The 144,179-nt window shown below is 39.7% G+C and overlaps 2 protein-coding genes across 5 annotated transcripts; both read left to right on the top strand.

Moving 5' to 3' along the window:
- Positions 1–6,162: 6,162 nt before the first annotated feature.
- Positions 6,163–8,134, top strand: klf17 (Kruppel like factor 17). Its single transcript, XM_084731953.1, has 3 exons — positions 6,163–6,393; positions 6,505–7,606; positions 7,728–8,134. Exons 1-3 carry the CDS (start codon positions 6,316–6,318, stop codon positions 7,901–7,903), a joined length of 1,356 nt encoding a protein of 451 aa, XP_084588079.1. The 5' UTR covers positions 6,163–6,315; the 3' UTR covers positions 7,904–8,134.
- Positions 8,135–33,240: 25,106 nt separating this feature from the next.
- On the top strand, positions 33,241–142,991 carry slc6a9 (solute carrier family 6 member 9). 4 transcript variants are annotated; one of them, XM_084731897.1, is made up of 14 exons: positions 33,241–33,400; positions 52,405–52,677; positions 111,996–112,152; positions 117,874–118,005; positions 119,087–119,363; positions 124,813–124,945; positions 125,946–126,080; positions 126,179–126,282; positions 130,005–130,242; positions 133,735–133,869; positions 133,963–134,062; positions 136,688–136,788; positions 139,601–139,771; positions 142,075–142,991. In XM_084731897.1, the coding sequence occupies exons 2-14, from the start codon at positions 52,648–52,650 to the stop codon at positions 142,321–142,323; spliced, it is 1,962 nt and encodes a 653-aa protein (XP_084588023.1). In that variant the 5' UTR covers positions 33,241–33,400; positions 52,405–52,647; the 3' UTR covers positions 142,324–142,991. The 4 variants fall into 4 exon arrangements, with proteins under 4 accessions (XP_084588023.1, XP_084588024.1, XP_084588022.1 ...); XM_084731898.1 differs by lacking the exon at positions 33,241–33,400 and adding an exon at positions 48,508–48,635; XM_084731896.1 differs by lacking the exons at positions 33,241–33,400; positions 52,405–52,677 and adding an exon at positions 76,904–77,297.
- The last annotated feature ends 1,188 nt before the right edge of the window (positions 142,992–144,179 follow it).

Genomic DNA, 144,179 nt, shown 5'->3' with positions numbered 1-144,179 from the left:
TATAACACAATTTAATCAACTCAGATGGATATGATATCTAACATAATACATTATTTGATCTCAAAAATCTGGAAAAGACACATTTTTACTGAAATATAAATAGCAGATTAGAGGAACAAGGTGTAATGGCAGGTTGTTACAGAAGTAGACTGCCATCACTAAAGCAGAAAGCTGAATGAGACTCAGAAGATTGAATTACTCCAACTACTAATGAAATATACTTTTTACTGTGTATATTATATCATGAAATGGCTCATCATTTAATCTACAGTACACCTATGTGTAATTTATGAGTATCAGGTGTAGTATTTTGTGCATGTTGAATAAATCTGTTTGCCCACTGGAAACCAATAACTTCCTATACATTAAAATCCCATTTAATCCAGTCCATTCCGGTCATGCATAAAGAGCCGCCCCCCCCTCACAGTCAGACTGTTTGACCCAACAGGCGTCAAACTCCGGCCTCAGGAAGAGCAGAATTACTGATGTTATTGCTGTTCTTTTTTTCCCATGATTCTTCTCATCGGTTTGCGTTTGTTCTTATTTCCTCTCCTCCCCACCTCCTTTTGATATCTTTCTAGAAGGTAACTAGCCCGTCTCCACGCTGCTGCTCTACTTTCTTTTTTTCCCTCTCTAATCACTTTGTTGCTGTTTCATGCCATGCAAGGCGGCATATTTATCCAAGATAACAGCCGGGCTTCCCCTCACTTTGTGGGTGATGGAGGATAATTGCTGTTGGTGTGCGTGTTTGTCTCTGTGTCCCCATATTCAAGTAGATCGCTCCTGGCTGTTCTGAGCACACGCAGCTACTGTTTGGACAGGAACACAACAACAATGTGTGCGCATGAACACGTGTGTGTCTGTAAATGAGAGAAAGACAGTGATTGTACAGGACATTTGTCTCGGCATGCCTGCCCGCACACATCTGCATGGACTGCACCAGCTCCCCATCACAGTAAGAAACTAACACAAGCCAGTGGTTCTCGTCCTTTTCGCCCGTCAGATGAACTCAAGTACCCCTTCAGTAACACCACTCGTCATGTACTAAACATGTTTCTTTGAATAGATTTTGAACTTATCTTATTTAATCACATCGGTTATAAAAAGCAGTAAAGTTTTAAGTTGCTTTGGTGAAGTTTGCATTTGTACCACATGGTATAGCAGAAGCTGGACAGTTCATCAATGATATTCATCAATGCCTTTTATTTCAACCATTTAACAATTTACTTTTAGCTTGAACTAGTTAGGTCAACTGTGTACTACTTTTAGGTTTTAGTTGATTATGTAATAACTAACTGTGTAATTCTTTTGCTAACTATTTCAAAATGTATCCATGTGTTTTAGCAAACTATGGCCATTTAATTACATTTAACTAACTATTTTTTACCATTTATCCATTAATTTTAGCCACCATTTTACCACCCGGTCATTCCTTTATTTAACTATTTGAACTGTTTATCTATACCATACCAACCATATTTATATTTAACTTAGCTACCATTTAACAATCACGTAGCTAACTACTACAAACATCAATTCATTACTTCAAGCTAACTGATTTAAACATTTATTCATTACTTTTAGCTGTTTTGAAGATTTAGTCATTTTAAACATTTTGCCGTTACTTTTAGCCAACTATTCTAAACATTTCATTAGTCATTACTAACTGTTTTAGCCGTTAGCTATCTGTTTGAACTGTTTATCTAAGGTGCTCATGCTATTTCACCATTTAGCCATTACTTTTAGCTACCTATTTTCAATATTTAGCCATTATTTTTAGTTAACCATTTTAAACATATTGCCATTACTTTGAGCCAACTATTCTACACATTTAGCTAGTCGTTACGTTAAGCTAACCATCAGCAATCTATTTGAACTGTTTATGTATTGCGCTCATCTATTTCAGCATTTAGCAGTTACTTTTAGCAAAGTATTTTTCAACAGTTTCTAGAATATTTTAAGATGTCCACTCAAACCATTTAGCTGTTAGCCTGTTTTTAACAATTTATTTAAACCATTTATGCATTAGCCTACCTCTAGCAACCTCTGCTTGCTAACTAGCCTACTTTTCATTTTTTTGGGGTATAAAATATATTGATACATTTGAGGATCACGATATTACATTTTGTGATACTGTATTGATTCTTAATAATACTGTACTGCGATATTGTGATACATGTGGTGTATTTTGTGTTGTGTTTAAATCCCTGATCACAGCAATTTCGTTATCTATCTTTACTGTTCTGATTGCATAAAAAGGTAAACTTTTAAACTCAGATGTTACACAACCCAACTGCCTAGAAATTGCTGAAGTACCCCATGTCTTACAGGTCAAACAATAAGGATGGAGAACTTCAATTCAAGAGTGCTGTATCAAAGAAAAGACAGTGAGCTGTCCATCAGGAGCAGTTTGGGATTCAGTGTTGTGTAAAAGGGTACTTGTGGACAGGGGGAGGTAAAAAACCACCAACCAGTGTATGTGCATATGCAAATCATCTCCCCTTCCACAACAAAAAGAAGGGTCGCGTTAAAAGCAACAAAACATCTGCTGAATGAAGCAGAATGACACATGTTTTTGCAGTGTATTAAAGTTGGCAGTCAAGAGAAGAGAGCTGGGCTTCAATGACCAAAACACAGAAATAAAGGATACTTTTAAACGTAGAAACACAAACAGCTGAGCAAGATAAGCTTTTTTTTTTATCTTTACTCGGAAAACATTTCAGTGTTTCCAGGATGACATGCCTTGGCTCTCTGTCTGTCTGCTTAACTGTAATCTGAAGTAATTGTGTTTAGAAAACACTTGAGTTGGAAGACTTCCTCCTTTTCAGAAAGGACAGTCACAAAAGGAGAAACCTGAGCCCAGGGCAATTCTTTATCTGTATCTGTCTCCCTACTCTCGGCTAGCTGGTTTTTACATGACCTGGGATTGATAACACCTTTGATGGGACATGAGAGAGGAGAGATTTCTCTGCAGGGGAGATCATAGCTTTTTCAGTGGGTTTATTTCTGATATTTCCTAAATTATAATTTAGGTTGTGGATCTTTTTTCAAGGATAGTAAGACAGAAATGGCTCATTACTGCACAATGGGAAGGACAAACAAAAAACAAAACCACAATTGCATAGACCGAACACAAAATTTTCAAAATAAATATTAAAGAAATACGACATAAGGAAATTTAAAAGTACAGTAAAAGTCTGTCAACACAACAGCAGCTCCATGTCGATATCCTGAGCTAAGCATCTGGATGTAACTGCAGAACTGCACTCAAGTGAAAGTAGAGGAAGCAAGTGTCGAGTTTTTCCTCAGGAAACAGAGTCCATTTCCACTTGGCTCGTGGTCAGAACCGGAATTTGTTTTGCGTAAGAAGCCTGGCAGGTTAAAAATAACGGAGTATAAAGGCAGAGAGCTGCAGGACGCTGCCTTTCACAACACCTGCAGGCGCAGAGAGAGGAGGACAGACAGACACGTCTGCATTACTTTATTTGGCTGTTTTTTTGTTTTTTTTTGTGGCAACTTTTTTCTTTTCTTCTAGCCTCATAAGGAAATATTTCACGTTTAAACTACATGGGTGCCTTTTTTGCCAATTTATTGAAAAAAGATCTAAGTCATAATGAGAAACTTTCTAGAAATTATGTTTTATTTAGAGGTTTCTCATTATTTTGAGATACTGAGTCATTATTGCAAGAACGTCATTCCAAAGACTGATATCTTTTTTTTTCCATCTGATTGGCTGAAATGGGCTTCCATATATATATTGTATTGGTTACATGTGATCAAATAAATACTCCCTCTGTTTGCCAAAAAGTTATTCACAGACAAAGAAATGTACAGTATGTTATCTCACATTAGGTGACTTACGTAGACCACAGAAAGCTTTGACTATCTGTTAGATCTCTTATGAACAAACTATCAAGTTGATAAAAACCTGTTTATTTATCGTCAGTACATTTGCTTCTGTTTATTAAGTTTTTCAAGGAGGTGATTGCAGTAATAAATAAAAACCATTCCATTTACTCTAATGGTTAGACAGAGTGGTGGCAGACAGAGTAGACTGTGTGTGTGTGTGTGTGTGTGTGTGTGTGTGTGTGTGTGTGTGTGTGTGTGTGTTTGCGCATTTTTTTTGTTTGTTTTTTTTACAACCTGGAAGTTTTTTTGACAAATGAAAAGTCACACTTTTTAAAAAAACTGTTTTCTAGCATGAATGATTAATATAAAACTGTTTGAAATTATTGTCTTTTTTATTTCCTTTTTTATTTCAAAGATCACTGTTGCACATTCAACATGTGAATAAAGGCACATTTGTGCGACAGTGTGCATATGTATATGTGACATTGTGACATTGTTGCGTGATGCAGCGGCTTGGAGTCCAAAGCAAATTTCCATTATACTTTACCTTAATGTGGTCACTTTTAATTCAACAAAATAATACATTAAAATGACTTTGGCCTTTTCCCCACTGATACTTATTCTTAAATATGATTATTATTTTAAAGCTCTATTTCAATACTCCTTCATGATGGAAATACAATTTTCAGAAAGTGAGAGGTCACTAAATAGATGAAAATAAAAATGAAAAAACAAAATAATAAAGAAAATACTGACCCCTGGTTTGTAGTTTTTGGGTCAAAATCACTGGTGGAAAGTCACTGAATACATTTACTCAAGTACAATTATGATTTACTTGTACTGTAACTGCTACACTTTACTACAGTTTGATCTTACATACAGAACAAATGATCAACCTATTAAAAATGATGTTATACGTTGATTAAAAGCCCCACATAAACTCACTGGTGTTTTCAGATTTGTTTCTGATTAGACCTGCACAGGTTGAGGCTCTGTGAGCTGTGTATCTTGTTAGACACCATAGCAATTTGTGTGCACAATCATATCTGCAATTTAACACTCTGAAGGGAACATTTTGCATCGTAGAAAAAGTACATTTTGAATGCAGATCTTTTCTTTTTTAACACTTTGACACTGTTACTTTTACTCAGGTGAAAGATCTTAGTGTTTTTTCTTCCACCACAGGTCCAAACTATTCATATTTAGGAATATGAACTTGTTATGACATTTTCATACTGTTCTAAAATTTGACTTAAAGAATGTGAAGAAAAGTGATGACTGTTCACATAAAGCTGAAGCCACCAAAAAAAGTCTTTTTGGCTTTTCAAGTCTTGCCTGTCTCCACTCTCCGCGGCAGCCATCCACCTGCACATTACCATAGCAATGACTGCAGGGGACTTACAGGCTGCTGCGGGAGGATCATTAAGAAACATGTCGTCCTTTGTTGGCACCGAGATAAACTGGTTGTTTCGATGAGCCGCCGCTTCGCACGTTTGTGTTTGTGTTAAACACACAGGGATCAAGTCGGGACAAATTAACGAGGTGTGAGTGAAAGAGTGTGCGTGTGGAACGAAACTGTGGCAGACAAGTAAACTGTAAAATAAATATCAGGGACGTTCAGACACTTTGTCGTGTTCGGGGGCAGAAATTAATGACAGTTTGTTCATATTTTTCCTCATAAAAATATTGCTATTTGTCTGTTATTTTAATAAATGTTTGTCTTTCAACATAACATGATCAGACAACTTGAAGGAACTTTTACGCACAGGAATTTTGACTCTCCTGCACTCATGACTGTTGCCAGGTTTAGTGTCGCCCCCTGTGCCTGCCTCCAGGGAAATGTTTCGTTTCCCATGAGAGAGAAATAAGATGAATTGCTGATGAAGATTAGGTGAATTTGATACCTTGACGCACTTAATCACACACTTTTGTGCCTCACTCAAGATGGAAACTGAATTTCAGTGGGGGAATATGTTAATTTTATAAACAAGCTTCTGGCAAAGAAGCTGAAAAGTAGAAAGTTTAGTTTCATGTGTGTTTTTCTGCGAATCTGCATGAGCTCAGGGATGCAAAGGGATGTTCATACCCATTCTTTTACATTAAATGATCATTTATTTATTTATTTGGTCACATTTTACGCACGTCTGTAACTTACCTGTTTGACGCACCTGAATGCCATTTTCTGTTTGTTTGCGCTACTGGTTGCTGTGGGGGAGGTGTGCATGTGTGTGTATGTATGTGTGTGTGTGTGTGTGAGTGTGTGTTGGGAAGGAGGGGGTTGAAGCCACACCTCCCGGTACAGGAGGCGTAAAAGGAGCTATAAGGGGCTCCGGCAGCTCTGTTGACACTTACATTCTGAATCCTGGAACGCTCTGCAGCTGTCACCAAACATTACAAAACTCTATGGACAGAGAGGACAGTCGTTAACTGTTTTAAATTTTTACTTTTTTCATCTATTTGGTCATCATGGCTGTGGCTGAAGCACTGATGCCCATGACATCGTTTCCAAGTGTTCAGGCGATGGAAAGGAAACAGTTCGACAATGTAAGTAGATGATTTAAAGTTTTTAATTTGTGTTATTTTATAGATTTAGTTCTAATTGTCAGTTCACTTTAGTAGTTTGGTCTTTTTATAACTTCAAATTTTGCGTTTCAGCTGTGTAAGGTGGATGAGTGCGCACAGAGCAGCGCAGAAAACCCGCTCATCGAGGTGGAGTTCAGCATCGTTCAGTCTCCCGCTTTGCCTCCGAAAGACGACGACGAGCTGGGGAAGTTCTTGGACCTCGAGTTCATCTTGTCAAACACCATCGGCGCCGATGTTGGAAGCAACAGCAGCGACAGCGGGAACATTTCTCCCCCGCAGCAGCAGCAGTGCGCGTACTCGCTGCCGGAGTCACCGGAGAGCTGCAGCGGTGCTTCTGCGCCAGACTGTAGCGAGCTCCCTTCTGCTCACCTGTCCGCGCAGCAGAGCTACCACGGCACAGTGAGCTTCACGGGCTCGGGTCCGGTGCGCAGCCTCATGGCGGAGCTTCTCACGCCGGAGATGAACTACCCCGGTGAGGGTTCACCGGAGGGCACAGCGAAGCAGAGAGACGGGCGGGAATACACCGAGCTGCGAGCGCTGAATCCGGTCGCCATAACAGCCGCTCCCGCTCATCACCAGGTGGCCTCTTCTCCTCCACCGCTTGGATACAAAGTTAAAACCGAGCCTGTGGGTCAGTCCTGTATGATGGCTGCTGCTGGTGGGGACTTTATGGGACAGATGTATGAGAGGCAACACATGCGCGCCTCCGTACACCCTGCAGCTTTTACGCACCACCAGACTGCAGCTCCAGCTGCGCTGCCAGGTTTCATGCAGCATCCCGCACCACAGGGACGCACAGACTGCCAAATGAGCTCCCACCATCCTCATCAACACCATGTCCAACACCAGTACATGAACGCGCCCTATCAGCAGCAATACGCGCACCACCAGAATCTCTCCCAGTATCAGGGACAGTACAGCCTGCACAGAGAACCTGTCCGCGTCCACCAGCAGCATCACCCGGCCTCCATGCAGGGACTCATGCTCACTCCTCCATCGTCGCCATCATTGATGGAGTTTTACGCGCACGATGACATGGGGAGCGTGAAACAGAAGCGAGGCCGCAGGTCGTGGGCCAGAAAGCGCGCCGCGACGCACAACTGCGAGTTCCCCGGCTGCGGGAAGACCTACACCAAGAGCTCCCACCTCAAAGCTCACATGAGGACACACACAGGTAAGCACACAAGACCAAATCCAGTCAGCTGCTCACCCATTTTGATTTCACAATTTTGTGTTTTGTTTCATGCACCATAAAGCCTGGAATCTAACCAAAGTCCTTGTCTCATGTCTCTCAGGTGAGAAGCCCTACCACTGTAACTGGGAGGGCTGCGGTTGGAAGTTCGCCAGGTCAGACGAGTTGACCCGTCACTTCAGGAAACACACTGGACACCGACCCTTCCAGTGTCACCTCTGTGAGCGCGCGTTCTCGCGCAGTGACCACCTGGCTCTCCACATGAAGAGGCACATGTAGGCCAAATATATGGACATCTGTATCCAAATGCATCATGGGATCATACCCGCAGCAGCCAGGAAGAAGCACGAGTTGGTCCCTTAAATGTGGGACATCTGACCCAAACCACTGAAACAAATCGTTCCTGTAGGGACTTCAGTGTGAGTGGTGCCTTGGTAGACAGTTTAAAGCAAACTTTTACACTGAAAAAAAAAAAGTTGAGAAAACTCCTTCTAAATTTCATTTATTCTGTAAATTGCAAGGGAACTGGCTTCACTAAATGTTTGAGTTTTAAGTCCATCTAAAACTTGTAATCAACTGCAAGAATATTTGCTGACTTATAATCTTTTGTTGAGATAATTTAGTTTTCCTCTTTAGAAAAACTTGAAACTTTCAGCTTGGTGCTTAAATTTTAAATGCAAATTGAACATAATATATTATTAACCATTATTCACTTTCATGTCAATGCATTTACTCAACATTTTTTGGAATACAAGTTTTTTTGTTTCTTAACCTCAAAGATCAATTTTTTTAAAAGAGGAAACGAAAATCAGCTCAATAAACCTCTTTTTGAGTTTGAATCAGAAATGTAAATAGAGTAGCCTTAAAATGATGAGTTTTCTCAATTTTTCTTTCTTTCTTTTTTTTTTTTTTTTTTTTACAGTGTACAGTACTTAATGGTATTTGGTCCCCTGAGGCACCACTAATGTATCCCTGCAGGACTTTGTTATGCCTTTCAGAAGTCAAGTGCCTCTCCATCAGAGAATGAGCATCAACACTGGTGGTTTCTGTACATATCTGTGAATATTTGAATAAGTGTGGCTAAATTATAGTAGTTTATATTTAAGACATTTCTTCACTCTGTCTTTGAAATAAGTTATTGATTGTTAGTGAGTGCCTTAATGAAACATTTGTTTCCCAAAAGGGGGAAAAAAGACACACTGTGGGCAGGACCCAGAATGTTGTATATGTGTAAATAGTATTTTTGTAACATTGTTTACATCTTATATCTTTGATACTACTCAAATCAGGCCAAGTCAGGGTTTTTATAGACAATTTTTCATTCTATTTTCATAAGGTTGTTATCGGTCTATACAATGGATACTTATAGATTTGTTACATTCAGACCTTTTTCTTTGTTTTGTCAAGGTTTGCTTGAGCAACGTTAACAAATTCAGGTACTAAAGCCAATTTTCAGGATCCCAAACATCAAGTGTCAATCCAGCCTCACTTCACTCACTCATATGTGTGTTCCAGGGATACAACACACGTGAAAATGTTGTTTTTTTTCCTATGAATGAAGAAATCCCCTCCAACCAATGGTGTACTTGAAACAGAACTGCCACTCTGTATAATTTTTCAAGAATGCAGTTGTTTTTACGTGCTTAAGGGCTCCGAAAATAAAAGTACTTTTACAAATACACTATGTCTGTCGTTGCCTTTTTCCCTCAAACACAATTCATTTGACTATAGATCTGCTTTGAGTCTATGTGCAGGTCTGTTGGCTCTCATTTCATTATTCTGATTTCTTTTCATTCATTGTCAGCGCTGCATAGACAAAGACACAGCAGTTATACTCAAAGGCTTAGAGCTTTGCAACCCACATGTATTTACAATATAGCTGTCTACTCAAACAGAAAAAAAATGAAACTTTTTGTTTTACCTTTAAAAGGTTAGTGTCTGGGCTGCCTTAACCTTTTAAGTTGACTGAATTCAGAAAGACAAGTTGAAGTAATTTCTTAAAGATTCAAGACAAACTTTTCATCTAGCATGAGTCAAAAAAAGAAAGGGAAAGTTTATGGGAAAAGATTAGTTGAGTTCACTAAATTCCGGTATGATTTTACAATTCACAGTTGTAGCACAGTGGACATCCATCTAAAAAAAAACTTTCTAGGTTAAAATCCAAAATCTGAAATCACTAAGGTCCAGAATTTCATCATTTTATCAGAACAGTGATCTACAATCAGGAGTAAGAGGAAGGAAATATCTTTGTTTGTTTGTTTTTTAATTGTAGCATCTGTGACATCTGTACAAGCTGCTGGTGTAGTTCAAAGGCCTAGGGTCATGTGACATTAAATGATTTTTAATATTCATTGCCATAAAGTTTAAAGGCAGTGTGGGAAAGCTACATTAAAATTATAGTTTTCCAAACTGCTGCTTTACAATAAAAAGCAGTTAAACTACATGCTAACTGCTCTTAAAAATTAGCTTGTCAAACCACTTGCCAAACTACATCACAGGAAATGATCACAGTCTGCATCTGGAATCTCATTTTGTTACACGGAGGTACAACTGAACTGACGCTGAGTAAAGTGAAGGTGTGTTTGATTGAATGACGAGGAAAGACCAGTCCTCACTTAGACTCAGGAAGGCAGGATGTGTTCTGAGGAGGAACTGTTCAGATGGAGTCAGGAAAATGTTCAGATTTTGAGGGAAATTCATCGTATTCGATCGCATCTTGGTTGCAAACCACAGGTGTTTTTCATCAAATAACAGGTGATGTAACCATGGCCAGTCAACGTTGTATCATATTGTATGGCAAAAGCATGTAGTTTGTAATTAACTATCTAAACTACATGACCCAAAGTAGTTAACAGCTGAAAAAGTTTGGACTGTAGTTAAGCTACCACCAAACTACTGCAAAATGTAGTTTGATTGAACCACATGCGGTTAACACACCCCAACACAGATGACAACAGATGTTATGACAATAGGCATATTTACTGTAGGAGCCACTCACATTTTTTTATGACTGCTTATGAAAGACCGCCCTCTAGTGTTCAGTCATATAATGACACCTGCCTAATCTAACAGGCTGCGTTTACCAGAGTAAATGGATTTTGAACGCTAGTGATGCACTTTTCTGAATATTCTGAATGTTCTGAAGGGAGAAGAATCTTGTTTGATGTATAAATGCTCAAAATTAATTGTTATGTTCCAGCCATAACATGTAGTGCATGTAGATCACCAAGAATCCAAGACGCAGGCCTCCAACCTGTGGTGTTACCCTAAAAATATAGGTCATGGATGTGCATGCAAGTATAGCAAGTCATGCTTCGTTTCCTATTTACTAAGTACTCCATTTACAACTATTTACACACAAGTTTTAGCCCCAAGCTATCTCGAACCATAACTACACAAACAGAGCGCTATTGCTCAATGACACAACAAGAAAGACTGTGCTGAAAAATGACTTGACAAATTAAAACACTGGCATCTCTCCGTGGAAAACTGGGTTGAAAAGTGACAGCTGGTTGGAAGCTGCCATCTGAACCATACGTAGGTGTGTGGCCAATCATATGTAGGGTACACCTGTGTTATCACTTGAACGAATCAGGTAACACCACCTGAAGCAGCACTCAGGTGCATGCTCCGGTCTGGTGAGACAGATTACAACAATTACAAAACACAGAAACACACAACACTAGGCTGTAACAGAACTGATTCAGTTACTTTTTCCTATTTATTTATTTATTTATTTATTTATTTATTTATTTCTCATTTACATTATATACAAGAATATTAGAATTATGAATGTCATCAAAAGCAAGTGAAAGTTACACGTGTGCAGTAAAATATAAAAAAAACAGTGTGGCTCTGCAACCTGTACCATCAAAAGAACAATTTCTGGTCAAAAAAGAAAATCTGCCTGGAGTTACAACTATTAAATCCTCTAATTTCTTCAAAGATGTTAAGTTTTTGGATTTGGCTAGCATAATAAGCCTAGAGAGATTTAAACCTCTCATCAATGCTGTTATGTCTGCTTATGTAGACACTCAGAGTGCAGTGCAGTTTCCTGTGTTGTGCCGCTTTCTTTGTCATGTCTCAGTTTCTCCACTAGATGTCCTCATTGGTTCAGTTTCTTCATGTGATCTTCAGCGTTTCTTCATTAGGTTTGTTATGTGCACCTGTTTTAATTAGTAATGCTTGTCTCCTGTGTTCAGGCTGTTTAAATCTCTTTGTTGAGCCTGTTGCTTGAATTATTCCACAGTATCTCCTGCTGTTTTTTTTCTTTTCTTGGTAGAATAAAACCGAGCTGCTGTATTTTCTCCTGAAGTGAGATCAATGAAGGCTCATGCACAAAGAAAACCTCATACAAACTCATTTGAGACAAACATCTTTTGAAGTTACACATTGATTTTGAGATTTTCGTGCAGCAAACTTGAATGAAATGTTCTTTTTTCTTCCTTTCTTGGCTGACAGATGCTGATTTTTTATGAGATGTGTTAGCTGCTGTTTGAATCATAAACATCAGAATAAGAAGTGTGGGTAAGTCAACCATCTTTTGCAAATGTAGAAGGAAATTAATCAAAGGAGTGTAGTGTAGTGACACTTAACTGCCACCACCATGACCACTGGTTCCCAATCTGGGGGTCCCGACCCGCACTAGGGGTCTCCAAAGTTTCACAGGGGGTCATAAGGCCTTCTTGATTTTAAGGGAAGCAAGAAAACATTTTTTTTTAAATATTCACTCAGTAGGCCTATATTTCAGGACTCCATTAATTTCTTTGAAGAACACTAAAAGAAATAATTTTTTTTTTTTTTAGAATCGAATACATGCTATAGTCACAAAAAACACTCTTTATTGAAAAAAATAAAATACCATTCTTGCCATGGCATGAGCATGTTAGACCTAACAACAAACAAATTCTGACATATGAACAGTATGACCTAAGTTTTTATTGTTTTTTCTTCATTCACTTTGGAGGTTTCAATTCATATAAACACAGCATAACAGAATTTTAATGTACATCTCATCTATTTATTTGAGTAAACCCATAAACCTTCTGCACGTTGCTTTTCATTCACATATTGTGAAATAAAGTGAAATACCAAAAATAAGTAAATAAGTACAAAAAAATAGTAAATATATCTGTGTACTCAGGATAAGAGCCATGATAAGAGCACTGATGTGTCAACGCATTTAAACATATCACTTATTAAAATAATGAGAAAATGAAGTGAAATATTAAAATAAAACCATAACCTCCATCTACACTTCCACTGATCATAAATTTTATTCTGCACCCTCTTCACCAAACCCCCCTCCATTCCCTCACTCTGAATTAATAGACAAGATATAACATTTTAAACAAATCTCACAGGATAAGAGCTCAGTGAAGACCTGAACACAGAGTCTACACTCTCTGCTTAACAGCCTTGTCCTGCATTAGAAAAAACATCCAAAGAATTAAAATTATAAAAAAAAGAAAAGAAGAAGAAGCCTATTCAGAATGTATGATTGAAAAAACAGTTAAAGCTCATAATACGCACATATGAGAAGTTCCTAAAAATAGGAAAAAACATCTTTGATTCAATATTCATACATTCAAATGACTAATTTTACAAAAACATCTTGCAGTTAATATGTTCACTGTTTAGGATAATTGTACAGTTTATTAGTTGTTATGTGTAATTATTATACATTAAATATAATATGAAATATCTATATATCACTTAGTAAGGTGTCAACAGTTTCCAACCTTTTCCCTTATGGGTCCCCCTTATAAAACAGTATAAACAGTAAAGAAGATTTTTTTATGGCAGCCATATTGACATATATTTGTTGAGTAAACGCAGGTGTTATCAATGATACTAATTCCCATTCCATTTAGAGCAGCAGAGCCTTTCCAGTGAGCCAAGACACACAACAGCAGCACCCTGACTCTGTTTGCCCTAAATAGAACTGAGCCTTAGTAAGTATCGTGGGTAACACCTGTGTTTGCTCTGCGATTTGATGTCAAAATGGCCGCTGTGAAAGTTAGCAAAACGGCCACATAATATGACACACGCTCGAAGCATGGCCGGCGGTACTACACACAGTATGAGTTAAGTTATACCTGCAAATTTACAGCTCAGCTCAGCGGTAGCTGTCTTTTTAACCATGCACGTTTGCTTTTCTCGCCTATTTTTGGCCGATCAGTTGAGTCTGCGTGCGCTCAAACGTACAGCGCAGCGATGATGAGCCTTTTTTTCGTGGCAGACTGCAGAGCACAGGTGTTACTAATAACATTGAGGATGCCTCAGGTCTATTCAAGTGTCCCTGTAAGCCCTGACAGTGTGACAGCGAGCCTGCAGCAGCAGCATTTAAATGGAATTCAGCCGTCACTCAATTTATTATTTACTCCTGAGCCTTTCCTACTGTGACATGTCAAATTGTCCGGTGGGAAAAAAGTCCTATAATGAGCAGCAGACCTTTCTCACAGCAGCCATTTTGACATGAAATTAGAGCAAACACAGGTGTTACCAGTGATACTAATTAAGGTTGTGTGTTTATTCCTATTAGCATGGCTCATGGGAAAAAGCTCTGTTGTGTTTGAGTTATATTAATGTATGTGTTATATGAGATTGGTTTAGAAATTTCAGAAACCATTTGGTCAAAAGTGTATGAAACATACTGTTCTGCAGTTTTCATCGACTACACTGGACCGAGATTAAACTCTCAATTCACATCGTGGACAAAGTCCTCAAACTCAGTACTTGAGTCAAACTATAGATACCCCTGGTTAAATATTACTCAACTACCAGTGAAAGTTGCTCAGTCAAAATTTTACTTGAGTTAAAGTATTAGAATACTTGTTTTTAAAAAATACTTCATTCAACAATACATGCTTTCAAAAACACTTAAGTATTCAGAAGTACTCTCGTTTTCGTGATGCATTTACAGAACCTTGTAACTCTCTGAAACCACCTAATGATGCACTGACTTGCTTGTAGAACCACTCTGCTACACAAAGTCTATAGAAACAAAGAACTCAAAAACAAAAAGGACAGCTGTTGTCATTTTCTGATGTAACTGTATTAAAATCACTGCATAAAATTAGATTGAAGTCAACTGTAAGGAGTTCTCCAAGTCTGTTAAATAACTGAGATTTCTTTCTGTCTTCAGAGGCAGGAAATACATTAATTATCTGATATTTGTCACTCCGATAAATACAATCCAACATTAAAAGCCTACCTGGAATTATTTCTTTTTTTTAATTATAATAACATCTGAAGATTTTAATTTTGTCTTGCCGTCACCATTTCCGAGTTTTGTTTGAATGATAGAGGGAGAGCTTGCTTGTTCTTGTTACAGAGCATCTCTGGATGATGTATTTTCACTTTTACATCAGTCACAGGTGAGAGCGAGTACTGTGATTGGTTTCCTTCTGTGAGGAACACAGCGTGCGGCCAACTGCATTTTAGAAAAGCAGAAACAGCAACAGCTGACTTCAAAGCTGTGCTTAGACTAAAAGTAATGAGTAACGACAACCATACAGGTACAGTACTCAAATAAATGTACTTTATTACTGTCCACCACTGTCTTCATCCAATGCAGACCCCATGTTACCTTGCGAGGCAGCTGGATTCACAAGATCACGTGAGAATCCATCTTGCCAGGCTTCAAGTTATCCATTTGTGTCCGCACCAAAAGCAGTAGAGCCAATCAGAGTTCCAGGAGGGACTATTGGCTGCTACGGACATAGTTTTAGGTGTGATAACAGTTAATACTGCAATAGCATCAATTTGTTATCAGATCTGGAGAGTATTTCTTCACTGAAAGAAGAGTGAAGAACATCACTGAAGGCTTTTCTCAATGGAGAAGATGTTTTTTTCTTGACCTGCTTCAGCAAGAGTTTAATCTGATTGGTTGAAGTTAGCCCATGTTAGACATGATAGACAGATGGTTCGTCCAATCACCTGCCAAGTGTTTTTTTTAAAGTGCCTGCCCTTTTCAAAACGATGTCTAAGGACAACGTCCAGTGTAATTTTTGCATGTGTACCATAATTTTAACAACTGTACGATATACGATGAGCAATTCCAAAAAAAGTTTGAATCATAAACCTGCAACAAAACCTTGTTTGAGAGCGACCAATCACATCAGCATTGCACTGATCGAGCAGCTGGCGGAGCAGTGACGCAGTCTGGGGCTTTTATTTTGATGGGTAAAAACAAAGAGTGCGAGTGTTTGATGCGCTGCGATTGATTCTGTGTAACTGATAACTTTATGGATGAGGAGTCTTTGGTGTAGATGTAGGAATATCAGAAACAAACCACTGGAAAGTTTACATGCTCTTGGGTTCACATTTTGCTGCTTCCCTGTACTGTTTCAGACCCCTTACAACTTATATATTTATTGTTTATTGTCCTTCTTATTATATATACATTTGTTGACCTATCTTCTTTGCATACCCTCTGAATGTTATCATGGGTGTGGGGTGGGAGGATTTCTATCAATCAAAATGTGTTTAAATAGTGAATTGTCAAAGTTGTATTGACAAAAATTCAGAAATAAACTTAATGTGTAATATCTTTATCAAAAGACATGCTTTGGAATAATTTATATCAGGACCTTGTGTGGTAGTAAAGACAGCATCGATCAGTGACTTGTGATACAGGCGCTGCTGTCAGCCACACAGAGACAGTATAACATCACAGTGAGACGTGGGGTTCATTTATAGTGGAGGCTGACAGATCTGCACTTCACTGCATGTATCTTGTTGAGCAGGAGAGAAAAAAACTGCATGAAATTAAATCACAAAAGAGGCAATAAAAGTAAAAACATGGATGGAAGTAATGATTCAAATATGTATTATGTAGGGATGTTAATAATTAATGATTCATCATTGAGAATTTAACCTATTCAAAATGTAATAATAGATAGAATAAACAGTAGTTGTGCCTCATTTGACTTTGTTTTGTCAAGTAGAACCATTTGTTGAATATGGAAACTTAATATAAGAGCTAGAAATTAGATTAAAAAAAAAACATGTTTTGTATCTTATTAATTATCATGATTAGTGAGTGCACAAAATTTGCAACCCTGGTTTTGAGTAATTTAGACTGAAGATTTGGGGAAACCTCTTTGATTGAATGCCTGCTGGTAATGTGTTACACATCAATGGTTACAAACTAACTAATACTTTGTACTTCTACTTAGGTATTTTTACTTGTAATTGAGTAATATTTTAGCAATGTAATTAAGATTTTCATTACTCTTTCCACCATGAAAAGTAAAAAGTTTAAAGTAGAAACACAGAATAATACGATAAAGTAGAAAATTGCCAGTTTAAAAACATAACATACAGGAATTAAACTGACAGTCATGGACTTGGGGTCATCACTTTCTTTTCCAAAAGTATAAAATGTCAGGAAAAAGTGAAATCTCAGGTGGAACTAATAATAGTAGGAACACTGAAGCTCTCGACAAGAAGGGCCAGAACAGGCTGTACTCTCTGAGGAGGTCCTTCAACATCTGCTGGACAAAGCTGAGGATCTTCTTATGAGTGTGTGATGGCCAGAGCTGCTCCGTGCAATCAGACGCCAACGGACTCAACAAGCTGATCCCCAAGGCCAGCGACACTGTGCGGGTGGAGGTGCGTCATCTTGGTTCTTGGTCTCCCACATGAGAGGTAGAGGTAGAGGAGTGTATTCACTGTGCCGACGTGGTTCACGTGTCGGTGCAGTGAGTCTTGAGTGCCACAGGGGGTCACTCCTGCCTGTGGCACTCAAACTTTTCATCTCATCCCCTGGGAGTGTTAGAATCAGCTCTGAATTGACTGACTCCTGCACTCATTTTAGCATTGGCTACAGCTATAACACATATTTTATTCACTAAATATATTTTCATCTGTGCAACACTGACTTAATATCACAGTGATTTTGTGCAATAACTCAACTGTGATATACTCTGTGCATTAATACTGCATTTATATTACACATTTCAACTAATATTCTTATTTTTACTACTCTTGCATTTTAACACATTTATAAATTCTATTTCTGTTTCTACTTTTATTTTTATCTATTCTATTGTCAGTCTCAAAATCTTTTCGTTTTGGTACATAAGTAAAAAAAAATCTAAGCAGCATTGGACGTTCCTTGCACAGACACATGCACTGAGGTTGTTATGATGAATTTTGAAGGAGGAATTTGTTTTTCAAAATAAATCGCCAAAAACTGACCACAAAATTCAGAATGTCTGACTTCCTGTTGTGTTTAGGTGATGGGTCCAAGAGTCTTTTTTGTGTTAAAGAGGGCGTGGCAGTTCGTATGCTATATCGGCCAAAATTTTTCACCACGACTAATGTCTGTGCCAAGTTTCATTGACCATCGAGCGTGTTTAGCCCCTCAAACATGAGACTGAAGAGGACGAAAATAAAAAGAAGAAATAAAATGATAATCTGAGCAAATCCAATAGGGTTCTCTCACTGTAGTAGATGTGACTTGCTGTGTCAGTTGTTTTCCTACATATGTTGTTGTTATATTCAGTGTTGAGCATGTTCACACACCAATTTTTCACAATTTTTTACACGTCTGTTCATATTCTCATGCTCTCTCTCTCTGCAGCGATCACACTTTTTGTAATGGATACTATGACGCAATAATTTAGTCGAAGGTTCTTTTCATGAAACTTTTCTGTCCCCAGCCATTAAGTGTATTTCCTGCCCATTTCTTTCTTCTGTGTAGGCTGAAACATGGTCTTTCTGAGCGTAACTGCAGCATTTTGTCATTTTAACCAAGATAAAAACATTATTTTCTAGGGTGAGACTTAGGGGAGTCAGTTGATGGAACTAACAGCTAGTGGAGCCAAATCCTCGCCCTGAAGTGATCTAAATTATGTCCCTAATTTAAATGCATTTTTCATACAGTGAAATAAATGACGACAAATAATTTTTAATTGGAGCACGGGGGTTTGAAAAATCAAGCAGGCTGGCACACATTCACCTCCTCATCCAGTCTCCTCATCTGTTGCTGGAAACATTGACATCCTTTGGAGAAATTCCAAATTAAATTTCTAACTGAGTGTACTGGAGCCTTCAGTCCTTATCTATGATTCTGTTCACAAATCTGCAGACAAGGATCAGACTTATCTTGTGAGCAACGGGTACAGACTAGCAATCAGGAAAAACAGTTTAATGTTTCTATCTTGATTTGAAATACTGGTAATATGAAGAAAGAATGAAAGTGTTTCTGAAAGTGGATTTTGCAGCTTCCAGACTGTTTGAAGAAGAAGAAGTAGGACTAATAAGAAGAAGTAACCAGCAGCTGGTATTACTCAGTGTACAAACACAAAGCAGTTGCCGAGTAAATGATCACACTTCAGCAATTTCCTCTTTCATAATGATGGCTGGGCTTTTTAAAAGCTCGATCACGAGCCTGTGCCACCACGTACTGGACCACTGCGGACAATTTCTGTTCTCCACACACTGTTCTTCACATTCTCACATCTGCATCTGTGTGACTTTGATGCTGAACCACACTGATGGCCTCTGTGTTGTCACCAGTGTGACCGCTCATCTGCACATGTGATAACTGAGAGAAAGGCTTGTGTAAAGAGAGATGCCGCTTCTTCACTGAGGATGTCCTAACCTGCTCCGTGCATCGGCAAAAACAACCTGAGTGATGTGTTGCTTGTTTGAAACACAGCTCATCCTGGTTCTGTTCTTGCAAAGGTTTGAGCATTTGCTCCAACTCCGACCTGTTTTTATTGGTCAAAAATTGGTGCTGACGTCTTTGACATATCTGCTTCCTCTGCAGCAGAGATGGAAGATTCAACTCTTTGTACCGACTCCAGTTTGCATGAGTCACCTACTGAAGAGGGTTAATTTTTGGAGTCACAGAGTCAGTCACACACAGCTTGATGAATCCCACACCGGCCTCTGCTATCTTGAGTGGGATTAAATAATTTAAATGTTCCAGGCTTTTCAAATGTTATCGGATTTAATGGACCAAATTCTGATAGTGAAATGAGTCATTTCACGGGGGTTGTGACGCTCATTCATGAAGAGCGGCACAGAACTTGTGGCAGAGTGAGTGAGTCAGACCTTCAGCTCAGGGATGGGAGAGCGAGTGCTGAGTTGGAAGCGCCAAAGTAGTTACTTCTCTCACAGAGCTGGTTAATGCTGTAAATAACTCCACTATTACAGTTAATATAGGAGTTGCACAATAGTGTGGGTGACTCATGGTCTCTCCACATGTTCACAGTAGTTATTAGCAGGTTGGAGGGTCAAGTCAGTGAATGAGTTAGCATAGATGTGGACTTGTGACTCTCAAGTTAGTAAAAAAAAAAAAGTTGTTTCAAACAATTAATTCATGACACATCTCTAACCTCCAGACAACAGTCAACATGTATAACACAAAACAAATTTATGAGGTTAAGACGCAGCACATCTCTTATGATCCACACTATTTTAATAAGGATATTCTTAAAAAAGGACAAGGTTTGGAGGGAAACATGGGAGCTGCTGGGAGTCACAAATTGTAACAATAAATCATTCAAGCTTGAGAAATAATTAAAACTGTTTGCTGCATTAGTTTTGACTAAACAAATTGGACACTTACTCATTTGTAGAGGGAAAAATCAGAAAGTCGTATTCCCTCCTTGTGCTGCAACATTGCTCGTAGTGCATCTGGACAATTTTTCACGCTCCATCCATTAGAGTCTGCTCACTGTTTGTTAGGAAGATGTGCTAAAAAGAGAACTTGAGGGAAAGTTCAAAACTCTCCTGCCCTCTCAGCTCCACACAGATGGCCAATCATGGCGTGTAGACAGTAAAACCATGTATCAGAGAGGTTATCTCTATTTAATGTCATTTTAAGTCTATTATTATATAACTAACAATATTTTGCATAGAGCATATTTTTAAAAAATGCAGATAATGCACTCTGCTTTGTGATGATCTCCAGAGAAGTAAAGGGTTTCTATATCAATCACATGTTCTTTCAGCTTTTGTCCTTTTCAGTCAGTGCTTGTATATTTTGTTAATGAACACTGCACACAAGTTGTAGCAGTTGCAAGGTTTGTGATTGACCAGTGAGCAACAACCCAGTCTCTTCAATCTGCATGCAAATAACATGACTTTATACTTTCAGACTTTGTGTATTGAATACGCCAAAGTTCAGTTTTGCATGAAGGTGATATGCCAGTCCTTCCTGTGAACTTCTGTGGAGAGTAGGTGCACCCAAATACTAGGTATGAAAATATCAAGTGACATAGGATAAAGAGCACAAAGTCTGCATAGGTTAGATTTTGAGGATGATGACTGGGTCAAACAAATACGGGGCTTATATCCAGACGAAGTGCCCTGTGTCAAATATCCGTAAGTTAACTGACTGTCATGTACATCATGTGACATAATCCAGAAGTTCTCAAACTTCTTTATGTCTTTGACATAAAGAAGTTTGAGAACTTCTAATTTGCATCTACCCTACAGTAGATGCAAATTAGACCACAGACCCCCAGTTTGAGAAGATTTGGTCTTGAGGAATCCCCTTTGAATACTTTTCGTTTTTAGGTTTGAAGATGATAAAGTCTTCATAGTCAATCAATATCACTAATCAGTCAAAACACCCAACCCTATTTCTTCCCTTCTTGTTCCAACACCTAAAGAATGTGATAAAAGTTTAAAAATTCTAGTGCTCCTTTTAATGGGGACCCCCTAAAAAACACACAAGGACCCCTTTTGGGCCCCGGACCACAGTTTGAAAACCAGTTAACGTACTAATTTTAACCCAAACAATGATCCTTTACCTAAACCTAACACAAGCTGTGACTGCTTTACAATGTTTATTATGTTACCATGACAACAAAGGTCATGTGATTATGGATCTACTTTCCACAGAAGTTAATGGGAAGCTTTAGTGTATCACAAACTTGGACTTTGGTGTGTGCACTCCTGTCAGAAGGCGGGTAAGGTTCCCAAATTCTTCTAAATGTTCCTGGGTTCCCAGAACTGTTCCTGATTTGGAGGAGTGCTTTAAATTTCTGGTACATGTGAATGTGCTTCTCCATACGTACAGTATATTGAATTACATGACCTGAACAAGTGTACCCTCCCTTTCCCAAAAGGATGCTGGGAAACACTCCAGCACTCAACTGGATTTTCACTTTACAGGAAGCTTGGACTGGGGGTAAAAACACAAACAGCAAATCCAGTTGTCCTTGACTTAGTCATTCTTGATATTGTGCTAGCTGGCTGACCAAAAATTCTCACTTGACGTAATAATAACTCTCTGAGGCGTCATTTCAAGACACTGGACTTACATACAATATCTGTTAAATATGAATTATCACCTTAAAGATGGACCGAGTGATAAACAGTAAAATATTGTGAGAAGAAGAGAGCATGAGTTCTTTGCACTGTCAACGTACAAAAAACATTTTGTAACGTGACCCACATGTTACTAGTTCATCTTTAGTGGGAGTGATAGATTAGTATTCGTGTGTGTGTGTGTGTGTGTGTGTGTGCATGTGTGTGTCGTCAAGGAGGCAGAGCTATGTGTGCCCCTGCAGCCTTGTTTACCTAACCCAAGGGATTCTGGGTTCTGTCAACTGTCACTGGGTCAGGAGTCAAACTCCACACTCTGTGTTTGTGGGCAGAAAGCAGGACAATCGTCATCTTAATAAAATGATTGAACTCACAGTGACGCTTTGCCTCCAATTAAAACATCAGTAGACTTAAAAATACGTCAGACATATGGATCATATATACAAATCCTGGCAGGAAACGTGTATGAAGATTGAGGGGGCTTTCTCTCAGTCATGCCACTCCCTAAACACTCAAAGATTACTCCTTTAGGTCATAGAAAGGGCACGGGAAAACTTCTGTTGTTACTACAGTGGATATGTTAAGTGACTTTTAGACCTTGCGGTCATAAATCTCTTCTGTAGATCACTAAAAAATGCCTGAAAATGATTTTAGGTCCTGCATTAGCTTTTCATAATGATTATAAAAGTCAGAAAAGAAATGTATCCCCACTAGGGCTGCAAATTGTAAGCACTTTCCTTGATCAATCAATGGTAACAATTAAAATTCAGTTAATTGATTAATAATACAGATATAAAGGACTACATATTAAACACGTATAAGTGAATATCAAATAACATGTGAAGCATGCATGATAATTGATTAATTATTTTTCTTGTGTTGGATCTCTGATGCAAAATTAAAACTGTGGCAACGAGTTAGCCTGTATAATTTATAGCAGTCATTTCCAAAGACTGGGTCATGACCCGGGCCATTTCTTGCAATATGTGGCTACGCAGTTACGTGGGGCCTCAAAAGCTACCAGTGGGCCCCGAGCAGGTTAATGTAAGCCCAGAGATCAGTGGGTAAGCTCTGTCACCACGTGACATGTGGGAATGCCAGCAGCTGTTGCCATCATTTTTTGTAGTCTAAGATAAGTCCTAATCATCATCCTTCAAGGGCCCTTGACATCTGAGACACAGGTTGCTTCCGCTGGTTTCTGTTGCTCATTGCCACACCATGTTCATTCATAGTCAGTCAGCAGGTCTGGAACTGATGGACAAGGAAGTCTCCAGAATGTCCGAGATTATCTGGTCTTTTGCTCTATAGCAATGTCCAGCAAAGTGGACTCATCTTTGTGCCACAACAGCTAAGATGGGAGGGATGCCATCTGAGCTTTTGAGGGATGGTTCTTCTATGAGAGGTTCTGGACAGGCATGAGAAGAACGAGGACCTTTAGTCTTTGTCCATGTTTCAGGATATTTTCCACACAGGCTTTGAAAAAGTTGGTCTTGGTGACTCTTGAGACATCTGACTGGTGTACTGAATGCAGCTTATTACAAGCACTCCAAGCCTGTCCTTTCTGTGTCAGGAAGTCTTTTCTGCTGCTGACTACATATGACCCTCGGTATTTGAAGTTGTTGATCTTCCTTGATGTCAGTGCTGCTCATGGAGCAGATGGATGGATGGATGATCCAGCCCTTTGTTCAGAATCAGGCCTTCTGTCTTCAGAGCATTTAGCATTAGACCCATTTAGGTTACTAAGATGAATAACCCAAATTAGTTAAGTTGGAAAATTATCCTTAGACAGAAGAGATGCTGGGTGTGTTATATATGTATGTGTGTGTGTGTGTGTGTGTGTGTGTTTTGGCAGCAACCAGCAGACTGTGCTCTGAAAACATTTTGAATATATTTTCATTTGGTGGATTTGGAAACTTTTCTGACCTTTTCTCATTTTATGCAGTTTAGAAATAGTATGAATATTTATGCTGAGAACAAATTTGTTCCTCATAATTAAATAAACATTTAAAGGAAAATTCAGCATCTGTGTCATTTATGGACATATGGCAGATGTAAAAATGCAAATTCTGTCCTTCTGTCCCATCAAGTCTCTTGATGCAGGGGAGCCCAAAATGTTTCCAATGTATTTGCATCTTCTGTAGGTTAAATTGCAATGGATCAACTTAAAATGCTTGATTTGAATTTGAGAATAAAAATGAGTGAAGAGAGTTTTTCACAGTTCTGGCCTCTTTTCCTGTTAAAGCCATCAGACTGATGCATTTACATTTTAAATGCATACCCCAGACCACCTCAGAGGATTTGGGATTCCACCACCAAATAAATAAAATATTTTTTTTTAAAGTGCGTCCCCTGAATTACAGTTTAATAAACACTGGTTTATAGAATTAAGTACAGTAGCAGTTGAAGAACCAGATCCTTCAGGAACCACTTGTGACTGATAGTCCAGCATCACTGATCAAACATGGGTTCAATACATGTTCAGCTGTCTATGTCTTACTCAGGGCTTGTGTTATATTTGTGACATACGCTGTGGCTAATTTACCATTTCCTCAAACTGTCAAAAGTAAATACCTCGTGGAACATAACAACCCTCTGCTCATGTTGCAGCCGGGGTTGATAAAAGGCATCCAGGCAAAAGTAGGACACCACAAACCAAAATCTAAATCAACAAAGGCAGGTGAGAGGAAGTGAAGTGGAGACACCACTCATATTGTAAATCTGGTGTGAACGAATGACAGAATAAGAAGCCAAATTGAGGAGGCCTTACAGTGTCTTAAAAGTATATTGATTCAGACTGGATAAAGATGTTGTTTCTGCTGTCAGGAGGAGCTCAGTCTTTCTTGTATTTCTGGGCACCATCAATGATTCTGCGATGCAGGAACATCACTGCTTGGCACTGAGAACTGAAGGGATTGTCAAATTTAGAGAGGAGCTCAGATTTCATCAAAGAGAATAGCATCTACCAGCATTAACTCATCAACTGAAAATATTGAGTTTGGAGACAAGTGTGAAGTCTGCAAGACTGGATATATTTATACAATACAAAGTCAGTTTACTGGCTCAGATTCAGGATGTGGAACACGTCATCCAAAGATCACAGGGTTGGCTCTTCAGTCCCCTCCTATTCCTGTCTACATGTCTAAGTGTCCTTTGGCAAGACACTTAACACCGAATTGGTCCTGATGGTCACCCAGCACCCTGTGTGATGTTTCTCTGCTAATACTTAACTTTCTACGAAAAAAAAATTGAGAAAACTTTTCTCATAGAATTTATCTTTGTAATAAGACCAGTATGTTAAGTATGCTAGTGTCGTGACAAAAAAGCTCAGAAAAATAGGCCAGTAAGGTCTGGGCTTAGAGCCACAGCACCCTAAAAACCTCAATAAAAAACCACTGTTATCACTTGTATATTTTCAAAGTTCAAAACCATCAAAAAGAAGAATCAGGCAAAGTCGGGAAAAATCACTGGAGGAGCAACAAAGTTCTGCCACACAAAGTTTATTGATCTCTCTAGGTAGAAAAATCAACAAGTTTGAGTCAAACCCAGGTTTAGACTGAAGAAAGAGGTGCAAAACACCCTGTTATATACTATTTGGGAGGCTCTAGGAGCCTCCTCCCACTTTAAACATTTTGGCTTACGATCAAACATAATTGTGTATTACACTTTACCTTATGGGATCATAATGTCATTCATTTTCTCACAAATTGCTGCCTCCCTTAGGTTTGCATGCATTAATCTTATATTTTTTAAAAATAGTTAAATGATAATACAGGTTAATGCATTACATGAAAAGAACAACTGAACTGATTAAATGACATCATACAAGTTAGTGTATCACATGATAAGAACAGCTGGTCTGATATCTTATCTGTGTGGTAAACACCAGGTGCACCTTCAAGGTCCTTAGCCTCATTAACATTCTGGATGGGCATCATGATCTACCTTAAAAGGGAATGTTGCCCTGGATGGAATAAGCCTGGTGCACAAACTACAGTTGATGCCCTGGATGGAATAAGCCTGGTGCACAAACTACAGTTGATGGAATGAGTCTGGTGCATGAAATTATACCACTACACTAGTACACCAATGTCTCAAAATTACTCAGAATTGGAACAAACCATGTCCTACCAAAAAATAAATAAATAATGTATGTGATTTATGTTTTGGTTTCCTTTAATTTTTTAAAATTTCTAAATTTCCCCAGTGTCAGAAAACACATTTGTCCATGACAAAAATCTTCAAAATACCTCCAAAATCTAAAACTAACAATACCTGCTGGTAACATAGGGGTAAAATGTGCTATTATAATCATTTCTATATTAATTTTCAATGAAAATGGTGGCACTTTAAAGTTGTGTCCCAGATTACCATAAACTCAGACTGTCAGGTTTTTATAAGAAAATGATTTAATCAGGCACAAAAAATCTTTAGCTATATCCTAAGCTCCCTTTACTCACTTCCTGTTTTAAAAAGAAAGTAGTTCCTACATGAAAACTGCCCACACCAAGGTCTGTGGATTATCTTGAGTAACCGGGTCATGGTTTTTGGAAAGAGACACTGATTTTGAATCTTTCAAAACATTTTTTTTTAGTGCTTTGACCACCACATGCGAGTTCCATTTATTCCCATTATACTGGAGGGAACGTAGGCATATCTATGGCCAAAACTCTGCAACTCACACCAAAAAAATCTAGATGGATAAACAGCACTACAGACAGATTTATTTTTCAGTAGGACAGAGACAAAAGTTGTCATCATGCTGACAAAAATACACTTTCATGTGTCGTTGTAAAGTGCATGGACCAACGACGTGCTATATAATTTAACTTGACAAATTTATCAGGTTTGCTTGCCCTTAACTTTACCTTTTGGTTTAGTCTAATTACTCTCATCAACCTCATTTTCAGCAGCAGAAACTTCTCCTGTTGTCTTCTACAAACAGGCCGACAAAGTTAGCAAGTAGCTGGTGAACACGGTGGAGCATTCAGCTGATAAAGATGATTTTTCTCAGGAATTGGTGCTGTGTGTGGAAGCTGCCCACATCAGTCAAGCCACAGTGTTCAACTGTGGTTCCTCTTGTGAAGTAAATTTGTTGATATGAAATATTGATACCTAATAATAGGTTCTGTTCCATTTGGTGTAGCAGAGCTTTCATGTTTCTCATGTGTTTGATGATTTACATAACTTTTGATGCACTGTGTGCCCTTGAAAACTCTTATCTTTTTTATCTGTGAAAATGCCACCTGTTCTCTTTTCTGACGTTCAGTTATGTAACAACTATCTTCCCATACTGTTACACAAATATTTCCAGCCAAGTGCAGCTGCATACTGATGATAACCATGAAACAAATGAAATAAATGACAGTTAAACTTAAGTGGGATGAAGGGACAAGCATGATGACACATGGAACGGAAAACCCTCGGTTTTCTAAAACCTCAGAAAGTTTCAAGGCTGTAGTACCCACACAAGTTTCAAACACCTTGTTGCAGAAAATGCGCACAACATGACTTTTGAGCACGTTAACTTCTTAATATTTCCTGTGCCTTTGCCTCTACGTGCACTTTCCTTTTAGATACATGCATCTGGATTATGTAGGCCTATTTGTTTGGGGGGGGTTTGTTTTTAAACTGTAACACTTTGGGATTATCCCCTTTAGTAAAACATATTTGAAGAAATACAAAAATAAAATGCATGTTTCATAGAAATAAAATTTGTTGTGTGTTCTTAGTATGAATGCCTCAAATCTTTCTTTTTTTGTTGCCATTATCTTTTCAGCAAATCATCATTTGAATGTCTTTTTACATCTTTTTACAAGAAGCATCCAGATCATTTACCTAAGTAAAAGTAGCAATACATTATAAATTGTAAATAAGGTTTATCTGTCACATACACAGCTATACAAGTACACCATATATAGTGGAACACATTCTCTGCATTCAACCCATCCTAAATGTTAAGAGGAGTGAGCAGGTAACTGTGCAGTGTCTACAGACCAACTCCAGTTCTAACCCAGCACTTTGGTCAGGGACACTGACAGGAAAATCCTACCTAGTATACATAATGATGCAAAAACATCCCATTACAAACAACTGCAATGCCTTTATGCTCAATATTCTACTTCCTATGAACAAAATGTACGGTAACCAGTGTGTAGAATTTAATGCAGGGGTTTAATGTGGCTCTTTTGCCACTCTCCAGTGACTTCCTGCTGTTTTGACAAAAAGTTAAATGGAAATGAATGACGGTTCTTTCTTGCTAACATTGTAATTTTAATGCATCATTGTTAGAGGCCTAAAGTGATTCTGACATTCTCCATTTATAAAAATGTGTAGCTATATGCAGAATGAAAAAAAAAGTCTTAATCTGAAATTAAAATGTGCGTCATAGCCTATATCTATGGCTCTGCACGCTTTCCTCTAAGTTTTACTGGTGGCTGGTCTGAAGTCGTCCTAGACTAGTATAGAAGCCAAATTAAAAATAAATAAATAAAGTCTCATAAAAATTCTGATGTCTCCAGACAGATTTCCTTTTTTCCTTTTCCATCTGAAGAATGGCTCCTTGGATAGTAAAGGGTGCTTGATCCCTGATTTGGTGGAATCTGGCGGTAAGCTTCCAGGTTAATGCAAAGTGTTTGTTTTGTGTGGACTTCTGTGGAAACATGGCAGCTGGAAGAGGACCAGAGCCCTTAACGGCTCATTTTAAGGTCGCAGAAACACAATTGCTCCATGGAAAAATAACCAACCAATTATAGCTGACATTATTAGATTGTTCATACTGATTTTGACTACATAATGACTACTGCAGCATTTTAATGATGCAGCTGATCTGGGTGAAGCTAGTTCTAACTGCTTTGTATACTTTTAAGTAGCATAGGTAGTGGTTTCCAACCTAGACATGGGCCCCTTTCAAGGGTCACAAGTTAAATCTGACAACTTAAAGGCATCTAAAACATGACAAGGGGCCCTAACTAGATGCTACATCATATGTGTTGGAGCTATTATCTGTTCTGTCTGCAACTAATCTTGCACACGACTGGAACCATCAGCCTGACAAATTTTGTAAATATTTATAACTGTGCGCTCAAGCACCTCTTGTGGTTGCGGTGATTCACAATTTTTGAAAAACCTACTTTACTGACTGCTTTGATTTATGCAGACTTCACTCACCTTAACCAGCCAGTAGAGATCATAACTCATCAACAACTGCTAGGATAAAAACAAGGCTTACCCAGTCTGTTGCAAGATGCATTTTGGGCTTTGTTGTAGTTAAAACACTGACTTCCTTAGAAACGTTTTTGATTCATCTTAAACAGGAGCTTAAATCCATACCTGATATGATCCACTAGACATGACACAAGAGGTATAAATGACCATCTCTTCACTGTACCTCATCAGCCACTGCTGTACGTTGCTGCTTTATGTTTATTTGGTTGCCATATTGGAGCTGTCAAGGTCCACTACAAAAGAAATAAGAGAAGTAGACTTCTCTACAAAAGCAAACACATGATTCTGAACTGATTCTCATGAAATCTGGTTATAAACCTGAAAAATTCAACATGATAGTGGTTAGTTGTTAAAATTAAATCCAATTACTATATATAATATAATATTAAACATCTGAATAGCAGCAGCTTCCACTGGGACATGCAGGCTCAGACCTGTGAACTGGCAACATCAAGTTTCATTTATTCAGAATTTCAGTTTTTGTAAATTTCTCCAAAAATGTACTTTTCTATATGTATTATATTGTTGTAAAGCTGCCTGGTTGATTTTAATGTTCTAAATGAATAAAATGTTCTAAATAAATTACATTATTTAGATTGAGAAGTTTGGATTTATTGTCCCATTTACTGTGAAGTTTATACATTAGGTGAACCCCGAACATTTACCATTAGACTATTCTGTACATCTTAAAGAAAAGTGAGACTGCTCTATACAAAAACACTTAAAAAAACTGCATGCATGTAGATAAGAAAATTTACACCACACTATACCACAGTTTTATACACTATAATCAGGCCCACACAGAATCTGTGCCCACAGAATTCCACAGACGCCTTTGCAAATTTTCCTCATATTTAATAGAAATAGATATTACTTGCAAAACGCAGGATGTTATTAAACACCTTAATGCATTTGCTTGTGTGTATGTGTGAAGTTGTCACTGTTGGGAGGCGAATGATTAATGGTTAGGGAAATTAATTCTAGTCTGTCTGCTCTACGTTGACCTTGCATTTTAGTGACCATGTGTCCTACATTTTATGCTGGTTGACTTTTCCAACAAATGTTCGCACTTTGTTTTCAGTTTTTGCTGATTAGAAAAGCTCATCAAATGTAAAGGTTCTAATAAAATCTACTAAATATTTCCTTTCAGCCCTGTGTGAGGTGATTATAGCTTTATTTTAGGTAGTTTTAATGTACTGTGGGGTTATGTTTGCCCCCTAATAATCTTTTTCATTTTAAATGAATAATGTCTATCACATTATGAACAAAAGGAAAAAAAAACATTCAGCAGAATTCTGCAGATTTTCATTCTGGATCACAGCTGAAAACTGAAAAAACCTGCCTGACTATACCATACTATACTATACAAAAAACTTTTTTTAAAAATTTGGCAAAATCTCCACTAGTTGCATCTGGCGGTTGCGGCATCATTGCAGTAGGTGCTTCACCATCTGTTGCCTGGCAGTGAGCTGCACTCTGCTGAGTGCACTCGTCTAGTTGGTAATATAGTATCTTCTTTTATGTAAAACATCAGTCTGAAAGTAACTGGTTCCATTATTGGAATGAGACTAAACTGGAAAGACTGTCTTTTGTTTAAACACTGTTTCTCCTGAGGCTGTTTGTACCCTTCTGGATTGTCTATTTATTTTTTTTTATCTTATTGCTATAACTTTATAGTTTTTCTAACTGTCGTATTCCCATGATGCACATGACATCCACTTTGTGGTAGCATTTGTTTTCATGGGAAACCAAAATTTTGGACCGCCACCCTCTAACAAACACTCCTCACCTCCCTCCTCTCACCCCCAGCCTCTGACCATCACCGCGCCTGCATGCGTGTCTCCTCCTCCTCCTCCTCCTCCTCCTCCTCCTCCTCCTCCTCCGCGTCCCCAACAGCCCTACAACCTGACCGGTCCAAACAAACAAGGTAAACCCTGCATCTGCATGCCAAAAACCTCCGGAGTGCCATCATCCATCCCTCGGCTGCATCTGTCATCCGTCACACATCCTCTTATTATCACACATGTGGACGCCCCGAAGCTTCCATCTGTCACCAGTGGGTTCACTGTAGCCGAGGCTACCACACCTGTCTGGAGCATCGCATCGACTCATTATTACCTCCGCTCTGCCTTCACCGGGCTGTCAGACAATTGAATTCGCATCATCATCAAAGCAAACTGCACAGCTGTATCGGATGCAATCACATCTGATTGCACTGCTTACAAACTGCCTGCAAACACAGCACAAACCCCAAATCACGCCGGTCTCTGTGAGCAGCCGTTGCGGCATGATCTGTAACAAAAGAATGAGCAACACATGCCTTCATCATTCCTGCACTGAACATGTGGAGCCGTACAGGGACACTAAACATGCATTAACGTAGGGAAGGAGCGGCTTATAGGCGTCACACTGCTGGTAATACCTCCAGTAATATCATTAGGGCTTAATTATTAGGGGAGACCAGGGATGGTGGTGACACTTTTTGTTAGAGGATCAGTAACTGATTGGTTGCTCATGATCGATCTCTCAAACTTTGATGCATGTTTCCCATATTTGTCTTCTACTAATGAAAATCAATTGGACATCCTCTACACACAATCACACATTATGTGAGTTAAAGTCAAATACAAAGAGTACTATTGTTACGACCTACCCCACTACTGTGAGGTGGGGAGTTGTAACACTAGCTGGGAATAGATGAATCAATGAAAGGTAATTTGCTGATTTGAGGTGCACATGATCTAATTTATGAAAGAACTTTATTGAAAAGTAAAGAATTGTTTTGAATAAAGTGAACAAGAGTTCAATCACTGTCATAGTTGTGGCAAATGGTGGGTGCCCCTTTTGTGGATCCAGAAGTGACAATGTGCAACTTGACTCACACTTCTCTTTACTTTGAGTTTGCAAATTGTCATTATTTTAATGAAGTGTTACAAGTATCCCCAGCCCCCCAAATCAGCCATATTAGCATTTCCGGTTCCCTCGACTCCAAATCAATACATTTTTTGAATGGGGTTTTCATCATTTGCACAAGCTTTTCAAGAGATTTTCACATTTTGTTCTACAACATAAAATACGTCAGCAAATACCCACTCATGAATTTTGAAGCCTTTATGTGTCTTTGAAAAGGCGGTTGCTAACAAGTGGCTAAATGAGACCACGGTGGTTATCACAGACCTGAAACATCATCATGCCGAACACTACTCACTTAGCAGGGGCGCTGTTGAGTCATGTAACTGTGGTGTAGTTTGTTTGTAGCCTAATGTTAGCTTTTTACCTCTAGCGATTGTATTTATGCTTCAAAAATCAGAAAATCTTTAAAGATTATCTTGCTGAACAAAACTTAACAGTATCATAAAGTTTTGTTTGTGACAGCGCTTATGTTTTGCACTAATACAAAATCCAATGGAAAAATCCCATCTGATTTTTGTGGATGGAACCACAGCGATGCTAACTTCCAGGTTATCCACAAAAATACATCATCCCTGCTATCTGTTTCAGCATATGGGCTTGGTAGCATGAATGTAAAGCATCACATTAAACTAGAGAAACTTCTACTTTAGGTCACACAAGTAAAACCATTTTATGCACAATACAATGCTGGACAAAAAATAAACTTAATCCCAATTTTTTTATGGTTTTACCTGAAAATCAGTCTAAAATCCACAATGTCACTAGCAGTAATATTCCACTTCTCACATGAGCTCTAAAAGGAAATGCGACTGTACCATATTGATGACAGCATATTTTTAATAGGTCAAATTGACAGGGATACAACTAACCTGGGGTTGCAACCCTCCCCAGTCTCCCCTACTTCCATAATATTCTTGTGTCTACAGCACTCACGTTTAGTCACTTTTATGAAGGCTTTTATTTAAAAATGAAAATGTAGAATTACACAAGATTGATTCTTAATTGCTTTTACACAATTATCTGTCATCATTTTATTGGCAAATATGCCCAACAGAGAGCAGACAGTTGACAGACGCGTGTTGATACAGCAGCACTCAGGAGCAGAAGTGTCTCTGACAGGTTGTGTGTGCCGACACACAGGAGGCCTCACATGTTGCTGGTGACCCCCCGGCTGCTGAGGAGCTGAGAAAGGAGGGGCTTAAGGAGGAGTTGCTGGCCCGGCTGTGACCGAGGAGGACGGAAGACCAAGGTGATGCAACTTCCAATAAGCCAATATTGGCGGAAAAAATACCATATATGAAGAACGCCGCGCTCAACAAGGGGAAAAGACGACTGCTCACCTCCACGGTAAGAAGACGCCTTCTCGCGAGAAGGGAAGACGGTTTTCTGTTTCAATTCTGAATTTCTGGGTAAGAACTGAAAATGAGGCTGTAATGTGCATATTCTGTTGAAGGAACTACTTCATGTGACATTGTTTGGCTGTAAATGTGCCAAAATGATTATATGGCAAATAGAAATAGAAAAAAAAAAAACATTCAACACGTGTCCGTTAAGTAGACACTTGATTATAATAAAGGTGGTCCCAGGCGGAGTAATCCATATTGTGATGCAGACGGTTGTAAAACTGTTAGTTAATCTCAGCAGGGAGAAACACGTGGCAGTGGTCGTGGCCTCCCCCTTGTTGTGGCTCCACTTACAGGAGGAAGAAGAGGTGGGCAGAAACGTTCTTCTTAAAACACTGCCTGTCAGGCAGAGGAGTTGCTGATAAATTATATACCAGTTACATCATTTCGCCAAAAGAAAAAATAAAACAAAAAACAATTGACTACAAAACCTGTATTCTTAACATAGCTATGGGGACTAGAGCCTAACTTATTATATACATGCTGATGTTAAAGAAAAAATACAACTTATAATTGTAATTCTAACAATATTTTTTATTGATATTTCAGGCAGAAACAACACTGAATCGTTGGGGTCTGTCTTTCCAATATTGTTGCTTAAAAGTAGAAAAGGATACATCAATTATTTAAAAAAAAAAAATCCACTTATTTTGCTTCTATTACTGATTCTGATACTGACTGTCTGACATCAGTTATGTATATCTGGCCGATTTTGTGGTCAGGTTTTAATTAATAATATGAAATCATACAGGGTGTCCACAGTCTCTTTACAATTTAAAAAATTTATTAAAAAATCACTTGATGAAATATGTTAATCAGATTTGTTCTATGTACTCAGTGGTTATCAAAGTTTTTAATCACATTCATGCTTCACACATGAAGCTAAAGATCACTGATGTCATTGCCACCATTGATGAGGCTGTGCTACAGTGAACATGGCAAGAAATCGAGTACCGTCTTGATGTGCTTCGTGCAACTAATGGTGCCCATATAGAGGTGTATTAAAAAACTTCAATATCTTCTTTTCATTTTGTAATAATTTCCACAGATTTGTCGATTAATTTGCTTTTGTAATAAATTTGTTAAATTGGACAGCCTGTATATGATTGTTACTGACAGCAGTTTATATGTCCTAATGTCACTAATGCTTATAATATGACCATAGGTTTAACGTATATGTGTTTTCATATTAACATTGTTTTATTATTTTGTATTAAACAGTTATTGGAGCTGAGGAAAATAGTGGACTAATTGATGATTTTTTTAAAGGTTCAGTGTGTAAGATTTATTTTAACTTAGGAAAGAGTTTGGAAATCAATATTGGTGGGATAATCTCAATCTTCAATCACAGCAGCGTTTTTTATAATCTTCCTCATAAAATAAGATTTGGTTCAGATGATCATCTAATCAGTGTCTCATTAAGTAGTTAGTTAGTTGAAATACTTGCTTCGGCTGACATGAACGCCTCAGTGCTTCATTCTTGAAATTTCCATTCTGGACCTGTGTGTCCATTTCACATTAATCAGAGTTCAAATTAATGCGGAATTTTTGCCAAATTGAATTTGTGTTTGTTTATGAGTAGTAAGAAATCATTACCCATCTTGTACAAGGTGTAGATGTTTATAACTGTTAAAATGAGGAAAATGTTAATGGAGTCTGGCAGTCAGTGAGACAGGAAGTTACTTAATTCATCTGGAGTCTGTGATTTCAGAGGGAGAGCAACTCGCTTCAACTATAGATCATATATAAAACAGGATTACAACATATTTGATATACAGTCTATGGCTCCAAGTTGTTGTTTGGACTGCAGTACTCATTTTTATACACACAATGGCTACAGGCAGGGATCCCCTTCCATGGAGACTGCCATGTTGCACCAGCATGTTTCCATGGTAACCTAGAGTGGACAAACCAAACACTGACTCGAAAGAGACGCCCTTTAGTGTTTTTCACCATTTTTCACAAGTTTTGCATCACACCGTACCGTTGGAAGTGAAAGGTGATATGATGTGTGTGCTGTCTAATCACTAGATGCCTCAAAATCATACACACCGGTCCAAAATTTTCCAAAAATAAAAAGTCTGAGCCGCTCAGATGTAAATCTTTGCTGGTTTTCTCAGTGTTGCATCATTGTATATTGAATATGTTTGTTTTGGATGGTTGGTAGGAGAAAACAAGGGAAAAGCATGATGAGCATTTATTGCTGTTACTGTCTTTTTATAGCCCTGCAACTAAATGATAATGAAAATAGCGTTTCTTCAATACGGTCTTTATGCTTTAGTTGCAGTCACGTAATGTAACCATATTGGTTGCTGGAGAAAATGGTAAAAGTAGGGTATGTCAACAGAAGTTGTGCATGCATGAATGGCAGTAACCCCAGCCCCCAACACACATGCAGACACACACACCACCCCCTACCCGCCATATCCTTGTCCACACACAGGAGGACCTTTCTTTCATGCAGCCCTGAAGTTTTCTGTTTGCTTTCCTCATGCGGGGCTGTGGAGATAACACACAACTTAACGTGTGTAGAAAGGGCAGGGACTCCTATAGAGCTGCCCCCGACTAAAGATTGTCTTTATGATTAGTGGTCATCAGTTCAAGCCATTAGTTAACTACTTGTTAACCATTCATGATGTTGATTTAATTATTTAAATACATATTTGTGGACATCAAGTGAACCTCCTGTTAAATGCTGTAAAAAAGCGGTAATGATTCCGAACGTGTCAAAACAACCAGCAAGAGACTGAATATAATGTTAACCTATTTCAATACCTCTTACAGGTGTTGTTGTTCAAACGTGTCCTTACAAATTAATTTGTTAAGTTACAAACTCACTCCTCAACCACTTCACGCCTCCTGAACCCTTTGTGACTTCATTGTCCCTGGAGTCAGAGTCCTGGACTGAGCTATTAAATCACTGTGGTACTGTATTCCCAGTTGTCACACTGCTGGTCTCTGAGGCTGTGTTCCAATCTAATAGGACTGTTAACTGAGCTAAGTAGCTAATGACACAGCACAGTTAGCATTAGGGCTCCTGTGCTTGAAGTGTTGTGAGAGAAAAAGTCCACGTTGCAACAATCCCCCAGGCCAAATGATGAGGTGCAGATGCCGAATGGACTTTGTGCTTGTTTTTTTTTTCTGTGACTAATGAATAAATGAAAATGTGGCCGACTAAGAGTCTTCTAACCGACCAACAGTTGACCAGTATGAGGCAACCTAATAGTCTCCTACAGCCTAATCACAACAGCTCATGGTATGTTCAGACTACCAGTGACAAAGCATCAGGCTACAAGTCTGTCATTTTTAAGTCATTTTTAATTTTTCAAGTTCCTTGTCGTCATTGTAGCCAGGCGTTTTGTAACTGTATAGCTGATAATGTGAACATACAGTTAGCCTTCTTATATGTATCTCAAAAGCACAGTAACGGTATGTTTGTAATTTGACAAATGCATGCTAATAATAACTATGTGATCTGAAAACATGCAAGAAACACATAAAAAGTACAAAAATTCCAATCTTTCATTAAAGTTCTGTTGTACCTTCATCAGGCAAATGTAATTTGCTCAATCACAAACTAAAGATTAATAAGGTAAGTTGCCAGATCTTAACATTTATGCTTGAAATGATTGCATTACAAAATATAGCCGAGATTGCACTTTGCTCCATGGTAGCACTGAAGGCTTTAACAAACCAAATAGAATAAAATAGTCACCACTGATTACCAACTTTTATCAAGTGCATTTTAGAAACGATTCTCTACACTTGACAGTTAAGCCGCTCATACCAGCAGCAGATATTTTGAGGTAAGGTTTAGCTGCAGACACATGAGAAACAAATCCCTTACTAGTTCTCCCCACTGAACTTCCCACCAGTATAGCTCTGAGGCAGAGATTGAGTTCAGGTCAGGCACAACACCTACTGACAAGACAAGAAACTCGGCCGTGGGAGTCTCTGACCAAAAAAAAATCTACTGTGCCTATGGCTGTGATAAAGGCCTGCTTTGAAGCCTTTTTTAAAGCATTTTAACTATGGCTGAAAGAATATGAGTAATCATCAGTGAGGCTTATTGGTTAATCGGAAGTTCCCCTGTAGAGTCAGTGGACAGGAACAGAAGTGGTCAAACGTCTCACTTCAACCTCAGGGCATTTTCATCAAAATTATCACTAAAATAGGATGTAGTGAATGTTGTTGATGTGAGATTTTGTCAGTTCATTCAGAAACTGGAACCTCAGTAGTGTTATCACTGTTTTGCAGCTTCACACTTAAAAAGAGCAGGCTCAAAGTTCAGTTCACACAGATTAAAATGAACCAGTTCATGTTCATAATACACATTTATTTTTTTTTTAATCTTTAAATGTAATTTCTTCCGTGTTTTTTTTTTTTTAAATGTTGTTAAACTTAATTTGATTGGAAATAGAACTTTGAACCATATACTAAAAAAATGTTGATTATTTTAAGGTGGCTTTTATTTGAGATACAGTGGGTTGATGTGATTTTTCAGTGTGTCAACTGCCCTGAACACATGTTCAGTTGCCCCCACCGAGTGGGGTAATGGTAAAACTCTGACATCATCTTGTCCTTATCCAATTGTATTATTAATTAGTCAACATATATATGTTTCTCATAGCAAAAGATGACTAGTGTATTTCAAATAGTCTTTGAATTATGAGTGAAAATAAAAAAAATGTTTCAATTGTCCCCAGTCTCCCCTATCTCAAAATAATGACTTAAATTAATAAATTGAAATGAATGAATGAAATTAATATCTTAACATGATGACTTAGAATGTAAGTAATTTTGAGAATGTTTCTCATTATTTTGAGATATAGTCAATACTTCCAAATACTAAATCATTATTTTGAGATTCCCAGACACTGTTTTGATAATTTCTCATTATAATTGTTTTTTCTTCATCATATTGGCAGACATGGGTTTCCATAGATACAGACATTTGGAGATGATTATGTAACACTAACTGTTTCTCACCGTTAACAGACTCCAGCCTGCAGTGTGGTTCATACACTTCACTGATAAACTGCAGAATTATAGAAAAACATGAAGCTTTGCGATGAAAGACAGTTTTTATATCACGTTGACAGTTCTGTCCATATTCACATGCTCTGTCTCTCTGCTGCAATCATACTTTTATCTGTTATCTCTCTCAGGACTGAACAATACTTAGGTTCACGATCATTAAACGCAAACTGATTTGTTCAGTTCACCAAAAATATGAGCACATTCAACGAACACAACACTGAAATTAGTGGTAGGCTAACATGCCACTGGAGCAAGCGTTGTCTTGGTTTTACAGCTACAACTCTTGTTCTGGTGCACTCTCACAGCTCTCATTAACCTCGTTTCCGGCTCAGGTACAGCTTTACAGTCTGTGGCGGGATACTTGTGGACAATGTCCATCCACTCCACGTCCTAATTTTTTGCCTCATGACCTAAAAGACACATCCATAACTGGAACATCGGCATTGGACATAAATGGTGTGTCACAGAATCATTAAATATGAGAAGACTAGTCTGGCCAGGTTGAAATACCTGTGGTGTCAAAGACGATTTATGGATGCTGAAACGGGCGATTTTATACAAGCCAGTATGGTGAATGTGTTGCATTTGCACTGTAGCATATTTCTAATATTTATTATGATTGAGCTTTCCCATGGCTTGATCAGACAGTTTTCACAGTCAGCTCTGAGATATTTCATTGTTATTTTTGTGAAGCATTAGTCCAGACATGTCTGGACTGGTGGAATGCCCAGATACTGTGTGACTAGAGGAAAAGAGAGTATGAGGGTTATGCATTGAAAAGAGTTGAGGATGAAGAAAAGGAGACGGAGGAAGTGATACTGTCTGCATATCAGCAGTAATACAACACAAGGGCAGCCACTAAGTCAGCTGCAGTGTCAGAGATCTCTGCCTTTAATAGACAGCTGCTCTGATCACACATCTTTAAAGTGTAACATAGTGATGGTGCTGCTTTGTTATGCACTAATGTTCTCTGTGATTAGAAGGGGAGACTGGAGGTTGTCAGAATGAACAGGAATCTACACGCTGCAACCACTAGGGGGCTCCAGAGCGTAGTTAGACCCAGCTGTTTGGTTTGTTAGGAGTGCAGCAGTTCCTTGTCAACAAATGAAAGATGGATCAGGTGGGTTTGTCTACACACATATCAAATTTACACAGTGAATCAGGGAATAAGTTTGATCTAAGTTTGTCAACTGCAACTAACCTTGAGAGTATGCCAAATTAAAGTGTACCTTCCACTTACACACATGAAGAGGGAGAAAGAGAAGTACATAGCATTATCTGCTAGCAAAAAGCCAAACAAATAATGATATTGTAATGTTGCAAGCGGTTTCTGTTATAATGGAGGAAGTCACTTTGGGAAACATTGATCGATATTTTTAACCATTTTCTGACACAACTATTCATTTCTTAAAGGGATAGTTCACCCAAAAATGAAAATTCAGTCATTATCTCCTCACCCACATGCCAACTGAAGATCAGGTGTAATCATTTAGTCCACAAAATACTGCTGGAGTTTCACAGGAAAACAGCGTTGCAGAATCTCCCAAACAATGGAAGTGAATGGTGACCAGTTCAAAGGAAAAAAAACAGAATAAAAAAATAAAATGGCTCCATACTGCTCTCGTCTTGTGTAATCCAACGACCGACCGACGTAGCAAGTTGACTTAAAAATATAGATTTTTTTCACCATGCTGTTAGCCTGAATCTTCACTGTAGATGCTTAGCTCGGAGCCATGTTCACTTACACATGCACCCTGTCTGAACTGGGTATGCATGTTGTGACAGTGTGCAAATGGAATGTCTGGACTTTAGGAGACTTAGATTATGCCAGACAAGCAGTATGGAGGCATTTAATGTTTTGTTTGTTTTTTCAGTTGATTTTACGTTTGAAAACTGGTCACCATTCACTTCCATTGTTTGGGAGATTCTGCAACACTGTTTTCCTGTGAAACTCTGCCAGTGTTTTGCGGACTAACAAAATAAACCTCGACCCTCAATCAGCATGAGGGTGAGCAGATAATGACTGAATCTTCATTTTTAGCTGAACTATCCCTTTAATGGAGAAAATAATCGACTGATTAATGTATTGTGAAAATAATCATCAGTTGCAGCCCTAATACTAAGTTAAGCTCTGCTGAAACAAATATTTTAATTTCTATGAGTTATGATTTTTTTAATGTAATCAATAACAAGATTAGGTACACAATATGTATAATAATATGTGTAATATCAATTATTGCATCACTTTAATACTTCTTTTTGTTTGTCCCCCTTGGATTGAGCAGAAAAAACATACCAATGGGCCAATTTGACCACTTACTAGACAATCCCTATTTAAACTCTCCTGCTACAATAGAGAATACTTGATAAATTATGGTATTTGTAGACTGCTTGGCAAAAAATACTTGTGAATATGTAGATCAGTGATGTTGAGATAATATTTCTTCCCTTCCGATTACAATACCCATACCTCGAGTAGCCCTCCGAAACCATATATATTATTATTTTTTAATATCTGTATATCTCAGTATCCGATCAACTATATGTGGCCATTCTTGGTTTGTAATGCTCGTTGGTTTGGCACAACAACTGGAATGTCACTCGGGTGGATGGTTTGAGGATGTGTTCACAGATTTATCTCCTTTTGAGCAGTGACTGACAAGACATAACTGGTAGGCGTGAATGTGTCAGCTGCTGGGAAATGGTCTTTTGTTGTAAGATGTTTCATATACACAAGGCTGGAGGAACAGTTGCACATTGTTGTATGCAAATTATCACTTATTCACGCTGTACTGCAGTTTCACTCAAGAGGAATCTCCATTTTGAAAGAGTCAGGGAGGCTGAGGCTGCACACACAATCGCTGACTGAATGTATGGTTTGTATCATAAATGTATCCTGCGTTGCTGCGTCTGTGTTGTATTTCACAATGAAAAAAAGAGGATTATTGGACCAACTCAAAAAATTACTTCAATTGGTAGCACACAGATTAATTAGGTTGTTTCAAATCGAGTTAACAAGTTAGACAAAAACACTTGCTTTAAGTGAGATGACTTAATCATGTGATTGCTTTCAAATCAACAGTTTGCATTAATGCAACCTAAATTTAAGGCATCAGAAAAATGTCCAAATTTCCAACTCAGTTATTTGCTTTACCCAAAGTAAAATACTGGATTCAGGAAAAGCATTTTTTATAACAATCTCTTGTGTTACTAGAAGTTGTTAAATATAATTAATATAACTGCTGATGTTAGCATGAGTTAACAGCCTGAGTGAACGATAGCTATAGTTTGGTTCACTGAGTGTCTGGAAACACAATTTAAACAATTCAGGTGGATCATGTATCTAGCACAATATATTATTTGATCACAAAATTAATTTCGTCTTCCATTAGACTTAACCTTCTCTCCCAGTCAGCAACTGTTGTTGTTGCAGAGCCCAGGTCTTCAGTCCGTTTTAAAAGACATAAGAGACAGTCAGCTCCTGCATGGGTATGTGCGTGCTTGTGTGTTTGTGTCATAGCAGGGTCTATTCATTGATTATCATCAGCAGATGCCTTTGAAAAGGTTTCGTCTGCTCTATTTATCGCTGCACTATTTAGCACAGCGATTTTAACTCAGTCATCTTGGCGGGACGCTTAGAAAGAGTCCATATTGGTACAGATTTTTCTTGTTTTTTTCTGGATTTACAGCTATAGATTGTGTATTTTTGCAGCCCTCTCCTCCCTTTCCAACTCGTCTGCCACAGCAGCCAAATATCATTGAATGCCACTATTACAAAAATGTCATATTAAAATCCCATATCTTCTCATTCCCAATGTCATTGCCTTATTGTAAGAATTCTTATTTTTCGGCAGTCCAAAGTGATGCATACAGTAGCTCGCTGGCTCTATTTACGGCATGCTGAACAAAGGCCTGAGCATAGTTAGTGCTGCTTTGAGTACTGTCACAATTTCTAAGTCATATTTACCTTTCTGTGCACAGTGTAAGAAAGAGGCTGTCTATCATGACAAAACAGAGCTTGTGGAGTCCCAATCATACCGCTGCATATTGACATTATTGATAATAGACACAGCTGCTTTGCAAGCCCATTGTAAGTTCAGCTAGCAATAACAGATGCTATTTTGTCTTGAAGCCACTGTGTTGTACAGCGTGTCAGACAGGGAGCTGAGGGACACTGCCACAGTGTAGATGTAGAGTGCACATTGAAAATAGCTTGCGGGACGGTTGCATCTGTATTTTAGATAAAGGAAAGTAATTAATGAATCCCTCTTGTGTGTCTTCACCTCGGTTCATTTTCTGCTTCAAAGATGGTTTTGTGAAATTAAGAAATAAGAACTAAACTACCTTTCAGCTGCATGCCTTTTGACTGGCAGTTCTTTGGCTCAAAAGGTCACCTTGTTACCAGAAAATGGGCCCCTAACAAAGAAATGCTCTTGGTGGTTAATGTATAACTGTGTGGCATCCTCCCATTTCTTTTTACCAATCACAGGCTAATATTTCCGTGGTCCTCCTGACCTCAAAGGCCTTAACTAAATCTTTTTTGGCTCTGAGTCTTTGTGATGGGGTGAACTTTTTTATGCAAGAGTTTGAGGAAGGACCAGTGTTTCAGCAGGATGTGAAAAATACCTTGGGATGGCAGCAGAGTGACTTTTGCACCCTTTCATCATTTTGATCATCATCCGTCATCTGTCACTTATTGAGCTCATTTAACCTTAGACATGGAAAACCAAGGGGAGATGAGGCCTGGAGAGCCATTAGCTCTGAGATAGACTTGCTGTTTAACCGCATATTTGGCTTAATTTCTGAGGACTTGCACAACCATATCTCCATATGGATGCAAGATAAGCAAGGCGTATGGATACGTATGCAAGCACGTAGTTAAAAGCAAGTGTGTCTTTGGTCTTAGATCAAAAGTGTTTTTACATGTGTGAAGTTAGGGAGCTCCAGAGAGGAGTTCAAACCCTGGCTCTTTTCTTATCTCTGCACAGCTGGTCAATCATGGCAGGAAACGCTCGTGAATGTCAGATTGTCGTTTACAGAAATGGTTGTACACAGCTCCCGATCCGACTGCAGAAAGGTATGGATTAGGGAATTTCCGAAGCTATCAACAAGCCGTCCAGCAAGCAGTTGTTATGAGGCATACTGGCAGCTTCTGAGTCTAGAGAAGGCATGGAATTTAATTATTTTAGCGTCCAGGTCACTTGTGGGCCTTTTCCACCAGTGCTTTTGGCCATGCTGAGACAAACTGTACTGTGCCGGATTGCATTTCCATTATTACTGTCAGCGCGCTGAAATGTGTTTTTTCTCCCGTGTCGTTGTTTGTACTTTCAGGTATCTGCATTATTTTACCGTTTCACATTTGTTTTCAGATGTGTTGGAGTTGTGTTAAATTACCTCCTCCATAATAAAAGCATTTAAATAACGAAACAACAGGGGATGTTTATTGTGAAGAACTTAAAGAAACCGTGTGTTTATCCCAGGAGATGTATATGAACGGTTTGTCCCTTTATAGCCGCTCAACTCGAGCCTCCTCGAGCTCATCTTCAGGTAAAAGACACACCTTCAAGTGGGTAGGCCTGTTATAATGGAAATGCAAACCCCGACATGCTGGGCTGACAGTCCGAGACAAACCGAATCGAGCCAGGCCAGCTCTGTGTATGGAAAAGGGCCATTGGACTTTGCTGGCCTGGGCAAGGCCATCAATTACAACTTTGACTTAAGTGTCAAGGATGGATTTGTTAATACTAAGTAGGGTTATCATGATACCAGATTTTCAAACTTTGATACAATACTAGCTAAAAATAAGATACTTGATATCTCTGTCAATACCATAGTAAAAGGGACAAAAAGTCCTAGACACACAAAGCAGGATGATTTTGTTCTTTATTTTAACTGAACCCTGCCCTAACCTGCACACAGTGCTGGCACAGATACCACCAGTCAACACTGTCTTCAGACTTCAGGCAGGTAAATAAAGTCTAAACTGAACAGATCAAGCAGCTTTTCTTTTGTACAGCTTTGGTACTTGGTACTAATGTTGGTATTGTATTGTTTTAAATGTGTGGTATTGAAAAAAAATATTGAAATATCGATACTTTTGACAACCTTAATGCCAAGTACTAAATTGTCAGTAATCATAGCCATTCATGCATAACACCCACTCCATCCAGGCCGTGATTGATCACCTCATGAAGTGGCACTGACGAGCCCAGTGACTTTCCCTCTGTTCTTTTTTCATGTTATGGCTTCAGCTGCAAAACTTCGACTGACAACTGAACAGGTATTGAAGAAGATGTGGGCCAGTGCATTATCAAAATGGGGTGATGACTCATCTCTCTCCATCTTTTTTTTGTATAATGGGCAGCCCACAGAGCGACGGGCCCACCGGCTCCCAGCGGCCTGTCAGACTATAGTTTCTTGTCTTATTTGGTTGCTAATTTATCACAGTTTCTTAGCTCAGTTGACCTCTCAGAAGTTCACTCAGTCCCAGCTTTGTAGCATTTGCACGTCAAGATGGGTATCCCAGTTTTCCAGCAGTTCATTTTTACCAGGCTCAAAATCAAACCCGCTGCTGGTTATGTGCTTAGCGTTTAACTTGATGTTACTCAATAAGTTTTCAGAATGTCAGTGGGGGATAAGAGAGGGGGACCTGCAGATTCCTGCCCAGGTCTGTAAAGCCATGCTAGCTGTTCTATGTGCATGTATGTATGCACATGTAAAAATCTTGATCAGGGGTGTCAAATGTACAGCCTGCGGGCCAAAGCCGGCCCGCCAGAGGGTCCAGTCCGGCCCGCAGGATGACTTTGCAAAGTGTGAAAATTACAGAGAAGACATTAATTTTGGGGTTGAAACCATTCCTAAAGTAATTCGAGTAATTTGATGACTAAATTCCGTTTAAATCCGAACACCTGTACAGCACATTGTGTGTCTCATGTGGGGGTTATTAAAGACCAGAGTATTGATGAGTGCTGACATTTAAATTTTGATGTCATTTATTATCACACGGCTGCAGCATCTCTCCTCTCTGCGTCAGTGCAGCTCCTCCATACACACACATACAGTACAGACACACACGTACAGTACAGACACACAGAGGTCAGTGTGATTCTCTGACCCTGTCTGTATCTGATCTGTTGACTTTCTTCATCAGCAGGATGTTTTATAAAGACAAAAAGACAAAACCTAACTCTCCCCACACATATTAATCCACCTGCGATTCAGTTTTCACAGCAGCAGAGAAGCTGCGTGTGGAGGAGACTGTTGTTAATGACGGAGTTTATTACAACAGAAACTAACGTGATGGTTAATGACATCGACACCAACCAGATGCACTTATAAAATTAAACAACTGTATAAGGAGGCCTATACGTAAAACAGGAGAGTCTGTGTTTCTCTGTGAGACTGATCACTAATCAATCACTGATACCGTCGTCCTCTCGGACTGATTAAAAAAATAAAAATGCCAAAGTTGGTGACAAACCAAACCTGGATGTCCACACAAATAAAGTCTTTGTGTGAAACACTGCAGAGTTTAACAGTCTGCTCTTTACAGACAGTCTGCTGTCTGTAGTTTGACAGAGAGACAGTGAGGGGCGTGTCTAGAAGGGAACCCTAGACCCGCGAAAGATCACGCGAGTTTGATTATTTCAGTAGAAATAATAAAATATATATAAAATAAATAATATATAATAAAATAAATATAATAAAAACTCTCGAGAGTTGTGCAAATAAAGAGTTACCTTCTAGACATCACTTTACTTTTATACAGCCTAAATACAACACTGATGCCATATCACAATATAAAGATATCTAGACTTTAAGATGATATGTAGTGTCACATCACGATACAATATAATATCGATAAATTTCCCAGACCTGCTCAAAACCACAACTGCCAGCCTGCTGGAGGCACTGAAGGAACAGCCAGGAGATCATAAAAGTCAATTCAGTTGCGTTGTGTCATCCCTGGAGTCACTGCTGCAGTTTCAGTATTATGATACCTTTGAGGTAGACAGGCTTGTAAATTAATTTTATAAATTGAATGAGATTGTTTAGGTTAAGTGAGCAGTTTGCTTTAGGTTATGCAATCTGCCTTTTGGCATGTGGTGTCAAAACACGTGATATATACCCTGAGACATGCACAGACAGGGCGTTGGTGTTTTCCTTGATTCCTTAAAGTGATATGAATACCCCAGGGCTCAGTAACGGGTTACCCTCGCCAAACTATGCTAGTTAAATTTTAGAAATGTTGTTGAGAGTGAAGGGCCTGTGAGCACAGACTATAGTGAACCCACCTCCTAACACCCTGATTGATGTGCGTTCCATCTGCAGCCTCTCTCTGTATGGAGGAAAAAAGCTTTCAGAAGTGCAGCACCATTATGCACGCCTGAATCATCCACAACCAAAACCTCTTTCCAAGCTGCATTACCTCCTGAGCTCCTCACTGCCGCTGCATCAGCCCACACCCAAACATGTTCACTTTCAAATGATACAGAGAAAAATCAGAAAGTCCTCGCATTTAAGAAGCTGGAACCAGAGAATATGCAACATGCAAAACTATTCATTGATCATCAGATGATTGATTAGCAAGCCACGTGGCCTAACATTCTAATATTTTTCTTCAAGGGATAGTTTGGATTATTTGAAGTAGGATTGTATAAGGGACTTATGGATAGTAAGTGCATTACTTACATTGTTAGTGCAGTAGTAGTATTAGCTACAGTAGCTGGCGGTCAGCATGCCTCCAGAGGAGCATTAGCACAGAAGCTAAGCAATGTACTGCCAGGGTCAGCAGAAAAAGATGTTTCAGACACTTAAAAAAGTCTATATCAGTCTAAGTGTGTGTTATACTTAGGCAACTGCCTTCACTAGATTTTAGAGTTTTGAATCAAACTTAATAAACTAAAGCTAAAAGTTTTACTGGCTTATATTTTTCATTGAGATAATTTACTTCTCTGCTCTAGATAAACTTGAAGCTTTGAATTTTAGAATCCCCCCCCCAAAACTTATATTTCATTAATTGTTCATAGTGAGCTGTGAACCAGATCTGCTAATAGTTGGGTGGTTGCAGTTGAAAATATTGAAGGATGAGTTTTCTCAATTTTTGAAAGAAATACAAATATTCAAGTTTACCTAAAGAAGAAAATTAAATTATCTCAACAACATTACATTTAGTTGGAAGAACTTTAGTTAGTTGGACTCAAAACTCTTGAAACTGTTGAAGTAAGTTGCCTAATATTCTGAGTTTTTGTGATGAAAAACTCAAAAAAGAAAAAAACGAGCCAGTTGTGGCTTTCTTCAGACCAAACTCCACAGGTGAAATGAATCATTTTACTTTGCAGAACCAGGAGTTGCTGGTAGATTTTCGCCTTGAAAAGTTACTTAGTCTGTGCTCTAGTGTGACTTCGGTGGTTCTGAACTAACACTGAAGTCACACAGTCGCACTAACCGACTAACAGATCAAGGCAGCTGCAGATGAGCACGTCTCAGTTTCTGCGAGGTAAAATCACTGATTTCCTCAATGGGGTTTGGTTAGTTTGGAGAGAGCAATATTTGGCTTATATAATGGCGGTTGCCTGTCTGAAAGGGCTATATAGCATACATTTAAACTGATACTGATTTTGTTATGTGGATTTTTTAATTGGCTAAAATTTGTTTTGCTGCTGACTCTGCTGGCATATTGACCAGTATCTACTGTAGATAATACTCTCATTATGGATTAGTACCTCACAGAACCCCACATTAAATAATCTGAACTGTCCTTTAATACAAACTGACTCTTTATGTCAACTCATCATTAACTGGGCCTTTTGCCAGTGTCATAGACGGTCCGTGGGACTTGTTAAACCCGTGAACATCTCTCATAAGAGCTGCCAGACACGTCAAGGTCTCAGAGTGAGTTTAATGTAATCTCTCACTGCCACTCCTCCTGGGACGGCCCAATAGGCTTGGCTCAACTCCTGCCTTGTGTACATACATTAGTAGAGTCAACCAGCGGGATGGAGCCAGAGCACTGTGTCTTCACACCAGTTAGTTTCTCACTGCTGAGCCGCTTCCTGTTTCTCATGTAGAAGTTGGTGTTTCCCTTGATTTTTTTTATTTTTTTTGTATCTTTTTCTTCAGACATCATAACGTGGATGGTAAGGTTGAGTTTTTAACCCAGTTCTCTTTCTTGACATCTTTTCATCAATGTGCAGCGTGCTGTGTATGATGGGTGTCCCGGGGCATGTTGGAGTCCCTGTAGGCTCCTGTTACATGTGAGGGGCAGAGTGTGTGTGCGCGTATGTGTGTGCCCGTGTGTTTGTATGTTTGCAACAGTGAATGGGAGCTATATTTGTCCACTTTTTCTCTGCTTGTGCTGGGATGCTTTTAGTTCACTGTCTCAGGTTTGTGTTCACTGAGTCAGAGTCAGATGAAGGAGGGAGACCTGCTGCTGAGTTACAGCGTTTGACTCACACTCCAGTCTCCACATGACAGCTGAGCTTACAGGATTTACTGCGAGACGTACAAATGAACTGATGGAGACCTCAGTGTCTGTTGAAACTAAGTTAACTGAGAACTGATGTATGTGAGCGCCAAAGAACTTTTGTAATCAGATGATTTAAAAAGTTGTTACGAAATCTTAAACAATTAATTGATTAATCAGTTCGGGGTTTTTTTTTATGTTTTTTTTCACTTACCTGAAGTCAACTTTTACTTGCCCCTGTACAAGTTGTTTTATTTATAAGTGGTCGTCAAATAACAGTCTAAAGTTAATTTTCATGCTGTATCCAGAGCTGCAGCATCTATAAAATGCCAGAAAATAGTGAAAAATGCCCATTCTAGTTTCTCAAAGTCCAAGGTGATTTCTGTAAATGTCTCATTTTGTCAGTCAAAAAGATATTCAGTTTAATATGATGATAAACAGAGAAAAGTGGGATCTCCATATTTGCTGGAAACAGCATTTTTTCATCAAAATAAACTAATAGTTTCATTTGTTTTTACCACTTGCCTGGTGGGGCAAGAGAGTTGCAAATTCAGCAAGACCTGAAGTGGAATTTTATTAGCCTCGGGCAAATGGGCATAAAATGAATCTGTAACTATTCTGACAAAATTGCATTTTTTAATTAGAAACAAAAAAAAACAGTTTTTTCAAATTTTCTCTGCTTTACATCACTGCAAATCAAATATGTCTTTGGGTTTTGGGCTGTTAAAAGTAATGCAAAGTTGTCTAATTAAAGTTTTGATTATGCTGGCAGTCTGGCTGTAAGTGACTACTGATTATTAATTAATAATGCATGTCTTTTTCTCAGTTAAAGTTTTATTTAAACAATTCTAGCAGCACATTAGTTAACAAAATAATAAAACAGAAACTATCTAGTTTGAATTACCAGCTCTTGTCCGCCTTTTCCTTTCCATCAGATGTCTCAAAACAATGTCAAATAGGGTGCAAATACTGACATTTATAGACCAATAAGGCAGGCCAACACCTGCAAGCACCAGAGGAATGGTACACAAAACATGAAAAACTGATTAATGCGCTTTTAATTGGTTAAATTCTTTCTGGCGATTAATTGTTTAATGATTAATCACTAACATCCCCAGTAGTGCTGCAGAGATTCCCTGGCACACAAATCTTGTTCTCCAGATTCGATTCAGGCTCCAACAAATGTAACATCATCTTTCTTTTTTTTCTTTTAATGAAAGATGTGATGTAAAAATGATCATTCCCACCTATCGTGAAACATATCACAATAAATGCCCAAATACTTGCATCATGATTTTATTTTTACCACATCGTGTAGCCCTGACCACATGAGTCAAACAGAGATTTTCTTATTATCCACCACAAGAAGTTGGTGTTTTCCTCACTTCCTTGAAGTGCTTTGGTATGTTTTTTCCCACCCTGTCCACCACGTAGAGGAAGGGGCGGTGCAGCGAAATTGAGTTCCATGCAAATGAGGTTGGACAAGGCTGGATTACCAACAGGGCAAAGTGGCCAGCTCTCCTGGAAAAGTTCTCTCTGTGTGTTAACTGGTTTGTGCTAATTTAATTGAATATACAGCAGGGCCTTCATTATTTCAGTTTCATGTTTATAATGCATAGAGGGACTATGTACTTTCCACAGGGACTGTGAGGAATGCTGGGTAAACAAGGTCCCAGCAGCTTAATTTTTACTACAAGAGTTCATAACAAGTTATTCTCATCATAGGTTGCACAAGACAAACGTGTTTTGAAATTTTTTTTTTTTTTTTTTTTTGTAAAATGAAGGGTTCTGAGGCGCAGTTCTGTCATCACAATTGTCAGACTGCAACGCCATTACACACGTCTGAATCATCCACAACCCAAACCTGATTCCAAGCTGCTTCACCTCCTGAGTCCTGTTGAGCACGGCGCTGCATCAGCAGAGTCTCTGTTTAACATCAGTGTCGAAGGAATAAATGTGATCAGATGATTTTAAAAAGTCTGACTAAATCTGAAACAATAAATCGTTTCATCTGCCAGTTTAGCCACAATCTGTCAACAGTCTTTTTTTTTTTTTTTGAGCAAAACACCCAACAGTCTTTGGTTCTAGTTTCTCCAATGTGAGGATGTGCTACTTTTCACTGTTTTATATCGCTGTAAATTTAAAATCTTTGGGATTTGGACTGTTGGAGCAGTCTGATTACTTTTAATTAAAGGGATTATTCAGATTATTTAAAGTGGGGTTGTGGAAGGTACACATTATCAGTGTATAACCTGCAGAAGATGCTGCTGCATGCCAGTTTGGAGAAGCAGCAGGAGTACCAGTGTAGGAAGCTAAGCAATGAACTGCCTCTTGTAAAAGTCCCACCTACAAAAATCAGTATCAGTTCAAGTGTACTGTAGTTAGAATATTTTTCCTTTGCTGTCAGCCAGCCTTTTGGAATCAAATCGAATCCAATTTTAATCCACTGATTCATTCAAACTAACCTTTTAAAACAGAGAAGTTACACAATAATACAATTAAAGTAACAGATCAGGGCAGCCGAAGACGAGCAACTCCTGTGTTCTGTGAGGTAAAGTTACTGATTTAAACCATGGAGTTTGGTTGGTTTGGAGAGAGAGATATTTAGCTTCAATAACGGTGGTCAAAGGTGCAAGGTGCATTCTTAAAATGATATTGAATTATTTAGGAGGGCCTTTTTTAAGTGACTGAAATATGTTTTGCTGCTGATCCTGTCCGCAGCAGTACACTGCTGAGCTGCCTGGTACTCCTGCTGCTTCTCCAGACTGGAGGTGACAATTGATAAGAGCTGCATACGACCCCACGTTAAATAATCAAAATTATCCCTTTAAATGTCATTGCAGAAATGTGCACTGTTACAATATTTTAACGTCATTTATTTTTGACATTCAGATTTATCAAAGGTAAAACATTTACTGGTCAAAAGCTGCTCGCTGAATATGAAAATCTGAGCATTTCAGTTACATTTCACTCAGTCAGAAGTATTTCCCTGCCACTTTCTTCTGAATCCAGGCTGTTTTTGAGTATTCTCCTCCAGTTTGGCTTTCATGCAGCAGTAGTCAGTAGGCAGTCTAAACGTTCCCCTAACAGTTAATCTCTTTACACAAAAGGGCACTTTGTTATGGCAGCTGCTTTGCTACAAAATGCAAATCTGTTACTACATGTTTTCTAAATTCTTTCTCTGCATCCTTTTCTAGCAAAAGTTTTATTCCCACCTCGTAGTTTATCGAACTCTGAGAGAGCAAACTTTTCGATTTTGTATTTTTATTTTTTACCTCACAGCAGGTCATGTACAAAGACGAAAGGATTGTTTTGAACGTGGCCAAGGGGACAAGTAACTAAAAAGTGTTGCCTTGCCTCCCCCCCTTCCCCTTCCCCACTCCTCTCCCCCCCTCTCCCTCCCCCTCCCCCTCCTCTCTGCCTGTCACATGTTCTTTTCACAGCATAGAAAAGTTTCTGGATTAGGGCAGAATTAGCACAAAGCAGCGACGCCACTCCAGCTACACTCGCAAAAACCGACACAGAAGAGGCACGAGGGGGGACCGAGACGCTCGAGCGAACGCCACCTCCACGAAAAACTTAAAACTCTTGGTAGCGAGAGGCGGTCGGGTCCATCCCAGAGAGGGGGGAGACAGAGACGGCAGCAGCAGAGAGGCAGGGGATCTTTGCCGACAAGGTCCTGAAGGATGGAAGAGAAGCAGTTTGCCGGGATCCTGGTAAGTTTGACTTCTGCTCGGTGAAGATGCACACTTTTTAAAGCAGTGACACAGATGAACAAATTTAAAAACACACTGAGATATCATGAATGGAGGCAGCCAGGTCTCTGGTGGGATGCAGCTGCTGGACCACCAGTTGAGTCACACTCTGCCTCCCCTTTTCCCCCTTTTATGTCTTTATTCTGTATGCCTTTATCTTTTAAAGGAGACAGTTGTGCTTAAAGTTTTTTTCTTTCCAGATTTCCCAATATCTTTATCTCATTCATCCTCAAAACAACAAAAACACACGTTTGCACTGACTGATAAGCCTGCAGCTTTTCTTGTGTTGGTGGTGGAGAGCAGACCTGTCATCACCTGCTGCTCACCATGGCGATGCTAAGCACACACGGTCAACAAAACACGGTCCCAAAAGTCCCCAAAACGTGTCTTCCCTCGCAGTCATAGAAACATCCCTCTCATCCCTCCACTCCGCTGTTCACGGTGCCCCGCGTGAGGCGATCTTTGCGACTTCGGCAAACAATAAACATGTTTTCAGCGGTCTTTGGCTGCTGATAAGATGAGGCCAAGAGGTAAATGTGTCAGTGTCAGGCCTGCGCTGCTGCTGAAGTTTTAAATAGAGGTTTGGCGTCATTGGCAGTCAGGTCACCTCTCTCTCTCCCTGTCCCTTCTGTCCAAGTTCTTCAGTCCGTCTTGAGACGGCGATAAACACAGACTTGGGAGTTCCAACTCTCCGCTGACATTCTCGCTCATTTGAAGCCTTGCTTTCCTCCTCTAGTGGTATTTTTTTTCCCTCCTGCCGTGTCCTTTTGAGATGCATATCCACGTTAAAATGCATACACACTGTCTGAACTTAGGAGAGGTGGAGGGGGGGCGTTATCAGTCTCTCTTCTCGCTCCCTCAAAACATTTGAAGGCGTTTGGAGGATGGAGATTTGAGTGTTGTTCTTAGAAGTTTTTTGTGTGTGGGTTTGTCTGCGTTTTCAGCTCAGTGACAGATTGCCAATCAATCTCTTGCATTTTTAGGCGCTGCTGTAGAGTTTAGAAAAAGTTTTGTGAGTTCAGATACGGCCGTCTGTGGGATTCATATCTAATTAAATGTCACGAGAAGGATTTGAATTATTTCACCTTGATAGAGTGTTTGTTTTGCTTGTTTATTACCAGATCTAAGTGGCACTCTGTGGTTTCTGTGAGTTTACTGCCCCTCACACACACACACACACACACACACGCACCCGCACACACACACACACACACACGTGTCATCTGCAGAGTCTGCCACGGCTCCTGGCACGGCCACTAGGGGCACATAAGGCCAAGAATGACTGAATGCATCAACTAAAAAAATCAATCTTTAAGTGTTACTGTGTTAGTCCATGAGGTCTTTATCATCTGACAGCTCCATTCCAGATAAAAGGTATACATTTTAATTCATTTATTTAAAATAAAAAGCTTCACTTCTTTTAATATAGTTCTTCATTTTTCAAACTTAGGATTGGGACCCAAAATCGGTCATGGACCTATTTTTACTGGGTTGTCAACTGTCAGAATTGTCTTAAAATAGTGACAGGCAGCATGGAATGGCAACGTCAGTTCTTAATGACATTCAACGCAAAGAACAACAACTTTAAAACACAGGAGCAAAACACAGCTGGAGTTTAAAAAAATCTGACAGCCACCAAACTTAAAGATGACATTGTTTTGTCTGGTGGAGGTAGTTGGTGAATAAAACTTAACTTAAACTTAGAATGAGAAAAAACAAGAAATGATGCACGATACATGATAAATATTGCAGCTGATAATGGCCTATTCAGCTATATTGGTCTATATCGACATCGGCGTATATTAATCAATAAATATCAGCTGTACTAATATTTGACTTGACACATTATGTCATTATTATTTGATTTGAATTCTGAAAAATTTGGCAAAAATTTGGTGAACCTCACTGGATAAACTAACTGAACGTTTGAAGAATCAAAACTATTCTTTGTTTTTGTTATTATAGTGATGTTAGTTAAATCTGGAATATTAAATCATGCATCTCTGCTCAGTTAGCCAGACTACTCAGTCAAGGCATGATGGGAAATGTGGACTGTCACTTCAGTATTTTAGTACAAACCCTCTTTTTGATCCACTCCCATTTTCTGTGTGAAAGTTACCAAGTTACACTGTTAATACAAACTCATCTCTTCCTGTATATGTTTAAAATTAAAAGCCCTCTAGTGTTTCACTGGACAGTGAAAGTTTTGTATGACGGGAGTTCCCAAGATTTTTCACGGACACCAAAAATAAAAGCACATTAGACCACAGAACCCAGTTTGTGAGGATTTTGTCATAATGAATCCTTAATCAATAATCAAACTAGAATCACTATAAACCCTCCTCTTGTTTTGACTTACAACAAATGTAATGAAGGTTAAAATGTCTTTTTTTGCTGGGCGCCCCCACAACCCACTCGAGGACCCCTGCTGGTCCCCGGACCCCAGTTTGAAAACCAATGCATTCTGAGGTGTTGAGAAACTTAACATCATCAACTTTACAGGAAAAATTCAATTTTTGCTGGGATGTACCTTTACATGGAAGTGAATACATTTCATATTCATTTTGAATTCATGTTTTTTTCTGTTCTTTAATAGTTTTTAAATATAGATGTTAGGGCAAATCCTAACAAGAAATCTCTTTGAGAGCCTCTGGTGTAGTTCAGTCCTTCACTGAAAAGTTTAAAAGGTGGCATCAGTCACTTTTATACTGGATGTGACTGACTCAAATCTTGGAAAGCCACATTAAAAAGGTATCATTGCGAGCTGTGCCTTTGGCATAATTTAACTGTATTACTTTGAGATGCTAATAAACACACATCAGTTGCACTCTCTTGGCCAGAGCCTCCTCTTATCACTAATATAAATGATTGCTTATTTAATTTGGTTGCAGGCATCACAGCAGTGGGTAAATACTTTGTTTGCTCTCGGAAAGTTTTTGTTCCGCGGCCAACATGTAGTGATTTAAGGTCAATACACTTGATTTGGCAGGGAGTGCATAATGAAAAGGCTGTTTAGGACTGTCACAGAGAAGAAGACGTGTGACTTAACCGTAATTAGAAAACAAAAATTACATTTAGTAATTAAGAAGTTTAAATGAGGCTCAGACGCAGGCATAACTGCACTTCCCAGACGATTAGGGCATTAAGCTGTGCTCTTTTCTCTCTGAGCTCTTGCTTTCGTTCCTTTTCATCAGTCACCCATTTTTCCTCAAAAAGTAGGGCAGAGGTTATTAACAGACACACACGTCTTATCTACGAAAGGTAAACATGACACAGAGCTGCTGCCAGATTGTACAACAACTGCGGCAGTGACACCGGACAACTGCTCATGCACACTCGCGCACAACTCTTGTGACTGGTCGCTTCTCATGGCTGGGACCGTTGTCTTCAGTGGCGGTGGACAGTGATGTCAGTTGTGGCTTAGAGACATCAACAAAGAGTGAAAGAAAGTGTGTGTGTGTGAGAGAGAGAGAGATTTACGGAAAGAATCTTAGGGCTCGCTCTCCCATCGCCAGCTGTCACTACAATGTTTATTCTGTTCTTCGCTCTCCTTGAGCTCATCTCTGTCTGCCTCCTCATCCATCAGTTCACATTTGTAACAAGAGCTGATGAATTTCTAAAAATCCTTTATTTCTCTATCATTTTCTGTTTCAGATAATTTGAGTTATAGGCGTTACTTATCAATAATCAGTGTATTACACACAGTGGATGGTTGCTGACACGCCCTCAGTTTCAAAAACGGAGAGGAGCACCAGCATGGAAGCTGAACAATGTTCTGCTGTGGACAGGGTCAACAACAAAAGGTACTTTAGCCACTTAAGAAAAGGTCCATCTTAAAAAGACTCAAAATCAGTTTAAGTGTACGCTATATTTAGAATATTTTCACAGCTTTACTTTGCCGTCAGACAGCCTTTTCTGATAGGAAACCACCTTTATATAAGTCCTAAACAGTGTCGCCAAAGCAACCAACCGCCAATCAAAATGCTGGTTTGCAGCTGCCTCTGTCTCAGGGGTGAACGTTTTTCAGGCCATGGACCCCTTCGCTGACAGACAGCTATAGCAGGGAATATTTTCAGGTCTTCTCTCCTTTGTACTTACCTGTAACTGCTAAGTCAGCAGCAATTGTAGCATGGCTAAGTTCAGGCGTGTTAGCTTCACACTTTGCACTTTCATCTGTGGTTTCTGAGGTTGAGGGTATGTCAGAGTCTCTTGCTCGTGAAATTACAAAACGATCCATTGTGGCTCATAATAATACAGCTAATTGGCCAATGTGTTTCAATAATATACAGCCAAATGGTTTGCTTTTATGGTTAGGTGCCACACAGGGACTTAGTAGGTTAGCTAGCATGATTGCGCAAGGATTCATGGGTGGGCTTTTGTTCAGTTTTTTTCTTGTGATATTGTTTGACTTCTGTGAATCCAAACTATCCTTTAGAAACACTGAAGTGAATAACAAACTGACAGATCAAGGCAATGGTAGACCAGCAACTCTCATGCTCTGCAAGGCAAAAGGACTTGATTTCGCCTATGGAGTTTGGTTGAATCAAGAGAGAGTGATATTTGTCTTGTATAATGTTTGTTTCCTGTCAGGAAAGTCTGTATGACAGCAAAGTAAAGCAGAGAAAGTATTTGTTGCTGATCCTGTCCACAGCAGTTCATTTGTTAGCTTCCTACTCTGGTACTCCTCCCTGCTTTTCCTAACTGAGCCAGTGGCCATCTACTGTAGGTAATACACTGATTATTCATAAGCACCTCCTACAACCCCACTTCAAATAATTGTAACTATCCCTTTAATCCACATCATCTTTACCTCTGTTTGGAGCGTGGAAAGTGCCCTTTCCTGGTTTGTTTTCTAAACATAGTGCAACTTTTTTTTCTCCTAAGTCCCTGCCCTTTTCTTTACAGTCTGGTTCAATTTATTTATGCCGGTCCAGATGGTTGGTGGATGGACCCGTCACCGTAAATCTCGTGACACACAAGGCGCTCGCTTCCTGCTACCGCTTGGCTGGGCTGGTAGCCTTCTGCCGGGACTCTTTCTCTCCAAACTTAATTCTCCTGCTCGTTCACAGCGTTCAAAGGCAGCCCGGCTCTCCTCAATCTTCCTGCGCTGTCGTTGACTGCCCTGGAAGCTGCCACTTCCACTGAGCGGATGAGCAGATGGTGCCCTGGCACTAGCTTTTACTGGACGGATAGCTGTCTCTTTGTTTTTACTCCTTAGTTACTTCTTTACGACGCGTCTTTAAAGCGTCTGCTGTTTGGGTGTATGTATGGGGATGTAACAGCAGGAGGAGGAGGAGAAGGAGGAGTTGGACGGAGGTTTTGCATATTTGTCTTCTGAGCGCTGTATTCATATGTCCGGCTGTGCAGACCACCGCTGCCCCTCCATCACCATGAAGTCCAAAAGGAGGAGGAGGTCACTGAAGGCTGGCTGCTGATCAAAGTTAAACACTGGCAAGTCTTTTAATGACAGCCTCTTACTTTTCATCCACAACTTTAAGATTTCTGGACTGATGAAGAAATCTAACTGGACATTCCAGTGACAGTTTATTTCCTTTATTCCTGATATTTTTACACATTACCCAGAGAAACCACAGCATTGGCCCCTAAGTTACATCCAGTATATACTAAATTCTGAAATTTTTTCACCATTTAAGGTATGCCATAATATTAAGTGAATTTATCCACAATTTAGGCTTCTCAAGTCTAAGTTAAGTGACTTAAACTTGAGTTGGACTCACAAATTTGATGACCTTAGACTCAACTTTACAAAATCATAAAAGAATAGCAACTCCACTTTGACTTTAACACCAGTGACTCACTTACTTCACTTGGATTTGAATATTTGAGCCTTGGAAATACCTGATACCTTCCCTGAAGCCAAAAGATTTAAAAGTATGTAAAAGTATTTAAAAGTGAGACACAAACATTAGTTGATTTCTTCAGCTAATTTTAACACAATTCATTCTCAGCAAGTGAACACAATTCCTCACATCCACTTTGTTCGAACCAATGCGACAACATCCAATCAAGTTGCAGTAGAGAACCATGAAAAAGTTCAGTTACTGAGCTCAAGCTGGAAAAAATTATACCAACAAAAAACAAATTGCAGTATGCATCATGCTGACCAAAAGCCGGATCCATTAAAATATGCCCATATCAGCCTTGATACTGAAACTAAGTATCAGCTTGGGACATCTTTACCATATAATCATTTTTCATAAATGATGACATCGATTTTCTGTTGCCATAAGGGCTGCACAATTATTTTTTATTATTAATTTAGCAACAAAGAATTTCTTTGGTCTATGAAATGTACAAATATAGTGAAAAATGTCCATTACAGTTTCCCAGACATGGATGCGATGTCCACAAATGTATTATTTAGTCCAAAAATCCACCAATATTCAGTTTGCAATGATATAAAAGAAAAAAAGCATCTATCAGTTTAGCGCAAATCTCAATGCACCACTTGAGTGTACTGTTTTACGGTTATTTGAGCTGTTTCAAACAGGTTCAATCATTGACTAAATAAAGATATATATTATCAAATAACTAATTAAAATTAAAACTAAACTTATCAAAAGAAACAACTCTTGAACATACAGTTGTATATCAGCATGATTGGAGCAACATAAAATGACAGTAACCATGTTTAAAATTTGTTTGATGTGTACTTTCATATTTTAGTTTGGCCCATGTCCTATCTATTAACATGGAGGTGGTGGGATTTAGGACCTATACTGCAGCCAGCCACCAGGGGGCAGTCAAGATGTTCTGGCTTCACTTCTGGGCAGCTGTCATGTTGTCCGTCTCTATACATGTCAGCGGGTTCAACTTTCTGAACAAAGAGCCTAGTTTGAATTTGTGGTTGCGTCTGTGTGCGCTACAGAAACATTCTATTAATGAAGTTTAACCAGAACATATGTCTCATACAGTATGTTCAGACTGCACATACGAGACATAAGTTCTCCATAAATCATGTGGTATCTATATAATGAAGGTGCTTTGAAAGGTGCAACAACGCAACAACAGTCACTTTGTTATAACACAGGAATGTGGTTTTGTAACTAAGGCTGTGATTACCCCACCGTCCTGTGTACCCCCTGAGTGGCGAGCCTTTGAATGTGGGCTTGTGTGCGTGGGTGGATGTGTGAGAGAATGAGTGTGTCACTCACTGTGTGTGTCTGTGTATGCGCATGTCATTTCCCAGGGGTTGTGTGGCTAATGTGTGCTGTAGGCTGTGAAGTGGAAACTAAATGGAAAGAAATAGTGGAACCCACAGCCACAACCTCCCTGAGGTCAGGACACACACACACACACGCACATGCACACACACAGAGACATAGAAACATAACGGATGACACATTTTTACAGCCACACATCAGAATCCTACACGAGCACATAAACATATTTTTGGTTTCTCCACGAGTACTCACAGGTGTGCACATTCACACACAAAACTATGAACAAAATCTAAGTACACACCCTAAACACACTCTGTTTAACTGTAGAGAAAATAAGTGGTATTCTACTGACCTTTGTTAGTTTTTATTTTAAGATATAAAATAATAAATACACAATCTGTTTAGTAACTCAGGGCAGTGACTTTTGCTCTGAAGCTGTGACAGAACTGTGCAGCCCATACTGTGACCCAGAGCCCAACTCTGGGCTCACTGGGGATGTGTTCAGTCCTTTTTCTTTTTAAAGTTGGTTTAACCTGGTTTCTTACTTTGTTTCTTGTCCAGACCAGACTCAACCATCCTGGCTTGTTAAAGCTATAATATGTGACATTCATGCATTAAAGACTATTTTACAGAGTTGTGTATGTACATGATCACAAATGTTTCCAGTGATCAAACCCATGATGCATTTCCTACTAGCCGAAGATACTATGACTTCAAACACTGGATATGTCAGATATGTCAGAGAATGAATACTGAACTCAATGCACAATAATGTCATGTCAGATTGATTTTTATCTGCAGTTGTGGTTGTTTCACACTGAAGAACTCCCATGATCCCGCACTACTTTGGATCCCATCAAACAAGACTATTTCTGTGTCAGAAATCACTCACTGCTCACTACGTAGTCCACGAAACACAGAGTTTGCCATTTTCTAGTGCCCTAGATTTGTGTCCCTATATCGTGGACACAAATCCCACAATGCATTGTGACAAGTAGTGGACAATGATGGTCACTAGTCAAGCTCTGTGTACCACCACGCACTGCATTGTAAGAAAAACGACAATGATGTGATTGAAGGTGCAGAGACTCTTCACTGTGTGTGTGCTCCCTATACAGTCCTCCACATAGACAGCCTTAGATGGTGAAAAGGGAGTAGTGAATGAGAGAATGATTTTGGACACAGCTTATGTCTTTTGTTACTGTTTTAATGTGAGAGAGACCCCTGTAGCAGCAAAAATTGACATATTGTGCATTTAAGGTGCCCGTCACTGTCACACACGTGTTCTGCACGAGGGTCACGTCATGCACGCAGCAGACAAACGGACCATGATATCAAACCCACCACAGCGCTAATCACAGCTACACACACTCAGACGCATGAGACAAAGCAGCTGACAGTGCCGCATTAACAGTAAACTTTGTAGCTCTTCAGGCTAATGTTAGCCAGCAGCAGACTGCTGTTCACAGAGGGAGAGTTAAAATCTCACCTCCTGTTCTGGATGAAGAATAAACAACCTGTGTTGATGTGTCTCCTCAAACATTTTCTCATCCAGACTCCTTTAACTTCTGTGTCTGTTTTTCCCACGGCAAAGTTTTACTACAGCAAACTGTTGCACCACGTCAGTCTCCGGTTTGTTTACATCTGCTTCCACAGGAGATCACGTGAAATCACGTCCCACGAATGATCTCATGAGATCACGTTCACCCTATTCATAATCCTTATATAAAAATATAATAAGCCCTGGCTGTAACCTGGAGGACTTTGGAGAAAATGTAAAATAGTATTTAATGAGTATTTAATAATCAGTGTTTTATTGTGAACATCCAATTTAATTTTTTACAAGAAAAGTTGCAAAAATGTTTGTGAATGCTGTCAGTTATATTTCTTAGAGAGATTGAAAATTGGAATCGGCTGATGGAACTCTATCAGACATGACTCATGCAGAAATGATGTTCATGGTCGAGGACATATTAAAGTTTAATTCATGTCACATTCGCCAACTTCCTTCCGTACTCTCTGACATATCCGACATATCCCGTGTTTTCCCTGAAGTTATAGCAGCCAGCAGCAGCTATCAGGAAACACACCGTTACCTTGAATAAACTACAGATTTCTCTGGGTTTGAACATTGCTGGAAACATTTGGGATAATGCAGGTACAAAATTCAATAAAATATATAAGACATGTCAAGCGTTATTGAAATGTTTCATATTATAACACTGTGGAATCTGTGGTATGGAGAGAGCGATATTAAGCTTATAGATGGGGGTTTCCTGTTGGAAAAGGCTGTCGGCAACGTAAAGCAGTGAAAATATTCTGACGTGGCATGCCAGCTGCCACCTACTGACTATTGATGAGCACCTCATACAACCCCACTTCAAATAATCCAAACTATCCCTTTAACGGTGTGCTCCACATAACCAGCGTACGCTTATTACAGGTGAAACTAGACAGCGTCTCTGCCTCTCTGTGTCCTTATGTAAGAAACATATTGAGGTGCCAGTCAGCCAGTTTAGTTAACAGCAGTGCTCAGCAACCGTGTTGACTGCCTCTGGGGCGAGGGGCCAACAAACAGATGTGAACCGAAGAGAGAGAGAAAGAGAGAGAAAGAGCCGAGAGGGCAGGTGGGGGGAGAAGAGTCAGACATGATTTCTGTTTGTGATTTCACCCCCCAACTGACCAGCTGAATGAACGGGGGGGAAAAAAAAAAAAACAAGCGGCCGTACAGGGCCCAGGCAGCGCCCGACGTCAACCTAACAGCAGCCACTGTGGCGAACGTATAATTGAGGGACAAGGGCCACAAATGCCAAACACGTCCACTGCTGGGCACTCTTTAAAAGGTAACCCACCACCCACCAACCCCCTGTGTACGCACACACACACACACACACACACACATAGCAAAGAGAAAAAAAAGGGCTCCATTGTGTTTCGGACCTTTTTAGATTTCATTTGGAAAAACCACTCAGGCTGAAAATTTCGTTTTTCTGATTTTCTTCCTCTCTCTTTCTTCTTGTCGTTTAATGGCTCTCCCTCCCTCCGACGGCCCAAAAAATACAAGCAAGTTAGAAAAAAGGGGACGTCACACTCTTCCTCTCCCGTCCTCTGAAGTCAGTGAAATTATGGACAGGGCTCTGACATTGTGTCCACACAACGGAGCCCTTAAATCTCCCCTGGTTTCTTTTAGTATTATTATCATTTTCAACGCTTTCCAATTGAACTCTTTTCAAAGGCCTTTTCACAGCCATATTTAGGTAATTTGTTGCGGTTGAACCGAACCTGCTCCCTGACTCTGTGTGTGTATGTGAGTGTTGAATGGCAGCTATAAGCCTGGGACGAGGGGGGGTCTGCTTTTCTCAGGGCCACACAACCCTCTCTTGTCTGGTTACACACCTCCCCTATGTTATTTATCACTTTTCCTCCTCTGTCTGTTTCTTCCACTCTTTCACACTTCTTTCAGGCATGGAATCTGGATTCATCTGTCTGATAAAATGAGGGCTTTTTGGCTTTCGGACGTTATGGAAAAGTTCCATGTTGACTGTGGTCAAACATCACCGGACCATTAAAGATCCAGGTGCAGCGCTGCTGGAGGACAGCTGTTATTATGAAAATATTGTCATCAAGGAAAGAGGGGAAAATCACACAGGCCGCCTCACTGATGAAATCTAAAACTTTCTCATGTTGACTGCTTGTCCTCACAGCTTGATTGGCGACTGGCCACAGTACTGGGGGAGGCTCTCCTTCACTACATTAACCACGTTAGCGGCTTTCAGTAAAGTTTCAGGCACATTTTCTCCTGTATTTTATCATTTACTGGACATGACATAACGTTCATTCTGTTCACACAGTCCCACAGTACAAAGTCTTTACAGTTAAGCTTTAAGAAGGAACAAATATTTTGTCTTTCTGTTTGTTTTTGTCTCTCATTCTTTATTCCTGTTTTGCTCCCTGCTGTTGATTTTTTAGGTAAAGCCATTTGCTGGATTTTCCTCTTGGCATTAATGCAAGTTGAAAAATTAGTGGGTGGTAATTGGATTTCTTGCTTTGTGTCCTCGCACTTCAAGGGAAAAATGAAAACATAGCTTTAAAGCTGCATTAATTTTTTGTTTTTTTGTTGTTTTTCTTTGCCACATGGGGGCAGCGGAACCAGAGACGCTTTGGAAAAGAGACGGTGCACGAGGCACACGAATCATTCAGGACAAAATTAACGTTGTTTGAGACCTGTCCCTGTCTCAGCAACGCACTCCTGCGAGATCTGGCAACACATATATGGTCTATAACAATATTAAGCTAGGAGATTAAAAAAAAAAAAAACAAGCAGCAAATACGGCACAAACATTAAATTTGTGCAAAATCTGCTTTCTTTAATCCATGTGACGTTTAAAAACCACGCCCACTTAGGAAACAGGAAGTTTATACCATTTCATACCACTGGCGCCGCTTTTATTGCTCCATCTTTTGCTGTAGAACATCTTTGGCGGGACTGTCTGTAAACACAACATGGACACAATTGTTGTAGTTAGTGTGTTAGCAAACAATCCACAGAGCAACATCAGCCTCCGTTTGGATTCTCTGGCTCATTAGCTGCTAAATGCCCCACAGTGGTCACCAGCTAGCTGCAAAAACATTGAAGTTGTGTGCAGTAAAACTAAAAAAAACAAAGCTCAAAGACCCTAAACGGCTCTGTAAATCAGTCTAGAACTCAGTTGATCCCTTTCAAATACATATAATCAATTCATTTATTGTTAATCTAGAAATATTAATCAGAGCTGCATTAAAGTTATGCTTTCCAAGCATAAGTCTGAGATGAACAATTCATGAATCATTTGTTAGAAAATGGTGAAAATGTGCATCACTTTACCTTTTGAAATGTCTTGTTTTGTCTGGTCAACAATCCAAAACCCAAACATATACAGAAGACTTAAAGGAGCAGCAAACACACTTTTGAGAATCTGATATAAACAAAGTTTTGAAGTGACTTTTAACTCTGAAATATGCTGCTGAGAAATTGTCCATTTTTTTTATATATATATTCAGTAATGTGACTGCATTGTGTTCAAACTTAAAGAGGAGTTACAAAAATGTTACAGGGTTCTAAGTATTCACCAGCGACTTCCAGAGAAAAATAACCTTTTTTCAAACACATCACTGACATCTAAGAAGTGCTTGTCTGAAACGAGCACTTGCTTTTAATCATCCTGCTCCAACTCTGACCAGAGAGGAGAAAGTCGCTCGTCTGCCTCTGGTGTCTGACTTGATAATATCTCATCCTTAGTTCTTTAGAGAGATTTTCTATTTCTGAGTGCATGCATAAGCACTGATCTTTATTATTTCATTTTCAGACAAATTTGTGGCATGTGTAAGTCGCTTCATGTAGGCGCAAACAACCCCAATTCCAAAAAAAGTTGTGTAAAACATAATTAAAAACAGAATGCAACGATTTGCAAAAACTACTGAAAGGCACATACACAGTTTTCGAGCAATATCCTGCCATCCGAACCACATCTTTTTCAGAGACGTCCCTGCCAAGACACATTCTGCACGTGTTACAACAGTGTGGCTTTGTAGTAAAAGAATTTAGGTGCTAGACTGGCCTTCCTGCTGTCTTATGAAGCACAAAATACAACAACAGAGACCCGAGAAACAGTTGAGCACCTGGAGTTGTATATCAAGCAAGAATGAGAAAAAAAAATTAACTTTCAAAACTTCAGCAATCGTGTCCTCAGTTCCCAAAGACTCACTTAGTGTTGTCAGAAGAAAAGGTGCTGCAACACAGTGTCTTTGTACTGTATTCAATTAAATATCAGTTTTTCAAGTTTTTCCAGTTGATTGCATTCTATTTTATTAACGTTTTACACAACGTCCCGACTTTTTTAGTGTTGGGGTTGTTGACAGAAAAGGTTTTTGATGTCACGATCTTTGCATAGAACTCATAGGAGGATCTTTACTACGACTACTTTACAGCATCTCATGGCTTTAATGAATGAAGAGGACATATTTCATCTTTCTGCCTCTCTCTGCTTTTCGCTCTTCCTCTCTTGTCACATTTCAAGCGCAACAGTGACTTCTGCCACGTGAGGCCAACTTCAGTCACATGTTCCTCACTTTCATCCCCAGCAATGGTCCCATATGTTTGTCAAAATGTGTATGTTGTGTGCTTTTTCCGGCCCGATTTGTTCCCATGCCTTCTCTCCAATGAGCCCCGCTCTCCCCGGGGGTCCGAGCCGAAGCCTCACGCTATTTATACAGACCGAACAGCTGGGGCCCTCCCAGCCAAAGCAGTGAGGGATGGGTAGAGAAATTATCATGGAAACTTCAGGTTAAACCAAGCGTTGGAAATGTCTCTCTCTGTTCCCTCTTTTTTTTTTTTTTTTTTTTTTTACCCTCTTGCCTTGCTCTCTGTCATTTTGTCTTTCTCCCTTGGGTGTCCAGAGCAGCCAGGTCAGGTCCTGTTCAGCTCAGGTCAGCCGGACCGCTGGACAAACATCCCCTTCACTTATTTGGATCTTGTTCATCATCTTTTATTTATCTCTCTCCTTTTTCTCTTTTTTTTTTTAAATTCACTCTGCAACTGATGTTTTTCCGTCTCTGGAACACACTTTCTTCCCCAGCTCCCAATTAAAGAGCTGGCTGTTTTTGGACTGAACAAGAAAGGTTGATTTTCCCTCCAACCGCGCCTCAACACATTTTGTCCTTTTGTTGCACCGGACAAAGCCGACCTGCTGTTGCAAAACTGAGCTTTTTGTGTCTCTTCCCTTTTCTTCAGCTCTGTGGCTCCTGCGGTGCTTGTCCTTTATTGTGAATCTCAACCCTGTGAAGTTCTCTCCTCGCTGCTCTCCCCTTCACTTATTTCATCCTGTCTTCGCTTCTCTTCTCTTATCATATCCCCTCTCTGCCGTTCTGCCTCCCGCTCGCAGCTTTTCCCTCATGTGAACCGCTCAGGAGGGAAGAGAGAGTCGGGCCTGTCGATACCTCCTTCAGTTCAGGGCCCCTCTCACAGTCAGACGTCCCATCACAGGCATGCTGGGCTAATGAGAGGTGAAGAGATATTAACCTAATTGCTGTAAGGGACAGATATATAGATCGAGGGGGATGTAATAAGCCCAGGCACGACTGCTGGCTCCCTGTGAGATTACCCTTTCACTGTAAAAGCAGGTTGATTCTCGAATATTATTGGACAAGAAGTCATGTGTGAGACTTTAAACATCTTCGTAAAATTGTACGTTCAGTAATTTTGTTAGTTAAAGCCCAAATCATCAAGGGCACACAACAATAGAAGGCTTTTTAAAGCGCAGTATCAAATGGAGCTGCAGCTAACGATTATTTTCATATTCATTGATTAATTGATTATTAGTTGATTAGTCGTTAAATCCCAGTTTTCAAAGGCCCAAAGTGACGTCCTCAAATGTCTTCTTATGTCCAGATCCCAAAGACATTCAGTTTACAGTCATAAGAGGAGTAAAGAAACTAGAAAATATTTTAGATTTGAGAAGCGGAAATCAGACAATTTGGACGTTTCTTTTTATTATTTTATTTTTAGCGATTATCAAAATAATTGCTGATTAATTTATTGATCATTTAATAATAAATTAATCAATGAATTGCTGCAGCTCTAGTATCAAACATGGTCCATGTGAATGCAAATGCCAACGGCTGGCAACATGCGCACATCATAAAGAAAGGTTTTTGTAAGTGTGTTTTCAATGGCATGCCTGCTGAATGAATCAAATCACCACTAAAGATTATTTTCATGATTAATATTAAATCCTATAAAATGTCAAATAATTGTTAAAAATGCTCCCAGAGCCCAAAGTCCTTACCTTTAAGCCAGAAAAGCAAGCAAAGATATTTTCTAGCTCTAGTTCTTTCAATCAGTCAATCAATAAATCACCTAATCCTTGCAGTTCTAGTGACAAAGTGTCTTAAATGTCCTGATGCATACGACCATGTTCAGCCTGCTCTTTGTCGAACTGGCCAGCCATGTTTTTGTTTTTTAAGAGGAACTGAACTTAAACGCATGCCACTGTCAGACTCTTTATCTGGTGCTTGTGCTTGTTTTCAGTTAGTGTTAGCTCTCGTTATCTTTTTATGATCAAATAGCCTTATTGGATACAAATATACAGATGAGAGGTTGAATTTTGTTGTGATTTAGATGATATATTGATATATGGATAATATAAATTGTTATATGTTACCTCCACCCCTGCCAGCATGCACAATAGCAGCACCCTGACTCTGTTTGACCTGAATGCTTGAACTGCAACTTAATTAGTATCATTGGTAACACTTACCCTACTATTTCATGTCATGGCTGCTGTGAAACAGGTCCATTCATAAACAGTAAAAATAGCACTAGATTATGGTGCTGCAGTCAGAGAACAAGTAAGCCTCAAAGTTGTGTTTTTCTTGGAAAGGTAGGGCCATTGTCCCCATTTGACTAGTCTAGTATTAAGGTCAGCTTTGGTGCTGTATACCACTTTCAGCCAGTGACGACCAACTTTGACGTTACTGGTGAAATTGTGTTTGCTTGACCTTGATCTTTTGAGTTTGCTGTTATTGTCTTGTGCACATCTTTTCTTGTGTATGTCCATGGGTCTGTTTGCTCACTTCAAAGTGGATCCTGAGTTGCGCAAACTACATGTTTGTTTAACAATTGTAATGTAGTTTGACCTCGTGTGGACAAACCTGTCTTGAAAATGTTTTATATTTGCTAGATACTGGTGTGTTGGATTATATGTGTTGGACAAGAGTGATTCTAAAATCCCTCTTTAGATTTACTGAAGCAGGAGAAATTAATTTTATATCAGATGGAGTCTTTTCCAGTTTGGACTAGATGGAAGACAAAGAAAAAAAAAACAGTCCTTACAGGCCTAACACAGATGGTCCCGCTCATACCTATAGGCATCACCTTCAGACATTTGGAAGGAAAGTCAGCAGTGCACAAACTGAAACAACATCAAGCCCAGTTTTGTAACTCTTCAGTGAATATTAATTGTGTTTCATTGGCCTTTCGGTTCACAAAACTTTCTCAGTCCATAAAAGAAAGGCAGAGAGAGATGCATCTTTCATGAGCATGCAGTGATATTTGAATTTATTTGTCAAAACCGATAAGAGCGCTTTGAGATGGGAGAGAAAAAACATGAGAGAGGAGATGAAATGAAAATAATTCAGAGGAAAAGAGATTATTTTCTTCTTCAGACTCATGTCTGAGTGCTGTATCTTTCTGTCACCTGAGGGAGTCGTCCCTTCCCAAATCACCTTTGTCCTTCATGGTCCAAAAGACACCTGAATATTTTCTTCAAACATCGTCATCTCCAAACTCCAGCAGCTCCATCATTTACGCACTGTGAAATTTAAGCCATTAATGTGTTCCCTAAGTAGTTCTTTGTTATTGGAGTGTAGGGCACTCGAGGACAAGTGCCAACAGGAAATGACATATTTAAAAAAAAACAAAAAACAAATATGTTTTGTTATATTTGTCCTATTAAATTTGAAGTATTGGTATTATTACTTTTACTGTTCACTTTCCTACGGCTGTAACAGAGCTGCGTTGAGTTACTGATACAGCAAACTGAACACTTCCTGTTGCTTCACATTAAAATCTTTCCACCTGCTAAATTAGCTGGATGCTTTTATTGTGAAGAAGCTCCAGGAACTGCAATGTGTTTGTCTCAAGTCAGCAGAACTTATATTATGCACTGTTACTGTTAAATAAAAGTTGTTGTTCATAACAAGGAATAGTACAAATAGTTAATTTTCAGCCATCTTCTAGTCAAAGCATACTTTGCTCATATAGTAAAATATTACAGAAATATGAAAACTATCTTTGGCAACAAATAACCATAAGTGGGATCAAGTTGTTGTTTTGCAAGTCTCAAGTCAAGATGGGCAAGTCCCGGATATCATAATTTTCAGTGAATTTCCATCCTCATTGATTTACAAAGTTACTTAGCCATTAGGCTAACATTTGTTAAGTGTTAAGTGTAGCCTCGATTTAATGTTCTTTGCGCAGCTTCAGTTATTAAACCAAGCTGGAGGTTGTTCACATGTTTTGCATACTGTAATTAGTTTTTTGTTGACCACGTCATGGTTTTTTACACCAACTAAATTATCTGTGGTATAATGTTTTTTCCAACTGGTGCACACTAACATAATGTTAATGCTGGATCTGGGAAATGATGATTGCAGCTGTTGACTTCTTTAAAAATAACTTTTGGTCATATTTGCTGAAGCTGTCACATTATCCTGACAGTAGTACATGAGACCAATAATATCAACAACCAATCAGAACCAGCTCCAACAAACCACATACCTGGGAATGTTGTCAAAGACCAATGCTGTGGGGGTGAATTGGTTGTCGAGTCTCACTCCTGGATTGTCAGATGCTGACATTTTGGGTTAGACATTCAGTTGCAAACGTGCTGGGAATGAATAGCGTTAATGTTAGGTGATTCAGGAATGAATGGATTTGTGGCACACGTTTTAAATAACAAACTTTTTAATGTTTGGATTTGGGGGAAGGTATTATTTCAAGTCATAAGCCTCAAATCCAAGTGAAGTCACAAGTCATTGGTATGGAAGTCCATGTCGAGATGCAAGTCTTTTCTTGATATTGTCAAGTCGGGCCAAGGGCTGGCTATTGGTACTCAATACCTTTAACATATTGATTGAAATAAAAAGATACCAAGTTGTATCAAAACTTGTCCAGTCAAACAATGTCTGCAATTAATCCTTTTGGTACCCAGATCTAGAAAAAAATGATTATTTATATGGTTTTGCTGGCAGCCAGTCACTGCAAGTGTTCTTATATCTTTGAATGAAGCACTCCATTGGTATGGGTATCACTTCTAGGGTGCTGGTATTGGTACTGGAATCTGCTGGTCGAGTCCACACTTCTACAAGTTACACACTGATATGATGTTGAAGCCAAAGGTACTACTTCTGCCATCCTATGACAATCAAATGTGTGAACGGTGCAACTCTGACTTAAAAAAAGGGCACAATGACATGATTTCAGTGTCACTGACTGTCAGTGTCAGAGTGTCATTAAACCAACACGTTAGGATGCTTACATTTGTGTTCAGTCATAGTTCCATTTGCTGTAATAGTATTGCCACCTCATCTGCCTCCATCATCTGTTTATATGGCTAAAACTCCAACCTGCCTCCTAATTACAGCCTGATGTGCTTGAAATCATGCTGCAAGCACTTTTTATTACCTGCTTGATTTAAAAGTCTAGTTAAAAAGCTTAGTAAGGAAATGTGAGACCCAGGCTACATTAATCTTCAAATTACTGCATATTTGTTACGGTCATCAGTGAGGATATTGGTTTGTCAGAGCTGGAGCTTAAAAGGGAAGAGGAAAAGGAAGCCTCCCTCGACTTATATATTTTTTTCTTTTATTCCTCACTCTGACTTTGAATGCCGTTAAAAGTCGCCGTCTGTTGTTTGTGTCGTTTGTTTGGTGATGGAGTTCAGGATCAATGTCTGTGTTTGGCCTTACGTCCAGCTTTAATAGATGTTGGCATGTGCTTGGAAGTTGACAGGAAAGCCTGGAGGGAAGAAGAGATCCATTCTGACCTTATCAGTGTATCTGATCCATTTCCTCCCTGTCGTTTGTGTTTCTGCTCTTGTCTGTTGATGCCGTCTTGTTTTTCTTTACATGTGAAAACTACTAGCGTGAAGAACTAGTGGTTTGTGGTCACCTTTGTTTTCGATAGCAAATTAATTGGCCAGCAAGTTGATAAGCAGTCACAAAACAACACATGTTAAGACACCACCTTGGACGAGAAATGTGATTTTAACTTTTTTTCTGAACCAATTGATTAATCAATTGAGAAAATAATAGTCAGCTTAAATGATAATGAAAATAACTGTTTGAAGCCTTAGCTGTGTCCGACAACACTCATCCTTGCAATCATCCATTGATGATTGATGATATCTTTGTCCCTGCCTCCCACCTTCTCCCGCCAAATTCACCATGTTCTACACTGCGTACGTACACCACATCCACTAAACAAAATAAACTGACAAAGCGTCAAGAAATTAAATATCATCACACCTATTTTCTTTTTTAAACAGAGAAATACAAGCTTACGCCTTCTGAAATCAAGTTTCTCTCATTTACTAAACTAAGATGAGCGTAATTTTCTTGTTAACTCCTCGTAACATTTCATTCAGACTTGACAAAACAACATGTAAAACTCACCCAATCTCTGTTAGTCTGTTCACTGTCCCAACAACCGCCAGCTCTGGTTTGGTTGAAATAAATCCTTCACTCACTGCATGAAAAGAGTGCAAAGAGCCGGGCTCTGCAGGCTATTTACCTCTCACTCCTCAGCTTAGCACACTCATGGTTGGGCTGAGTGGGTGGGTACTGCGCCGCTGGATGAGGGCGCAACGCGGAGCAACCACTGTGACTCCGCAGACCATTACATTATCAAACTAATATTGCACCAATAACTGGCCAAAAAATCCAACCAGCGATGGATTCAGCCCATCGTCCAGTCGCCCAACCCTATGTTGCAGACTGCACACGGTCTTAAAGGGAGCATTTGGCACTTTTCATGTGGATGTTCAACCAATGTTGATGTTAAATGTAGTCAATTGAAGCAGTAAATTCCTCAGATCCATGCTGGAAGTGCCTACATGTACCAGGATGCATTGCGTGCAAGCTTCTGATGCCCATTCCCATGTTGCCAGTTGTCGCCACTGCAGCCTATAGCTATTACTTTGTTGGCCAGAACATAAAGTTAGGTGACAAAAATACTCATCTAGCATGCCCCCTGGCTACGTAGAGGCAGAGACTAGAAATCCAAGCTGAAATAGTCTGTAGGTCTTCCTGCATCCGATGACATCACTGTGACATCACTGGATGAACACACTCACAGAGGAATTTATTGCTGAAATTGACTACATTTACCATCAATACTGAGTGGACATCCACATAAAAAGTGGCAAATTTTCTCTTTAAGACAATAAAAAAAATGCTTCACAGTATCTGACTGTACCCTTCTAGGAAAAGGGTAGTTGTACCACAGTAAAAAAGACCATCATTTTCAGATATTTCCTCTCAGGAGAGGGCTATTTTTCAAAACGATGGGTTAGTTTGAAGGAAAGGTAGTAAAGGCATGATAGGTGTGATCTTTATTAATCCATAAACGGTTGTTCTTGTTAGCTATAGACCCAAACTGAATAAGCCCACTCCCTGAGACATAAATACATGATTCATTTTAGTCCCCCAGCACTTAATAAGCACCCCCATGTGCACAGTAAAGACGTGCTCGTATGCAGTGGGTGGACGTGGAGGTGCACTGAGGAGGGAGCTGTGAGAACAGTTCAGACTCTCTGTGTCAGTAACATTACCAGTTTGAAAATCCTCTGTGTGCACATTGTTATTCTCTCTAGTATTGCAGCAAGCAGTCATATAAAGGAACAAGTGAGAATTTAAACAAGTTGCTGTTATTATCGTCAGCAGCATCTGGGCTTCTCTAATTAGCGTTAAATGACCTAACATAATGGGCAATTACTTAACGAAACAAGCCCCCCCACCACCACCACAAATAGCCAACTTCAGCCACAACAAGCGTTTATTTTAAGATCTGTTTGTCCTCACCAAATTCATACTGAGTTTTCAGTGGTTGCCCCCACACTTAATGCCTGCATGATTAAAGTGTAGTTAAGTGTGTGTGTATGTGTGTGTGTGGGTGGGTGCACTTGTTAAGCCTTTCATTAGATTTGACCTAATCTGAGGCCAACAGACCCTCCCGAGGCTGAGCCAGTAAGAAGTGGCTGGATCCCTGTGGAGGAACTAATGATCTAGCCATAGTTCTTGAATGTACACACACACACACACACACACACACACACATACGTGTCTGTATTATCATAGTTCTTTGTCGTAGCCCAAAAATAGCGCCTGAAAGAAGTGAGGACCAGCGTCAGCGACCTCACGTTGCAAATATGTTCTCACCCTGAATATTTAAAAGAAATATGCCCTCACAAAGACTGAAGCACAAGAACACACACAAACACACCGTCTGCAAGCCTGACAGCATCTCTCTGAGCAGTGCAACTTTCTAGTGACCCACACAGCAGGCTCTTATCCACAAAAGATGTAATCACTTGTACATTCTTCTCTTCTCTCGAGAGGTAAAGTGACAATCACATCAAGCAAAAGGTTTCTGATGAAATAAATTTGCTACATCAAAAAAAAAAAGTCTGATGTTGCTGTGAAGAAGACTACCGAGCCTTTTATTCTTGACAATCAACCTTGATCGGATATTCATAAGAGATGCAAGCAGTCCAAACTGAAACAACTACAGTTATTGAGGCCTTTCTAGATTTATGAGGAGGTGCACTTTAGCTATGGTGTAACCTACAGCATAGTAGAGCTGGGGTCAAGGCTTTACTGTGATGCCATAACTATAGCTGGACAGATACTGGTGTTTATCATGTTTGAAAGATTAGATAACAATATATAGATAGGCTGACAGATTTTCTTTTTTACATAAACACATGACATAAACCAGCAATCTTCAAACTGAGGCCTGAGACCAACAGGGGCTCTTCGGTGGGCTGTAGAGTTTTATCACAGTTTTGGAAGAAGGGAAAGAAAAAGAGCCGGCTGGTTTGATTGACGGAAATTTTTTGTGATACTAGTATGATCACTGATTGACTACTAAGACTTAATTCTCTGCAAACCTCAAAAAATACTCAAGACAAAAACATCTCAAATTGATGATTGACGTTTAACTTAACTTTGTTTCTGAAAGGACTGTGACCAAGATACATACTGATTTACACATTTACAAGACAACAAACTGTTCAAAAATGACAAAAGAAACTACAAGGAATCAAAGGAATTCTCTCAGAAACACCCTAACCTGTTTTGTGTTTGTCAGCTCAAAAATGTTTCGGTAGGAGCACGTCTAGGAATTATATTTAGTTTGCTTGAGGTGGTCTTTGGATTGGCAAACCTGTGTTCTCAAAAATCACAAAAAACTATCTTTTTAAACAATTAAATGCCTCTGTTATCACAACATGGTCATGTTAGACCATAAAAAAGACTCACTCCCACGTTTTTTGGTGTCAAGCCTTCATCAGGGAACCATTTGATCTGTCTGACTCTGTCTGACGAAGGATCAACGCTGAAACTTGCCAAGGTTGGTTTGTTTTAATGTCCAGCATGACCATGCCATGACAAGAAAGGTTTCTGAGCATGTATATCCCTATCCAAAAACCACCTCAAACAACCTCAATTTGAGTCCTACCCCAATGTTTTTATGAGTGGACAAACTACGGAAAGGTTACACTGTTTCTAAATGACCTCGAAACCTTGTTTGGCTTTTTTGTAAAGAAATTTCTTGTTACTTATAAGCTTGCATACACATCAACATAATATCAATGATATATTGGCCAGGCCTCAATGCACAAGTACAAGCTTCACTTGGCAAAATCACTCTGGTCAAACAAGAGAGTATATCTAAATATCTAAACTAAGTGGGTAAACAAACTTGCACTAAAATAAGATAGTCAACAACAAGTGCTCTTTTAATGTACTAAGAGTTAGTAATTGCTGTGCAGAAGAAATACAAAAGTAGTGGAGAAAGTGCAGCAGCACCTCCTGAACAATAATTTGTCTGTTATAAATGTGTCAACATGTCCGACTGTTTGTCGGGAGCACTTGTTTTCATTGCCCTCAGCACTTCCTCTCAGCACATTGAATAGGGCGGGTATATGGTAATGATTCCTTTATTGGATCCCCTGTGAGATTCTAATCCTCTGAATTGATAGACAAATGAATAGCATCCTGTCTGCGTTGCTCGTCTCGTGTTAAACATAACTGGAGGGCCTCCACTCAAGCGGCAGCGGCCATTGTCCCCGGCTATCAAACACCCATTAGGCCGGGCGCCAGTTGCTTGTCAACTTTTGACATCGCTTGCACCGCGTCCAGTCAGAGAGTTGACACTGAGTGACGGCGTTGAAAGACGGCTCGTCTCGTTCTGCTGCATGAGTGATGTTTTTGTTGATCTCTCAATCGCTGCCCCTATTGTGGGCGCACTTTTTACCTTTTTCTCTCACACCCTCACACCCTCACTTCCTTCTCGCCCCTTTGTGTTGCGTGTAGCCATTAGCCATATGGTGGCAAACAGGCACAACAATGCGCGCTACAAAACAGAGGCTCAGAAGGGAAGCGCTTGAATTTGAAAAGGGTGTAACTCTGTGGACACGTCGTGGATGAGGCGGAGGAGGAGGGCTTTTGCTTGGCCCGGCCTCTCGGTGTGACACGGCGGTGGCGGCGGCGGTGGTGGTGGTGGTGGGGGGGGGCAGGCATTGGCAATGTCAGGGTGTAGAGACGGACGAGGATTTGGAAGAGTCAAGTGCCGCTGAAAGGGAAGTTGTTGGTGGTCTGCAGAGTTGCAGCAGCTGCCCCTGAAAACAAACGGAAGAAATAAGAGAGACAGAGAGAAAGAAGGGGAGGGGGGACGGGCAGGGGAGTCCGGTGGAAGGCGTGCGGGCTCCTCACTTGTGGGCTCCTCACTTTTTTTTTGTCCCCTCGCTTTAATCTGTTGGGGGAAAGAGTGAGGGAGAGCTTGGCCGTAGCCCATGGGTGCTCCAGACCTCCCCCCACTTTTACTCCGGCCAGCTTAACTAGAAGTTCAGCACCCCCCCACACAGTACCCTCCACCACCACCGCCGCCGCCACCATCGGTCCTCCTCTCTCCCGCTTAACTTGCTCTGTATTCAGCCTAGGTGCTGGAGTGACAACGAGCCATTCATTGTGGAGGTAGAGGGAAAAAACTGTGGATCTCTCCTGTGTCTTTTTTTTTTTTTTCAGGGAGGTGGTGGGAGTTGGGAAAAGCAAGGGGGGGGCGGGCGGGTGCGGGGGTTTGATCGGTGAAGGAGATTGGAGGGAGGGCGCATATTCCTGAAATGGTGAAATACGGCAGAAAAAGGGGGCAGAAGGAGAAAGTAAAAGAGTGAGAGGAGAAAGGGAGGGAGGGGTGAGTAAAAAAAGTAAGAGCGCAAAGGAGGAGGGAGGGGAGGGATGGATGGAGCGGGAGGAGGGGGGGAGGCAGAGCTGGAATCACAGAAGGAAAGGGAAGGGGGGGGTAGAAAGAGAGAGAGAGTGGGCTACCATGCCGAATGAGCGGAGAGAGGCGGAGAGGAAGCAGAGCTCCATCAGATGAAATGAGGTGAAAGTAATTCAGGCATTAATCAAGCCAGGGCAAAAGGGAGGGTATACTGTGTTTTCTCCCCCCTCTTTCGCTGCGGAACTGAAAGGCAAGGTGTGAATGAAGGAGCCTACAGTGGCCAGCAGAGAAGCACCACTGGGTCACAGCGTCAAATCATGTCCGATTCGAACACCGTTGCCGCTTCCACCGCAGACCAGGTCAGTCCGAGCTTTCGTGTTGTTTGTCTGTTTTTTTTTTTTTGTTTTTTTTTTTACACGCATCAGAAGCGAGCATGCTGTTTTTGCGCCTCACACCAGAGCTTAAGCGGTCGGGAATTGTTACAAGACTTAGAAACAAGACTTCTAGGAATAAGAAAGTTCCGGTCGGATGTATATTATCTTTAGATCCTGATTCGGAAGTAGTTAGAGGAAGTTTCTAAGAGCAACTGGGTGAGTGTGTGTTTCTTGGACTATCAAAGCAACGATTGTTTTGCCCGGAGCTGCCTGGACAACGGTACAGGGTCCTGAAAGAATTGAATTCATCAAGACGAGCTATTGTCTACGCCGCCTTATTTTTCGGTGATCATTCAGGGGGTCTGTGACGACTCAATACCCCCCGCACCACGTGAGGAGGGGGACGCAGCTCTTTAAAAACCAGACCACGTGTGGCGGCCCTGAAAAGTTTTTATAAGTAATTGCAGTGGGAAGTCCGGGCAGCGCTGTGAGAGATGGGGTTGGTAAGGAAGTGGGCTGGTCCGCCGTGTGTGTGAAAGAGAGTGACAGAGTAGAAAAGCAGAAGTGTCCAGAAAAGGCCGATATTTATGCCCCCCCCCCTCCTCCTCCAGCCCTCCACCACCCCCCCACAAGCCGCTTTAATCACACACTTTGGCACATACATCCTTCGCTCAGCTTCCTTTTTTTAACTGCCGGCTGACTTTGAAACACTTAGAAACAATTAAATCCTCTGATCTGTTTAAGATAAGATATACAGTCATTTCCATTATGGCAGGTAAAGACAAAAAAAGTGTGTGTCTGTGTGTGTGTGTGTGTGTGTGTGTGTGTGCATCCGACCTTGCTGCCGGCTTGTGTTGTTAGCCAAGTCCTTGTCTCCTGTTTCCGATTGCTACTGTCAAGGCTGAGTCAGCTCGCTGAAGTTCTGTAGGCAAATGCACACACACACACAGGCATGCACACACACACACACACACACACAAAAGCATGGGCACAAAAGTTTCAGGTGCACACACAAAAGCACACGCCAACACAACAGCTGCTGGAAGTGTTCGCACACAAAATTCGGGGATGGATTGTGGGTGGAAGGTTGAAGATATTTAGAGCTGCACTTTGTGTGTGTGTGTGTGTGTGTGTGTGTGTGTGTGTGTGGTTGTGAGAGTGTGGAAGCACCACGTACACAGGAGTGTGTGTATTTGTGTGTGTGTGTATACAGTGAGAACAATTCCCCAAAGCAGCATCCACAACAGACAAATCCACAACAGTCCACATGCTAATCCGCTGATTCTGGTCTGTTTAGATTTGTTAACACTCGCTCGCCATATTTCTCCCAAAGCTTTGACTGACAGGACTGTGTGGAGACTCATAATTACAAGCGGTGGCTGCGTGTGGGTGCAAATTTTGGTCCATAATTATTGACTATGATCAAAGACATCTGTAAAATTCAAATGAGATCTCCCCTTCAGTAGCAGCAGAGCAGCTACATACTGAAGTCTTGTTTCTGTAATCTGGAGACTTGTACGTTTGCAATCACAGCGATTTATGCGTGTTCTTGTCAGAAACCAGCAGTTTTCTAGGGATGCTGACAGAATTCTTGAGTTCCACGCCTTTTCTTATCAGCTTTGTTGGAATTATATAGTTTGTAGATGTTTTTTGTTGATCTTAAATGTCTTAAATGCAATAAATGATACTCTAGTTACAATAGAGATATTGGATTTGAGCTTGTATCACGTAGTCAACAAGTCAGTGATGTGATGTGGACAGGTGTGGTAAGGGTCAGGTATTTTAGCCACTTAAAAATGGGTCCATCTCAGAAAATCACTACCACTTAAGGGTATACCTTCACATCAAACAGCCTCCTTTGAGGGCAAACTGCTGTTATATGAGCCAGATATCACTGTGTCCAAACTAACTCCGAAATCCGTACTTTTACCTTGCTAACATGGGGTGTTACTGGTCTGCTGCTGCCTCAGTCTGTTAGTTTGCTCGAGCTGTTGTGTGACTTTGTGTTATTGTGTGACTTTGGTAAATCCGAAATATCCTTTAAAACACCAAACGCACTAACAGATCCAGGCCAGACCTGTCTTCTGCAAGGTAAAGTCACTGATTTTGCCCATGTAGTCTGGTTGGTTTGTAGAGAGGGATATTTGTCCTATAGAACAGCACTTTCCAGGCTATCTGACAGCAAAGTAAAGCAGTGAAAATATTCTAAATATAGTATACACTCAAACTGATAATTGTTTAGGTGGACCTGTTCTTAACTGGCTCATAACTGATATGCTGCAGAAGAGAAAATCTTACATCCATGCAGTCTAGTCAGTTAGTATTTGTCCATTCAAACTTGTGTGACATGGATAAAGAAAGCCAATGTTCAAATTAGAAATACATTATGTAAGCCCTTCCATTGTAAAAGGCATAACACATTAAACACTTTTTTTGTTGTCAAGTAGTCAAGTAGCCCAGCTTTATGTTCTACCACAAACACAAAGTCGGAAACATTGATTTGTCCTTTGATTTTTTGAAACTCTCAGTACTTTGATTTCTGCAAATGAAGCATTTGGTGTCCACTGGACTAATTTCCTCCACTACCACTTACAGCGTCTTCATTCTCACCCAAGGTTGTATTATTAGTATGCAAGTACTACTGTTTGCCTAGCAGGAGGACCTGTTTTCCGCTGAAACACAAATTGTTTTAACAAATCGGCCCTGTGGGTGAAGCACTTTTCTGCTCTGGCTAAATTTGATGGATGGATGCATCTCAGCAGGATTTGACGACCTGTTTGATGTGGTAAAAACTGCAAGACGGTGAAAAATGTTCAAAATGATCTTAGTCACTGCTTTAAAACAGAGCTGAAAGTGTATACTTACCTTACATTAAAGCTGTGGTGGGTAGATTGTTTTATTTCCCAAACAGAAGATAGTCAGAAAGATGGTTGATTGCTGAGTCTACTCTTGTTAAGGATTTGACGGTATGGGAATGAGGCTCGACACTCATTATCATCATCATCTTCGAGCCACCAATAAATCAATCAACAGTTTTAAAAGCTTAAATTTGGACCTGTTAAATCAAATAAATTCATCAAGTTTTGCAAAGAGTTTTTCCAACATATTGTCTTTAATTGCTGCTACACTGAGCTTTGATTATGAGTCATCAAACTGCACCTCTAAGTTGGTGTAATAGGGACGTTTAGGAAAAATGTGTACCGCTCCTGACAGATTACTGTGGGTTTACTCAGGTGTGGACTGAGCTGATAAAGCTGAGTGTACACACACACACACACACACACACACACACACACACACACACACACACACACACACGCACACTCCAGCCAAACCACCGTTTACAATATGGGAGTAAAATGAGCGGCCCCCTTCTCAAATGGTACATCCCTGCTAAAACCTGATGTCTGGACAGTCTGGTCAAGTTTTCGCAGTATCCAAAAAATACTAAAAAGTAATGTTAGGCTACACTTTAAATTTAAAATGGATCCAATTTTCATTTAATCTGTAGCTTCAACTGAGCAGGTATTACAGACATATTTATGTCTTTGAGGTAACAGTTTGACTTCAGTCTAGTTTCAAGTTGCAAGTACAGCTGGGTAATATGGACAGAATCAAATATCACAATATTTTTTATCGATTTTGCGATAACATTGTAGGGATGACTATTGATGCCTTCACAAATTATAAACACAATGAGAATTTTGATAAATAATCACCAGTAATGTGGATATAATGACAGTAGGTAGATAATAGCTGTAATACTGCCTTTAAAACCAGCTTAACTAAACATGATATGATTATATCCAAAAATAAAAAATTTAGTCTCATATCATAATATCAGTATAATACTGATTGATTTTTTTTAACTGGTAATTGAACCCAATCCCCCTAAATAATAATAGCAATAATAATAAATGTATATCACTTGATGTGGTGGAAATACATTTTAAATTAAAGATTAAAAATGTGAAAAATGTGGCCAACCCGTTGAATGGCTGCCTCTATCCTCAAATACTTCTCCCTTTTCTAAAGCCACCTAATATCCTGCCTCAAAAGTACTTTTTCTGACTGCAAAATAAATAAATAAATAAATAAAAAATGTCCCAATCAAAGCCGGCTTCCTTCATTTCCTCTGTCATTACATGGGTCACATCCTTCCTCTCAGCGGTAGACCGACCTCACCGTGTTGGGACAATAGTCTGAGGTCATGTGTGATCTGAAGGCATGCTTGACTAGTAATTGGAGTAATAAGGAGTTCAGATGGATCCGGTAATTGCTGAGCGAGTGCTGGTGATTGGCTCTGACATGCTTTTACTGAAAGAAAGGATCAGATCGGATACCGTTTCCATATCCAGACAACAGCCACAGTCATTGCTTTGACTTTTCTGGAAATTATCCAGTATTTTCATGATTTTATTGTGAGTTATATTCATAGTAGCTGCTGATTTACGTGCAAACGTCACATACTATGAGACCACGGGATAGTACACAACTTTTTTCTTAGTTTTGGACCTCAGCTGATCACTGCCCAGTTTGAAATAGTCATAACTCGAAGAGAACGAATGGTTTTAACAGACTGACCCAAATCATTGCTTTGTATATAAGCAGATTTTCTGGATCATAGGGTGTTTTGCCAAGACGCTAATGAGGCTTGTTATGTAGAGAAGTACAGATTCTTCTGCTGTAGTGGCGTTCATCCAGACTGCTGCTGCACTCCAACACCTACCTTTTCTGTTTATGTCTCCTATAAGAACGCACGCAGACACATTTAGCCCGTCTGCCCTGCAGGCTGTCACGCTTTTTAGTATCGCTTTAGCAGGGTGATCTAAGTTCTCCTAAAATAACACTGTTAGCTGAAACATAATGACACAGAGCATGTGCTGCTTCTGCTGGCAGAAATATTAAAACATACTCATTATCAGAAAAGCTTTTGAAATGGAATTAACTGTGAAACATCCATAGATGTCATATATAATGTTATGGTAGCTGCTAATATACAGTTCAGTACATTACATCTAGCGTAGGAAGCCAGCAGGGGCCCACACACACACACACACACACACACACACACACACACACACACACACACACACAAACTCTGCCCATCTGGGGGCAGGTGTTGCAGTTTATGGAGCGGAAGTGCAAAGTAGCTGTGTTTACTCACTGCACTAAGGCTTAGCAAGCAAAGCGAACGGACACATGTGGAAAAGAGAGACAGAAATAGATATAGAGAGAGTTTGTGTGTGTGTGTGTGTGTGTGTGTGTGTGTGTGCACCCCTTGCCCATCTCCCTGTGGTGGCTCCAACCTTCAGTCTCCCTCTGACTTCACTAAGTTAAGCTTCCGGGCTCACAGCTGCCTTGCAGAAGCACACGGTCATACGACACAACACACAGCGAACTGACGATAACATGCACGGTTGGGTGGACGGATGGTTGCAAGCTTGACTGAGAGGTTAGAAAAATTAATGATGGATAATGGCCGACTGGAGAGGTGAAGAGGTGGAAGCTGACAGGAGGACTGAAAGACTGGAAAGAAATGTTACTGATATGCAAGTCAAAGTCTTTGATGGGTGAAAATAATTTGAAAGTGTACTCATATTGTAGTTATATCCTATGTGCCTTAACATGGAAATATATCAGTCTGATCATATGATTTTGTTATGACTTAGCTATGAATTATTTGAACTTTTTTAAGAAATTGTGTGAGACAGCTCTAAATGGGCCTTAGCCATTGTTGCTATGGAGATGAAGCCTTCCAGAGGTGCAAATCTGAGTTGGAGTGAAGTCGGGACTCTTCATTACTGTAGTCGACTCTTCCTAAATCTCTCCTCTTTGTGCTCTGTGTGCTAATAACAGTTGAGCAAGCTGAGAACCTCGGCCAACTTTCTCCTTTACTGTTTCGTGGAGTTAGATATGCTGTATGCTATAGGCTCTTCCAAGTTGAGAAGAAAAGCAAACAGTTAAAAGATGTTGCTAAGGTATATGTATATTGTATAGTCACATCTTAAGTTAGCTAATGTTAACAAAATGCTAGCTAACTAGCTACCTAATCTACACCAGTTGTTCGTTAGCTAGTAAGCAAGGGTTTCGCTAACATTAACTGAGATGTGACTATACAGTGTGCTGTTTTTACAAGTACCCGAGCTACGTTGTTTAACCATCTTCTTTTTCAATATAATCAAGCCTATAATACACATATGCGAGTAAGCTACAGGAAACAGGAAAGGAGAACTGTTTTCAGAGCACAGGGGAAAAAGAGGCAGGACTTTGTAAGGGTCAAGTCAGACCAAAACACCCGGCTGTAGTTGCCAAATTATTCGAAAACTGGACCAGAATCCTTTGAGCTACTGAATGTTACTATCGGGTTTCTATTATAAAATATGATAGTTGGTTTCCACTTAATGTTAGTGGGGCATGCAACTGAATCTTAAGCTCTGTGACTGGATGTTTACCGCTGAAATGCTCCCTGGGAATTGTAGTGGATTTCTCTTCTTAAATGAATACTTCAGATTTTGAGGAGATTCACTTACTGAGAGTTAGATGAGAAGATCAATACCACTCTCCTATCTGTCTGTTCAATATGAGGATACAGCCTGCAGTTGCCTAACTTAGCACAAAGACTGGAAACAGAGGGAAACAAATCAGCCAACCAACATCCCTAAAGTTCACTAATTGACGAATTGTTTTTTTAAAATCTGTGTTTCCCAGTTTTCAGTCCTTATGCTAAGCTAAAGTAACGCTTGGAATCATATCTGAAATTGCCCTTTAGTTTTTATGTACACTGTCTCCTTGAGTGTTTAATAAAGTACTCCAACTCTCCTGGTTAAATATCATTTTGTGTATGCAGAAAATGATCAGAAGGGGTTGTGGGGGCACTCCTTTCAGAATGTGCCTCTCACCATGGGGGCGCTAAAAATGATGTGGTTGGGTTTCACATGAGTGCCAGAGGCAACGAGGACAGGAGAGACGGTCTGACTGGGGTTAAAGGTCCGATTCTTGTGGTGGTTCAACACTAAAGCATTTTGTTGTAGGTCTTATCGCAACAAAAGGCAGTTATCTAATCGTTTCTCTCAGAACGTTATCTATTTTATTTTCCTTTTTGTCATAAATTGTTGTCATTCCCGTCTTGCTTGAAAATAAACAACAGAGGGGATGTCAGGATTGATGGAGCCGTCAAAACAACAATCATAAAACGTTACGAAATATAGGTTAGTCATACATTACTTGAACCTCACGCCCCATTTCACAACATTGAGTAGCAGCTGCTCATTCGTATCACTCTGAGGCTTTCAAGAGTCACTGGGTTAACAAGCTTCAAGTTAGGAAGAGGCCATCAGTTTTCAAATCAAAAGCAGACCCAAAAGTTATGGAAAGAAGAAGGAAATAAAGGTATGTCTCATCTCTACATCAGCTCTGCACCCATGGAAACATATAATGGGGGCTTGTGAGTAAAATGCATATATGGGTGTTAGTAGCCCAGCTAGAGTTACCCTCCTCAGGCAAAAACACCCTATTGAAGAATGCTGGGGTCATGTCAAAGGTGAGCTTCCCAAAGCCCTCAGTGGCACAGGGCAGCATTTTCCAACCTGTAGCCTTTGGCATCTGGGATTGAGAAGGATATAGATAGAGTTTATATTCTAGGTTACTGTAGGAGCATGCACTAGAAGCTGTACTAAGGTTCCTGAGGATGTTTCACCTCTCATCAGACAAGCCCAAAAGAAAAAAATCACTATTAAGATAGACACAGACGGACAAAAAGAAACCAAAAGCTTTGATAAATGTTAACTCCCAATTTGAGTTCCCAATAAAGCCATAAAGGTCTTACTTGCATTCATGCAAGGAGTTTGCGCAAAGATAATCACAGTGCTGAGTTGCTGTAAGAGCCCTCAACCTTTGACTGTACCACACTGTGGTGGTTACCCATTTATTCAAGTTCCTGGAACTCTTCATTACAAACCGGAACTAACTGGACTATTGTGGTGAGTTCAGATCTGCCTTCCTGTGTGAAATGGCAGAAAGCCATTCCAAATTCAGGCTAATGAGGTGCAGCTAAAGTGCAGCTCTGGCACTGTGGGATATTAGTATGGAAGGTCATCGTCACCCCACCTAGCTTACTGATACAAACTCAAGCTTTTAACTGAAATGACCTGACCATGCAGGTTATTCTTGGTGTGCCACAGTCAGTTGTAAAAATGCTGCCGTGTCCTCCTGACTGATATAGAGGAAAATAAAAAAGAAGGAAGGGTCATTACGTCCCTATAGAAGAACACTCTGCTCTGCTTGGTGCCAGACTTTGTTGCCGTTTCTATATAAAACTCTGGGAGATCCATGGAGAGGCACACTAAAACCAGATATATCTATGCTGTATGACCTAAAGCCCCATTTCCACCACAGGAACTTTCCTCAGAACCTTTGGAGGAACTCAGTATGTTTCCACTGCAGGGACCAGGCTCTTAATTAAGTTCCAGGGACCTGACTGGTCGAGTACTCACAGCATTTTATTTCAGCCACAATTATAAAAAATCTGCAGCCGTAAACCAGTTTGCTGTTTATTCATCGTGCTTCGACACATCAACACAGAATTACAGAAGAAAGCAAATAACAGATGGACTGACGACAAATGACTGACATCGTTTTGTAGTCACATGCACAAATAACATTTGAAAACAGCCACTTTTTTCACTTTTTGTCGAATCTTTGTGGCTCATCGGACCACAGTGCACAAGCAGTTCCTGGGACTAAAAGTTCCAGGTACTTTGGGTGGAAACGCAGCTTAAAAGAGGACAGAGCACTCCTCAGAGAATAGCATAGTGACTGATTTTTCATTTGTTTACTTGCTGTTGGTCTCTAAGTGGCATGACTGACATTGCATCTCCCATAAGCTTCAATATAAGTGGCACCAAAATCTGGAGTTCTCTATAGCAATGTAATGTCCCTTCCTTATGTTTATTTTCTTTGACAAATATGGCACATCTTTTCAGGCAAATTGAAGTGTGTTTCTTGGACAAGAATTAACGCTTGTATATTCACGTATTATAGACATTAAGTCAGACCTATGATTCAATCTGCAAATGGCAAAGATGCACAGAAAAAAATGGCCTCTCCTAAAAGTCATTCTGCCTTTTGAAATTCTACAAATTGTTTATTAAATATAATATATAAATGTCCATGGTTATAAATATTGATGAATATAAATGTTGCATTTTGTGCACTTAACAGCGTCTTTGTTTGAATTTGACTTTTTTTTTCTTCTTTTTTTTCATTTAAAAGCATTCCCCAGTGCAAATAGGTTTTTGCTGAAAAGCCGCAGCGGATGTTTCTTTGCTAACTGGCTGACTTACTGACCCGCTCGTCATCGTTAAAATGCACATGTTCATTTGTTTGATTTGAAATATTCGAATTGTGTTAGGCTTGTTTGTTAGTCTCTAATTGTGTGGGAGACTGCTTCTTTTCCAAGGCGGGCACATTCACTGACTCTGCCCACGTTCTAAGGACTGTTTGTTCATCTTTTCATCTACATATTGTGTACATGCTGTTTGCTGTTAGCCTGCAGCTGAGTAACAGTAATACTGAGTAAATCATTAATTACAGGTGCTTATTAGTGAAATTATGTTTCTTGAATATATTCTTAATTTATCCAGCACTTGTTGCCAGTATTTATTTTGCTGCATGGAATCAAACATGCAGTGCATGCAGTGGCAAGTCTCGTTTACAATTTTGGGGGGTTTTTGCTGAAAGCTGGCAACCCAGCAGTGGTGAACATCTGTTTCATTTTCTGGCTTTGATCATATTTGGGATGTGAAGTTTATATGGGGCATTGTAACCTGGTTATTCATCTTTCTATGAACATGATTTTAACATTATCCAGATTTCTGATGGTCTGTGTCAGTTCAGGTGGGTTTTTCATTTCTGCATCAACTGAGTTATGTCGGTAGCTGCAGATGAGCCCACTTCACTTTCTGGCTGCTTGGTTTCTGCAGCTACTATTCTACTGGAATCTTACTGCCATTAATGGAAGAGGACAGGGACCAGTAAAACAATATAAAATGAAAACAGAGGACATAGATAGATATCAAAACATCTACAGTCAGATGCACTTGTTTCCAAATTATTTAGAATCACTTTAAAAGCACCTAATGAGACCAGCTCGCAAATATTTAGGTGATTATTGCAACTGATTCCAAACTGAGGGAGCAGCATATTTAAATTTAAAGTTATTCATGTGTGGCTTTATTTCAGGACACGTGCACACAGAACAGACAGTGATCAGAAGTGTGGATGAGGTGTTTATATTTCTCAAAACTAGGATATGGGTCTCTTAAACCAGGATATGAAATGTCACCAAAAGCCTGATGGTAACTACAATACTCATCTGCATGTAAGCAAACTGATAGGCTCTTTAAAAATGTTCCTGTCCTGAAAGACCTGTCAGTGACAACTGTCACCTGTTGCAGCTTTTCTTACTACTTACTACAATAAATCATGAGTTCCCAAACTTATTATGCCAAGGTCTGCACTGGATTTATGTTCAAGGGGTCTGGAGCGATTTTTTTTTTTTAACAAAATAACATTTAATCAACTCACATCAAACTTTTAAGCAAGATACATTCAAGTTCAAGACAGTCAGAGATGGTTAAAATACGTTGGAGCCCAGTGGGAGAAAGAGTGATTTAGTGAAGGAGCTGATAGCAAATTGTCTGCTGTAAAATTAATGCAGAAACTTGGCAGCAACAGCACACAACACCCCAGCTGTTAGCGTTGTCATGACAGTGATGTGAACGATAGGGAAATAAGCCACATCGAAACCACATTCATCTAGAACCAGTCTCCAGCTACACTGTTAATCCAATCTTACTAATATTTCATTGATTTACAGAAAATTTATTTTGAAATAGAGTATGTTACACTTCATAACATACTGTATTTATGACAAGGTGTTGGCAGGGTGCAGATTGACTTACCTTTTGGTCCACATCTGGATTTTTGAGTACTGTAAGCTATTTTCTGGATGTGCTCATGTCATTTAGACTGTTGTTGCCTGCAAACATAAAAAAATATAATAAAACAGAGATCAAGTTACATATTCCAATCATTGTGAAATTGTCTTCTTACATCATTGATTTTAACATCTCATAATGTCTACATTAAATGTACCCATGCAAGCTTTGTGGTTATGTTGATGCTCTTTGAAATAACTAGCAATAAGTTATCTGGAATCAGTTTTCGCCTTTCAAACTTTCCAAAATATAGTTAGAATTTAGCATTGTGCAACTAAGGTTGATTAAAAAGCAGAATAGACTCATATTACCACATCTGCATGAGTCAGAGATCATTTTTAAACACTCTTTGTTTCGTGAAGTTAGTAATTAGCACTAAATGTACCATGCATAATGTACAGAGCAGGACCCAAACCGTTTAGTGTTATTACACAGTCCACAGTGTTCAGCAGTTACATGTGATGTACTGCTTTAACCTGCACATACTTACAGTGCAGTGGTGCAACTTCTCAAAAAAAAAAAAAAAAAAGGCAAAGTTTAAGCAAAACTGTGAAACGAGGTGAGGAGAAAAGGCTGATGAGGCTTATTCATCAGCTTTGTCATGGATTTGTAGGAAGCAAAAACCAGGGGAGAAAAGAGCTGATGATGAGGCTCGTTGAGGCAGCATGCTCACCGTGTTAGCAAAGAAAAACGAGGGGGGAAAAAGGGTGATAATGCTTGTCGAGGCTGCGTGTGTGTGGCGTGTGTGTGTGTGTGTGTATGTGTGTGTTTGCACACTCTTGTTGAAGCAGCACACTTGCAATGCAAGGATTGAGGGCAACTCCACAGAGATGACGCTTGTTAAAGCTGCCTCAAGTGAAGAGGGCTAAAACAATGAGAAAAAACAAGGACAAACGAGAGAGACGGAGAAAGATGGATGATGGAGTCTGATGTGTGTTCGTATAGAAAGAAAAAAAGAAAAGTAAAGCAGCGAACAACTCATCAATCACAACCACAGTCACAATTTTAATGCTGTAAATTAATTTTCCAAGCAGGAAGCTGCGTTTCCACCCGAAGTACATCCCAGGAACTACTTTTCAAGTAATTATAAAATTCCTTCAGTCTGTTGTTGTCTACAGTTCAACTGCAGCCTAAAGACCTGCAAAAATGAGTCAAATTATGATAAATATGGTAAAAAAAAATGGCTGCTGCATGTGACTATGCAAAAACATTGACGCCATATAATGCAACAGATAAGCATCATTATTTGTGCAATTTAAGGACATTTCCCAGTTTGTCCTCAGCATAAAAGCTTTATAAGACCAGGACTTCATCATCACTCCATAAGTTATATTCTCTCTTTTCTAACTCACATGTAACTCATGTTTAATTAAACTGATTAAAACGGTGGCTGAAATGAAATGCTGCGAGTAAATGACCAATCAGAAATGTTAATTTCATTCATTTATTTGCAACATTTTGGTACTAGATGTTCATCAGGGTTTGCCTGATGAACGTCTAGTATCGAAACGTCACAAATAAATGATATATTGCAAGTTAGACAGTGTGCAGGAGTCCTTTTGCAACTTTTTGCGTATATTTTATGAAAAGACAGTTTTTCCTTGCCCCTGATGGCAGGTGTTTGCTCATGGTGGGAATTGTTGGGTCTTTGTAAGTGATAATATAAAGAGTACAGTCTAAACCTGCTCTACAGGAAAAGTGTGCTGAGATAACATTTGCAATGATCTGGCGCAATATAAAGGAAACTGACTTGGTTTGACTTAATTATTACTCTCAAATTAATCATTTTAATTTAGCATAATTATCACCTTCTTTCCCTTTGTCTCACTATGGATCGCTGTGATTCAATACAAAATAGATATACTTGGGGTTTTGGTTGTTAGTTGGCTGGGAAGAGACAGAGCTGTTAGTTTGAGTGCTACATAGCAGTTTTGTTCTATCCATATATGTCTCTTTACTGTTGTGATTGCATAAAAACTTTTTAAACTCTTTTTAAACTGTTCTTTATTCTTTGATAGTTTTCCTAAAACCTTCCATTAAGTATCACAGTATATCGCATCATATTGAATCATTACTCCTGTATCATGATGCCTATTGTATCACCAGATTCTGGCAAATACAAAGCCCTACTCTTGCTGTAAAATCTTTGATGATACTGCAGATGTCAGTCCATAATAACCATCGTCGTCTTCAGACGTCCACATGGCTGAATGTGCTGCACAAAAAGCTTTTGTTGTCCTCTTCAAGAGGGATGAAGTTAAATATTAAATCAAAATACAGAAAGATGTCTTGAGGAAATGTTTAATTTTCTATTTATAAGATAGTCTTTTAATCCACCAATAATTTCAGTTCTACAGTCAACAAAAGAAGTCAAAAAAAAGGACAAATTCAGTCTCAGCTCCACAGCTGATATCGTGAAAATATTGCAGCTTGAACCTGGTATTCACACACCATTTGCTCACACTACTATTGGATGCCAGTACTTTGTGTATGCTGTTACACATGCTGACAGATATGTGTGTGTGTCTCTGTGTTTGTGTGTGTGTGTGTGTGTGTGTGAGTGGGAGGTTGTGTGGGGGTGAGAGGGATGCAGGTGAACAGCTTGCGAGGGCCAACAGCTCCGCAGGCCAGTCTCGCGCATCACTTGACAGCCATACCCGATGATGGCCTACGCACAAATGAACTTGTTAAGCAAATGAGTGAACAAGCGAGGGAGGGTGGAGGGTGTGTGTGTGTGTGTGTGTGTGCGTGTGTGTGTGTGGAGAGGGGGTGTTCACACGGCTGCAGCAGCTCCAGCTAGACCTGCCTGCCTGTCTGCATCCATCAGCCGTCACTGCCCCTCGTCCCTCTGTCTCGAACTCTTCTTCTTTTCCCCCTTTTTTTCGTCGCTGTCTTTCTCTCAGAGAGCTCTCAGTAACTGTCTCTATTTCAGGTTGTCTCTTCCCATCTCTGTCGTTCACTCACGCTCATGTAATCCCATTGTTTTATTAGAGAACAGCCTATTTCTGAATTGGATTGGGAGATTATCGTCATGATGCTTTAACAGGGCGCTGTCATCCTGCGCTAGCTGACAATGGACAGTAAAAAAGACAGATTGGTCCTCGGTATAGAATTTTGAGTGAACTAAAACGTAATGTATTCATGGTATTTACATGGATCATGCATGTAGCTTACATACACAGGCAGGACTGAAAATCCAGTCACAATTGTGGATTATCATTCCCGAAATAAAACTCCCAGATAACAGCACCTGCATCTACTTATACTGTACATACACACGTAATAGGATAATCCATCATACATGTGCTGTGTTTCCACTGCATGGTACGGCTCAGCTTGACTGGACTCACTTATATTTGGGTTTTCCATTGTCAAAATGTGTAGATCGAACCTCGTACAAGGGATGATAACGCTTAATCAACGATTACGTAAAATTTAATCTATCTAATATCAAATAAAGATGATTTTTGTGAATGTGCTCCACATATTTAGTTATGTGTTTGATATGTTGGCCTCTGCATCTGTTTATGTGCCATAGTCTATGTAATGCTGTCAGACAATATGCAATATGTTGCTGATAAAATAAGACAAAAAGAAAAAAACGCATTTGCTATTTTTATTAAATAATAAAAATTGCATTTTTGATCTTTTTCTATCACCTCTGTTGAGATTCGAAGCAACCAGAGCTGATATGAAAACACTGCAGACCACTGATTTGTTAGATAATCATCACTAGAGTTGCGACTTGTGCGGTAGGTTTGGGCGATGTCTACCACACTGATGTAGACGATGTCCACGGTGAAACATCGCTGATGGACAATGACATCGCTGTTGTTGCATCATTTCTTAGAGTTAGGGAGTCGGGCTGCCCCACAACAGAAAAGCTGACTTGCTCACCAGCTCACTGCTGTAGTCAACATTACGTCCCACTGTCTGTGTGACAGCAACCTTCACTGTCTGATGCATTTGAAGGGAGCTGGCCATACTTGCCAAAGCTCCTGATTTTCCCAGGAGAATGACATTTTTCATTGCCGTCACCCTATTGCCTCCCAGGATCACAATTCTCCCATATTTCTCCTGATTTCACCCAGACAGCTATACAGCTACACCAAACCAGACTTTATAAGAAGGATTTCTGGTTTTGCATTTTGTAAAATCTGTCAATTTTCTTTTAGGGACACAGGCAAAAACTAAATGAATGAAATAAAGCGATCAGAGATTTGCGCAAGTTTACGTTAGAGGGACGAATTAGTCTGTAGTCTTTTCTGCACATTTAGTTGCAAAAACAATAGCGGCATGATGGAAAGACTGCGAACTGTGTGTCTTAGGTTTGTCTATCTTGGCAGGTTTAATAAGACATTAATAAATAGGACATGGAGATGTAATGTTAATGCAACTCTCAGGGAACACACAACCTGATCCTGGTGCATCGTCCATCGGCCCAACCCTGTTACGTGACACAGAGCAACCAGAGTCGCCTTGTGGTCCGCACTCTGATGTAGGATTTCTCAAACTCTTTTTCAGCTTTTTTGTTTTGCTGCTTCTCAGAAAGTTTGAAAGTTTCTCTCAAAGTTTGTGTCCTTGCTGTGATAAACAGCCAGCCCTTCGATATCCTCTATTGTTCTTGTGTTTGTGTCACATTGATGATGTCATGGCCATTTCACATGGCGTCGCTGTGTTGATCAGCTAAGAATCCCACCCACGTTGAGGGGGTACTTAGGTGCAAAAACAAAATCCTGCAAGCCTGGCCAGTCGCTGCTTGAAGTAGGAATGCTTGTCGGATTGTCAGTTTGTGAAAGTCCCAAAAATTGTTGGGGACGCAGCCCAACCAATTCCAAAGTTGAAAAAGTTCTGGATGAAGTGTACCATCTGCGGTAGAAAGTACCTGGAACCAAACTGAGTTGTGTCAAACAGTGATGAGCAGTTTACACAACTACAAACATGTCCACACCTCTAAACACATGTAGAAACTCACATAGTCATGCACACACATCTTTGTAAATGCATTAACATTTCAATTTCTGTCATCAAACATCCACCCTCTGCCCTTTCGTCCTGACAACACCCGGCCTTCCTGTCCCTTTTGGCCCTTCTTTGGCCCTAGTTGACCCCACTCGCCCCACCCCCCCTCCTTTCTGTCTTACAAAGACATCCACACAACTTAGCCCACCTCCTCCTCCTCCTCTCCTCAAAAGGCAGGCATTTAAGGATTCCAGCCTGGTAAGTTTTGTGCTATAAGTGTCACAGAGATAGAGAAGTTGGTCATTCATCAGGCTTTTGGGACTATTTGAGGGGCTGATGCTGCTGTTGCATCAAGTTCCTCACCATGGAAAATTATGTCAAGGTAAGGAGCTGGATGACACAGTTGAGATTTTTACAGATTGAGGTAGTTTGTTGATTGTAGTACCTGATGATCTAATGATTGTTTAATGTAACCACGTGTGTCTGGCATACAGATATTGCTGTAAAAAATGAAGGTAAAATAAAACAATGCTAGATTTTTTTATGCATGTTCCCTTAAGGATTTAATTTTTTACCTACTAAATCTTGTTGTTTTACAGACATGTGGTTCTAGTGATTTCATTGATAGGTAACTGTCTCACCAATCTGCTGACCAATTACTAAGTGACTGATTAGTTTGTTGTCTTTTTTTAACTTACTGACATGCAGACAGATTGAGCTGTTAACTGACTGATTGGCAACTTGTCCAAACTCACCGTCTTATGTCTACAGTAGATATTTTGCATAGATCAAGTTGAAATGGATCGCAGTTGAGATCTTGTATCAGAATTGATTCCTAACGCTGCTTGAGTTACTATTTGTGATTAGATTTCATTTCCCTAAGTGTGGAAATTATGCTAAACAGAGAGAAATTGAATGGAACGTCAGCCAGACAGGCAGACAAGAGATTTCTTTTGCAGTTATTTGCATAAAAGATAAAACTACCAAGTAAAAGAGTTGGCAAACATGATAATGCAGAGTGACAGAGAAACAGAAGATGCTAAGTTGCTGTGAATATGGCTGCGTTTGGGATGTTTGGATGCATTTCAGAGCTCAAGAACGGTGCTTGGGTAATTAAATCTCAGTGTGTCATCAGTGCAACTTTGGGGTGCGTTTACATCTGTCAGTAGAGCTGCCCACTTCAGGGTTGATGTGGCTATTTGACACCTTGCCTTAGGTACAAACTTCAAAACATTGTCCCAGATAAAATTAGAGGGTTCAATATGCTCAGATGAAGTAGTTTGTACAAGCTGTCAGGATACTTTTACAAGCAAACATGTTTATAGGACTGGACAGGACTGAGAATTCAGTGACAATAGTGGAATCTGTTAGTATCACAGTACCCACATGCACATACTAAACACATAATCATCTGTAACACACATGTTTCTACTGCATTGTATGATTTGACTTTGCTCAACTTGAGTCATTCTGTTTTGGTTTTCAATTGACAAAAGTTGTGGATAGTACCTGGCACCTCTGGTCAAGATTCCAAGCAAGCTGAACCAATATGAAAAGGTGGAAACACTACAGACCATCGATTCATCAGAGAAGCATCACTAGAAATCTTGACTTATGTGTCATGAAGCGACCAGAGTTTACTTGTCGTCTGATGCTGAACTTCCCAAACTCTTTAGATCTTTTTTTCATCAGTGCTTTGTTTTTCTGCATTCAGCCTTCACTGAGAGTTGTCAGGATGCTTTTAAAAGCAAGAGTGTGTGGGACAGTCAGATTCATGGTGTTGCACTTGCTGATACACGCAAAAAGTGATGGAAGTAGTAAAGGTTAAAAATCCTGCAGACTTTCCCCTCTGAATGCCTTGCTAGTTGAGACATGAAGTGGGAATACTTGTCAGATTGTTAGTTTTTGAAAGTTGCAAACATTTTCGGACGTAGCCCAACCAATTCTAACATTAAAAAAGTTTTGGATGAAGGGATTTCGGATGATGCTCGAAGACCCAGCAAGCACTTTGTTTGAAGCGGCTTCCAACTGTGTTTGGGAAAATTGTCATGCTACTAGTTTACTTGGGGGGTCTTCTGTGCATCAGGGCATGCATTTACCTGCACAATACACTACAAATCATGTGTGTCCCGAACCCTCAAGACATAGCAATCAGATTCCATGGCACTATCACACCTGCATGAAGATCTTTCCATGTGTGATCAGATTACCTAAGGACTTGCTTTTTATGGACATGAACGCATAGAAAAACAGCTGCAACACGAGCAGTATTATCCACTTTGTATACCTGGAGCATTACATCTACTAAATAACAGATCAGGGCCAAATAATCCCTGGGCCATAAATATCTCTCTCAGGAACTTCCGATTTTGCACAGTGTAAACATATGTAAATGCAGAGACACTCATTGAGGTTACTTAATTTGTCGCCACGGAGGACTGCGGAGACATCACATAAATGCGGTTAATTGCAGGCAAGCTTTCTTAGTCTCTCTTGAAATCCTTCCACCATTGTTGTCATTCCTTCCAAGTCTGCTGCTGACCTTAAATTACATCCTTCATGTGCTTAGTTGCACTTTATGGTTGCAGAATTTCAAAAGATAGGCACAACTTTCCAGTTGAATGTGTGGTAGTCTAAAGGAGTGCAAAGGAGTTAAAACAGCACTCTAAGATGCATTTTAGTGTCAAACTTGAACTGGAGATGCCTGACGTTTTGATTGACGTTCTCAATTTATGGAGTGATGTAACCTGTAAGTGACCTCTAGCTTCTGGGCGGCCATGTATCCCACCCTTCATCAGACAGGGCTCGACTTTCTCTCCTCCTCCTCCTCCTCCTCCTCCTCCTGCTCCTCTCTCCTCCTCCTGACACCCCATCCATTGGTTTCAATTAATCAGCCGTGGAGGGGGATTTATTCAGCCCCTGCCCAATGGGATCCTTTGGTATGTGGCCCCAATGGTAGCAGGTTGAGAAGCCACGGTCTACACTGTCTTTAGGCCTATTACTCTCACCTCACAGCCCACTCATAAAGAGAGCTTTGAACGGCCTGTTTTTGGGGGGATCCGGTGGGCTTTTTGTCCCATAATAGCCGAGTGGATTCAGTCACTGCAGACAGACATGTTTACTAAACTCCGCGTAGGTGGAGTGAGGGAGATTACGTGTGCCACTTTGAATAACCGAAGCCTGATTATTGGCTGGGGAAAGTCTGCAAAATGACAACATGTTTTTTTGGCTTGACTCACAGGAAGGATCACTTTGGACTGGGTTTTATTTTAAGCTAATTTGTTTTTGGGGGTATAGGAGTCTCAGGGGTGGTTCGTGTAATAGAGTGATTTAAAAGGTTTCACACTTTCTGATTGCATATATTTGCATGTTTTATGATTTGACTATGAAAGAAGATTAAGCCAAATTGAATGGAAGGCATGACGCTACATGAATCGCTGATTGGATGTGTGTCCAGCCCAATCTGCACTGCTGGATAAGGTTATTTTTCACATCTGGTATTAAAGAGATCTCCAGAATCTGACTTTAAACCATAGATGTACTGATTCATTTTCTTTCTTTTTGTTTTTACTTCTGATCCAATATCTGAATTTGGCTATCTGCCAACACCAATGCTATACCAATACCAGCACTGGTTTTCTATTGATGCTTGTGATGATGATGATGATGATGATGATGATAATGATGATGATGATTATAATTATTATTATAAGTATTAGTAGTAAGATTATGAGGCTGAAACTGAACTTCAGTCTGGAAATCTTGTGTAATTTGTGTAATGTAAGTCGTGGAATAGTGTCTTTCTGCCTTCAGACATTCACCTGTTTATCTTATAGACTAAGAGACCCCCTCATTTGCATTATTTCCCGTGATGCATTGCTTAAATTGTTTAAGTTTGCTATTTTATATTCTCAAATGCATTTGTTACTTTTTGATAGTGTTTATAAAGCGTTTTGTAACGAGTTTGTTCAGAACATGATGGTTTATGGTGGTTTTTGTTGGTTATTGTCATTTTGTGCTGGTTTAATAGTACTTGCAAATTTAGTGTGACGGTGAGAAGTGCTATTATACTCTCAGTTTGCACTGCAAACACTTTTGTGGAATTTAGATGGGAATGTGGACCGGTGTCGCAAGTCTGATACCAGATGAATGCCTTATCTAAATATTAGGTCCCAATAACTGTTTAATTGGATTGGATTGGTTCTATCTCTACTTTAAACTCCTATGTCTTATAGTCAGTTGTTATTCTCTAATGCACCATTAACTGCAACTTGTTCTCTCTTGAAAACGATTCAAGAAATGGCATGGAAAGCTCACACTCTGATAGAGAACACTGGACAGATCTAACTTTCAGAATGCAGCCAGTTTTTTTCCTCTCCTTGGTGCACTGACTCTGACATGTTTGAGACAGCACTTCCTCTGCACACACACTTTTTTTTATATTTGTTGTTTATTGTCAAGAGGCTCTCAGGACTTTGTCTGATGCAAGAGAAGTACATACATCAAACTGTTGTCCTTCGCACCGTTGGCAGAGCTCTATAGCACCTGAATGCAGCAGGGTTGCATTGAGATCGGGTTGCCGGAGCTGAATTTGGAGCTGCTCGTGTGAATGCAAATGAGTCCCCGGCAGCTTTAAAGGTCAACTTTGTAACGTACACGTATAACAAACAAATGTCTAAATTTCAGCACAGGTACCTCATACTGTCAGCACGTAACTTGAGGTGAGAGATGGATGGATCACTGATGTGTTTGCCCTCTTTTAAGCAGAATATGCAATTTAAAGATAAGATCAATAATGCTGAATTGCGGCCTATCTTAACTTGATCTAGACACAATGTAGATATACAGTTTGGACAAGGCCATAGACCCATATATACACACAGTGATTTGACCCTTCCCCTTTCAGTGTTTGGACAGATGTCTCCAGTCTGTCCTGACAAGACACTTCCTGCATCACTTTTTTTTTAATCCCTTACCCTTTTCCCACTCCACCCCACTTCAACATTACACTCATTTTGCCAGTTCAAATACCAGAATCCGTATTTTCATATCAATGTTCTGTCTCATGACCACAACTCATGCCTGTTTGAAATAAATTAATATCACGAGGCAGCACCTTATGTAACACAGCTTGTTTGAGGGTACACACGCTTTTTCAAAAATGATGTAGGTTTGGATCAGGTGCAATCTTTTTCACACAGTCTTTGAAGAGAGAACATGAAACTAAACAGAACTGCACATTATCTGCTACTTATTTCACTGTGTTTAATTGGCACAGATAAAACGTAAAGTATGACTCACGACACAGAAAAGTGATTGCAGGTAACACAGATGTTGCAGCTAAGGCAGAGAGGGTCGTCTTCTGATCATAAGCCACTGCCACTGGGGATCCACAAGACCGTACATTCCTAATTGTCGGTCCCAAGCCATGGTAAATGGGACGGGATGCATCAGGAATCGTATTTGGCACAAAAAGCCTACGTTGTCAAATATACAGATCCTAACACAAAGTCCTCGTAGTGAGGCGGTCGAGTGGATCAATGAATCAAACACAAGATGGGTTTGTTTCCTGTGTCAAACAAAGTTATTTTAACCCAAACCATTTCTCTTTTCCATTCATAAATATCCCACCATTGTCACAGGCAAAATAATTATGAATTGAGCACTTGGAAAACCAATCATATTGCAATCTTTTGCATACTAATTGGGTACAGTTAGCATGTTCATAGCTCGGACAGATGATGTGTTGTAGTAACTCCTGCTTGAGGAGCAGCTGAATGAAGAAGAAGATGTCTCAAAGATGTAAACAGGTCTAGTTTAGTAATAATGTGTAGTTAAATAGCTAACCTCTGTTTGTACTGGTTTCTGTCTAATGAAGAACCAGGGTTTGAGCCGGTCTGAGCCACTTCAAATATGACCTCATTAAAAGATAGAGCAACCCTCCATTACAGCCTCCCTGCACCCAGTCATCCCTCATAAAATCATGTCCTGTCAGTCTGTGAAATTATAATGTGACTAGCTAACGTAACATTAGCTCATCAGGGGTGACTGAGTTGCCAGACATGACTTGCTAGCAGGTTGTCATTATTTCTCTCAACGGGAAACAACATAGAAATCAACACTAAATATAGTTCCACTTATGAATGTAATGATTAGAATAAAGAAAAAGTACCCAGAGGAAAGGAAACTTTCAAAATAAGATTTTGTCTTTGTCTGGCTTGTGTCTCCTCGCCATAAAAGAGTTCAATTTAAGACCAGTATGAGACCATTTTCTCAGGACAAACAAATGAGACTTCGGTGAGCTCAAAATAAGAATCTCATTTATTTCTCATAAGTAGGGCTACGTCTAACGAGAAAACAATCTATCAATTATTTTTTTGTTTGATCTATTGACTAATCTGACTTTTTTATTATTCAATTATATAACAATTCATTTAGACATATCAAAAACTTTTGATATTTTATTCAATCATAATCCTAAAAAATCCACACAAAAATCATATTACAATAGTGATAATAGTGGCATATTTTAAACTTAATCTAATTTCCACCATGTTTAATAGACTTAATGTCAGATACCTGATCAGAAAATACTTGACCTCAAATCAAAAGGAACTATGATGCATATTAATTTAATCAGTGATCATTGTCAACTCTGCATTGAAATGAAAAATCACTATTTTGAATTACAACTTAAACTGTTTATTACATGAAGTTATTTCATCTCTGGAGTCATAAACAGGTAAGATGATTATTGGCAGTGTATTTCGGCATCAGTGTGAGCGAAAGAAAATACTTTGTTGTTATTCTGGCAACTGAAATCAATTACAGACAGTCTGTGACATTATTTTTAGACATTTCTCACTCATATGTGGCTGATAAAGTGAACAGAAAGTACAAAATGACAGAATAACACTGTCAGATGATGAATGGTGTTAATAGCAGTGGTGCAGACATCACTTTTAATAAAGGAGTGATGAAGACGCTTCTAGAAAATCCATTTAAAGTGACTTCTACTCACAGAAACGTGTTGATAATCCTCATATATTGTGTTTGGATGCTGACACAAAGTAAACAGGACAATGCTGCTGCAGCTGCAGGAGGAGGACAGGTCGTTTGGTGCTTCACTCCCAGCACTCATGTGGAGCAGTTTGTCCTGCTGTGATAAGTCACGTCCAGTTTGTGGAGAGCCAAACTGTTTTGTCTCTGTCTAAAATACTTTATATGATGGTGGAGAGGCTGCCTCTCTGTCGCCTGTTCTCCAGGTCAATCCATGCTCTGACTGCGCCCAGCAGTTCAGTTACATCGATGAATCACCCCAGCCCTACTCATAAGACGAAGAAAATATTATTGTTAGAAACAATTTTCCTCTCGGTAATTTAAGTATTATAATAATGTAGTTATTACCACCAAACATACAGTAAACTGATCTGTGATCATGAGTTGTACAGTTTGACAGTATTTTTTACTTAGGAACAGCCATTCGACCGTATTTTGCACGATTCTGACTCAAACTCCGGTGATTATTGTGAGACACTGCATATAAGTGTTGAAAATGTTGCATTTGAGTGTGTGTGTTGTGTGTGTGCAAGTGTGGACACTTTTGCGCATGTGTGTGTTGAGCATTCAGTAGTTGGCTGATTCCCAGAGAGCAACTGGGAGACGTCATAGATGTGTTAAATGATAACAGGGTAATTAACTGTGGAAATCAGGTGTGGGGGTACATATGTGGAAATACCTAAGGTATAAAAATATCACACTCAGTATAAAGTCTTTTTTTTTTCTTGTTAAACCTGTCCAAACAAAACCCCCAACAATTTCTTATTCTCATCACCTATATTTCTGATTCTTTTAGACACGTTTCACCTGATCATTGTGTGTCCATGTGTAAAGATTTATTGATGATGATGTCTTTGCATTAAAAAGCTGCTCAAACTGAGGTGGACTTGCACACACAGAGACAGCCTCCCCTCAGAGGGGGAGAGAGCAGCGAGCTGTCAGTAAAATGCCATCGCTCTATAGGAGGCGTCGCTAAATAAGATTCTGTCAGACAGGGAACGCCACGCAGAGTCAGCAGTCGCATGATATTAACAAATCACATTTTCTAGGCGAGATTATCAGGCCTTTGCAGAGCTCTGCGCTCCACTGTGTGCCTTCTTGTTGCAGTTGTATGAAGAGTGTGACTCACCTTTTTAAAAGCTCTGCAGATGACCTAATGAAGTGTGCGAGGGATGCTAATTATACAGGGAAGTGCTAATATTCAGTCTTTAAATGTCTGCTCACTGCGTTATGCTGTCCAAGTTCAAAAATCATCAAATCACATCAAAGGAGAGGGAAGGAAGGGAAAGTAACCTCAAGTGTGAGTTAAAATTGAAAACTGAAAGGAAGTTTGTAGTTCTTGCTACACTTCAGTGGACAGTGTCTCTTACAGACATGGCTGCAGCTGTCAGGAGACGTCACTTTGAAAGGTTCGTGCTGCTGTCTGTCAAACTGCTCCTGTGTGTGTAAATGCATGTGTGAAAGTGTGTGTACTTCCTGCATCGGTGTGTGTGTGTGTGTGCGCAGTCTGTCTACGGAGCTGAAGTGCTCTCTTTGGACTGTGAGAGGAGGGAGGATGAGAGGCTGCAGCGTCGAGAGGAAGCACAGGAGGGGAAAAGTGCATCTGGGAAAAAACATGAATCACTGCTGCTGTGAGAGCACAACCAGTAACTTAGATTTTATTCATCTTATATTACATTTATGGCAATTCTACAAAATTATGAAGCTGTGACACTTGACACTGAGGCTAGTATTTAACCATTCTAATAGTGCTTTGTGTTTGTAATGGTAGATATAACAGTGTTACTGTCTATTGTGTGTTGTAAAGATGTTTGATCCATGGTGCCTGATGAAACTCATTTAAAGGGGCAGTTTGGATTATTTGATGCGTGGCTGTATGTGGTACTTATTGATAGTACCTACAGTAGATGCTGGTGGGCATGCCCCCAGTTTGGAGAAGCAGAGAGAGAATACCAGCATGGAAGCTAAGCAATGAATTACTGTGGACAGGGTCAACAAAAAAGTTGTCTTAAAAAAGGTCCACCTTAAAAAAATTCTATATCATTTTAAGTGGACGGTATATTTTGAATATTTTCACTACTTTTCTTTGCTGTCAGACAGCTTTTTTTTTTTTTTGACAGGAACCAGTCATTATACAAGCCAAATATTGCTCTCTCCACATCAACCAAACTCCACAGATAAAATCAATCATTTTACTTTGCAGAACACAGTAGTGGCAGGTCTACCTCTGCCTCAATTTATTCATTTTTTTGTGTTACTGAGTGACTTTGGTGAATCCTAACTATCCTTTTAGAACACCAAAGTCACACAATAACACACACAAAAGGCAGCAGTAGGCCAGCAATACCTGTGCCCTGCAAGGTAAAATTACTGATTTGGCCTGTGGAGCTTGGCAGGTTTGGATATTTGGCTATGGAACTGCAGTTTATCATCATAAAAGGTTGTCTGGTAGCTAAGTAAAGCAAAAAAATATATTCTAGATACAGTAAAGCAACAAAAATGAATCCATTAGTTGTCAGCTATTATTTTGATAATCGATAATTGATTAATTAGTTAGTTTATTAGTAAAAGTCAAACTTCTCTGATTTCAGCCTCCTAAATGTGAATATTTCTTGGTTTCTTTACTCCTCTGTGACAGCAAACTGAATCTTTGGGTTGTGGATAAAACAAGACATTTGAGGAAACACTGACTAACATTTTTCACCATTTTCTGAAATGTTATCATACTGATCAAGAAATTGATCAATGAAAATAATTCTTAGTTGCAACGCTTAAATACATCATACTCTTGATTGGTATAGATTTTTTTTTAGCTAGCTAAAACACTGTTTTGCTGCTGACCCTGACCACAGCAGTACATTGCTTAGCTTCCTTCACTGGGACTCCTGATGCTTCTCCAAACTGTGGACGCGTACCATTGATAAATACTGCATATAACTCCACTTCAAATAATCCGAACTATCCCCTTATGGGAAATTCTGCAGTATTTTGTTTTAGGGTTATGAACTCAACCTCTCCAGCTACAAACGGAAGAGCATTTATTCCCCTCAAATTACACCTGCAAGCCTTTGTAGAGTGACAGGTTTTTTGTGTAAATCGCACTGATCCCACCTTATGTCACTTCCAGTCTGAGCCTGCACAACACAGATCAGCATTTCTCTTTGCATTCACACTTGAGGCACTGAGCTGGCAGTCTTTTCGAGCTCAGCTTAGCAGAGAGAAGAGTTAGGGACTTTGTATTTTGTCAGCAGCTGTTTGACAGACTGTTCTTCTCAAACCTGTGAGATTACTTGTCCACCGTTCTTCTTCCCGCAAGGATGTGTTGTTGGTGCTAAATACACAGAAGCAGCAGGTTCAGATTATAATGAGACTCATGCTAATCAGAAATCAGGAACAAAGTTGAACTAAGATCTACTTCCTCTTTGAGAAAAAGTTGCTTAAATTAACACAACCACACCTATGTACCATCTTTTTTAGTTATTTGGTGATGGAGAAGAGCAGTCAGCTGATCACAGTTCCTTTCGCGCTGTCACTTTCAGCAGGCAAATGTTGAGTGATGTCAAATTGTGTGGACATAAATTACCCATCTGAATACCAACTCTTGAACATTGTTGTTTGACATTGAATGACAGGATTACATAAGTATTCTGTACTCTTCCGTTGGCCTGGATCAGTCAGTTTCACTTCACGGCCTCGCAGCTGGGACAGCCACGCTGCTGTCCGCCATGGCTGACGCGCAACAGGGTCCACACTATGTCTTCAGCAGATTAACTCATGTGGGTCTGTCCTGGAGCTTTTTGCTTCAGTGATGTGTTGTACTTTCAAATATCGGCCTTATTTTGTTGTTAACTGATCACTTTCGGTCCTGTACTGAGTTAAGTTAGTACTAATGCTAACTTTCCTGCTGTTGCTGCTTTACATTAAGGTTCCCATGAAACGGCTGTTTCCTGTAAAATAGGCAGCTGAGGAGGGACTTGTTGCAGACATTGATCGTCATTTACAGTAACCAACGACACTGTGCGTTTAGACCGAGAGTCCCCAGTGCGCACAGCCAGACTGAAGCCTTCAAAACTAACAGAGGCCAGTTTGACGACAGGGATCAGGCTACAGAACCAAGTTGGCTTCCTGTGCAGGTTTGGCACCTGAAACGCTGGGGCTAAGTCAGAACAGCAGCAAACAGTTAGCTAAGTTACAAATAAGGCTATCTTTCCCTCAGGAAACCCTGTAAACAACCTCTGCGCTGTATTCCTTGTTGTTTTATGTTGTTTTATTGTTTATTTCCGAGGTAAACCTGTTGAACTCAGTGTTAGCATGTTAAACGCTATGTTATTAAATAATGAGAGTATCGCCATGAAAAACGAAACTGCTGTAACTTTGCTATAAACTGTCCAATCCGCACCAAACCAGACAGGAAGTGATGTGGAATTCTTTCCTGTGGTGTCCCAAGCACATGAAAATTCAGCTCTTTGTGCGAGGGCCTGTCCAGTGCTGCTTGCAGCTTTAATTCAAGTTACATTTTGTTTATACTGCAGTATGAGCTGTGTTAGCTTAGTTGGTGTCTGGAAGCTGGCAGGTTCTTTTCTGTGCGTGCATGTGTGCTGCTGCTGTACGTAAACTTACTTGATAGACGTGCCCTGATTGAAACGATGGAGCTAGGTGTGAAAACAGCGTGAATTCATTTGCGGCGTTGTGTAACTGTGACTAACACCCAGCAGCTAGCCTGCTCAGGAAAGTTGCCAGCTGGACAGTGGGGTTCGATCCGCTGATAATGTTACACTTAGCGTTACAACACCAAAATGCTGTTGAGCCGACAGAAATAAGTGCAGGGAAAATTCAGTCACCTGAAAAGGTCTGAAAAAGACTGCAAGTGTTGAGCTCTTACTGTGGTTTGGAGCAAATATTATGCACACAACTTAAAACTTTTATGCTTAATATTTGGATAAATACTTGGAAACTTGGTTCTTTAGACTGTATTACAGTCAGACTAAACTGACATTTAATTTCATTATTCTGACATCAGTTTGACCTCGTTTTCGTGCCTGTTTTCTCATTGGTTGGGAGGGCCTAACTTACCCTAAAGAATCAGCAGTGGCAAACTTTGCCAAGGGAGGCAGTGACTTTTGTGCCGATTTTAGGGTTGCTGTTTCTGCAAGTCAATTTACGACAACTTAACTGCATCAGTTTGTGGCAATTTTTACCTGGCTATTGCTTTGGCATTGGGATGACGCCCCAATTCTTAACTCATTCTGCAAAATTTTGATTGGTTCGGGTGTTGTTTTAAGTGGCAGCAATTTACAATATTATGTAATTTCTTCACGCTCACCTTGAGCCTTGAGATACTTGCAACACATACATGAACTGTGATGTGATACCAATTAAGTAAATCTGTGTGAAATGTCCCACATTATTAAATCACTATCAAATCTGCCATCAAAATGAACATTTCTTATTCTAAGTCTGGGTAACAGGCAGCTTCCTCTGTTGGTTTTATTATAGTCCTGCGAGTCACAGCGGAGTCAAGGCTGTGACTCGAAAGAGACCTTGGAAAGAGAGCAGATTTGCAAACTAAATAGAAGGAGAGATGAGGGGGGCATGTGTGGTCTTATATAAAGCCCAGATGGTCCCAGAGAAGCATGTGACAGAGGAATGGAGGGATATGGAGAGAGGAGTATCTGTCTGTCTGTCTGTCTGACTGACTGACCAGGGGGCTCTTGCGAGTCGACCCCACAGGCCTCAACACCTGGGCAGACATTGGGGTCAGTTAAGGGAGAGAGGGGTGTCATGACAAACACAAAGTTCAGCTTTTACCCAGAGGGTGTTGTTTTGGATTTAACCCTGGCAATCTAACCCCGAAACCTCGGATACACCTTTTAAATATCTTCAGTCTGTGATGTTCAATTCTTTGTACGTGTCATTTTCTGTGCATTGCCTTTATGACATACTCACTTTTTCTCAGGTCCACTTCTGCTTAAGGCTGCGCTAGTGTCCCATCAAACCAGGCTACAAGCTACAGTGAATGTGTGAACCTGTGGGTCATCATCTACCTGTAGCTGGAGGGTTCAAGAGTACTAACATAAACGTTTCTCAAGCTTTTCAGGTGATAGCTGCACCGCTTTCTGGTCCACCAAGGCTCAGAAATAGTTGTGTACTTGCAGCTTTGTTTTTTAGGTTATTTGGCTTTTTTATTTTTTAGATTTGGCATTTAATATACAGTGTGTTTCTTCAGAAATGTATGTGGTTTATTGACCATATGTTAATGGTGCAAAGTAGGGATGCACCGACCCAACTGATATGTTTATAGTGATAAATAAGGCAATATAATGTCAATTTTAAAATGACACTTTGAGCTGAAAGTAACAATTATTTTTTATTTATAATTAATCAATCTGATAAGGTTTTTTTTTTCAATTAGTTGATTAATCATTTTAAATTGTAAAAAATGTCAGCTTTACATCAGGAATCACCTTGCCAGGGTTTATTGCAGAATAATGACCTGCTCACTGTACATTAATGTGGTGAATACTCAATTCTGATTGGTCAGTTACAGCATTCTATGGTGAATATGAATATTGGACATTACTATGGACATGGTCCCGGTCAAAGATCCTGGAGGACTTACTGGAAGCAATAAAATGTTTTTTTTTAGTCAGAAGCCGTGTAATAAGCAAAATCATGTATAGCTAGTTGGTCATTATGGCAAAATAAACCATGACGGGGTGACTGCATTGAATCTCCCTGAAGGCAGTCATTTTTTTCTTATTTTATTCATCCACCAGTACAAAACTATCATATGTGACAAAGAAAAGTAACAAATACTCAAGTCTGAGAAGCTGGACAGAGAAAATGTTTGGTATTTTTGCTCAAAAAATGACTAAAAACATGATGCTGAACATGAACCATAACATCCCAGTCCAACTAAGGACCTTTAGTTGAATCTCTTCACTGTCTGTGCTAAAGGCTAAAAATGCCCCAAAAACACTCAAAGAAAAGTGAAAAGTGATCAAATTGAAATGATTTTTGCCAGTTAAATTCCTGTTTCCTTTTATTTCTGAATTCTTATATTGTGGTTATGTTTATGACTTTTAGCTCTGTTTGAAGTTGAAATTGCCCTGTTTCATTGTTGTAGGTTCATGGAAAATGCTTGAATTGGCTCTATATGCTGCACTTGCACATGAATTTCACAATGCCTATTAATTAAAACAATGAAACATAAGCATCAGAATATAAAGAACCATATCCGAGTTTAATGGCTAAAGATTTCCGTTAAAGCCACTGACAGCAGTAAGGATGAGGTCAACTCAATCCTGTTCAGTCCACTTGAGTTAACAGATGCTATAATTAAGCTAAATAATGATTCCTTTTGATCAGTTATGAGGCTGAATACGTGTACTTTTAAATGCTAAATATAAGAGCTGAATTAGGTACACTTCACCAACACAGCGCCTGCTTTTCACTGTGAAGGAACATCCTCTGTACATGTCCTCTACTTCTTTAGAATTCACTCACTCGCACTGAATTCAAACTTAAATATATTTGACACTGACTCAACATCAGGTTGAGGAGTGTCCACCTCAAACACTCTGGGGTCATTGCTATTCCAGGTGTTTTCTCTGCTTCCTGTTAGTCAGGTTGTAAACCTCAGCTGAGCTGTCAACCTGTGTGTTTATGCGTGTGTGTATGTGTGTGTGTGTATCTTCTTAAGGCACACACCTGGTTACTGATAGGGATGTCAGATGGATGTAGAGCCGGGTGCAACAAGAACACACACAGCTGCGCACTGTCTCTGTTTCCAATGCTCCGTCTCCTTCCAAAGTCAACTCCAGACGGAGACGTCTCAACGGGCGGCCCGCTGCGATGGCGGGCTCGCCGCTGGGGGGGTTTCTACCCACACACCACTGCGACCGCGGCCTCACTCTGAGCGTCTCCTCGCCAACAGCACGTGTTTGCTGATCTTCCTGTCTGTCCCACCTGCAGCCTCCACTCCTGCACAAAGAAAGGTCAAGGATGCTTGAGGAGCGCGCTTTTGTTTTTGCCCTCCTGACATGCGAGCACAGCCGGACTCAAAGACGAACTCCGGAGCTTTGGGGGAAATATGGCAGCTGTTTGTTTTATGTGCTCGTTGCTGTTTTGCTGTCCGATATTTTCTCTCTCGCTCATTAGTCACGCTTGGCGCTGCCTCAAAGTTGAACTACAGCACCGTGGGGGCGAAATGTGGAGGTTGTTTTTAGTTGTTGTGGTTGTTTGTGTTGACATTTTTTGCTGATGAACAAGATCACGCGCTCGCTCTGTGTCAGAAGCAGCGCGTTCATCTGGGAGTGTGTGTGTTTGTGTGTGAGCAACATGTTATCCTCAAGACTCAGTGTCCTGCAGCAGTTTCATTTAGACCAAAATATAAATGTCACTTTATTGCTCTTATATAAGCTCTACTGCAACAACACTCCATTCTGTGTTTAAGTTGTCTAAAGCACAAGGAAGAGTGTTTCTATGGCCACGTTTTACATTTTTGTCCAGTCGAAAGCCTTTTTTATTGAAAATATGAGGGTATTTATTCATTGAACCTGTGAGAATCAGGCTCTGCTGTAAACAGATAACATATTAGGCAGCATGAATGAGTGAATTAATTTTTCTGAATGTTCCATGCATTAAACACCAAAAATTCATATAAGCCAGAGTGCTGAGTCTACATTTTCAACAGAAAAAAGCCCCAAAACAGAAAAGTAGCTCTCACAATCAGATGTTCTGGCCTGCATTTTCAGTAACAAAATTCATAAATCACTGACAAAAAATATTTATTAAATGAAACATAGTAAAGACTTGATGTTGCTGTGTTTTCCAGGTTTTTAAGGCAAACTTAAGCCCATAATTTATGACGTTTCTGTATGAAAATGTCTAAAAATGTGAACATATGTTATATATTTTGTTGTGTTCTGTGTTTACATGATCCCAAATGTTTCTGACGATGTTCAAACGCAGAGAAATCTGTCCTTTACTCAAGGTAACAGTGTGTTTCCTGCCTGCAGTTCCTAGCTAGATGCTGTAACTGAGACAACATGTGATACGTCACAAAGTGAGGAAGGAAGTTGATAAACGTGACTTAATGTAACATGAATAAAACTTAATATTACCTCATCCATGAAGGTGATTTGGGCCTTATGATTTGTCAGGTAGATTTTCATCAACTATGGTCTTTGCTTAAAAGTGAAGTAAAAAAAAAAAAAACCTCCCATGATTCCATGCTGCTTTACAACGATATCAAACTATGTAATGCTTGTTTTTGTTTTAATGTGAAAGACTCCCTTAATGGCAGAATTTAAATATTATACTTTTACATTTTAAGCAAATTAAACAACCTGTCCAATTTTATATTTCATTTGTACAACAGAATCTGTTTATTCAAACCATTTCATAGAAAATTAACTGAAATCATCATAGTTTGTAGGAGGCCTGGTTAATAAAACAATAATTAGATTTATCAGCAGTAGATATTTTTTTCAATATCAATAATTAAATTGTTCAATAAAATGTTCAGTAGTTTCACTTAAATGCAAACCACTATGAAGCCACATACTGAATATGCTCTGGCACATAAACAGCCTATCATATCTCTTGATAATGGACACACAAACAGCTGATCACTTGCCAGGTGTGTTGTTTTATTGCACCATTGTGAACATGTGACACAACGACAGGAACAGGGCGGAATGAAAAAGCGAGTGCAGATGATGTTAAGTTATTAATTAAAAAAGACAGGTCAGCTCGTCAATATGGCATTTTTCTTGTTTGTTTGTCTTTTTTAAGGCTTGTACATCTGCGTGCCTTGATAAATAAAGTGGTTAAATTCAAAGTAAGGCAATTAAATTCAAAATAAAGTTGTTAAATTCAAAGTGTGGTGGTAAATTTTCTGGTCTTTATTAAAAATAGGTCATAAAAAATGGTCAATAATTATCGATATCAACTGAAATGAAACATTTTCACACAGGCCTAGTTTGTATAGTGCTAAAGAAATTGGTAATCACTCTCCACTTCACCCAAATTACACCTCACACAAAACATTTATCCTCCTGAATATGTTTTAATTTTCCAACCTCAGTAGCTCGAGAAAGAATAAATATGTCTTTAAACTTTAATAACAGCATTCATTTTCCAGAGTTAAATTATTCCTCTAGTTCTGCAGCATAACCACCTCTTCAAAATACTGAGCAGAGCTCTTTTGCCTACGGAGAAGTGTGTGATTTACTCCACATAAATACCTTCTTATTCCTCCTTTCCTCTGCCATTTCAATTAGGCGATGCCACCCAGATATGTAAAATAACCCCGATCATTACACCTTTTCAGTTTGTTAATGAGCGTCAAGTCAAGTCATCCATCTTCGCTAATCTCTACAAGTGTGTGCAGATTATTTTTCTGTAAGAGCACGAGTGTGTTCGTGTGCGGCCACAGAAACAGACGCAGACAGACAGACCCAGCTGAGGTTATGGAGGAGGTCAGGAGAGAGGGACCATCTGATGCCAGCAGATGGAGTGATGGAGGGAGGGAGGAGAGGAGAGGAGAAGCTCGAAATCAGGACGACAAGACCAAATGCTTATCGGCTGTACTTAAGGCGCTGATTTCACTTTACATCCTGTCTGCTCCACTGCACCCACCTTATGCTAGACTTTGGGGTAGTGCTTAATAGAAAATATTCCATAACTTTGAGTGTGAGCATGGTTCATGAATAATTCACCTCCACATGGACCCTAAAGATGTTATCTGTATAGTGTCGTTGCATGATACTGATGGAAATAATATGGTACTTTAAAGGGATAGTTTGGATTATGTGATGTGGAGTTGTATGAGGATTTGATTCTGGTGGACAAAAGTTATTTTAGCCACTTAATAAAGGACCACCTAAAAAAAAAGGTATCAGTTTAAGTGTGTGCTATATTTAAAATATTTTCACTGCTTAACTTTGCTGTCAGACAGCCTTTTCAAAAGGGGAACCACATTTATACAAGCCAAATATGGTTCTCTCCAAACCAACCAAACTCCATGGGTGAAATCAGTCATTTTAACTCACAGAACACTAGTGTTTCAGGTCTTGATCTGTTTGTTTGTTTGTGTTATTCTGTGACTTTGGTGTTTTGAAAGGACAGTTTAGATTAACTGAAGTCACGTAATGACACAAATTAACAAACTGATCATGGCAGCAGTAGACCAGCAGCTGTGGTCTATCAGGTAAAATTGTTGATTTCCTCTATGGAGTTTGGTTGGTCTGCAGAAAGTGATATTTGGCTTATATAATGGCGGTTTTCCATCAGAAAAGGTTGTCTGATGGCAAAGTGAAGTCCATGCTGGTTCTCCTCTCTGCTTCTCCAAACTAGAGTGTGCCAACTGCCATCTACTGTAGTTAATACACCGACTATTGATAAGTACCTTATATAATGCCACTTCAAATAATGCTAACTATCCCTTTAAATAGGCACAGTAGCAGAATCTGATTTGGTCAAATACAGCAAAAAAGGTGAAAAGTCTAGGGTTCTCTTCTGTGTCAGTAAAACAGTTGTGTTTTAACTTCCCTCGTGTATTTGTTGGACTCATTGCAGCAGCACTATTGCATCTGGAACACATTTGCTTTGCCGTCACCTGGACTCACCTCCCCATCTCTCCCTGTCTTTGTTGTAGAACGGAGCAGTTCCAGGCGAGCCAGTGAAGAAGGATGAAAACTCCCGGAGAGGGAACTGGGGCAACCAGATTGAGTTCGTCCTCACCAGCGTGGGCTATGCGGTCGGCCTGGGCAACGTCTGGAGGTTCCCCTACCTCTGCTACAGAAATGGAGGAGGTACGAATTTCAGTGTAGAGCTTAACTCATTTTGATTGATTTATTAGTGTTTTGCTTTAATGGTGTGGGCCGATGTCATGCCACATAAATAAAGCAGAGTACAGTGGAAATTCCAAAAAAGTTGGGACGCTATATAAAAGGTAAATAAAAACAAAATCCTTTTTGACCTGTAGTGTTAATATAGTTAATACAGGTCAAACACAGATAAACAGGTTAAGTAACAGGTGATAGTGTTATGACTGGTTATAAAAGGGGGCATCCTTGAAAGGGTCAGTCTGGACGAGCAGTGGACAAAGTTCACTTTGTGAAAAAGTGAGTGGGCAAGTAGCCCAGTACTTTTTCAAGGCATGCTTGCACATAATTTGGGGATTTCATCATCACAATACATAATATCATTAAAAGATTCATACAGTCTGGAGAAATCTCTGCATGTAAAGGGCAAGGCTAATTCAATGCCTGTGACCTTTGACCTGGCAAGCGGCACTGCATTATAAAGTGCATTAAAATCCAACATGATTGTTTAAAGGATAGAACATGGGCTTGGGAACATTTTGGAAGTCATTGTCAGTAAACACGGTTCGTTGCTGCATCTGCAAATACAAGTTAAGACTACAAAGAGAGAACAATATGTCAACAACATCCAGAAACGCTGATGACTCCTCTGGGTCTGAACTTATCTGAGATGGACTGATGCAAAGTGGAAAGTGTGCTGTGGTCTGATTAGTCCACATTATAAATTGTTTTCAGAAATCATGATGTCGTGTCCCCCGGGCTAAAGAGGAAAAGGACTGTCCAGATTGTTACCGGTGCTAAATATTAATGCAGAAAGGTACATACGGGTTTTGGAGCAACATGTGCTGCCATCCAGATGGCATCTTTTTCAGAGACGTCCCTGCTTATTTAAGCAAGAGAGTCCCAGGACACATTCTGCATGTGTTCGTAGTACAAGAGTTCAGGTACTAGACTGTCCTTTCTGCAGCCCAGACCAAAATACAGAGACAAAGAGACAGAACCCCGGACTGTTTTGCACCCTAAATAATTAAGCAACTTTAAATTACAAAACTTCAACAATGTGTGTCCTCAGTTTCCCTTTAAAACATGACTCTGTCCTAACTTTTTTGAAACGTGTTGCATGCATCAAATTCAGAATGAGTGTAGAATTCAGAGTTTATTTCCATTTTACACAGTGTCCCAACCTTTCTGGAACTAGAGTTTGTAGTATACAGTACATAAAAGGAAGGTGAACTGAAATATATTCTAAAATAAAGTTGCAACATTTAGTCGATTCATTGATTGATCATCAGCTGTTAAATTAATCACAATCAACTATTTTGATAATTGTTTCGATTCATTTTTTTAAGACAGTATGTCCAAATTCTCTGATTTCAGCTTTTCACCATTTTCTGCAATTTCATGGACCAAACAGTTAATCAGTTAATTGAGAAAATGACAGATGACAATGACAGAATGATTGAAAATGAAAATAATCATGAGTTGTGGGGACGAGTCCTCAAAGAATTACACCGTGTCTTCACAGGCTTCATAGTGAAAACATGTTTTGAGCCCAGCAACATTTTAAAACGCAAGAAAGCAGACTTGTAAACCTGTAAAGTGTCTGTAAGTGAAGAATTTTAAGTGGTGTTTTTGACATAACCACTGAAGCAAACGTAATGTTTTGGTTCACTGGTGCGTATGGTGAACAGCTACACAACTACTGGGTGGCACAGGCTATTTGTACATCTATTACTACATTTGTGTGTTCTTCACAACTACTAGGTGATTTCAGACTAACAACTTAATAAACTGGCTGCTCCATTACAAGCTAAGGAAAGTCTCAGCTAGTAAACTTCAATAAAGTTTAAAACAGTTGCTGTGAAACATGTGTTGTACTGTCTGGAAGCTGGAAGAAGGGGGAAAACAATCAATTAAAACTCATCCATGATACTTAGAAATGACACACACACGCACCCACACTCGAAATGACGGTTGTCCTGTTGTCTCAGGGACAATAAAAGTAGCACCTGGGACACAAAGATGATGTGACAGGGATAATTCTGGAGCAGCAGAGGAACATATGATTACAAAAGCGTCAGAGCAAAATTACAGATTGGGAATCTAATCTCTCGTCTGGAAAAAAAAGCTCATTCTATTATTCATGGTCAGTCAGTCATGCAGGTGTGTTGTTTTGTTGTGTGCCTGTGCAGACGAACCTGACAAAGTACCGGAAGTGCAAATGAATGCGAGCTGTCATAAGAAGTTTACAATTTTGTGCTTTTGCACTTACTTTTTATGTAACAGCACTTTTGACAACAATCTCTAGAAAGGCGGGGAGAAGCTGTGCAGTTCGGCTGCTCCACAGCTGTACTGCAAAATACACAAACCTTTACTTCATGAAAAGTGCTGCTGTCTGAGACCAGAGACTTTACAGAGGATAATGGATCAAAAATATTAACAGAAAGGAACTTTTTTCCTGAAAATTTTGAGTGGAAAAAGTGATTTTATTTATTTTTTCTTAATGTATGTTACATAGTACTTCATCACTGTAGCAGAGGTGTTTGTTTTTTTCTCTTCTACATTGTCCATCTAAATCTAACTACTGTGTAACATTTGAAGAACTTTAATATCACCATCCTACAAGGCAGCTTCATCACGTACTGAGGCCACTGTTAAACATCACCAATTCAATTTTCCATGCTGCCACTATTAGCAAATAAAAGCAGACACGGTGTCAAGAGGGGAACCCCAGATCTGCAAGATCTTGCGAATGTTCACTCTCATGAGATCTTGCAGATCTGGATTTCCCCTCTTTCACCGAAACCATAAAAAACCTCGTGAGAGGCGGCACCACAAGGGAGCAGAACACACAAATTGATCTATAGCTAAACATATGAGTCAACTCTGAATTTCCATCAACCCACAAAATGTTTGTGCAACATGTAAGTTAACATCATCATTTCACTGGAGAAATGTAATGTTAGTTATTAACACTACATGTGTCAAGTTCATTGTAACTCTTTGAAAAATATGCAGTTTTTTGTTTTGTTGCGTCTTTAAGATAGAGAAATATTTACATCAACCTGAGATCCCAGTCTCAAAACCCATCAGCTATCATCTAACAAGGATTTTTAACATTCATACGCATTCTCATATACCTCACTGTAAAAAAAAATGTAGAGATGCCTTAAAATTTCAAGCCAACTCAAACTCTTAAAAAGTTTTGCTGACCTACGATATTTTGTTGAGATAATTCACTTTTTTTATTTAGGTAAACTTTAAGCTTTGAGCTTTAGAAACTTAAGAAAAAAAAATTTAAAATTTGTCACAGTGAGCTGCGAATGATTTGTCTTGTTTTAGTGCTGGAAAAATTAAATAGTTTTAATTGCAAATATTAAATTTTAACATTTACTTTCATTTCAGTGAATTTACTCAATATTTTTGTTTGAATACAATATTTTGCATTTCTAAAGAGAAAGAGTTTTCTCAACTTTCTCATTTTTTTACAGTGTACAGATTCTGTATATTTGATATTCACGTTCCAGCAGCTTGACAATGTAAATAAAGAACTTCATTTTGGGACAATGGTTGTAAAGTTAGGGCCAGTTGAAAGTAGAATAAGTGTATTTCAAGCTCTGACATGCACACAAAAGAAATGTGTGTGTTATCTGTGAGTCATACAGTTGAGAATGAGAGGGAACCTAACTGACTTTATTTGGTAATTTAGCCTATATTATAATAGATTAATAATTTGTTATTTGTGATATATTGTATTTTGTGAAATATCACAAACAATATAAAATCTTGGCAGTTTACATCATTAAAGAGGCCAGATGTGTCATTAGCCTGACCTCTTTTACTCTTCACAGCTGATCAACTCTCATTTGTCTGTCTGAACCATCAGTTTTAATCAATGCAGCTGACTTCACCAGCATCGTTACAGCTCAGACTTTATGAGCATAACTTGAACCCAGACCGTCTTTGTAAGCATCGAGCCCACTTTTGCATAACTACACTTGTTTATTGGGGTGTGAAGGCTGTTAAAATGTGTGTGAGCGCGTAGAATTCATCCAGCTGCTGCTTCCGCTGACGTGCAGCTTTCAAACACGATGAGCGTAAACTACTCTGCTGCTGTCAGTTTGTTTTGGAGGATTTCTGGCCTCCAGTTAAGTTGATCCTAAAAACATTGAATAAAATAGACCAAAACGTGCCAGTGATAAAAACTGTACCAGAAGCGTACTTAAATATAATGAAAGCGGTTAGTTTGATCCAGGTCCTGAAAGTCCGTGCCTCAGACCTTTCCTTGGCATCTATCCCACTTCGGTTCATGTGTTTACGCTGCAAATATTTGGATAAGCGTTATGCATGTAGAGGACCTGCATTCCCATACAAGGACTCAGTATATGTAGGCTATACATGATCTCACACACAGCTGCAGGTCGTGCAGAGCGGACAGGAGAGCTGAGCTTCACCAGCAGCTCGCACACAATGATAAGGTGTTGGTATTGTACGGTATCAGCTGGTTGCACCGACCTAGTTCACATACAGACATTTAAAAGCACACACACACACACACATGCACACACAGACGTTCCCTATAGATGACTGTCTGGTTCCTGGTCCAGTCTGAACCACCAGAGACTTGCTGCACCGCTGAACAGACTCAGCTGCACATTCACTGACCTCTCTGCTCACTCAGGGGACCTCACAGTGACAGATGAGGTTTAGGTTTGTTTTTCTTTTTTTGGATGATTTTTTTTCCCCCTTTTTTGTTTTTCTTTTTTTTCTGATTGCAATATCCTTCAAGTTTTTACATTTCTTTAAATAACATGACGCATGATTCATTAATGTAGTAACTGAGATTCCTGTTGGGAAGTATTTGTTTTTACGAAACGTGTAAAAACAAATACATACAGTATATATGAAGGCTGCACGGTATGGTAAAAAAAAATCATATTGAAATTATTTTTGCAGATATTATGAAAAGATTTGTAGACCATTGCATCTTAATATATTGCTGTTTTGTAACACATTTTTCTCTTAGCAAAAGGAAAATTACAGCATCTGCTCTTTGGATGTTATGTAAAATTATAATATATTGTGGCATTTTTTATTGTTAATTTGCTTTATTGCTACAAGTCACTATTTCTGAGCAGCTCTCTCTGTTGTCTGAGTCGCTTCCAGGTAGCATGTAAACACAGATGTGAAGGTATCATGAGATCTCGTATATCTCATGTCGCGCCGCCACTTAAACCCAGTAATATTTTGATTTTGAGCATTTTCACAGTGCTATTAGTACTTTTAATTTAGTTCTTCCACCTCTCCGTGTTTCTAATTGCACTAGTATCTTAAATGATAACACGGTGTATTTGTCTTGCTTAAATGTGTTTTTACCCATCTGTCTTGGAGTTAGAGATCTTATCTTAAAGAAAATATTATCATTCCCTGTCTGTTACCTAAGTCAGCCAACACATTAACTTACCTAACATTGTTTAAATAATGTGTCTGCTTTTCTTTGTCTGTTAGAGTCTGGCTGTACAGTAAATATTATAAGTCTAGGATGGAAATGACGGCTTATATGCCTGCTGGGCTTTTATGTTTTTTCCTTCAGTCACCTTTGTGTGGCCCACTGTATGTCTTCACACTGGTCATAACCGACTCCCAGTCTTCCTAAAACACAAACCAGGACAGAGTACTGACAGCTCATCCCGTCACCTCTCCCTCCAGGTGCCTTCATGCTACCTTACTTCATCATGCTGGTGTTCTGCGGCATCCCCCTCTTCTTCCTCGAGCTTTCCTTCGGTCAGTTCGCCAGCCTTGGGTGTCTGGGAGTGTGGAAGATCAGCCCCATGTTCAAAGGTCAGTGTCAATGTGTTTGCCTGCAGATCACTCACAAATACATATTTTTTGTCTCAGAAATTTCATCATGGGTCTCCCATTTGAGTTTAACGGGTATAATATTGTGTAATGAATAATAAATATGTGAGGTGAAGAAAAGGGAGAACATTGACTGGAACTGGTTCAAGAATTTGCTCATCACTCACTTATATCACTATATAACTTAACCTGCGGGGAGTGAAAAAGTTGGAACCCAGATGCGAAACTCAAATGATGTTCTGCTGCTGAATAAACACTATAAGATGTGAGTTGTCTGACTGAACTAACAGTGATCAATGTCAAACAACCTCATCAAACAACCTGATCATATATCATAAATCACCTCTTGTTCCTGTAGTGGTGACAGAATTAACAAGTTAAACTAAAACTCCCTGCGCTCTTTAGGGAAAATATCACACCAGACTCCTTTTAAGAAATATGACATATTCACAATTCTTCACGTGTCCATAGAAACACGTAACTCTAGAAACACAAGATAAAGGGCTTCAAATGTTGGGAGTCTACTTCTTAATTCAGCATCAATATAATCCATGAAGATAAACTGTATTTTGATACAAAATCTACATTTTGGATTTTGTCGCCTCACCTCTACCAGCCTCTGTATGTTAGCTGTACTGTTAAGTGGGAGAAAACTGTGAGAATGAGAGGCAAACAGTTTCAACAACTGAGATTTCTAAAATCTGCTTTTTTCTTTGGTGGATCAGATACACGCCGAATTAAACACAAACTCGTAACACTGTTAATTTGCTGTCTATCATGTGTGTGTGACATTTGAGGATTTTTTGGTGCTGGAGAGAGCCGCCTACATCAAGATGAGAAGAAGACTGACTTAATACTGCTTGGACTTAGTTTTATGACCATTTTTTTGCAGCTTTGCTCCCCCAAATCTAATAGTTTGTGTGCAGCTGCTTTGTTTGCTCCATTGCTCAGGCACTCATTGTTATAGCTATGACCAAATTACAAATGTTAGCAGCAGAACATTTAGGCTGTTTTTTGCTTCATGTTAATTTTTTCACTCCCTCCTGTCTTCTCCTCCCTTCAGGTGTGGGCTACGGCATGATGGTGGTGTCCACCTACATTGGGATCTATTACAACGTGGTCATTTGCATTGCCTTCTACTACTTTTTCATGTCCATGACAAACTTGCTGCCGTGGACCTACTGCAACAACCCCTGGAACACGCCGGACTGCAGCGGCGTGCTGAGCAGCAGCAGCCCACTCAACGCCAGCCTGGCTAACGCCACCACGAGCCTGGTAGCGGGGGTGTCCGAGGTGGTCAACCGCACCAAGAGGACCAGCCCCAGTGAGGAGTACTGGAAGTAAGTCCCAGAAGGACATCAAGGTCATTTAATTAATCCATGAAGGGAGAGTAAATAAGTGAGCATTCACCAAACTCGATACGCAGGAAAATGGTGAAAAGAGTATCCTCATCATTGTTTTGGTCAAACAACACTTTGCTTTGTTAGTTTTGGCAAGTTATGCAACTAACCTATTTGGCTCAGTTTTGTGGGTCTATCGTGCTCGACACAGAGGTCAAAATTGACTTGCACCTGTAAGATAAGCATCCATCAAACATGCCTCGTGTTTGTGGAAAGCGCTCAAATATTTGGACTAGATTTGACTGGAAGTGCAGCAGCTCCTGAGCAGCGACATGCAGGAGGTTTCCCATATAACATATTACATTTCCATTGTTCAGCCTTTTTGACAGCTCACGGCCTGGATTATAACGCTGCAACCACAAAGTACTGAAAGGAATAGTTTGGATTATTTAAAGTGGGGTTGTATGAGGCACTTATCAATAGTCAGTGTATTTCCTACAGTGGCTGGCAGTCAGCACGCCCCTTATTTTGAGAAACAGAGAAGAGCACCGGCACAGAGGCTAAGTAATGTGCTGCTGCGGACAGGGTCAGCATCAAAAGGTATTTTAGTCAATTAATAAAGGTCCACCTAAAAAAAATCAATATCGGTTTAAGTGTACGCTATATTTAGAATAATTTTCTTCCTTCACCTTGCTGTCTGACAGCTTTTTCTAAAGGGAATCTGCTGTTATATCAGCCAAATACCACTCTCTCCAAATCAGCCAAACTCCATGAGTGAAATTAGTAATAGTAAAATTAGTTGTTGGTCTACATCTGCCTTGATCGGTTAATTTGTCTGTGTTACTGTGTGACTTTTGTGTTTTAAAAGGTTCACAAGTCATACAATAACACAAACAAACCAACAGATCACAGCAGTTGTAGTCCAGCAACTCCTTTATACTATGAGGTAAAATTACTGATTTCACCCATTGAATTTGGTTGGTTTGGAGAGATCAATATTTAGCTTTATAACAGTGGTTCCTATCAGAAAAGGCTGTCAGATGTCTAAGTTAATCAGTGAAAATATTCAAAATATAACATACACTTAAAATGATATTGATATTTTTATGTTGGCCTTTTTATGTGGATAAAATACAGTTTGTTGTTGATCCTGTCCACAGCAGTACATTGCATGGTGCCCCTCTCTGCTTCTCTAAACTGGTGATGTGCTGACCGTCATCTACTGTGGGTAACACACTGACTATAGATAAACACCTCATTTAACCCCACATTAAGTAATCCAAACCATCCCTTTAAAGGTACAAAGTACTTTCATATTGTGTAGTGGTAGTGTTGCCATAACCCAAAATTTGACATAAAAAAATCACACCCTGCTTCTTTTTAACTGGCTAACGGACTGCTCACTGTAACTTTGTCTGGGAAAATGTAAACACAGGCTTGTTCATTTCCAGTCAAAAACTACTTTGGGTACCTAAAACAAATCATTGTTAGGTGCCAGGTCACGTATGTAAAGTCAATGAGGTCGTATCAAAGTGCACATGATGTACATGTTCATATGTGTAGTACAGCGGGTGCAGCTGCAAAGTGAAATATAAATCAGTGGAATGTGAGGATCAATTATCCTCTCAGACACATTACACATCTGGATGAGATGGATGATTATCTGGATGATGGGACAGAGACAGAGAGAGACACAGACGATAGAATCGAGACAACGTTAAAGGGACAATTACATATTTTTCCTCTGAACTATAATGCTGTGTATCCATCGAGATAGTTTTGGTGTGAGTTGCAGAGTTTTGGAGGACAACAGAAGGCTGTCAGCTGTAGAGATGCTGACTTCTCTCTGGAATATAAAGGGACTGAATGGCACTCAGCTTGTGAGGTTCAAAGTGCCAACAAAACACATTTGGAAAATTCAACAGCAATGCCTCCTTCCAGGAATCACAAGCCGATTACTTTAGATAATCCACAGAGCTTGTTGTGAGCAGTTTTACGTAGGAACTACTTTCTGTCTTTCTACGAAACTAAAACCGCCAAACATATCCCCATGCAAAAGGAGGTGTGCATCTAGTCATGGATGAGAGGTCTTTTTCAATGTCAGTGTTTTTTTTTTCCTTATTCTTTCAAGGGTGTACAGGACAGGGAATGTCACTCACTGTACCGATTGTGAAACTCCCTGAGGCATATCTGATAGTGTGGATATTAAAAAATAACATTTAACTTGACGTAACTCACTGTCACGAGCCTGAGCCTCTTGTCCATGAGTAGATGCACGCTTCCTTCTGTGCAGTGATACAGGTGGCAGAAAATAGTTCCTGCTGGAAACTGCTCACATCAAGGTCTGTGGATTATCTTGGATTATCTTGATTTCTGAAAAGTGACACTGCTGCTGAGTTTTTCAAATGTTACTTTTGGGTGCATTGAGCATCACAAGCTGAAAACCATCTAGTTTCATTATTATTCAAGAGGAGGCAGACAGATGTGATAAATGGCCAGATCTGATGGATAAAAAGCACTACAGAGGAAATCTGAAAAATAGGTATTTTGGGATGAACATTACCTTTAATTGTCTAAAACATTATTCACTGTGAACAGTCTGGGGTTGTCTCACCTAAACCAGGAGAGAACAGAGCTACTGTTTAACCAGAAACACAGAAGTGGTTTTTACAGCAGCCTGGCACTGGTTGCACTTGACTTAATCAAGCTGCCCACAATAGATCATCATGTGTAATGGCTCTGCATTCCAGATATAAAATGCATATCCATCCTGCTGCTTTCAGCTGCCTGAAAGAATTTAATCAACTGTAGACGGAGGCTTTCACACAGTGCAGCAGCAGCTGTTATTGGTCTGAATTAACCATAAATCTTCACCTCGGTACAAACAGCTTTGCCTTTTATATTTGCATTAAACTCGCATTTGTTATATAAATGTGTGCGCTGGTTGGAGAGTGTTTGATTAAAAGTATGTTGTTCAGAATTATTTCTTAGTTTCCATCAAGTATTTGGTTTGCTTACTGATAGAATCACCAAACCGTCAACGTGACAGACAGTCCTGCTCCTGGATATCTCTTCTCTGCATCAAAATACCACGACTTTCCCTTGTGCTGTCACATCTTATTGTACCTGTCCCGCCACCTTTGTGCCCTGTGTGAGGCACGAGGCATGAAAACACCAAAGGGAGCAGGAAATGTAAATTTCAAAGTCAGGACAAAATCAGTGTCATTGCACTGCTCTTGTTTCAGAGGATAAATGCACCATCTTGTTCCAAGGGAGTCTTTAGGCACAAAATATGGTCAACTAAAGTCATGAAAATAAATACATAAATAATAATTCAATTAAAATCAACATGGGCTTTCCCATTATCCCAAGTGTCATCTATTACAAGTGTCATCTGAATGAAAAAGAACAATAAATAAAATAAATAAACAGTAAGAGTAAGAATAACATTATGCCTAAATAGTGAGTCTACTTGTAAGCTAAACAAAATAAGATAAATATGATAAAAAACAAGAACAGCTACCCTTAAGATGAACTAGCAAAGAAATCATGAAATACAAAAAATGATCTGAGTGAGGCCAGGAAGATCAAGAAGAGCTGCTTCTTGATCAAATCGTCATATTTCTCAGAAGTAACACACACAACAACTCAGCTTTCTTAATGACCTTGTTTTTCTTCGGTAAAAATCCAGTTCAGATTAACCAAGCAGGGTTAAGAGGGATGTTTGTTTGGCTAATCCTGGCTGACAGCTTAGGCTCTATACATTATACATTATGTATTCATACTATTGAGTGTGTCAAGTGTTAGATGCTCATGTAATAAGCTCTTATCCTCACCAAACTTTTATAAAGTCACCAGATCTATGACGATTAGTAGGGACGCACGATATGGATTTTTCTTCAGCCAACACCAATTAGCCAGATAAGATAACTGATAATGTCACGTGTTTGTATTTTAAAAAGAAGTTCATATAACTTGTAGTTTATGCTCAGGTCTGACAGAACCAAATCTAACTGACATCACTGTGACAACAAACAAACAAACAGCAGCTCTGACTCTTCAAATGTGGGTTTATTATTTCAAAAGTTCATCAAAAAACTTTTATAGAACGTTTTGCCTAAGAATTCTAATTAAGTGCTTTGATGTTATCTGTTAAATCAGATATTAAAGCCGCTTAACTTCATTATTGGAATAATAAATAGTAATATAAAATTCCCCTGCTATTTATACTGCATCCCTACTAATTAGCCACATTATTAGGGCATGTATTTATCCTTTTTCCTGTTTATACTGACAATGCTGTAATCATTTGAGGAGAAATATTTCTGAGGCAGATGAGAAGATGTGTGGGTTGTATAATCTATATGAGGATATTAATTATTATTATCAGTGTTGCATGCATATAGGTCCTGTCATTTAGTGTAATTTCCATTTCAGATGACAACCATAAATGGGATTTCAGAGCAAACCGTGGTTTGCCCAGGCCACACGTTTTAACCTGTATTTAACCAGGAGTAAAGAGTGTCCTGGTCAAGACAGGCAGAAGCACACACGACATGGTTGCAGACATAAAACAATATAAAACGAAACTTTTAATTACAGAATTCTAAGACATGAAAACATTCCTCAACAATCAAAACATCTGCAGCCAGATGTGCCTGTTTAAAATCATACAATGAGACCAGCTCTCAAAGATTTTGGTGATTTTTGCCACTGATCCGAGCCGGGAGAGCAGCGAACTTAAACACCCTTTTCCCCCCGTTCAGTGCAGACCTTTGAGACATTTAGTAGAAATAAGTCCTGGGAGTGAAGACAAAAACTTCCCATGCTTTTTTGTTGGATGTAGAACCATAAATTAGTATATGCCAGTGACTAAAGGTAGAATCAGTAGGATTTGTCGGTAAAGTGTCCAAATCATAGCAAAATATAAGAAAACAAGGAAATACAGGCAGAGAGCAGGGTCTAGACGTTGTTTTTTTTTTTATGTTGCATATTATGCCTTTAAGTTCACCAGTGGATAGGGCAGACCATCGAAGAGTGTGCCAAGTGTGTGTAGGTGTTGTGAAGATGCATGTATACAACGTTGGCATAGTGTAGTGCAGGCATAAAGGTGGGAGTGAAATACAGACTGAAACTCAGAGCCCTTCAAGGTGGTGATGGGTGGAAGATTTAGTGGCTTTGATTTTGCATTTGAAGACATCATGAGTTTTGTTTTGTCAGCATTCAGAACAAGTTTTCTTTGGTCACGTCTTTAAGTAAGACTTGAATTACCTTGACAAAAGACAAATACACTCTAACTCTAGTATTGACAAGTTCCTTCCAGTTTAAAAGGCCTTATAAACAGTAATGTTGTTTGCTTAGCTTAGTTGTAAAAGAGTAAAGGAAGACCAATGTTGTTTTTTCACTGTTTGCTTTAGTCTCTTTCCTCTTGTCTCTCTGTCTTCCTCAGACACTATGTGTTGAACATCTCTGATGATATTGGAAACTTTGGAGAGGTCCGTCTCCCCATCCTGGGCTGCCTGGCTGTGTCCTGGGTAGTCGTCTTCCTCTGTCTCATCAGAGGCGTAAAATCATCTGGAAAGGTCAGCCGCTCTCACACGCACGCACACACACATATAGACAGCCAGGCTCGACCACATGCAAAAACAGATTTAGGCTAATCAAACTGTGTTTCCGATGTCTATTTGCACATTTCATACACACATACTAAAATGCATTTTAAAGGGATAGTTCAGAATATTTGAAGTTGGGTTATATAAGGTACTTATCAGTGTGTATTACCTACTGGCACACGCCCGTCTTGGAGAAGCACAGAGGGACACCAGCACAGATGCTAAGCAGTGTACTACTGTGAACAGGGTCACCAAAAAAACATATTTTAGCCACTTAAAAAAATCCACCTACAAAAAAAACAAAAAACAAATACCAGTTTAAGTAAATGCCATATTTAGAGTATTTTCGCCTCTTTACTTTGCAGTCAGACTGCCTTTTTTGACAGGAAACTGCTGTCAAGTATTGCAAGCCAAATATTGTTCTCTCCAAACTAACCAAACTCCATAGGTGAAATCAGCAGTTTTAACTTGCTGAACGCAGAAGTTACCGTCTTACCACTGACTTGATTGGTTTGTTTTTTTTGTGTTGTTGTGTGATTTTCGTTAATCCAAATTACACTTTTAAAACACAGAAGTCACACAATAACACAAACAAGCAAAAAGATCGAGACAGTGGTAAACCAGCAATGTCTGTGTTCTGCAAGGTAAATTTACTGATTTTGCCTGTGGAGTTTGGTTGCTTTGGACAATGCGATATTTGGCTTGTAAAACGGTGGTTTCCAATCAGAAAAGGGCATCAGGAGTCAAAGTAAAGAGGTGAAAATGCTGTAAATATCATGAACACTTAAAATTATATTGATTATTTTAGATGGACCTTTATTAAGCGACTGAAACACCTTTTAAGTGTACTTTTTTATAAGCATATGAATAATCAAACTATCCCTTTAACTCTTTTGTCACTTTTATTATGACAAACTACTCTGTCCGGCTGGTTACAACACACTGTCTGATTATTTGTGTGTGTGTCCAGGTCGTGTACTTCACAGCCACGTTCCCCTATGTGGTTCTGACCATCCTGTTCATCCGTGGCATCACCCTGGATGGAGCCATCAACGGCATCAAGTACTACCTGACTCCACAGTGGCAGAAGGTCCTCGATGCAAAGGTATTTCCTCACATGCAGCACACAGGCAAATACACTGTAAATAGAAATGGATTTGTTCCGTCTTTTCACTACCTCTGGCTGTGTTTTTGTATTTGTAGGTGTGGGGAGACGCAGCGTCACAGATCTTCTACTCCCTGGGCTGTGCCTGGGGGGGGCTCATTACCATGGCTTCCTATAACAAGTTCCACAACAACTGTTTCAGGTTGGTACTCCAGACTTTGAATAAACCAAAACAAACTACGCTTTTAAAGGAATAGTTCAACCTTTTTTGGGAAATACACATGCTAAGAGTTCGATGAGAAGATCGATAAACTCTAAAAGGACAGTTAGCCTGGCTTTGTTCTATGGTAGCAAAATTCAAAACTCAACAAAATGTGTTGCATCTGTTCCTTCAATGCCTGCAGCTACATAAGTGTGAGAACAAGCAGATGAGAACAAGTTTTTATGATGGAACTATTTCTTGCCTGGCTCCTGTTGTCCAGCCAACCAGAGAAGACTTCAGGAAGTTACCGCTCCCTGCCAGAAACCACCCATTGAAAACCACAGCATGACATTTTTACGCTTTGGTTTTTGTGTGGATTAAATGGAGGAAAAGCAACAGCTGTAGAGGTTCGACTTTTTGGACCCAAGCTAGGTGTTTCCATTTGATTCCAGTATCCATGCTAAGTTAAAATAAAAACAGACAATGTTTTTGCTTTATGAAGTAAATGTTGATTGCGCAGTGTAATGGCTATAGAATAATGCCTCTGTGTTTAGATCAGTTGCCTATTAGCCTCACTTACACAATTAAATGTCATTCAGTGCTTTTCTCCAGATGTTTTCATCTAATATAACAGCTTTTTGTTACAGAACATAATGCATAATGTTTTTATTTATTTATTTTTTTTATTTTATGTATATGTGATCCTTTTTCTTAATTTTCCTGATCTAATCTGACCAAGTATTTAAGTATATAAATTGTTCCATTTGTGTTTTTAAATTTTTAAATTTTTAGTTATTTATAAAAACGAGCCTGTGTTGTGTGCAGCTGCACAAAAAATAATACCACTTAGAAACACCATGGAGAAAGTTTGAAAGTTGTCTCTTTCCAAGCTAATGGGCTGCTGGTTGTTGCTTAAAGGCTGATATTTTTTGGGAATCCCACAGGGCATGGGATTCCTGTGGGACGGGAGTCAATTTCACTGTTCATCATGTGACTGGGACGGGACATGGGCAGTCCGCAGGAGAGGGTGGGAGCAGTTATAGGTCTTTTTTTATATATATATATAAAACTCTTGTAATGTTGTGTGGACTGTGGATTGATGGAATGGGACGTGAATCCGTCTTCTGGGACTGAAATGAGACAGTATTTTCATGGGAGTTGAATGGGAACTCCTGTGTCACCCTCTGCTGTAGCTTCATATTTACTGGATATTTGGCATAATAGTTTGACATTTTTCAAAAATTGTCAAACTGCTCCTTTAAGAGATCAGCTGAACCCCTCACAAGGGAAAAATAATGATTAAAATCCAGGTACAGCTTTCCCAACTGTAGCTAAAACCAAATTGTGTGCACACTGATGCTGTTGTTAAGCACAACGTATATATATAACACATTTACTTAACATGTTCCAGAAACAAAAAGAGCTTGATGACCGTGCATGTTTGAATTTTTGCAGCTGGATTTTGCAGAGCACTGCAAGTCTACAGTAACACTGTAATCCTTAAAACTGAAGTTACAGCATTAAAATGACCCAGCAGCGATGCTGTGCTGCAGCAGCTACAGCGTGAGTGCCTGCCTGAGAATCTGACCAGGCTTATGCTGCTACGATGTTTCAGCAACACAGACCAGCATCTCATTATTTGCACTAATCAGAGAGGCTAGAGGCAGAGGGAGCGAGAGGATGAGGAGGCGTTAAGAGAGGAGGAGGAAAAGGGGGATGGAGAAAATAAACCACATGCTACTGGAGGCTTCAGCACAGAGGAAAAGAGACAGGAGAAATTGTCTCGGGCTGTGTGGCACCTCCCTCCTAATGAGTCAGGGCCTGAGAAGTGAGAGGAGGAGGGTGAAATAGTCAGGAGCCAACTTGAAGACTAAGGGTCTAAAAAGAGAAGGGGAGAAGGTGAGATAAGGACAGGCAGGAGGTACAGAGATAATATTTTTTAGAGGCTGGTTGAACTGTGCTTGAATGCCAGGGGAGCTGGCGAGAAGGAGCTGAGGAGAAGGTTAAGATGGAGGAGAGGGGACAGAGGAGGAGATAAGGAGAGGGAAAGATGTCATTTACTCTCCTGAGCTTGTCCACACATGCTGACGGAGTGAGGGCGTCGTGGCTGAAGATATAATTTGTTCCTCTGCCAGGAGCTTGAGGTTGTGCTATCTGCGCGCACAGCTGTACGGCGGCCTAATCAGCTTGTGTTCTGCAGCTCCCCGTCCCCGTGGAGACGCTCTCTGCACTCCTGTAACACCACCAATTGGTGCACACGCAGAAGTGCAGCGAGCGGAGGCGCCGAGCGGGGGGCCTGATTGGTGGTTTGCGAGGAGCCGAGAGAGGGACCGGCGTCAAAGTCATCAAAGGCGCCCTGTGTGATAACTCTAACAGGAGGCGCGAGGAAACAAAGCTCCGTGCAACCGCGCGACTCCCCTGTGGAGTCTGAACAAAGTCAAAGTCCAAGTGTGAGTCAGGGAGAGGAAACATGAACAGGTGCTGCTCAGAACAAGGACGGCGAACTTAGAGGGTAAAAGGAGCAGAGAACAATCATTTGTTGCGTTTAATACTGCAAACAGACAAATGTGCCAACACTGCTCAGTCCCTCCAAGATTTCATGGGCTGTTTTTTGGGATTAAAATGCCTGATTTCACAGTAGCTTTTTGAAAATTTTTGGTGCATGTTGTGATGTTTTTAGACATTATTTGCACTGAAATTCCGATTTTTTGCAATAATTCATTAAAAATCAAAGGCATTTTGTTCCCTCACTGTGTTCCAACTTCACTGAAAATGCTCAGGATTACAAAAAATGTTTTATTTGTATATGAAAAAGTGCATCTGTGTGTATTCCACAAATAAGTACAGTCTTTTTGAAACTTAAACGGTCAAAATAGCAAGAAAAAAAAGAAAATATAGAAATACACATAGAATTGATGCATGTTAAAAACAAACCTTGTGTTCTTTTCAGTGCCTGTGACAGAATTGACAAAAAAAACAAAAAACAAACAAAAGAGAAAAAAAAAAGGAAACATTGAGTCGGTTCATTGAGACCTGCCATGATGCGTAAACTATGATGTTTGGTCAAATTTGCGGAAGAGTTGTGGTGATTTGACAAATTGCGAGGCCATGCAGAATTAACAAGGGATCGGTTGAATTTCCTGTAGAAACTGACGACTGCATCTTCATCTTTGTCCAAATAGTTTGTACTCACAGAGACAGAGTAAAGTCAGCCTGCAGCCAACAATTATTTTCATTATCAAGTATCAATTTCAGGATTAATTGTTCAGTCTGTTTATATGTAATTGTCAGAAAACTGTGAAAAATGATCAGCACAATTTCCCAAAGCCCAAAGTGACATCCTCAAACAGCTTCTTTTGTCCCAGAATACTCTTAAATCCTCACTTTTAAGAAGATGAAACCAACAAACATTTGACATTTTGGTTTGAAAAATGAACGAAATGATTCATCAATTATCAAAACAGCTGGCGGCTGGGGCGCCCTGGTTCGATTCCAGCCTGTGTCTCGCAGCTCGAACATCATATTGTGAGGACATCAAGTCTCTTCTTACAGTTGTCCCTGTACTCCAAACCTGCATATGACTGAGAAATTAACAAAGGAGCCTTCATCACATCCTTTCATTCATATGATTATAAATCAGATCAAAACATAAATTGATCCCATTTTGTTTTCCAGCCTATTTACCTGTTTTGTGTTGTTTTCGTCCTCTTTTCTCCACACAGAGACAGCATCATCATCAGTATAACCAACTGCGCGACCAGCGTGTACGCCGGCTTCGTCATTTTCTCCATCCTGGGCTTCATGGCACACAACCTGAACGTCCCCGTGTCGGAGGTGGCCGACCACGGCCCGGGACTGGCCTTCGTGGCCTATCCAGAGGCCCTCACCCTGCTCCCCATCTCGCCGCTCTGGTCGCTGCTCTTCTTCTTCATGCTCATCCTCCTGGGACTGGGGACTCAGGTGAGGCTGGAACAACACTGACACACAGATGTCGTCTTTTGTTTGTGGTACATGTCGACCACAGCTACATGTTGTTGTTGTAAGTGGACTGAATGAACTCACTAGAATTAGAACTGCCAGGAATTACGTGACTCATTAGGATTAGGCTTGATCTTGATCTGCTGATCGGATTATAGGTATTTGATTATCAATGGTTTAATGTTTGTAAAGGGATACTCCACCAATTTTACAAATGAATGTCCTCCTTATGGAGAGTGCAGCTCAGCCTGTAAATTATCCTGAATCTAATGGTCTAATGAACGTCCAATGAAAGATGGTATCCAGCAGCGTTATGGGAATTGTACATGCAGGGAGTAAGAATCAGGATATCTGCTTCTTTGATTTTGACAAGCCTTTTTTTTTTTATCTGTCCCTTGTGAGTCCTCCAACTTCATGGTGCAGTATGAAATCACATTCCCAGAGTCAGATTAGACACCCAGAGGAAGGCAAATGTACTGATAAGCACTGGTGAATTTGTACACTGGAAAAGAAAAATAGTTGAGATGACTTCAAATTTCAAGGCAATGCACTGCAATAGATTGTTGAGTTCTGAGCCCAACTCAGACTCTTAAGTTTTGAAATAAACATAAAACACTTTTCCTGACCTGTGATCTTTAGTTGAGATAATTTACTTTTCTTCTTCAAACTAAGAAAAAAAAATTGGTCAGAGTGAGCTGCAAACCTGATTTGTCTTTTTTTTAGTGCCTGAAAAATTAAATAGTTTTAATTGAAAATGTTACAATTTTAACAGACTTCCTCAATATTTTTTCTTAAATACAATGTTTTGAGGTTCTAAAATTCAAAGAAGAAATGTAAATTATCCAGTAGTTGGCATAAATTTTTCAAAACTTGAGATCAAAACTTGAGCGTAGATTTCCATGGACTCTATGACAGGAGGAGGATGATTCCTGATAACTTTGATGATCTCCTGACTTCTCATGTTGTGTTATCAACTGGTCAAAGTTTTCACTTATACGGTGAAACGTCTCAACTATTGGATGTATTGTGTTTGCAAAACATCACGGCCACGCCTCCTTTTGGGAAATAGAAAACCAAAAATCCTATAGATGTCACTGAAGTTTGACATCTGTTTGGATTACGACTTTTGCCAAGTTTAAATGCATTAATTTAATGTTAGACAAACTTTGGTTTACAGATGTCTCTAAGAACTATTTTGTGACCTTGCCTGAACCTAATTGTTCATGATTCCTTGATAAATTAAGGTTGGTCAGTCATAAGTAATGTTTATGACTGCAGGGTAACTTACTCCAGCAGCCTCCCACTCAAGCTAACATTAGCTCTCCATCTATAGTAACTGTCAGCAGCATCATTCAGCTATTCACCACACTGACAGTGAAGATTCATGAATATGATGTGCCTCAAATCTACCAGTGAAAACCTTCTTATTCAGCATCATTTAAACGATAGAAGATAATTTATATTGATTGTCAACAAAAAGAAATGTACCACTGCTGCCAAAATAAAGAATTACTGTTCTCTGGAGGCTCATACATTCTTAGTGTTCTCCTGCTGGCATCCCAGGAAGGATGGGGAACAGGAGACTGTGACAGATTTGTGTTGATTTGTTTTACAACCTGCCGCAGAGCAGCTTTTTCCTGTTTCTCTCACCATGTAAAACTGTGATCTTTCCACCAAGAGGAGACGCAGCCCTCTGATGTATACAATATTCTCCCTCATCATCGGGCCCAAATATACAAGACAATAGAATGCTGTTTGCTTATGAACAAATACCTGCAAAATAATGATTCTCCCATTAACCTCAGCTGTAGCCTCCTTTGTGTTTAGCGGTAATTAGCAAATTTTAGCCCCGTAACACACTAACATAAGATGATGAATGTTAATATGTTTGTACTGTCGTAGTGGTTCTAGCAGTAGCATTTAGCTCAAAGCACCACTGTGCTGAAAAACAGCCTCACAGGGCTGCTAGTATGACTGTAGACTCCTGTAATGATGTATGAGCCCACATACAATGGAATTGGAAGTTATATACCACACACTGCACACAGATGATTGCATTTTTTCCTCCTTAAAATAGGAATTGGAATTGGAATTATCATAGCTGTTTTTTTTTATAGTCACTTCCTGTTTTATTTTGGTATGTCTAACTTTTTGTCTTTGTTGTTTTTACTTCCTGTCTATCTGATCACTGATTATTTTTACTGTCACAATCCAAGAAATAGAGGTTTGGACCAGAATGCAGACACTTAAGGCAGACAGGAGCAGATCAATGATATTTAATAAATAAAAGAGTCAGAATCAAGCAAGACTTACTCAGTCTGAAGAGTTCTGACCAGATGAAAGAACTAAAGCAAAAAAAAAAAAAAATCAAAATGAGGGATGGAAAAATATCAGTAAAAAAAAAATCTAAAATTGAAAAACACATTGAGGAATAAACACTCGGGTAGAGCCACAAGAAAGCACAATGAAACTTGAAGAAAAGACAAGGACGAACTAGCAGCTGAAGAGAGAAAAGACAGAAGGCTAAATACACTCGGGAGGAGGGAGGATAACAAGACACAGGTGAGGGCAGACAAGAACAGAACAACATATTCAGTTATCACAAAGAGAAGGACGACAGAAAGTAAAAACAGCAGACACACAAGAGAAGACCTACCAAAATACAAAATAAAATAAGACTATTTAAAAAAAAACAAACAAACAATGACAGGAATACATATGCATATGCAAAGGCAGGTTTTATTTCCGTTTTATGGAGTGAATGTGTACCGGCGAAACTCACTGTGCAGTGGTTAAATATGTGGTCACTCACAGATTAAATATATATATATATATGCAATAAGCTGCAGGCAACCAAGTAGCTTCTGTGTAGTTGCCATGTACAATAAAACCAGTAGATGGCAGCAAACACCACACAATGCTAGCAGAATAAGTAATGTTTTTTTTCTAGATTTTTCTTTACTTAAACTTTTATTAAACAGTAGATAATTGTCATTTCCTCTGTTACTGTTGTTTGGACAAGTTGAAATTCAGTTTATGTTTGATGTTAAGAGCTGTCATATGAAGTCCTAACCAATCAGTGAGCCAGCTCAACCCTTTCCTTGCCTAGAGACAACAACAAAAAAATCTGACTCTATTTTGCTGTTTTCAGGACAGTAACCTTTTTATTTCTGAAGCAAAGTTGTTAGAAAATGAGGTTAGAATAAATTAGGCCCTCAGAGTTCCCCTCTGCTGAAGTTTAATGTAGAACAGGATTTTTTTTCTTCCTAAAATGTACTTTGAATGGTGTTATTAGTCTCAGCTCACCACTACTAAGCAATGGCTGTGTAAACTGTTAGCATGAAAAATCATCTTATCATCTGTTAAGAGTTCTGCAGGACTGTGGAACCCCTGTTCTCGTCATGTAAGACGAAATTTGAACAACTGTCCGATCCTAGTTCTCATCTCATAAGCCTTTTGTCCTTGTTCTTGTAGTTCTGTCTGCTGGAGACCCTGGTGACGGCCATCGTCGATGAGATTGGTACAGACTGGATCATCAGGAACAAGACCGTAGTCACGCTGGTTGTGGCCGTAGTTGGATTCTTACTCGGGGTGCCTCTAACGTCACAGGTAAACACACACAGATCGTGCCTTTGAACACAGTGTCTTTGTGTCCTCTGATTATGATGCAGGTTTGAATCACTCTCTGTTTTCTGTGCACAGGCAGGAATCTACTGGTTGCTACTGATGGACAACTATGCTGCTAGTTTCTCTTTGGTCATTATCTCCTGCATAATGTGCATCTGCATCATGTATGTTTATGGTAAGGACAGAAAAAGACTGAATATCCTGACGTTTGAAGTGCTCTTAAACTACTCTCAAGTGAGTTTATTATAAGAACTTTGCATTTTAAAGAACATCCTCTGAGACATTAACATCACTATAAATTATTGTTCTTCTTATCTCTGTAGATGATTGGCCATACCTTCACATAATGACTCCATAAAGACATTCAGCTATAATAGCATCTGAAAAGCAGAAGCATTTCCAGTCACCAGAACGATAAATGTCTGTCTGTCTGTGTCAAACAGGAGTAAAGTAAAAGCTGGCGACAGGTGCATAAGAAAAGGAATTCATTAAAAGAGGGCAAAACTTTTCAACAATCTTGTCAGGATTTTTACAACTATTGCAATTTCACCAATATACACCCAAATTAAACAATAACAAAAAGAAACTGTCAGGCAGAGATACTGATCTTTCTCCACTAATTGCAGGCTGACTACACCAGCACACAATGCTGCCTTAGGATACGTTTCCAGTATGTGATGCGAGACTGGAAAAAACATTTTTCTCTTACTTTTTCTTTTTCCTGCATGTGCTGCACATCAGTTCACCTACAGTGGTGGATTAAGATAGTTGTGGGCCCCCAGGCTGCACTTTTTGTAGGCACACATTTTGCTGCTACTGGAAACATGACACAGCGCAAGACACGCATTCATATACAGACAACACACATTAACACACATAACTTTAGCCTGAAATAAGACAGTAATTCCTTTGTATACAGGCACTAATACAGGATTCATATTAAAATAAGTAGGGTTGGCTTGCCCTGGTGGCTCAGTTGATGGTGCATGGGTCCCATGTGCCCCCCTTTCCACCTTTCTGTCCTCATTTCTGCTGTCCAATCAATGAAGGAATAACCCCCACCCGTCACTGAAAACTTAAGCCAGTTCTCAAATTAGCTGGTGTCATTGTCTCATGCAGACTAACCTAAATTCAGAATTTAACCCCCAAAATTATTTGTATATCAGTTATTCACCAAAACGCCAAAACCTGCTATCCGGACTTGTTAAAGCTGATGGTGCTCACATGTTTAAAAAAGCAAAGCTACATCAAAACATCAGTTTAAAACCTCTCACATAATACAACTATAATCCAAGTTTAATTCATCTAGTTGTATACTGAATACTTGGAAAAAAAAACTGCAGGTTAAACTGTGGTTAAACTGCAGCTGAGAGCAACAACAGCGTTTGTGTGCAGTGTAGCTCCATCATTAATGGTCGAGGTTATGCGGCCACCTGGTGGTGATCCCAATACATTACAGAGCATTCACACAGTCAGACTGCACTGCTACACAGCTGCTATAAAAACAAAACAAAAACACAAACGATTGGTATCAGCTACGTATCGGCTTATAAACAGTAGCTCATAGATGATCTGCAATTGAGATCTGCGTCAAAAAATGATATTGAGACATCTCTAATGAATCATTGGACATTTTTTTTTCCTTTGGTGTAAAAGAAGAATGCACCAATTTCTCATTGACCATCCAGGAGAAAATTCAAATCAGCACAACTTAGCAAGAAGCCCGCAGTCTGATAGCAGCACTGAGATGACCGAGACAGAAAGAGGGCCAGAGTGGTGCTCCAAAATTGCACAGTGAAATTTTGTGCGAGGCTTCCTAAAATAACACTTCCGTCTGAAATTGGAAATCCTGATGAGAATGAAGATTGCGGTGTGTATCTTCCCCACGGCAGCAGGCAGCCAGATATCTCCTGGATCCCTGCAGGTCTCAGGCTGAGATACACTTTGTGCAAGATGGTCCATAGATGAACCCGTAATACAGCGGGGCACCACAGACCGACGGCAGATCTCCTGATCTCTTCGGCATTTGTCATCAAATCATTTTACGCTTGTGAAGTTTTTAGTTGTTCAGCCTTTTGAAGAAGAAGCTGTAGTGAGATGCAGTCACACTAACATGAGCTCATGGTGGAATATAAATAGACAGTGGAGATAACTGAGCTGATATTATCTTGAAAATATCGCATTTACAACTTATAACCTGCAGTTATTTAAAGTCGGCCTCCTTTTGTTCAGTCTGTCCATTAAATCGTATTTCATTATGCATTAGAAGGGGTGACTGTGAAAATACTTTGATTTATATCATTGCAGTCTGGACGCCGGTTTATTTCCTCAGATATTAAAGTCTACTCCCCATGAGCGCTGCTGATAAATCAATCTCTAAATTAAAAATGGATTTGTGTCATGAGTCTAACTGAGGGGTTTCCCCCCCAAAAAACATCAACTCATACAGACACAAATCCATGTGTCAGATTCAGATTGATCTGGCCCCTCAGCTGCAGCCGAGGTCACCAACGTTCTAGAAAAAGACGAGAAAGGATAAAAAAAATATATTCAGTTGCAACAATCCACTGCTGTAATGCTTCAGTATCACAGACTGATGATGTGTACCAGTCCAAAACACAACAGAGTTCACCTTAAGGTAAAAGAATTAGAGACCACATGCAGACTCTACTTTCATCTTCTGCTTTCATGTGTATATATATATATATATTATACGTCATTATTCAAATGTGAAATGAGCGATCAAACTTTGATGTTCAGCTTGGATTTTCCCGGATAACTATTTGTTTTTTTCTCGCAGGTCACAGGAACTACTTTAAAGATGTGGAGATGATGCTGGGCTTCCCTCCTCCACTCTTCTTTAAAGTCTGCTGGAGATTCATCTCCCCGGTCATTATCTCGGTAAGTGAACACACACGCATACAAACAACAGCTGCTGATGGGACCGCAGTCAAAGGGAATGAAACCTTTAAAGGGATAGTTTGGATTATTCAAAGTGGGGTTGGATTAAATACTTATCAATATTCAGTGTATTACCTAAAGGAGATGGAGGTTGACACACTCCCAGTTTGAAGAATCAGAGAGGAGTACTAGTGTATTTTAGCCTTTAAAAAAAGGGTGCAACTAAAAAACTCCATATCCGTTTAGGTGTATGATTAATTTTATAGTATTTCACTGCTTTACTTTGCCCTCAGACTGACATTTTATAAGCCAAAAATTTCTCTCTCCAAACCAACCAAACTCCATAGACAAAATCAGTAATTTTACCTCACAGAACTATGGAGTTGCTGGTCTACTGCTGCCTCAATCTGATAGTTTATTTAGTTAGTTTACTTATGTTAATTTAGGTTTATTGTGTGATTTTGATGAATCCATACTAACCCTTTGAAACACCAAAGTGACACAATAACATAAACTAACTTACCAATCTAGTCAGCAGTAGACCTGTAACTCCTGTGTTCGGTGTGATAAAATTACTGATTTCACCAATGGAGTCTGGTTGGTTTGGGGAGAGCAATATTTGGCTCATGTAATAGTGGTATACAATATTTAAAAAATGTGGATGTGTTGACCACCTTACCTTGTGAGGCAGCTGGATTTGTGAGATTATGTCATCAAGTGAGAATCGGTCTCGTGAGGTTCCAGGCTACCTGTTTGTGTCCGCACCAGAGGTGTTGCAAGTCAAACAGTGTCCTCGGAGGGACTGCTGGCCAATACGGGCGTGGTTTTAGGTGCACTGACAGCGAGAAGCGTCCATACATGTCCTGAACAAACAATGGTGGCGTAGATACAGTTATATCAGAACTGGAGAGTATTTCTTCATTGAAAGAAGTGCCAAGAGAGGCACTTTTTTTTTTTTTTGCTCTTCTTCCAGCTGACTTCGGCGTCAGTTCTGTGAGTTGATCTGATTGGTTGAAGTTAGCCTCTATAAGAAATTATAGATGGTATATCCAATTACCTGCCAGAGGTTTTCTCAAAAGTGCCTGCCGTTTTCTAAAAAGTGTCTATAGACAGCTTCCCAGATGGTTGTGTTTAACAAACCGTCTGGTGTTTCAGGTTATCGACCACCATCTACTGTAGGTAATACACTGATTATACAACCCCATGTAAAATAACCAATCATAAAACTATCCCTTTCATCAGAAATGATCTGCTGAAACATGAACGTGATTTGATTGTTGCAGGAAACAAACACACGTTGTATCGACCTGAAGGATGTTGACTGCGAGGTTCTAAACTTTGCTGTGCTGCTGACACATTGTTAGGGACCTGACCTACATATGAGCTGCCATCAACACTAATCTGTTTGGCTGCTGTTGGCTTTGTTTCCAGTCTAAACCTCTAAAAGCAAATCTTTCTGACTGGGAAACGGACACATGCAGCTGCTATCAATGGTATTTCCCAAGCAGGCGGCAGTATTAGTCCACTAAGCTGCTGGGCCAACCAAGAAATTCATTGTTGTGGATTACTGGTCAGATTTCAGGCACTTTTGTTCTCTCTTTCATTTCACTACACAGATTAATGCCCTACTCTCCAGGCCCTCTGCTGGAACTGTGACTAAATTCACTGCTGCTGGGAACAGTCGTGATTCATAATCATAATTATCTGCAACTTTGAAATGAAAACAAATGTCTCTTCTGCTGCCGTCAACTCTGATTCCACCTGTGATTAGTTAATGCAGGTTTCTTTGTTAAAAAAAAAAAAAAAAAACTGATCTGCTGTACAGGAAGTAATGTTTTTTACTTTGACTGCAGCAATAGCGACCATTTGTTTGGACCAATTGTAACCATGAGGGGAATGCTTAGTGATTTAAAGGGATAGTTCAGATTATTTGAAGTGGGGTTGTGAATGGGCTCAGTGTGTTAACGGCAGTTTGGTGAAGCAGAGAGGTTCTGCTGTTGGAAGATAAGCAATGTACTGCTGTAGACAGCCACGTAAAAAAATCTAAAATTCAGTTCAATAAGTTTACACTATATTTGGAATATTTTCACCACTTTACCTTGCTATGAAATAGCCTTTTCTGACAGTAAATCGCCATCATATGAGCCAAATATCTCTCTCTCAAAGCCAACCAGACTCCATTGGCAAAATCAGTCATTTTACCGCACAGTACTGAGCAACCGCTGCCTCGGTCTGATAGTTTGTGTTATTTTGTGACTTCTGTGATTTAAAACATTGGTTCGGATTCACAGAAGTCACACAATAACACAAACAAACAAAGAGACTGAGGCAGCAGAAGACCAGCAAATCCCATTTTCTGCGATGTAAAATGACTGATTTCACCAATGGAGTTTGGTTGATTTGGAGAGAGCAATATTTGGCTTATAGGATGGTGGTTTCTTGTCAAAAAAGGCAGTCTAACGGTAAAATAAAGCAGTGAAAATATATCCTACACTTAAACTGATATAAATTTTTTTAAGATCTCTTTATTACTATTTTTTGCTTTGCTTTTTTGTATATCTTACTTACTTTTGAATGCAGTGAAATGTATCTTTCATTTTTCCTTCTGCAATATTTTAGATCTGAGTTACAGCTACTGAAGAAAAAATTTCAACATACTTTTTGTTTTAATCTTCAGCAATTTCCACCTTCTTCTCTGTAATTTTAAGCAAAGTTTATTTTCATTAGCTTTGGTCCCAAAGATGTTTTTCCAAACACCTGCTCTAAATGATGAAGCCCTGACTCACTCCCCATCTCTCTTCTGTCCATGTAGTTCATCCTGATCTTCACAGTGATCCAGTACAAGCCCATCACCTACAATAACTACGTCTATCCCGGCTGGTCTCTGGCTATCGGCTTCTCCATGGCTCTGTCCTCAGTGGTCTGCATACCCATCTATGCCCTCTACAAGATCTCAAGGTCCCCAGGAGCCACCTTCAGAGAGGTACAGCACCTCCTACAGCTCTTTCTCCGAAAAGAGCGAGCCTGGTGGCCAGTGTGGTTGCAGCAACGCATGACAGCAGGGCTGCTCACTCATCCTGTGTAAAATGAAAACCAAGAGATTCTTCCCAGTGTTAATCTTGTCAATGATAAGTTATTTTATTTCATGACCAAATTGTGACAACGACGCAAATGAAAATATTATTGATAACTAAAACGATGACAAAAGTTTTGTTCGGGATGCTCTGACGACTACCTAATTAACCTAATTAATCAGCATCTCAAAGCACTGATAAAAGTATGTGCCTCATCTTTACCAGTGGCCTGTCAGGTGGAAAGAAAAGGAAGGAAAGAAAGAGGAGAAATGTCTGCAGACACTTTTCTTTTGTATTCAAAATGAAAGTAAGACTGGGCATCATACTTGCCAACCCTTCCAGTTTTCCCAGGATACTCCTGTTTCTCAGTGCCCTCTCTCCTTTCCCCCCCTGGGGTTACAACATTTAGTATTATTAACTCTGCGAAATAGTTCACAGCGCAGTGCTGGGCCCAAAAACTGAAGACAAAATCAAAGCTCACCATCTTGTCTTGCCTGTAACTCGTACAACCCTACGCTGTAAAACCTTGCAGGTGTAGCCAGTAAAGAGACACACTGCACAAATAGTCAGAGAAGTGTTCTGATGTCCAAGCCATGAAAACAGCTGTAATGTCAGTTGATGAGTAAACGCTGAAGGCTGTTGAAGTGTCATTTAAAGAGTAAGAAACGAAAGCTGCTGAAATGTCAGCGGAAGTTCAAGCGTCCAGGTCATTCAGAGTTTGTGTGCTGTAAATAGTTGGTATGTAAACAGTGACAGCAGTTGAAATGTCAGCAGAAGCATTTGAACTGTTGAAGAGAAAAATCAGTTGAAGTGTCAGTTGAAGAGATAAAGAGGATTAAAATTTAGTTGATGCATCAGTTGATTTTTAGAGGCGGAAACAAGCTGAAATGTCAGTCAGTGATTGCAGGATTAAAGGGCAACCAAGGTGTTTTTCAACCTTCTTTTCACATGTTTATGTGTCAAAGTGAATAATGGGACAGCAATTTTAAACCAGTCCAGAGAGTCATAGCCAGCGAAAATAAACCTAATCTGGAACTTAATCCCTCCAGTAAACTGTGCACTGTCAAAGTAAGAAAGTAAAGAAAGTAAGTTTCCTTAAAAGAATATATAAAATGTATTGTTCAACTGGAAACAGCTACTAATAGTGTTCTGTTTAAATCTCCATTGATAAAAACACTAGTGTTACCTCTATATCACTCCACCAGTCTACTGCTGCCTCAATCTGTTAATTTGTTTGTGTTATTGTGTGACTTTAAAGGGTTAAAAATGATTGAGACGGAAGTAGACCACAAGTTAAATGACTGTTTTTGTCAATGGAGTCTGGACGCTTTGAACAGAGGTATGTGGCGTTTGTTTGTGGTTAAACAAAAAGGATCTTCCTCTTCCAAAACAGGTCTCTCTCTCTGCAGCAATTCTTTCCATTGGCAACAAGACAAGTTTTATTTGATACTAAATAAATCTTTATTATTACCTCATCCATGAACATGATTTCTGTCTGAGTCATGTTAGATTTTCATCAGCTATGGTAGTTGTTTATTGAAGATACCAGCTCCCATGATTCCATGCCACGTCACAGTGTCATCAAACTACATCTTTTGTTACTGAGAGAGACCTCTAGCGGCAGAATTTACATATTGTGCACTTCGGTGCGAAATGCAGAAATAAAACTGCGACATAATCCCTTTCTGATCTACAGCTGCCTCGATTGGTTAGTTTGTCTTATTGTGTGACTTTGTTGTTTTTGTTTGTTTGTGTTGCTTTGTAGCTTTGGTAATTTTATTTATTTGTTGTGTTATTGTTTGACTTTTGGTGTTTTACATGGATAAAAAACAATAAAGGCAGTGGTAGACCAGTTAGGTAAAATTACTATTTTTGTCAACGGAGTCTGGTTGCTTTGAACAGAGTGGCATAGCGGCTGTTTCTGGTTAAACAAAAAGGATCTTGCTCTTAAAAAAAGATTTATCTCCTTTCTATGATGTTGTCAGACACTTACAATAATAATCTGAGCACTTTTAGTGAATTTACTTTGACAGCTTAGTTGCCCAGAAGCATTACACTGCAGCTCAGTGTGACTTTTGCCACCTGCATCTTAAGTTGATTTGATTAATATTTAATTCAGACCCCCTCGTGTATTTCTTTGGATCTATGAGGTGGTCAGTTTCCTTCTACACTGATGCTGCTCTGAATGTCCCTCTTCCTCTTCCTCTGTCAGCGGTTGAAGAACGCCTGCCGATCACATCCAAAGTGGGGCCCTGCCCTGCAGGAGCACCGGACAGGCCGCTACGCCCCCATGGCCTCTGAAGACACTGTGGAGGCCCGTCCCCTCAAGGAGAAGGAGGAGCTGAAGGAGGAGCTGAAGGAGGAGGAGAAGGAGAAGGAGAGGAAGGATGAGATCAGCCTCACCATCCAGGGAAGCAACGGCTCCACCAACACACACAACAACCCCAACCCCAGCGCATAGACGGCACCCCGCTCTGTCGGCGCTAACCGGGCCCTTGTGGCCCCACCATCTCCTCCTTCTCTTCCTCCCTTCTCCTCCCTTCTCTCCTCCATCCTCACCCCGCTTTCCCACAGTCCTCTGTGGGGGAGATCCCATTCGCTGGAGACCTTTACATATTGTAAGGGCTTATTATATCTATCCTAACCTCTTCTATCTATCTGTGTGTTGTCTCTAGATAAACGAAGAAGAAAAAAAAAACGAAAGGAAGAAAAAATTGGGTCATCATCCAAAAGATTTGTGTGTGTGTTAGTGTGTGCGTGTGGGTGGGTTGTTAATTTGTTACACATAATTTAATAATGCAGTTTGTTTTTCCTTTCCTTTTTTGTAAAACGTGTATATGTCATCTTCATATGCAGTTAGAGGTACAGTAGATTGTGACGCTGCATGTGTTTGTTTTGTGCATGCAGCAACATAGAGACACACACTGTTCTCCTTTATTCTGTTAGCGGGCTCTGTGCGGGGATCGGTGACTTTCTAGCAGCAGTGATTTTTGACAGCTGGAGACTCGTTGTGATGTGATACACAGTGGTGCTGTAACAAAGAGGAGCAGGGCGAACTGTGCCTGTACTGGCCAATTTACAGTTTGATGATGCTGAAAGAATGGAGGCTCAGCTCTGCGGCCAGAAAAAGAGGCAGATACACTCATTCACACTCATACACTCACACTATTGTACATTTTTACAGCACACAGTGACCTCAACCATAGTTGATCTCAGTTTAAGACTAAGCCTGTTGTTTTTTATGCTGCTTCTTCTTTAAAAAGTATTCTACAGAGCACAAATATTTAACAAACAACCCAAGATGGCGACTGACACTTAGGGCTGATTTTTCTGTGGAAATTTTCCTCCATTTGTAACTTTTTTTTTTTTTTTTCCACTAAAGCTGCTTAATATGAGCAGAGACGTCAGTGAACTGTACTGCGCTCTCTGCGTCTGCATTCACACAGACACACACACAAAGCATTTGTTTCCAGTTTTTTTTTTTTTTTTTTTTTTTGACAGAAGAGATCCCAGCGCCCATTTCTCAGGGTCCACGCGAAGTGAAACTTTGTGGTTTATTGTCATTCCTCGCCTGTGGAAACCTTTGGTTCGACTAAGGTGGCCTGTTAAAGAGAGAATTTGCCAATTTTCGTGTGGGCGTCCAGTCAGCGTTGAGGGTAAAAAGTGGTCGGTTGAAGCAATAAATTCCTCAGTGTGCGCTACATTGACAAAGAAAGCTGAGTTTTTCTCATGGAGCCGTCCCGGCAGTTCCTACATGTACCAGGATGCATTTTCTACCCTCACCTACAGCTATTACATTGTTGGCCAGAACATGGCATTAGGTGGCAGAAAAACTAGCATTTTGCAGCATTAGACAGTTCCTTTTTTGAGATTGTTGCAGCCTAAAATGCTTCAACTCACAGCAGCTTTTCTTCAAAAAATTGGATGAGTTGCAATATTGGTGTAGGTGTTTTTTGCCTTTTTGAAACTAAGGGAAAAGAGTTTCTTCTTTTCTGATTCTTCTGTTAAATTAATTGGCAACTGTTTTGATACTCACTTGGGTCTTTTTTTTTTTTTTAAATCTAAATTCAGCTTCTCAACTGTGAATATTTTCTGCTTTCTCAATGACAGTGACTCTCTAGGACTAGGTTGTGGACAAAACAAGAAAACTCAGGATTTGATCTGATCTGACTTCGATCTGATCGACATTTTCATCATCTTATGACCCAAAAATCCAAAAATAAAAATGCAACATAATAATAAAACATTGCATCGGTTCGTTAAGACTGCTATGATTGATGGAGTTTGCGGGAAGCTGCAATGCTTGGTCAGATTTAC

The sequence above is a fragment of the Lutjanus erythropterus genome, chromosome 12 (assembly GCF_056507025.1).
Source record: "Lutjanus erythropterus isolate fLutEry1 chromosome 12, fLutEry1.hap2, whole genome shotgun sequence".
Classification (NCBI taxonomy): domain Eukaryota; kingdom Metazoa; phylum Chordata; class Actinopteri; order Lutjaniformes; family Lutjanidae; genus Lutjanus; species Lutjanus erythropterus.
This window is presented reverse-complemented; position numbering and strand designations above follow the sequence as displayed.

Excerpts from the sequence above, each read along its gene's own strand:
- slc6a9 (XM_084731896.1), top strand. The coding sequence starts at position 77,256 with ATGTCCGATTCGAACACCGTTGCCGCTTCCACCGCAGACCAG. Across the intron at positions 119,364-124,812 it reads CCCAGTGAGGAGTACTGGAA|ACACTATGTGTTGAACATCT; the intron begins GTAAGTCCCAGA and ends TGTCTTCCTCAG. Across the intron at positions 130,243-133,734 it reads TCCTGGGACTGGGGACTCAG|TTCTGTCTGCTGGAGACCCT; the intron begins GTGAGGCTGGAA and ends TTGTTCTTGTAG.
- klf17 (XM_084731953.1), top strand. The coding sequence starts at position 6,316 with ATGGCTGTGGCTGAAGCACTGATGCCCATGACATCGTTTCCAAGTGTT. Across the intron at positions 6,394-6,504 it reads AAAGGAAACAGTTCGACAAT|CTGTGTAAGGTGGATGAGTG; the intron begins GTAAGTAGATGA and ends TTTGCGTTTCAG. Across the intron at positions 7,607-7,727 it reads TCACATGAGGACACACACAG|GTGAGAAGCCCTACCACTGT; the intron begins GTAAGCACACAA and ends CATGTCTCTCAG.